General features: G+C 39.6%; 6 protein-coding genes and 2 long non-coding RNA genes across 18 annotated transcripts; 4 read left to right on the top strand and 4 right to left on the bottom strand.

Moving 5' to 3' along the window:
• Positions 1–1,965: 1,965 nt before the first annotated feature.
• On the bottom strand, positions 1,966–31,715 carry aff4 (AF4/FMR2 family, member 4). Of its 3 annotated transcripts, none has more exons than XM_005452570.4 (21): positions 31,365–31,715; positions 18,921–19,050; positions 15,112–15,897; positions 14,567–14,605; positions 14,328–14,414; positions 14,046–14,073; positions 13,883–13,946; positions 13,629–13,721; positions 12,884–13,028; positions 11,927–12,683; positions 11,661–11,812; positions 11,082–11,167; positions 10,503–10,737; positions 10,044–10,141; positions 9,563–9,626; positions 8,793–8,929; positions 8,337–8,408; positions 8,083–8,176; positions 7,893–7,936; positions 7,529–7,746; positions 1,966–5,716 (listed from the first exon to the last, which is right to left on the bottom strand). In XM_005452570.4, the coding sequence occupies exons 2-21, from the start codon at positions 19,044–19,046 to the stop codon at positions 5,589–5,591; spliced, it is 3,453 nt and encodes a 1,150-aa protein (XP_005452627.1). In that variant the 5' UTR covers positions 19,047–19,050; positions 31,365–31,715; the 3' UTR covers positions 1,966–5,588. The 3 variants fall into 3 exon arrangements, with proteins under 3 accessions (XP_005452627.1, XP_005452626.1, XP_025766491.1); XM_005452569.4 differs by lacking the exon at positions 31,365–31,715 and adding an exon at positions 24,002–24,270; XM_025910706.1 differs by lacking the exons at positions 18,921–19,050; positions 31,365–31,715 and adding an exon at positions 16,170–16,454.
• A 2,206-nt stretch (positions 31,716–33,921) lies between these two features.
• On the bottom strand, positions 33,922–43,168 carry zcchc10 (zinc finger, CCHC domain containing 10). 2 transcript variants are annotated; one of them, XM_025911102.1, is made up of 4 exons: positions 43,014–43,168; positions 37,372–37,533; positions 37,181–37,222; positions 33,922–34,794 (listed from the first exon to the last, which is right to left on the bottom strand). In XM_025911102.1, the coding sequence occupies exons 2-4, from the start codon at positions 37,488–37,490 to the stop codon at positions 34,545–34,547; spliced, it is 411 nt and encodes a 136-aa protein (XP_025766887.1). In that variant the 5' UTR covers positions 37,491–37,533; positions 43,014–43,168; the 3' UTR covers positions 33,922–34,544. The 2 variants fall into 2 exon arrangements, with proteins under 2 accessions (XP_025766887.1, XP_003446982.1); XM_003446934.5 differs by lacking the exon at positions 43,014–43,168 and adding an exon at positions 40,521–40,655.
• On the top strand, positions 42,531–55,469 carry hspa4a (heat shock protein 4a). 4 transcript variants are annotated; one of them, XM_005452571.4, is made up of 20 exons: positions 42,531–42,666; positions 42,777–42,932; positions 44,895–44,952; positions 45,069–45,209; positions 46,051–46,173; positions 47,435–47,534; positions 47,873–48,006; positions 48,301–48,545; positions 48,708–48,784; positions 49,025–49,176; positions 49,485–49,591; positions 50,171–50,304; positions 50,408–50,589; positions 51,034–51,117; positions 52,324–52,482; positions 52,962–53,087; positions 53,239–53,346; positions 53,469–53,588; positions 53,715–53,876; positions 54,394–55,469. In XM_005452571.4, the coding sequence occupies exons 2-20, from the start codon at positions 42,826–42,828 to the stop codon at positions 54,604–54,606; spliced, it is 2,532 nt and encodes an 843-aa protein (XP_005452628.1). In that variant the 5' UTR covers positions 42,531–42,666; positions 42,777–42,825; the 3' UTR covers positions 54,607–55,469. The 4 variants fall into 4 exon arrangements, with proteins under 4 accessions (XP_005452628.1, XP_025766883.1, XP_019219259.1 ...); XM_019363714.2 differs by lacking the exons at positions 42,531–42,666; positions 42,777–42,932 and adding an exon at positions 43,382–43,487; XM_025911099.1 differs by lacking the exons at positions 42,531–42,666; positions 42,777–42,932 and adding an exon at positions 43,582–43,709.
• On the bottom strand, positions 43,716–57,331 carry LOC109203868 (uncharacterized). Its single transcript, XR_002063530.2, has 3 exons — positions 56,633–57,331; positions 55,717–55,792; positions 43,716–44,616 (listed from the first exon to the last, which is right to left on the bottom strand). It is a non-coding gene; the product is annotated as an uncharacterized LOC109203868 (long non-coding RNA).
• On the top strand, positions 56,558–61,754 carry rnf14 (ring finger protein 14). 2 transcript variants are annotated; one of them, XM_005452574.4, is made up of 9 exons: positions 56,558–56,714; positions 57,339–57,497; positions 58,298–58,359; positions 58,487–58,640; positions 59,174–59,559; positions 59,645–59,873; positions 60,100–60,272; positions 60,823–60,953; positions 61,064–61,754. In XM_005452574.4, exons 2-9 carry the CDS (start codon positions 57,347–57,349, stop codon positions 61,125–61,127), a joined length of 1,350 nt encoding a protein of 449 aa, XP_005452631.1. In that variant the 5' UTR covers positions 56,558–56,714; positions 57,339–57,346; the 3' UTR covers positions 61,128–61,754. The 2 variants fall into 2 exon arrangements, with proteins under 2 accessions (XP_005452631.1, XP_005452630.1); XM_005452573.4 differs by having other exon boundaries at positions 58,229–58,359.
• A 905-nt stretch (positions 61,755–62,659) lies between these two features.
• endou2 (endonuclease, polyU-specific 2) lies at positions 62,660–70,158 on the top strand. 2 transcript variants are annotated; one of them, XM_025911100.1, is made up of 7 exons: positions 62,660–63,149; positions 66,886–67,041; positions 67,472–67,577; positions 68,225–68,346; positions 68,683–68,795; positions 69,399–69,552; positions 69,789–70,158. In XM_025911100.1, exons 2-7 carry the CDS (start codon positions 66,940–66,942, stop codon positions 70,041–70,043), a joined length of 852 nt encoding a protein of 283 aa, XP_025766885.1. In that variant the 5' UTR covers positions 62,660–63,149; positions 66,886–66,939; the 3' UTR covers positions 70,044–70,158. The 2 variants fall into 2 exon arrangements, with proteins under 2 accessions (XP_025766885.1, XP_003447040.1); XM_003446992.5 differs by lacking the exon at positions 62,660–63,149 and adding an exon at positions 65,531–66,134.
• A 1,526-nt stretch (positions 70,159–71,684) lies between these two features.
• Positions 71,685–80,284, top strand: ndfip1l (Nedd4 family interacting protein 1, like). Of its 3 annotated transcripts, none has more exons than XM_005452575.4 (8): positions 71,685–71,869; positions 73,776–73,863; positions 74,315–74,445; positions 76,347–76,406; positions 76,943–77,030; positions 77,149–77,273; positions 77,552–77,618; positions 79,134–80,284. In XM_005452575.4, exons 1-8 carry the CDS (start codon positions 71,840–71,842, stop codon positions 79,235–79,237), a joined length of 693 nt encoding a protein of 230 aa, XP_005452632.1. In that variant the 5' UTR covers positions 71,685–71,839; the 3' UTR covers positions 79,238–80,284. The 3 variants fall into 3 exon arrangements, with proteins under 3 accessions (XP_005452632.1, XP_025766886.1, XP_003446985.1); XM_025911101.1 differs by having other exon boundaries at positions 76,344–76,406; XM_003446937.5 differs by lacking the exon at positions 76,347–76,406 and having other exon boundaries at positions 71,686–71,869.
• Positions 80,285–85,465: 5,181 nt separating this feature from the next.
• LOC102079930 (uncharacterized) lies at positions 85,466–95,120 on the bottom strand. The gene is made up of 5 exons (XR_001224568.3): positions 95,040–95,120; positions 94,672–94,773; positions 90,064–90,291; positions 87,885–88,282; positions 85,466–87,744 (listed from the first exon to the last, which is right to left on the bottom strand). It is a non-coding gene; the product is annotated as an uncharacterized LOC102079930 (long non-coding RNA).
• Between the last annotated feature and the right edge of the window lie 23,901 nt (positions 95,121–119,021).

Below are 119,021 nucleotides of genomic sequence, written 5' to 3'. Positions count from 1 at the left end.
AGTCAATATTTCTTCCTTAAACTCTACTTTGTTCTGTCTGTACCTTTAAACTCTCTGATCCAAGATTAAATGAAGCACTTAGGGTGTCTCTTTTTAGTTATCCATCACCTCTGTGCATGTCACATGGTCTGACTAACAATCAACTGAAGTGGCAATCCACTGATAACATGGGGGGGAAAGGACAGGATAACAGCAATGACAATAGCAACTAATGGCCACTTGGTGGCAATTCATTCACTGTGGAATGAAGCCTAGGCTTTGTCCTGGGTCAGCAGCCATCTATGGTGTACACATCACTACATGGGGTTGATAAAATAATGTCACACTGTGCAAAAAGAGACTTGAGCTGGATAATTCAAATACAGCTTCATATGTGGTTCACCACACTCTGATTACACACCACGACGGTTCATTATCACTGCTTAATGCAAAGTATTTTCACTAGATGTGGGAGTCACCAGACACCCCACAAAATATGACCAGAATACTTCACTCACAATATGATATTACTGTGATTTTTTTACATTTTCCAATATGCTGAGTGTTGCAATAACATATACTGCTATTTATAACTTTTTTCAACTGCAAGTTATGTCCTCAAAGTTAAACTATATCCAATAAGCTCAAGTTATCTCACGTCGGGTATGTTTGTTTTCCGGCAGAGTGAGATTGTCAAGCATACCAGCACTGAGTCGAATCTCCTTGAGTTGTGCTAATTGACAAAGACTTATCCAGACTGATGGCAACATGTTGCCAATCTGCCTGCATTTGTAAATTACACAGGAGTTACTTCAAACTGCAAGTGTTTGCAGAAAGGTTTCCTCCTATCAAGAGAGATGAGTACTTTTACTTTTTAATGTATATTTTGACTCCAGGACCTAACTTGTGTATTTGTATTTATTTAGGGTGTTTTATCTTTTTCATTCTAGCAAAAGATTTGCCATTCTGACATTGAGTTTGGAAACAACAACAAACAATAATTGCAAGAGTTCATTATCCTTTATTACCACACACAAATTTTGTAGACTGTGTTTCTTGAGATTGCACGAGGAAGATTACTTCATTTCTAAATATGCAAAATGAAGTGTTTTAAGGGGGAAAATACTTCAGTCTAGATGGGTGTCAGTCCCATTTTAGTTTGAAGGGCCACATACAGTATCATTTGATCTCATGTAGCTCATGCCACTAAAAACCACTGCATAATTACGTTTCCAAAATGTTCCTTTCCTGTGTAAAGAAGCACACGGATATTCTAAAAACATTGCATTTAGTGAATCATCCAGACTTTTCACAAACAGACTGAGATGTCTGGAAAAAATAGAAGCAATTTCAACAATGGTCTCAGTTTTTCCACATTCAGTCAGCGTGTCATCACAGAGAAATGCGTCTGCAGGGCCCCTCGGCTTATAAATATTACTTCAGTGCGGGATAGCAAGGCCATGGGTATCATGGACATCAGCAAGAAGGCTGTTAAATTGACAGTAACTCAGACATTTGGCTTCGACTAAATTGACAGCTCTGATCACCACCTTTATGATGTGCTTGATTTTTTGCAACATGATGGGTTCCTGGTGAAAACGTCAAAAAGTCCACTAAAATAAGCCCTCATTCCCTGCAAAAATGGACCCTTTAGAGAAGGCAGTTCTGTTTTGTGACTGTTTTAACCGATATGCTCACTTCATTAAGTACACCTGTTCAACTGCTTGCTGACCTGGCAACAGCGTGTGGTCCAGGAGGACCTGCCAAGGTTCAAATGGAGCATCAGAAAAGGAAAGAAAGTTGATTTATTTTAGGGACTTTGAACAGAGCATGGTTGTTGATGCCAGATGAATTAAGAGTTCCGAAGGCAAAAATTAAAGAAGAATTTATAAATTGTTAAGACACAAAACACGTCAGTTGCTACAAACTACATCAAGTAGAAAATCTAAAGCTGATGGAAAAAGAAAGAAAAGAAACAGCACTCTATTAAACATATCCATATATATTTTATTCTCAATACGGCAAAATACAAAGAATATTCAGGACAGACTTTTATTAGTCACAATTAATACTCACTTCACAAGAATGCTTTTAAATTACATTACCTAAGTTTGAAGATCAAACTTCAATGAGTACCTTTAATCATATTGCATCCATCATATATAGTATCTCTATCATCAGTTCTCTTAAAACTAATCCAATTTAGATTATTGTACATAGTGTATGCTGCTGGTCTCGGCTCTGAGACAACTTCTAGAAAAAAAAAGGTGTTATACAACTTACTGTATAAACTGCTACAACTGGTTTTGATGTGTAGAGAAATACCTCTGTTTCAAAAGACATGTTGGACCAATTGTTCAAAAGGGACACATAGTAAATATACCTCTCTCTGAGGAAGAAACAGACATGGTTTTACAGAACAGACTGTACATGCCATTCATCCATCCCATGAGATCAACAATATACACTTCATGAAAAAGTACACAGCTCCATATCAAATACAGAGAAGACAAAATATTCGCACTTGGATCTAGAGACGTTAATGATTATGTGGCGACCGTGATACTGAGACAGTGAAGCAGAAGACAAAGAATACCAGCACAGTTAGAAAAAGGACTGAGAAAGCATTTGATATACAGAGTTATCAGACTAGGGTTGTAATCTGTAACCACTTGGAAGAAGGAAAAAAAAAAAAAAAATCCCAAAAGGGAAAAAAAAATGTGCATAAAGTATCTCACAAGTATATTTACAGCATTTTTAAATTTAATAAAAATGTCAACCTGTAGTAGAAATTCACCCTTAAAGAAATGTTATATTTACAATTTATACATTTGTATTTAAATAGAAACATGCAAGTGTTAACATTTTCCTACTGAATGCAAAAAACCAAAAAAAACCTCATCTTACCCTGGATTCTTTCAAGTTAGAATTAATATTAATTACTAATTACAATGAAATCTCATCATGAACAACCCCGTTACATTTACACCTTCCTATTTCATAAAACGGTGCTCATTAAAAAGGCAAAATAGGAAAGAAACATTAAGCAAAAGGGGCAGAAAAATAAATAAGTATGAGTAGCAAATCGTTAAAAATTTTCTCTAATGCTAAATTTTTTATTTTTTTTTCATTTTAGGATTTATTTATTTTTTAATTCATTTCTTTTTTACATTTGACTACAAGATAGTGTAGGGAACACAAGGCGCTGACCTCTACTTACAAAGTGTACCAGTGTATGAAGACATTGACTGGGCTGGCAAAACCCACAGAGGAATTCCTATGAGAAAAGTGGCCTCCAGCTTTAAGTAGAAAATGGCTAAAGCCATCTGTGTTTGGTTATAAAATCAGATCTATACACACATCCATACACACATCCGCACGCACACGCGCGCACACACACACACACACACACACGCACACAGCCAAGCTCGCATACTAAACCAGTACACAAAATTGCAATAGCTAAAGGCATTGGATTTGAGTTCAACAGGTTTCTCACTGAGGTGGGAAAAAGAAAGTGGGGGACAGAGGAATCCCAAACCTAAAAATATAATTATTTTTTTCCACAGAAACAGTTTTTTCTTTTTTTGTAAAAATCCTGCATAGATTAAAATAATACCTCCTATGACTTGCTTTTTTTTTTTTTTTCAAGTGTAAGAGAAAATAACAGTATCCCTTCCTACAATAAAGGCCAGGGAGCCAGTAAAAGAAAGAAAATGACAAGAAAAAAAAGAAAGGGTCAAACCTGGGCCAAACAGCATTTTGTTTAGTCTTGACATGCAGGGGGAAAAATAAATTAAACAAGGCATTATAGATCTTTCTGGCACATTCTTGTCCAGCCAAAACAAAACGAATGCCATCTGGTCCAGGCTTTAGTATTTCCAGCATATTTTGGTAGAAGGTGAGCTTGAAACAACCAAAATGGACAGTTCATGTAAGTGAATTACTGTAAAATCCAAATGCCAACTTAAAAATCAACGCAATGTTAACATACTGAGCCAGCTACTATCTTGTAATACAAGTGCGATTACAGTTTGACAACTTTAAATAGGAACATATACAAATACTTGTTCTTATAACCTCTGTTGTAACCCTGCTTTATGCGTCTGACATGTTATACTTTTGCTTGGCTAGAAGGAAGTAAAAGAAACTGGTTGGTATATAAATAAAATCTATATTGGTTGTTATACTTTTTCTTGAAATATATAATCATAGATTTAAAACTCTGCTGTATAAATACAACACTGATCATCTGCATCGCTAATGAGTTCCATTCCCCAGACGACATATTTCCCTTCAAATAAATTAGCTTCTGTTCAGCCAAATTAGCGGCAACTCAGGCCCAGTTTTTATAAAATGTACTGTGACTGCATTGGATGTGGACATGATCTTCAATACTCTAAACACTCCCTGCTGTTCCCTAGAAAAATACACTCAAACACGGGGAAGAAAAAAAGAATAACACTGATTGGAAACGGCTCTTCCTCTAGGAAATTTTTGAATGAACAATGCTGCTACGAGTGGGAAATTGTGAAGCTTCAAAGAGGCGGAAAATCTTAACGTTTGCCATCATCAATCTTGTTGAGGTCTCCCGCTAGCGACCCCTGGAGGCCATGTGAAGCATTTAATTTGTTAGAAAGGGCAATCACATTTCATGATTCTGAAAAATGAAATGGCACTTTTTTGAGCCAAGTACACCGATCAACAGATGTCCTAAGGGATCATTAATAAATATGTGTGTGCCCCATGAAATCTGCTGTGCACAGTAGCCCTTCCTTCAGTCCTTAAATCTTCAGTGGGATTCTTCAAGGTTTAATTTGTGGTGGCCAACACCATCTTTGCAAATATAAAAACAAACAAACCCAAAAGCAAAAACAGTAAATGCTGCAAGAATAACTGCTGAAACAACTGTTAAGTGTTAAAAAAAAAAAAAGAAGTAAAAACTGTGAAAAGAAAAGAAAAATAATTGAATCAGATATGACCGGTGACTATTTTCCTGTAGCTGACATACAAGGCACAGAAATGATAAAGAGAAACCTTCATTTTTAAAGCACCTTTGGTGTTCATGGGAGGTACTTTGGTGAAACAAAGACAAATAAAAAGTTCAAAGCCAAAGTAGCCTAAAAACCAAAGCAGAGTTTTAGTGTATTCATAATAAATAATTCACCCAGTGCTTCCATGCTGGAGAGATTAAAAACATGGCCTTCGAAGATTTCCTAAGAATGCCGATATATGTGTGAAGCCAGGCGATAAGCTCTTCTGACTCCTGCTGCAGTTTGGATGCTTCTCCCTGTGTGGTGCCGTCGAAGGTGAGAGATGCTCTAAATTGCTCAGTGTTGGTTTTTTGTCTTTTTTTTTTTTGTCTTTTTTTTTTGGCAAGCTGGTGTAGGAAATGGACACAGTGTTGGAGATATGTCTGAGAAGTTCATCACACGTGTGTAAATGGAGGACCAGAGGAGGGTTGTGTTTGTGTGTCTGTCTTCTTTGAGGGCATGCGTGCCTGCGTTTGTGTGTGTGTGTGTGTGTCTGTCTCTGAGCAGATGTTACTGAACACAAAAAGGCTGAGGTGTGGGTGTGTGGAAAAGCAGCTTGCAGGGAGTGAGTCCTCGCTAGGGACTAACTTTTGCGTCCAAGCGCAGCCAGTGGAGGCCCTGCCGAGTGTAACGCACCAGTTCTGTCATGCTGCTGGTGTTGAAAATCAGAGGTCCCATAACTTTGTCCAACTCTGTGAAGAAGTCTGGAAAAGAAGGAGAAAGAAAGCAAGTGAAAGACTGGTTAATAAAATGACAGAAGACGGTTAAATTAGGTCCTATTACCAACCAGCCCACACAGAGTTAAGTGCAGCATTCAAGGGTTTCAATGTACACTGGTTGTAGAGACAAAAAACATTTTCACAATTTGTCACATTTCTCAACATGTGTGACAGGAAAAACCAGCCAAAGGACACAGACAGAGTCCCAGCTGCACACAAAAACAGCCAAGCAATGAGGCAATGAGAACAGCCCGACGTTTCAATGTTTCCAGTGTTTGTTATCTTCACTCTCCGCAAATGTCTCAATGCTAAGTCCAAAAAAAAAAAAAGAAAAAAGAAAAAAAAAATCTCATTTATTGAAGATTTAATCTCAGGCATAAACTGCAAGAAAAAAGACAAAACACTATTTGACCTCAAATCCTCGTCCAGCAAACCTCTCAACTATGAGGGGAAAACCCCAAACTCAGCGCAAATACACAAAGACACACACATGCCTGGGGGTGAAAACTGGCCAGACAGCCAGGGAAAATTGTGCACTTTGTGATGCTGCTGACTTTTCCATCTTTAGATTGTGGCGATAATGCTGTGTGGGCTGCGGTCGATCGAGGGTTTCTTGTAAACGCAGTAGAGTTTTCAATCAGAAGTTCAGTCAATCACAAACATGCTTCGAGCTATGAAATTTGCATTATTACTAAATTGCAATGATTCAAATTCAAAAAACAGTTTGACATCTGTAAGTAAAAAAATGAAAATAACAGATTTTATTTATAGGTAGATAAATAAAATCCGTTTTTGCACATTAATCTAGAACACAGATGTTAGATTTGGGCCAGATACAGCCCACTTTGATCTTAAGTGGGTCAGAACAGGGAAACTCCCCTTTCCATCATTGTAAAGAACTTTAACTACACATTTACTCTGTTATCTTAATATTTAGTTCATTCATTTCTAAGTTGCTTAGATAGCACCAATTCACAACAATCACCCATATTATATTAAAATATGTACTATAAAGTAATATAAGAAAAAGAAGTGCAATCTGAAGAAATGTTGCTCTAGTAAATGACACATCTGTTGGCACAACATAAGAGTTCTGGTAGCTCGTTGCCCAGACTCCTGTACATTTATAAAATATATAAAAGCTCTAAAATAGAGATGAGAGGAAAGAAACGTTGAAAAAGAGGCATGCTAAGATCATCTGATAGCAAATTAGTCCTATTTGAAGCTGTTTTTAAACTTGGAAAGAGCCAAAAAAACAAAAACAAAAAACAAACTAACAGTACATTAACCATTTAAAAAACACAAAACTATCTGCTTTTTTACTTTAAATAAATAAATAACAGGAAAACAGACAGAACAAACTCATTGCCTTTATGGTAAACAGATCTCAAGGCCTACTCTGTGACGGGAAAAACATTTCATTACCAAAACATTTCTGCAACCAAGGCAAATAAAACCTTCAAATGAGTCATAAAATGCAGCTGGGGAAAAAAAAAAAGGTCAACAAAAAATGGTCTGCATACTCGATCAGCCAACCTGCTGCCGATTTGTAAAGATCCATACTCAAATCTCTTTACATAGTATGTTCAAATACTGCTGGCAAACATCTATGAAAAACCTTACGCTGCTGCTGAACTATTAAAGATGTAGAAAATAGCAGCTCAGGATATATAGCTCTAAATCCCATCTGTGTTTGCTTTTAAACATACATTTTCAATAACCAATGACAAGCAAGTCCACAACAAAGATCATATGTCTCTTCCTTTTAATTAATAAGTAAATCCTTGTGTCGTATACCTTTTTGCTCTTTAGATAGTTGCTCAGCCTGGTCCCAGACCTCGGTGGCGTACAGGAAGTTGGAGGTGACCTGGACATAACTGGCAGCCATCTGGTGGATCCGCTGAGGTATGGTCACAGACGAGCTAGTGCTGCTGGCACTGCTGACTGCTGAGTAGCCACCCGCTGTGCCCGGTGAAAGTTTGGGAGATACTGGAGAGGGCATACCTGCCGTCTTACTGCATCAGGAAACAGAAATAAGCAGATATGGCAATGAGTTTCCTGGCACTGTGAGGGAGAACCTGGGAGTCAGTTGACAGAACAGCAAACAAGAACCTCTCCTTTACTTTATGCATCAAAGGATGTAACCGAGGATGTGACTTACTTTCCCATTCCAGGAGAGGGAGCTTGGGTGTTGCTCAAAGAGTTCTGGCAAATGAAATAAGAAGAACATTATGTACACACAGAGAAAGCATGTTACATATTCACAGAGAAAAACTTCTTTCATGGAATTTTACTGCACGTCTTTGGTTTTGAAGGTCTGCCAAGGAAATAAAGTTAATAATAAAAAGTACCTTTAGGTGTTCGGTGAGTGTTTTAGAGTATTTTAGAGCGCTGTCTTTCCTCAACTTGAACAACCGCAGGTAGAGAAGAGACTGGCATCGCAGGCTGGAAGCAAAAAAAGGATAAATATTGATCTATACTAAAGAAAGAAGCAACAATCATTTGAAATTTGTGGAAAGTTTAAGTTACACGGCCAGGTAACGAGTACTTGGAGTTGACAGCTGAAGACAAGAGTCCACCACCTGATGTTGTTCAGTGTACTCACCACAGCACGGCTAGCCTCTTATCTGCTGGAGTAGCATCTGGGGCCATGTAGCTTTTTAACTTCATAGTGTATCTGGATGCAGAGATAATCAAGAGCTCAAGTTTTTAGGAGAAAAGGATTGAAGCAAATTAAGCACTTCCTTAAATATTGTACTTTTTAAAGGAGCACTCCATCCACAAGTATCAAAATCCACTTGTTTGTCAAAAGCCTGGTGCTCACATTACCCACAATGCAAATCAACCATTAGTGTGGTGTGTTATGCAACGTGTGCCTTCTGCAGCCCTGAGGTGCTTGGCCTTTGAAACAGAGCTACAGGTTTTTGCCACAACGAGTTGTTTTTTTTGTTTTGTTTTTTTAAACAACTACGTCCTCATATGTAGTGGTTCTCACCAGTGGAGGTCTCCTTTAAAGTGTAATTCTGCTGACAGTGATAAACACAGCTATGGCTGCCCTTACTTGATAAGCTCCACCGTTTCAGCATACATGGGGAAAGGAGACTTGGCCTCTTGAGCGCTCTTCTCCAGCGCGTTACCACATTCAATGAAAGACACCACGGCATCCAGATAGAAAACCGCCTTGTCAAAACGGTCAAACTGTAAAGGAAGTTAAATAAATAAATAAATAAATAAATAAAGAGGACACATAGTGATCAAATACTACACGCTCTTTTGAGACTGGGAGGACAAACTACATTCACATGATGATAATTTGACATGGTTTTAGCCAGTAACATTAGATAAGTGACACGGTTAGAATGTGACCTGGTTGGGATTGCACAAACTGATCATATCACTGAAGTAATATTATGCTGATGTAGCTTATGATCCTGATTTTGTGTTTAGAGAGAAAAGAAGAAAACAGCAACTAAATAATTAAATTTTGAGTAAGAATAAGATAATCCAACAGAGATGGCTATTTTATAACGCAAGTGTACATAACAGATACCAAACGTGAAGCTAAACAGATCCACCTGCTCATCTACAGTAACTGCGTAATAAAAGCATTTTTATTATTATTTTTAAGGAAATCACGCAGAGCTCAAACTAAAAGCAGCTTTGAAAACTGAGTAAAATTTCACAGTCACTGTGAAATCACTTTCAGCATAAAAGGAAACATCTTAAAAGTGTAAACTGTGTTATTATATGTAACATAAAGCTCCATAGAAAATGTCATTTGATGTTTCAAAGTCCTCTCAATTACACCAGTCATTGGGGTCTTGCTCTTACCAGGGCATCTGCATTGTGTTTAAGTTTCTTGGCCTCCTGTAAGTAGTGATCTGCTGAATGGACCCTGAAAAAGAATAATGAGCAGGTTTAGCAAATCTAATCATTTAAGTGTTCTTGACACTGTGGCGTGCTTTTTTATATCCACTAAACATAGAAACTTTGAAGGAATGTCATAAAAACATTCTCTTAACTCCTGAAACAGCTCTTATCTCATTAAATCAAAATGTGAAGTGAAAAGGTATGAAAATAAGAAGCAAGACTATGTTGTTGCGTTACCACGGCATTAAAAAGGCAGCGATTCCCAGCAGAGAGCCTTTTAAAATGGAAATTAACATAACTTTTCTGGCATGCAGGCACATCTATTCATGACCTCCCCAACCTCCTGCAGCTTTATGCATCAAAGGCAACTCTAGATCCCCACAGCAGTTCTTTCTCTGTGCCCCGCTGAGGGGTTATCCACAGTGGAAAGAGCTCCTCTTACCTGTCCTCAAACACCAGCTTGGATCTCTGAGACTTGGAGCCGTCTGTGGAGAGCGGGGGCACAGCCAGCTGGTTATCGCAACCCTTTGAGGATTTCTCCTGCAGAGAAGTATGGGGAAAATAACATTTTAGGGGAAAAGAAGCTGGTTTTTTTAAACAGACTTGCAGAACAGGAGAGACTCACAACAAGTTAGAGGTTGGTTTTATACAAATGTAAAACAATCCCACCAAAAATCTGTGATTATGTGATAGTTGTAGATACACACTACAAGCTATGACCTTGGCTACTCCCTTTCTACCCTCAACAACAACTTCCTCCCCACTCCATGCATGCTCTGGTATTTAAATTGCTCAGGGAAAAACACTGCACAACTGGCAAGATGAAAGTCTGCCCTGAAACTTTGCACTATCTGCAACATTTGATAGGTATCAGAGATAACAAAGGCTACTCATTTCCTACCTTGCCGTCACGTGTGCTGCGCCCTTTTTCCTCTCCTTTTCTATGTTTGGAGGTGGAGCTGCCCTTGGTGCTGTGACTCCCTTCTTTTCCACTTCCTGTCCCGCTGGACAATGACGTGGAGGACTGGCTGACCGTCCTCTTTCGACTGGGATGCTCTGCCTTAATTGTCCGCTGAAGACCGGACATGGAAGGAGAGGGGACTGGCTCCTCTTTCTTTTCCGAAGACCTTTTAGAACTAAGTGGGATTCAAATCAGTATTTCATTATGCACGCATGCTTGTATCAAATGAGGCTGTCTACTCAACATAAAACATTAACACTAAAAAGTTAAATATTAACACTTCATGTAATTATGAACAAAGAACAATACAGATATTGAGCATAATGGTTAACAGATACAGCTTGAAGGGACTCAGATGTAATTAAGCTTTTATGATGCTCATTAGAATTCACTGGGTTTATTTTGTTTTTTGTGTGATTATCAGAAAAGGCAAAATTAACTACTACTGTCACATTAGGCTCCTGGCTTACAGAGGGTTTACTGGTAATGCTATTCAGGACAAAAGCTAAGATTACTCACTCTTTACTGCTGCTTTTATGATGGGATGTAGATTTATCCTCTAGCTTGATCCGCTTGGTCTCTGGCTTTGTGCCTTCCTCATCATTCTAAAGAAAGATGAGAGAGAAAAATAAAAAGCAGGGTGCATTAAAGAAAAAGTCAGATTTAATAATCGGTTACACACCTCCAATTATTATCGGAAGACGCCAACTCATTGCAGGTATAGCTCAACTATGCCAGCTCACTGTTATCCTAAATGACTGTTACATCCCAAAATATCCAGTCGCACAGATTTTAATTCTCCATCTTTGGTAGTTTTGTGGCTATGATTAAAGTAAAATGCACAGTCATCTAACAGCGCTAAATCCAGGTCTGGATCTCAACCAGAATGTAGTCAATTGTTCTTTGGCTCAAATGCACTTTCTTGCTTTAATGGAAATCTGGCTGTGTGCTATTCCAAGAGATGCTATACTGGGGGGGGGGGGGGGGGGAGACCTTAATAAGTGAAAGGGATACTCAATAACAAGCTTTTCTATTTTACTCTGCTTTCAAGTAGAAATGGAATGTATTTCTTACAAAAAGCACTGAAATTTGCTCTACCTTGTGTTTCCTCTTGGCCTTGCTCGAGCTTTTCTCAGAGCTCTGTTTGCTGAAGTCTTTGCTGTCCCTGTCGAGAGAGTCTTCCCTCTCCACTTTTATCTCTGCAGGTTCCTTGTAGGGCCGCCCTGGGATTCTGGACAGCAAGCTGAGATCTATGGGAAACAGGAAGGAAAAGGGTAGGGTATGGCTTAATTTGGTTCAGTGCCCACTACACCTTGACATATTCTCTGGACTTTTTACAAGACTTGCAAGCAGTTTCGACTAACCTATCTTGACTAATAAAACTTGCTGCTGAGGCTGTCTCGCAGGGTAGCGGTCCTCGGGGTCACTGAGAGGAGACAACAGCCCCCTCTCTTCCCCAGGCGAAAAAACGCACACGGGTGTCCTGATACTCTCTGTGTACTTGGGTGTCTGGGATGAGGACGGGATGCTGTCGTTTCCTTCAGAGTCTGATGATGAAAAGTCTGTGTCAACAAATTCACGAGATTTCTGAGAAGTCTTGGTTGCTGCCTTGGGCTTGCGCTGGGCTGCAGTGCTGGAGGGAGTAGTTAGAGTGGGCCTCGGCGAGGATTTGGGTTCTTTTTTAATGCTTGGTTTGCGTGAACCCTTCGTAGCAGCTTTGGGCTGATGAGGAGGTATCTCTGGAGCCGGCTCACTCTCCACTCTCAGACCTCCCTTCGGTTCCTCTACCACAGGAGGCTTCTCTGATTTTTTAGGCTGCTTTTTACCCACTCGAATACGTGGATTTGTGCCACCCTCGCTCTGTGCGGGTGACTTTTGCCGGCCACGACCACCTTCTGCACCTTTCTGGGCTGCCCGCAGGTCCCTGCTTGGGGTGGGTGCTGCTGAATCTTTTGACCCCCCTCCTTGGCTACTATAGCTGCGCCCTGAGCTGTTATCTCGGCCATCTTTCTTGAATTTGGGTGGGACGCTATTGTTGTCCACTGGAGATGAGGGTGAGAACTGCTTGGCTTTCTTGAACCAGTTGTCCAACTGCCACTTGTTTGCCATGGGTTTTTCAGGCTGAAGGGGCACAGAGGGGAGCACAGAATTAGGAAACAGGCACATTGAATGAACTCCTAACAAAATCTAAGAGTCTAGAAGAAAGTACCATATAAATATTTAATCCAAAAATAGAAGTGGACAGTGTGAAAACTAGTTCAGACAATCTGCTCAACCAAGCGGTATTACAGCTCTGTATAAAGTTACTGAAAAATTATTACTTCAGGGGAGGCGGGCCGTGGTTGCTCGTTGGCTTCGCTGTCTGTCGTGCTGCTTTCGCTCTCGCTGTCAGAGCCCGAGCTGCTCTCTGAGCCGCTGTGGCTGCTGGAGTCGTCCCTTGATTGGTCAGCTGCTTCGCTGTTATTGCTGTTCAAGAGGAGAGCATTAAACATTGTCATTGTGGTATATGAGCAAACATCTAAACCTCCACATAAAGATTGTAAGTGATCAATAATGGTATTTTACGGTCGAGTCACTAAAAACCTGTGTATGTTGAGATTGTTCGTTACCGCAGCAAAAATCTGAATACTTATGTATGCATTTTTCAGGGTTTAGAAACAGTCAGCATAAGGAGATTAATGCAACCTGTGTAGTAGCTGCTCAAGAGTCCTTGGGTTGTTCATGGGTTTCAATGCTTTAACTGTCAAGCCACAAGGTGTGCATAAAAACCCCAAGATTTGCATTCTCTGTCTTTCCCCACACACTAAAGAAAGCAGCTTTGTTTTATATCCAGTTTTAAAAATGTATATATACTTTGCATCCAGCAGTACAGCAAAAATATGGTTTTAAATTTCAGGCATGAGTATGCCATCAAGGTGTAGTTAACACATAAAGACAAGACACAAAATGGCAGAAAAAGAAAGCTACTCGAGCTGTAAAGTTTCTCTTTCAAGATCGGGAAAAATTCAAGGTTAAAACAGTCTCAACATAGCACTCAGATTAAAAAATTTGTTTTCTACAGTTTACCTTGCTGATGTGTTCCTTGAGGCATTCTTGGCAGAGTCCTGTTCTCCATCACTGTCCTCACTGCTGCTTAGCCTTAGGTCTTCCTCCAACCTACTGAGATACGGGAATCATTTGTTATTCTTCATATGTCACCACAGTCATTTGGAGTTACTGTGATTACTTTTAGCTTCTTAACTCAAATATTTACTGTTCAACTATTCCACTCACTACTGACAAGAAAAGAGAAAAAGAAGGTTCAAAGATGAAGCACTTACGTGGGCTGGTCATCACAAGCTTTGGCTTGGTGGCTACTGGAGCTCTTTGATGAACTGCCTCGCTCTAAAGCACACACACAAAAAGATTTATATGTATTGACTCAAAGCCTAAAACATATGCATTTAACTTTACTTCATTATTTTATGTGTGTGTGATACTCACTGTGCCCACTTGGAAAAGGGTGAGTATCCTGAAATTAAAAAAAAAAATTAAAGGAGGTGTTAACTTATTTTCATGAATCTCTGTGTTATGATATGACTTTGCATTCATGAGAGAGATGCCATGATACATACAATGCAAGCAGTAAGTAATAAGTTGACTTATCACATTAAGTAACTTTCCAAAAAACCCTCCTTTGCATGTCTTATGCAAGGTTTGATTCATACAAATGGAAATAGTTCATCACAACGCAATCACATTAATCAAACAGTCACTGCTGCTGACCTTGGTGGGGAATGGAAACTTGGAGGGCTCTGTTTTACAGGGAGTGTGGATGGCTGTCAAAGGAGGGGGCCACGACTGAGTCATTTCCTGAATTTAAAAAAAGAGAGAGAGAAAAGAGAGAAAACACAGAAGAAGAAAAAAAACATTAAAATTAGCTTTAAGGTGTGAGTAATCTTGATGGTTCATTCAATTATTTAAAGCAGATGGCTTTTCTATGAAAATGAGAGTTGTGTCTGTACCTTAAGAATTTCGTCGACACAGTTGGCATCACCGGATCCCTAAAGACAGAAACAGCATGCTTATGAGACGTATAAACAACATGATCTCAGTACAGCATGTGTGAGGTGGCTTCCATTTTGAGCGCTATTAGTCATCCTATAGGCATTTTGTGAGAACTAGGAGTTCATTCAGACCATGTGTAACAAGCTGAGAGGTCATTTAATGTAATCATTACATCATTAAATCAAACACATGCCACTGCTCTGACATAGTAAGCTATAAATTCTACACAAGCCGTTGGTAGGTCGTTTCTAATGTCCAATCAGGGTTACGCCAGAGGGACACCTCTTGTTTTGAGTCAAGGCAGAAATATTCTTACAATGTATTTCTGTGGGTCTAAGAGAAAACGAAGGAGTGATTACAGCATGCAATGTTCAAAAAGGGATCTGCCTTAAGGGAGACTTCAAAAAGCTGCTCTTGAGGTGATATACAAACAAAGAGCGCATTCTTTGAATAGTCAACATACCAGGTTCAACACAGCATGAGATTGAGACTCGGGTCTTACCTCTACAGGTTGGGAAGGGATCTTAAGTTTGGTAAGTGAGGCTTTGCCGTTGGACTTCATCTCTCCCACGGTGCTGCTGTGCGACTGTCCAGTGTAGCTTTCCGCTTGCGAACTCTTAGGTTCTGCTGTTTCCTGGCCATCCATAGGCCGCACGTAGGCTGTTGGTTTTTGCAGCATTGTGCTGGGCTTGGACATGAGAGATGGGGGAAAGGCCTGACTTGAGTGCTGTCCACTGGGGAAGGACGTGTGAACCCGTGAAGGTGAGTCCCAGTTGGCCTCTCTGTCTCGCGGTGACTTTGAGCGGTAGCGGTCCTTGTTGTGATGCTGCTCGGCAGACAAAGAGCTCCGCGAGTGACTGCTGGAGGAACTTAGAGAGCCCTTTGCCGGACTTGACGTGTGTGACTTCGAGTGATCGGACCCTCCGCTGTGTTTACTTGACTTCTTTTCCCGCACCTCTCCTCTCTGGCTACTGTTGCTGCTGCCGCTACCGCCTCCGTTGCTCCTCTGGGTGCTGTGCCCGCCCTGGAGTCCTGAGCGTTTCTGAGACTGGGATGAAGATCCGCCCGCTGCGGGGCCAACAGGGGTCCACTTACTGCTCTGGCTGCTGCCGCCACACCGCTGGTCCCCACCAAACAAAGGTGGACCCGACTTCTCCTCAGAGGAAGACGAGCTGTTGGATGGTTTACTATTAAGTTTCGGAAGGGTGTCACCAATTGGCTCTTTCATTTCGTCGTAGTTGCCCAGCATGCTCTGAATACGGCTGGACAGTTTATCTTCCTTGCTCACCTGCAGAGTGAAGCAGAGAGACAAACAAACAAAAAAGAATAATTATTGTGGAGAACATGAGTGAAAAGAGGGAAAGCAGAGAAAAGAGAAGTTGTTCAACATTTGAGGTAAAGGCGCTCAACCAAAAAAAAGAGGCACAGTGAGAGGCGTAAACTCAAAGTTCAGACTGAGCCCAGATCAGTCCAAACCCATCTGCGAACACAGTTACGCTCTGCCCACACTCCCACCACAGAAGATAATCAATCACTCTGAGGCCACGAGTTCCAGCCGACCTGTTTGCAATCAGCCCGTGACAAAAGTCTGTGTAGAGTATCCAGTTTCACACGCAGCCTCACGCTTCAGTTTTGTTTGACAGATTCACACCGAGGGTGAAGAAATACTAGCCGTTATCTGCAGCAGGAAATGTAACTTAGCTTGGTCATAACGCACACTCCACTACCTCCTGTCTGTGCTGCCTGGCTCACATATGCGCAGCTAAGTATCACCTATTTTTCTTAATGGCTGTTGGTTTCAGTTTTGTTTTAGGCTGTTTTGTTTTGAGCAACTGCACTGTAGCTTTCACATAACACACTGTTGTTGCATTATGTTTTTCTTAGGAAACTTCTGTGAGGAAAACCTTCAGATTATAACTCTGTCAAAGCTTTTTTTCTTGATAAACAATGGTGTATAGAGGTTGTTCAACTGCTGAAACCTTCAGAGGAAACCTCCAAGATGACCACAGGAACACTTTTCACCTTTTGGTTCCTGTGTGACAAAAACGCTTAGTCCTGCAGCAGTACGGTCTTTAAAGCTGAAAAAAATAACTTCAATCATTCACACTTCAACAATAACAAGCTACAAAGAACAAGCCACTGATTGCCATCTCTTCAACATTTCTTCTGCCATTTTATGATATCCGATAATAACAGCCACAAGTTTGTTTTTTTAATCTGACACATTTAATTTGCCTATTTTTTGTGGTTCAATGCAAACATGAAAGTTCTTAATAGATTTTTAATTTGCGGAGTCACTTTGGCTTTTTTGGGTCTAGTCAGATCCTGGCACAGTTAGGCTGAAAGCACCTACCCCGTCATATAATTTGAGGGATCCCTGATTTTTTAAATTTTTTTTAAGGAACCCTTCTAAGTGAAAAGAAAATGAAAAACAATATGCGGCTTCATAGATAAGCTTTTATTCTGTGCCGCTGAGAGAGTGCGTGAACTCTACGCCATAAAAATGTTACTGCTGTGCTGGTCTACATCTGGGAGGGCACAGCTGCAGCTGCACGCACACATGGCCTTTAATACAGAACACTAAACTTCCACTTAGTGAAGCATGACAGAGGAGAGAAAAGTCAAACTAAAGCTTACATAAGACTCGCACAAGTAGAGAAAACTCTATTGGACAGACTTAAGCAGTTTGCCTGTTCCAAAATTCTGCTCCGATACTGCAAAGACTGAACACCATCTTGTTCTTAAACATAGTATCAAGTGTGTAAAAACAGCAGATCACAATGTGCACGGGTGAAAAGCTTCTTCCTTTGTAAAGGTCAAGGAGTTTTCCATCTTTAATGTCAGCTTTTATATCTTTGTTGTGGCCCAAAACACTCCTCACTTACCTCTGGTGGCTTTTCAATTCCCAACCTGTCAGGACACATTCCTCACTGCCTCTTTGATGGCCAGCTCGAGCTAAAGAGAGGAGCCACTTACATCTGCTCAAATCTGGTTAGTGGCAAAGATTAGACCAGTACAGAGAACTCAAATCCTCTTTACAATTATATTGGCCGGGCAGGAGCCTGGAGCTGGCTGGCCTACATCTATGTGTGTCTGCAAGCACAAGAGGAAGCGCTGCAAAGAGGAGGCATGTTTTCTGGTCTTTAGTTTGCTTTCAACAGCTGTAATGCGAAAAAGCTACCCAAGGCCAGGTGTTTTCAGGCTGTGCTGTATTTAGTGCAGAGTTGGTGAACTGCTCACAGCTATCTGACAAGTATGTAACTCATACCTCAAATCTTTGTAGAAACATTTGTGCTTTTAAGCCATAATTATGATTAGAACAAACACTGCACACAAAGCTACCAATTTCCTCTTGAAATCGATGTCGCTGGCATCTACTTTCAGTGAAGCTGGCTCTTTACTTTCTGAGTATATCTTGTTTTTTTTAATCACACGTGAAGTAAACAAAATTAATTATTATTATTATTATTGTTATTATTATTATTTTCTTCAGTATAAATACACTTGGCGGGAACTACCATAAGAAAGGAGCCTGAAGCTAAACACTCATCTCCACATAACCAAAGACACAGGTTTAAAAAAAAAGAAAGAAAAAAAGTCATGACTAATTTGCATTGCCACAAAAGCTTCTGATATTATGTTCTATTCTCACCACAAAGCTTGACATTCACATGTCAGAATTCATTCCCTTTAAATGCTTGCCACAGGGGGGATTTATACCGTTTTGGGGGGGGACAACAACACTTCTGAGAAAAACTATAGACTTCAGACCTCAATGTGTTTCTCCTCCAACTTGTAATTTCAGCTCAGTTTCACCGATACATACTGAGAAGAAGAGCCTTAAACTTGCTTTTGGGCTATAGTTCACCTTAGTAACAGTGTTACCTGCCTGACGATCCAGACGATTAACATTAATTAATTAACATTAATTGTTGACAGTCACTTTAAAAGGGAAAGCCATTTGCACTGGTGCTTTAATGGAATGGTTGTCTTTCTCTGAGTGGGTTTTTTTTCAGCTGATGTAAATCTACATTTTAAATAGCTTTTCATGTCAGAGCACCTTCAAGTTTAGCTCTTGGAACGTGCTTGTTTAAGCTAGCAAGACTTTCCGAAACAGCAGTGTTGTGCTGAATACTAGATTGCTGTAATTGTGTGCAGGAATTTCCCACATTGTAATTGCTAAATTTGCAGGAACTGATTATTATTATCCACAGTCTGACACCTTGCATTTCCAGTCACTGTTACAGACTCCCTTAATATTACTAACCACTTAGGTGCCAGGTAAAGTGAACGTGAGTTGAACGAACTTACCACTTTGTAGGGTTCGGGGAAGAGAGGGGAATTTGCTGGGAAGGCCTCTCCTCCTCCCTGTTGGATTTCTTGATTTCGCCTTTCTCGTTCTTTCATTCGGAGCACATTCCGGTCCTCACGGTTCATGTTGCTATCAACACAGAAGAATAACAAGGTAACATAATGAGAAGAAACAATAAACAAACAGCTTATGTCTTTGCTGAACACGGATGCCTGCAGGGGCAGTATATTATGAAAATGAGATCTCGGAGACAAGTGCGGAAGAATTAAGCAAACATATACTCTTGTTAAAAAGTCAGCTTGGAAAAATAGAAATGGTCAGTTTTCTTCCCTTCTGTTTTTACCCTTTACCTTTAAAAAAAAATAAAAATAAAGTCACAACAAGTATGGTGAAAGATCACACTACCGCTGTGCTCTGCTTTGACTCATTGTTAGCACAAACATAACTGTCATTAGTGAAATCCCACACGTATCATAAACAGGGGAAGTTGTAACCTGTGGAGAAAGTAGGTTCTAATAAGCTTAGCCTAGTCTAGACACTGTGCAGTACCCTACTTCATCTGCAAATAATCTCCTTGTACAGATGGTCAGCACAATTTGCCCCCAGCTGAAACTACCAATTCGATGTTTTCACACAGTGAGAAGTCTGCAGTTTACATACTTTTTATCTCAAAACATCAACAGTTGCAGGAAACGTTTGTGAGCACTTTGTTATTTATAATTGAGATCTGGGTAAATCCAAAGGTTACAAATCAATCTGACTGAACCACTAACATGTTTAAAAAAAACAAAACAAACACACACAAAAAAAACTTTGAGAAGGTTATCAAAAACAATTTAACTTATGTTCTAACAGCATCTCAAAAAGCAAATGTTGCACTGATGGATCTCAGGTGTCGAAGATGGTCAGCTTGATCACCAAGCATTTGACAATTACGTCAACGGTTTAGCTTATTTTCCCATTACTGTATTCAATAAAAATACTACCGGTATTACCTTCAAATTCAACTCAACCTGCCTCATTACTGTTTTAAGTACACATCCCTGTTAATTTAAAATAACCAACAACAAAAAAAACCACCCCAACATATACAAAACAAACACAAAAGGTTAGTGGTTCAGTGCCTACTTGCAGTCACTAATTACAATACGTTAAACCATTCATTGTTGTATGCGATCAAGGGTTTCAGTTAGCACTAGTTTGCTTTCTCTTCATGCTGGAAGCTGAAAATAAACTTGAAAGCATTTCTCTCTGAACGAAAGCTGCGTTTCTTTTGGTTGGGGTGCACAGTATAGTAGATCAAGTAGTACAGTTTAACCCCTTCCTCCACCTGCTATCGGTTCTTGCTAATCAAGGGGGAGGGAAATCACCCAAAACTAATTTGCAGGTTTCCCTCTTAAAAGACTTGGTGTTGTGAGCAATGCCTTGATGATAAATATATATTAAGATTAAAAAAGCACCACTGAATAAGAAAGGTATACCATTGATAAAAATAATCTCTTCAATAAAATAATCCTTATGGGATAATACACCCTGGTAAATGAGACAAAAATGTAATTTTCTGGGGAAAATGCACAACTACAGTGAGGCACGGTGGACAGAGCATCATGGTTTTGGCCGAGTTGCTACCTCAGAGCCTAGATGCTTTGCAACTGCTGATGGATGGTTTAGAAAGTACACTGTGTCCATGACCTAAAGCTTAGGAAAGGATAATGAATGCAAAAAGGCGACAACCCAAAAGCACAAGAAAACAAAGATGAACATGTTGTCCTGACCTTAACCCAAACGAGATGCCATCCCAAAATTATTATTCAACTAAAACAGCTTTGTTGGGAGGAGTGGTCCAATATTCTTCCTCATTGTTGTGTCTCATAACACCTATAACAGTCTCAGAACACTTTTTTCCAGCTACAAAATGAGTTTCTACTAATCTTACTAAACTTACCAAACTCAAAAGCTAACTTAATTTGAAAAAATAAAACAAACAAACAAAAAAAACTGTCAGGCTTTTCCAGTGTTATGACTAAATGTGCTAGATAAAGTCACGGAAAGTAAATGTGTTTATTGCAGACTGTGTGACTAAAATGAAAGATCGGGCCACATTTAAGAGCAATCAAATCACAAATTTTTTCTTATAACCTGCAATAACCTGATTGCTTTTAAAATATTGGTAATTTCGGGTGGACTGTGTGCTGGATGTTTGCTTGCAATGAATGACAAAGTTAAAATAGACTGTAATTATCTGCTATGAAATTAGCTGGAACTCACTGGGTCCCCTACAGATAAATAAACACACCCCGTAGTCTGTGTTTTCCTTCTGAACATAATGTGTGTTATTTAAACAGATGAGGAGAAAGTCATATAAGGGCAATACCCCTCTGATTGGATGTATGGATTCACACAAGTGAGACAAACATCATTGCGACATGTAATATATCCATGTACACATTATTACAATAACAACTCAGAGCCATTTGAAAACATTAACAAAAATGCTCTGGTAGAGGAGAAATCAGGCACCTCATAGGTGCAGCAAGCCAAAAAACCAAATGTGACTTCCCTCTCCTGTGCACTTTGTTTAACAGAAAGCAACTACAGAGGTTTGAAAATAGAAACAAGCACGCTGTCATCCAGGCGTGTCGCCTCCCGGTTTAAGTCGACAGCTTCAAGCTCTGCCAGTGACAACAATGATTGTAAGGCTGTTGACACAGTGCGATTATGCAGCAACCATCCGGCCTCCTTGTAGATTCTCAAAACTACACACAGGGTCTTTCTAATCTTTCCCAAGCATGACTAAAAAACATAAGTGGATGAGAAACTGACTCAACGATGAGGAAATTCTTTACACACAGGGAAGTCAAATGGCGAGAGAGTACAGTGGAACCTGACAGTTACGAGGAACTGATTAATCATAAAAAATAAATAGATAAATAAACTGTGTTACAGACTAAACCTTGTCACCATTTGCTGCCCAAACTTTGAATGAACTATTAGAAAAGCTCATCAGTTAGTCTAAACAGTAATTTCCCAACCAATCTTTTTTTTTTTCTTAACACAACCTTTAACCGTTTTATATCATCAACCCTGACATCTATGAGTAATGACAACTCTGACGCATTACTCATAGGAGGTATAGGGATTAACCCACTACGGCTAGGGTTCATTAAGCCACACTTGCAAAGAAGCGACTAAGTCCATCTTTATTTCATGAAACATACCATTAACATCATGATCACCTCTTGACTTAAAGCACAGCCAAGAACCAAGGCTGGAAGTACAAAACCCAAATCCTAACAACACACATTGCATAACAAACTTTCTAAAACTGAAGTAGCTATGATTATCATCTACAGATAACATGGCCTCCTGCTATAAATGCTGTCCATAACTTTATTTACACCCATGTACATTTGATTGCTTAGATAAAGGGTGATTTTAATCTGCTCCAGCAGTATTAGTGCTACACATATATATATGTAAATGAGTTTGTTGATGTAATGTGGGTGCGGGCCTGCATGTGTGATTAAGACACAGTGCTAAATGATCAAAGGCTCCAGGCAGGATCCTTTGTAAACACAGCTCATTTCCATTCTGCCAACTAACTTACCTGAGCTGTTAGTTGTTATTATTTGAAAAGGGTGTGACGCTTTAGTATTACTCGAGAGAAACTCAACAGCCAAGGAGGCTCAACTGTCTTGTTTGTGCCTCCTAGTTGATGATCTTCTAACATTTAAAATAATTGTTAGTAATAATTGCAGTCCGCTTTAATTTTAGACTCTTCCCCCCAAAAAAATCTCATTGACTTAAAAAAAAAAAAGACACTTTCAGAGAAATTACCATGGTCCTAATCACGAAAACTTTTAAGTTTGGCTTCAGAATAACTGAGAAAGTACTCACTGTACCCAAACAGAAAAAAAAAAGAATGAAAAACAAGTGTTGGTGACATGATATGACCATGTGGCACGTATGTGGTAAGCCTCTGCACTCAATCTGTTTATAGTTTAGTCTTAGACCTGCCTCTAAACGCAAACTAGGCCTCAGGGAGTACCAAACCAAGACCCTGATCCTTAATTAAGAAATATGATTAATAAAAAGTTCCAGCAAGACCGCATGCCTTTCTGTACACATCAAGATTTTTAATTGTGAATGAAGAGTAAATCCACAAAAATAAAGGCATGGATTTATTTCTGTAGAAGTTAAACTGTTACCGCACACACAGCTGGTTTTCCACAAACAGTTTTGTGTTCAACATGTCCAAGCAACTAAACCAACACTGTGGATGGTGTTAATCATAATTCCCCTAAATCAACCCATCCCTCACATCACAAAGGTATTGTTATTCACTTTCAAACTTAATGATTAATTTTATGACTTACAAAATAAAGGGTTTTCCTTTCCAATTTGACCTAGGCCAAAAAGAGCGTACTGTATATTCTTCTCAGATAACAGTAGCTGAAAGTGCAAGCTATACAAATAAAATGTGACTAATGGAGAATAAATTCAGCCACCATTTACTCGTGTTGTGCTCAAAACAAGCAAACCTTTCTTTAAAGTCAAGATGCACATATAGGTGAGCTTTGATTGGCATTTTCTGATCTACCAAGCCTAAATCCAAAGCTTGAGCCACTCCCCTCCCTATTCCAATAAAATAAGATGGATTAACAATAAGAAAAAGAAAAAGGTTTAAGTTTAAAGAACATTTATTAATATCAAGGTGTGATGGCCAGCTAGGTTTACTGTAGCCATTCAACACTGTGCCAAACTGAAAAGGTCAAAGTCTGAAGGCAGATCACTCTGTACCTAAATTAATCAGCTCGTATGTCTCTTTCTAACGTACCACATAACAGTCAGATCTCATCTTTAAAAACAAACAAAAAACAGGGGAAAAAACCCCCCATGGTTTTCTGATTATCACTGAGTACAAGATCTGGCTTCTGGGACACAGCCATTATGTAAGGCAAACCAAACATGTCTCATCTGTCATATACAAGTATTCACAATAGGATAAAGTTATGTGCTTTAGTCCTACCAGACACCAAGAGAAATGAGTGAAGCAGTCAAATAGCTCTGCATTTCTTACCCTGACTGAGAGGCCATGGCCCCAACCACTGAAACATTGGAAAAAGGAGGGGAGGAGGTTTCACAGGATCTCCCAGGAATTCAGAAGTATTCTCGTCATGACTTGTCAGCCTGAATTTCCACACAAACCTCCTCCAGTCAAGAAAACCTGACCCCTTTTTTTCAAATCTAGATATATCTGTGGGCGTCCAGCTGAAAGAATGTGACTAAAGTTTCTTTACTCGACTGGAAGGTACTGTGTATTTCCTTGGAGTGGAGACAATTCTGACTTAGGGAGGGGAGGCGACTGCTTGTTCTCGGGAAATACCATGTCGGCAAGCAGCGGGGGTTGGACACATGCGAGGTGAAGGCTACAGAAAGCAGCAGCAGCTTTTGTTTCTGTTTTCAAGATAAAGCATGCATGAAAAATGAGAAAAGTGAGGTGAAAGAAAGAGGTTAATATTGAAAAAATGTGAGAGTATATGTGCTATTTAAATGTTTGGTGTGAATGCAATAGATAAATTAGGGATAAGAGACCTAATTTCTCATGTCTATTTTTATAGAAGAGTGCCTGATGTTTGACTGAGAGCACTTTAGGCTGATTTTAATCGTTAAACCCCTCAGAAAGTAGCAGAGGAATAATTTAATCTGAGATAAAGCAAGGAGCACAATCCATGAATTTGAAAGCCTGCTGAAACACTGTAATAGAAATACAGTTTTGTTTGTTTTTTTTAAAACGGGGGTTGGGGTGGGGGGGGTGACTAATTAAACCTTAAAGGAATCTAAAAAGATCCCCTAGTCTTACTGAACCTTTTTACACCTTATTCTTACACACAAAATTAAGATGGAGTGAAAAAATAAAAAGGGGATTATTGCTAAGGAAATGAATGAGCTTGGCCTTAAGGAAATGATTTCCACAACCGCCATGCTGGCCAATTAGAGCATCTACAGGAAAACGGCACTGAAGAAACAGCGAGAAAGGGAATAAATCTCACCTCTCTCCGAGAATGGCACAGTCCACCGCCTCCCATAAAAGGAGATGTTATTTTACACCACAAAGCCTCTCCTCCAAGTGATGTCACGGCCCTCAGCACAACCCAGCCAATCAGAGCTGCTCTTTCCATCAACAACCTCCCCCCACCCCCCACTATGCCCTGGAGCACAGGGCAAAGCACCCATGCAGCCTGTTAAAGTCACAGCGCTCAGGCTTCCAGCATGCTGGGTGTAACAAACAGGCTTTTTCAAATGATGACGAAACATGCTGACAAGTGTGGCATCACCGCAAGCTGTGAGGATTTTTATCTGGTACACAAGCTGACAAAATGATGCCACTTCTGTTTTTGACTTTCAGCAGATGTTTATCATTAATCAAGAACATTAAAGGGCTGGCTTTTAGGTACAAGTGTTAAACATTCAAATTTATTGCTTTCAAGAAAAATATATCTGAATTTGACCACATCTTTACAAGGTTTTGCCCTCATTATCTGAGGGTGCTTTGATTTAATTGCAAAGAAGTTCAACTTCAATAATCTCATAAATTATGACAGTTTTACATGAATTCTATGCTGACTGTGCCAAATCTTCCCCATATACAATGTTGGCTGTGCTGTTTGCTTGTGGCGTTATTTAAAGTATTAAAACGAAGGCCGGCCTCCAAACTTTGGGAAACTCCATTTGATGGACTTTATAATAGACACAACTGATATAAATAGTCATCAATGGACACGAAGGCTGTACAGTACTGCCAACAGCTGCATGTCCGTATCATCAGGCTTACGTTCTTAGAAATACTTTACAACTGGAATTATTTCCCATTCATGCTGAATCTGAAAGCACAGTGTGTTAGTCTGTCATTTCTCAGCACTTCCGGCAATTACATATGCCCTCTACTTTTATAAATAGAAGCAAAGTACTACCCTGGGAGGATTTAATCAATGACCAGGCTCATGAAGTAGAAAATGTGCATCAACCTATGTGATAGGTTGGTGCACAGTTAACAAAAGGTTTACTATGCACATTACAAATGGCTCTAATTTTGTATTAAAAGCTATGAGCTGTGTGCACATCAATTCATTTTGGATATTAAAAAATAAATACTGCATGTTCAGTGAGTCATGGTTAAGTAAAACTACAAGTGTCATCGATCATAACTGGTTTCCAGGACTTAACAGCACCTTAGATTGCTCTACAGAAAGTATTCTGTAGCAGGTGCAGATGGACAGCCAGTGCCACCACCACTACCACCCCCAGTGCTTTTGAAGCAAACCTGCTGACTGCAGGAATTCCAGAGGGAGCGTCCATTCAAATGCAGCAAACCTGCCCTCTATACCAGCTGTTTGGTGAGGACTACAGGCAAAAATCACATGCAGCTGGGGCAAGAAGACTAAGAAGAACTGTTGGGAAAAACTGGAGTGACTTTCAATCACTAAAACATGCAGTACTTTTCATTAAGAAAACCCTGCAAGCCATATTTCTGTATCAGCATTTCAAGAGGAAAGAAACAGGCTTGATTTTCCTTGAGACTTTTATATCAAAGTGCAGATGAAGACTTTTTGAAGAGGGCAGTGTCTTAAATTCCCGCTTCAATTAAAAGAATTCAATATTTCTATGTGGCTGCACATTAGCTCCAATTAGCATATCAAAACAAGTCTCGGGTCTTGATTGGCATGTTCTCTAAACAACTGCTTATGTCCTTTCATTAAAGCAGGATTGAAGCATTTGAACTGACTCGCTGCCTGGAAAGCCTCCACTCAGCAGGCGTGCATTATCTGAATAAGAGGGAACTGGCAGCATTTACCAATCACAGGCTCAGTGCTGAGACTGTTGTGCATTTACACAGCTAATTAACTCATATTAATTTAGGAGCTTTTTATGTTTAACATTCAGTAAAGCTGTTTACCAAGAGCAAAACGGTAAATCAGTCTCTTCATAGCACTGTGAAACAGATAAAAACACTTAAAGTAGTCATTTTCTCAAGCTCTAGGGAACTTAGGTATCTAGTAGGCAAAGTAAAGTAGTGGGTAAAATATACACTCTAAAATCTAGAGTAACTCTTACAAACAGAGCTAAAAAGTACCAGGCTCGAAAGCTCATTTGGATTTTACCTAGGTAAACATTGTCACATAAACTCAGAAACAAAAGAAATGCTCTCACTTTCAGGTTTGACACAGATAACATAATGTTCAGTGTACTTTTTAGGCCACATTGTTAGTGGAACATGACACCCAAGCCTCAGTTATCTTGGCAACGTTTCCAAAGGATCTGCGTCATTCAAGCTCTTCAGAAGGCACAACAAGCCTGTCAAGAGGTTTTTCATTTTTAACCTGCTTCTGATCTATTGTATGATTTTTAACTCAGCAGACTGAGCAGCAGTATACGAATGATATTTAAGTAACATGGATTATACCGCAGAGAGAGAGAGAGAAAAAAAGAAGCCATTTCATAAATATGCATTTCATAAGCTTTTAGCTACTCATCTTGAGTCTATCAGTCCTTCCTTTAGTGTGATGAAACAATCTACTGAAGAATAAACCGTTCCTTAGTCAGTCATTTTTTTACCTTAAAGTACAATTATCAAGTCAAACTAAATCTTAACCTTCAAAACAGCAAGCACTTTGCAAACTAAAACCCTAACAACATGCAAAGGTTTCCTGAATTAATAAAAGGTCAAACAAGACTGAAACGCTGCAGTTTTCTCTACTGTGTAATAATTTCCCATCCATCAATCTCAGCTGTATTACTCAGAGAAAAGTCTGCACTACATCTAAAGCTGAAATGTCTGTCACTAACCTCCAAACATCCAAATAAACTCTCTGCTGTAGCTGGAATAAAGGTTCAGTTGTGGTTAAATGGAGGAATGAAAACCTGCAATGATAAGCCAATTAACTGAAGTGCTGTTGAAAAATGAATCAGCGAATATTCTGATAAGGGCACTGAGCGGAAATTTTCGTCATTTCTAATCAAAAACTTGCTGTTTTCAGCTTTTTTGGGTTTCACACTTGTTGATGTGAACATTTGAAGCATCACCAAGGAAATGGGTGTAAATATATACAAAGCACTTTTCAACATTTTATAAAAAAAAGAACATAAATCCATGAGATTAATCAATAATGAAAATAACTGGCAGCTGAGCCCTAAAATGTAGACAATTATTTATGCAAAATTCATGCATAACATGCTTAAGTTAACAATAAAAATCCACAAAATCCACATTTTATCTGCGTATTGCATAAATTCATTCCTCTGACTCTGGGATTTTTTTCCTGTTTACGTTCCTAATCCATTTGTTATTTCCTGCAAAGCACTTATCCTGCTTAAAACAAAACAAAACAAAACAAAACAAGAAGAAGAATTTCACTACTATTTGAGACATATTACTGCTGCCTCTGAAAAAGACTGAGGCTATTATCGTTCCACTTTAAAAATAGTATTATAAAGCAGTATCTCACAGCACCAATCTATGCCAGATCTGTGAAATGAAATGGCCTTAATGAGCTTCACCTTCACAGGACTGTAAAGCCACATGAGAGTTTAACTCGCATCGCTGAGAACAAAAGCTGAAGAACAGATGCATGAGGTCAGGACACAGTGAGCAGCATATTTCTCTGCTGCGTGAGCAACAGTACTGGGGGATAAAAAGAGAGCTGCTGATGTCTGATTAGATTCGGGCTAATTAAGCTGGCAGACTCAGAAAGAGCCTTCAAACAAGTTACTCTCAACAAGCTTCTCTTTGTACAGGAAATAAGATTTGATTATGAAACTTACAAACCTTAGCTGAACACACAATTAACTTGTACTTAGGGTCAGGTTAAAGAGGAAAAGGTAAATGCTAAAAAGCAGTAACATCTGCACAATGCATAAACCAGACAAATGCAACACCTTAAAACCATTTCTATCATCAACATAAGAATAGCTTTTGTCTTTAAAATTGTGGCTAAAGAGGCAATTTTGAGCTTTGGATTTATTGTCCCCAAATGTAGGTGCTCAGATTTGAAATTGTGTACAATGGGCTGCAGTTGAACAGTCTGAAACTAGACATTGCTCACTTCCCAAATATCCAGCCAGCAAAACAACAGTGGAGTACATCAGGAATGTACAATAGGTGTGCCAAAGCCAAAGAAAACATGCATGCACTGCTCTGTCTGGAACGGACAAACAAGTCACATAACATCTCGACTGAATGTGTGCCCTTCGCCTTGGCCACAGGGGAAACTGTTAAACTGAAGCCTCACAGCAAAACCCAAACAGGAAGTGAAGAGGATTTCACAGTAAGCCGCGTCACAGGTAGCACATTTACACATTACTGCAAACAAGGTGTTTACATCGCTGCTCCAGGAACCCTTTCCCCCCCCTTTTTAAAGATTCTTTTAAACTAACAAAGCTGGTATCTAGAAGTCATCTAGCCTCAGTTGAATGTCAAGTATGCTTAAGGTTTTCTTTGGTGCTTCAGTGTGTGGAAACCCAAAACAAAGACTATCACATACAGACATTGTACAGTCACATGCATCAACCTTATCTCTCTGCTCAACATTTTCATTTAAAAACAAAGGCATGACACATATATGAGCTATTTTTAACAGTTTAAAATAGCATGTTGTACCCGAATTAATTTTCCGTTTACAACCTTTGAAGTAGCTCCAACACTTCAGTTCAGCTTTCTAACTTACTGCCATCAACACAGCTCTTCAAGCAAGTATGGTGATGGCATTATGTTTCAAGCTGCTACTAAGAGTATTTCAATTGTATAGTCAAACAAGTGGGTGACCTTCTGTGCATTAAAATACAGTAAGAGCTCCAACCAAGGGCTACACTGTAGTTAAACTACTTTACAGCGCACACAAAAGAGGTTTTGGCCTTGTACCAGAGGACAATCACCACGCCAGTGAGACATGGGCTGTAATTTACTAATGCAATAAACTCATTATTTGTTAAAAGCTGTCTGTAATGTAGTCTAGTCATAGTGTATAATCACCTCTCAAAAAAAAAAAAAAATCCAAACTTCATTTACTATTTGTTTATCTTCTAGAGTGGAAGCTGGAGTTTCAGACAGCACTACTGCCTGGCATTTTCAGAAAATTATTTAATATAAAACAGCAGTTGTCTTAAACCAGCCAAGTACTGCAGCTCAGTCCACTGCATGATGAGGGAAGTTTTTTGTCTGACCTAATTGAATCCGATGGCAATATTAACACTCCTGTTACGTCTACATAACAACAAAACAACAACAACTGCAACCACAGTTCAAGTACAGCTTTTGCTCCATCCACCATCTGACTAAAGTTGCTTAGCCGGTTCACAGCTACCTGCCGTGAACGAGTTCATGACCTTAGGGCATGAACTCGTCCCCCCTCCCGACTAAGTGCAGCCAACCATAACAAGTCAGTTGGTTGCACTTTCCTTGTCTCCATGCGTCAAGTCTATCCCTCCACATGCGTGCATGAACTACCCGTGACAAGTGTTAAGAGGAACTCTGGACTTATCACGCATTTTCTGGCCCTTCCCCCCTAACTATGGCACGTAAAATGGCTTCCTAGAAAAGCACATCAGCTGATCCTTCGCTCAACCAAAGCATACATTCAGATTAACTGTGCTGCCCTTCTGCGCAGTGTTGATTTTCCATGCAAATAAAGACTGTGACTGGACACAGCAAGGAGTGGCACTAGGAGTTAGTAATACAATAAAGGAGGAGGATACGAACCAAAACTTTATGCTCGTCATTGTGCGAAAACTAACGAGTATCAAGGGCCAATGATTACCTAAAAAGACCACAAACTAGCACAGAAACTACAAACAAGTAGCACTTATCTCCCATTGTTTGATTCCCCAGATGCTTTTTTATGGAGAGCGAATAGTCTATTTCAAATGAAATGGAAACATAGTAGGTTTATCCTTTGCACGTGTAGTATCATATAGTTATGCCACCGTCTGTAAGAGCAGACTTAGGTGTACAAGTTATGTCAGCCACGGCTAAACACAAACATCAGTCGTCATGACCTGTTAGCTGCCATGACAGGAACAAAAACATTACTCCTATCACCGCGATATTTGCCCCTACTTCCTTGCATAGAAACGTAAGTAATATCTACCCTTCCCATCCATCGAAAAATTAAACTCTCATTCCACCAGAACTCCAAAGCAAGTACAATGTCTAATCAAATTATTAGCAACTGGCTAGCACGCTACCTACACGACTACCTGCATATTTGCTTTAGCATAACGTTAGCTAGCCGGACCCTGCTAGTAGCGTATTAAGGCTAGGCTAGCTAGCCCTGAAGCTACTGATTTTTTTTTGGCGAAATTCTAATTAGCGTTCACTTCAAATATCAGATACCCTCTACTGCAGTCAAACACCAATTAACGTCTTCCATCAAAGTTGGCATCCTTACCTCTTGTCTTCTTTTTAGGCCCAAACCATTCTAGCTATTGGAAAGCTCTTTTTCTCTTTGTCTTTTCCACTTCCAGTTACACGCAAAACGGATTCAGAAAAAAAAAATGCTCTAACGGCTAAAACACTAAAACCAAGTGGATGGTCTTCATCTTTTCCTTAAAACGCGACGATACATCGAGAGGGAAACAAAATAAAAATCATTTTCTCTCGCGTTCATTTTTTGTTACTCCTGAACTGATAGGTAAGACTGCTAGCTAAGTTAAGCAGCCAGCAGGTACCACCACAGACAGGACTGAATGCATGGATGGCAGCAAAGCGGTGGTGCATTCGCGCTATCGGAAATCTGTCAATCCCACAATCCGACACAGTAAACACTGTCATAAAGTAAATATTAATTAACACGTCAGCACCGCTGACGATGTGTTTGAAAACACCATTGAGCCTTCTTAGCAGTTGCGAGTTTAATTTTTTTTTTTTTTTTTTTTACCGTACGCCTCGGATAGCTATAAGTAATTCCCATTCGGGGTGAATGCAGCATTTCAGTGACGCGCAAGGTTGACCAGACTTTGACGTTTAGGAAATCACGTTTCATTGTTCCCTGATTGTACCATGGACAGCAGGTTATGACAAACCGTACCCAGCTTTTAATTCATAGCTCATCTAATCTTCAACACACACCCTAGTTATCTAGATTTAGCTACCCGCGTGTCTATGATTAATAAGTAAATACGTTTTAAATAATAATATGATTCATTTTTAATCTTTCAAACAATGACTTACTTTGTGATGGCTTACTTTGCCACCAACTTCACACCTTTAGTGGGTGTGCAATAACATGTCTGACTTTACACGTGCCTATACTCAGCAAAAACTGACAATACATTGGTTAAAAGGCTCAAACCAGCTTTTAAAAGTCCTGTAAGCTTATTGACCGTCTGTGTTGGATGCTAAACTACATGTTTATATTTTAATTACTACAGTTTTACAAGATTTTATATTATTTTTGAGGACAACAGCCTGATACTGCCTGAAACTGACATAGAATGAAAAGAAGTGGATCCGCTTTCAGTTCTAAGGTTTTAGGCATCAGGACATAATGTAAAACATCATCTGGTCCTTAGTAGGTCTTAAAATAAGGTAAATGCAACCTCAGTTAAACTTGAAAACATGACATATTACACTGTTATTATTTATTTATCAAAAATTGCGTCAAAAAACGAAAACGTGTGAGAAACTAAATACACCCTTCCTGCTTCATCTCAGACTCTAAAGGCCTCAGTTAGCATGTTAAATGTTAAAGCTCATGAGAGTACAGTTACAAAAAGATTGAACAAGTATGTCTTGTTTGGAAGGGTTGCCGGAGAAAGCTTCTTCTCTCTTACAAAGAACATGGCAGCACAGCTTAGGTTTGCAAAGTTGCATCTAAACAAACCACAAGACCAAACTCCTTTGGACATATCAGGTGAAGATGTTTGGCCATAACACGCACTGTAAACTTAGGTAAAAACTGAACCTAGCATATCAGCACAAACACCTCACACCAACTGTGAAGCACGGTGGTGGAGGTTTGATGATTTGAGGTATTTTTGCAACCAACAGACTTGGAAACTTTGCAGTCATTGAGTGAAAGGTGAAGCCATGTGACTGTCAGCTAAAGCTTGGCTGAAATGAGTTGTGCAAAAGGACATTGACAGCAAAGCATCAAATCTACAGTGACTGAAAAAAAAAAAAGAATCGAGGTGTTGCAATGGCCGAGTCGAAGTGCAGACCTCATCATGATGAAATGCTGTGGCGGGAGAGTTGAGCATAAATAAACCCAACGGCAAACCTCAATGAAATTAAACAACACTGTAAAAAAAAAAAAGAAAAAGAAAAGAAAAAGAGTGGGCCATAATTCCTCCACAACGTAAGCAACTGTCAGTCATACAGAAAATGATTACTTCAGCTTATTCCTGTTAAAGGTGGTTTTACAAGCTACTGAATCATGGGGTATACTTGGTTTTCCCACACACCGCTTCTGTAGTTTGCTAAGGTTGTGTTAAATATATAACGAAATGATTTAATATGTCATGTGTCGTTCATATGCGGTTGTGTTGAATAATTTTAAGACCTGCTGACACAAGATGTTTTTTTCTTTGTTGTCCTGATTAAGGTTATTATAGCTAACTAAAAATTAAAACTAAACACTTTTATTAAAAACTAAAATAAAACATATTTAGGAAATATCCTTAGTTTAAAAACAATTGTTACAACTTGCCTGATGAGGCATTATTGGATGTGTTTATTAAGACTGGATGTCGTCAAGACTGAGTCAGCTGCTTTGAAAAAGTTTTGTTTTTAATTGCAATACTTGGTTTTCCTAAATCTGACATATACCCTCCCTATATTGATAATAAAAAGACTAAAATGAACTCCGAAACTGATAAAAACTAAACTGAAGAAAGAAAATCCTCACTGGAAACTAACAGCAACTAAGCCGACTTAAAAACAAAGTGAAAATGAAATGAATTAGAAAATGCAAAACTACAAGAACGTGTATTTCACATGACTCTATGCTGGTTTTAAAAATATTTTATTTGTAAACTAATAAACAAAAAGACAGTTTATTTGACATTTTTTTCCTAAATCCATATATCTACAATCATATAATGCGTTCCCTTTTTTTAGCAAAATAAAACATTTTACAATAGCAAATTCAAAAAGGTTTAAAAAAAACAAGTTTTACAGTGAAACAAGCAAATCCAATTTCCGAGCAACAAGACTTTTTTTTGTGTGCGTAACTAATTTTATTCAGACTAAAACACAACTGTTATATAATCTTTTATACTGAGGTTGTATCATGTCTTTTCAGTTCTAGATATGCTGCTGTTTTATAAAGATTTTGAGCTGTACAGAGCTGTTTCACTAAAAATATACTAAAGTACAAAATCACAAGATTTCACATGATTAATCACATTCGTTGCTTTGGATATTTAAAGTTTGTATCCTTAGTAGAACTAAAAATTGAAGAAAATATCCCACTAGTAGAAGTAACACTGGAATTGCCTTATTTCTCTATTTCGTGTCTCCTCTCCTTAGTCCACATCCACTCAGTTTTTTTTTTTTTTTATAAGGAAAAAACCCAAACAATTCAGGAAAATAAAAATAACAACAAGAAATCCTGCTGATTCCACAATGTTTATTTCTTCTTTTTCTTCTTCTTAGGAGGTCCTTGATCCGAATCGCTGCTACTTCCTGAGTCTGAGCTGTCCGAGGACGAAGATGAGGAGGACGAAGAAGAGGATGAGGAGGAGGAAGAGCTGTCATCGTCGCTGTCACTGCTGCTGTCGCTGTCATCTGAGGAGGAGCTGGAGGAATCGCTGCTGTCTGACGATGAGTCACTGGAGGAGCCACCTGAGCCGCTGCTGCTGTCGCTCGAGTCTTTAGCCCTGAGAACAAGTGGAGGAAAATCTGAATATACAACGCTGAACACCAGAGGTTTGGTTATTAAAGTCTCAGGCTGTACCTGTTACAGTCCCTAAGGTGCATCTCACTTACTGTAATACTCTGTTTACAAACACTGGAACTCAGAGAACACAAGGTCAACTACAAGTGCTGATTTTGCATACCTGGAACATTACCTGCACACCAATTTGTTTTCTCACACGAATTCTAGGAAAATGTGGGTTGGGACATTATCCAGAGTTGCCCTTTCACACGTGTAGCACACGGCATGAGGTAATACGTGTTAGCTGCATTTTTTCACGATGAGGAAATAAAAATCCTGTTTTTGCAAATTGGTGCAGCTGGGTGTCACGCAGACTTCGTGGATGCACACGTGACAACGATTTTACGGTTTTCCTTTTGGATGCTGAACAGACCAGAACAGTCGCACCGCAGGGAAAGCTGCACGATGAGCTCTCTGATAATCAGGCCTTTATCTGCCTCTTTTACGAGCAGGGAGTGACAGTGTTATAATTCTCAAAAGCTACTTTCATATACCTCTGTTATGTCTGGTATCACCATTTGGGATCACTTAACCAATGGGATTTGATGGCATTCTCCCCCCCGACCCTCAAACAAACAAGCAAAACTAAGAAAGCCACAACGCTTGGAACAGCAGAACTTTGAGAGATTTTTCAAGTCGACTCTGGCTTAAAATGCATTCAAGTGACAGATTTTTTTCTAAACCACACACATTCTTATAATGCTTTTACACCCACTGAATAATTGCTGTGTCAGGCACTCGTTACCAGCAGGGGGCAAACTTCTGAGTCAATCTTCAGTTAAATAGACCCAAACGGGTGTTCTTCCTGCTTTCAAAAGACGAAGAAAGGTTAATTCATTTGGGAAAGATAAAGAGTGATCATCTGAAAGGAGTGCTGTGGCTGTTTTATGGCTGTCACTGTAAGAAAAGCAAAGGTGTCAAGGAGGAAAAGATAAAAACAAACAAAACCCCCCAAAAATAACAGGTTTGGTATAGCTGCTACAGTTTCACAGTCCTGTTTTTGCACATGCTGGAAGAACAAAACAGAGACATTGTGCCTTGTTATTAGTAACAACTGTGCTTTTGCTGTGATCACAAGACAGCTCGGACCGCAACAGTGGTGTTTCTAACACATCACTGTGATGCGACCAGAATCTACCCTTAAAAACATAAACAAAATAAAAGTGTTAATGCATTTTCAATGGATAATCAAAGTGTTTAAGATTACCACAGATGACATTTAGAACAGTCAGGTTGATGGATTAGACACTATGGCTATGAGACAATACACTGCAATCTTTAAGAGATTTGAAAAGGTTGCAAATATAGTGATGTGCAGTCATCAAGAGCTTCCACAAGAGGGAGCTGTTTAGGGACGTTTCACTCACTTAAGACAGACTGGTTTTAATTAAAGCTTCAAAACAGGGAAGCAGCTCCGACACAGATACTCAGGGTTGCCAGCACCTTCCTGGAGTCCCTCGCTGAGCAAATTTAACACCAAGTTACACAACTATGGCTCCCATGTGACCTCATCAACTCCCAGGGGACCAAGTGTGAGCACCGAAAACAAACTTAGTCGTATCGCTTGGTTTATAGGATTTTTTCCCCCAGAAATTAATCAATCTAAAAATTGTGGAATTGCAAAACAGTGATCTAACCATTCTTGTCTGCTGTAAATGTTACCCAGTATCATTTTGTATAATAAGTTAATTTTTTTAGGAATGTAATACATGAACTGTGTAACTCCACAGGCCAGTATTGGAAAGCAGGACTGATTCTTGTAACTTAAGTCCAACCTCAACTCCGATGTCCATGAATGAGAGCCTGCAAGGCCCATCGGCATATTCGTAAAGCTGGCAAAGACACACTGAAATCACCAACCAATTATGTTCCACTACTTTGCTACAAAATTTATTCACAGCCATCATGGAGGTACAAAAAACGGAGGGGAAAACTTCAAGTTTTCTTCTAAACGATGCACCTACGACAGATGAACAAACACTATTTCTCTGCTTATTAACCGGAATACTGCATAATGTAAAGGTGAAAGCAATGCCCTTCTTATTTTTTGTAATAAGTTTTGATGCTTATTTATCTTCTAAGAGATGCACTGATTTCCAAAGTTTGTGTATATTAGCAGGAGTCACAATACATGGATGTAAAAGCCAGTGGTCTGTCTATGTGAGAGTGCAATAAAAGCCAATTTCCTCATTAAAATAACAGTGTGATCAATTGTGATCTCAGTACTGATAACAAAATAAAAATAAACAAATAATAACTGTGCAACCCTACTTTATAGCAGGCCTGGTAACTACATCATATCAGCTGTGACAGTAGGTCCACCTTACTTCTTTTTCACTTTCTTCTCACTGGAGCCTTCTGTGCCTGGTCTGTAGAGACCAATATTTTAAGAAAAAAAAAAAAAAAAAAAAAAAAAAAAGATTTTTAGTGAAATTTGTGATTAAGAAAAAATAAATCTCATGCACAAATATCTTTATTGTTGTACATAAAATTGCTTAATCTGATCAAGATTCCTTACCCAGCTATGCTGAGGGGTTTGTTTTCATTTTCCTTGAGTTTCTTTTTCATCTCAGTCGTTCTTGATGGCCTGTGCACATATTTCCTCTTCCCGGTGCATTCGTAGGTCCAGTGTCCCATCTCCAAACACTTCTGGCAGCGCACATGTTGTTTGTTTGCTTCCCTGTAAGTAACAACAAAGGCTAATATGAATGTAAATAAACATGGCTGCAGGTTCATCTCGTTGCTGTCACATACAGTTGTGGTAAGAAGTTTACATCCACTCATCATGGGTGTTAATGTCATGGTAAGTTTGGACTTTTAATGACTTTCTTGGATTCCTTTTTTTTCTCCCCTCTATCCCCACAAAGTGTCAAATGTATGCATACATGCTTAAATAATATACATACACTCCCTTAAATATTTTAATAAGTGGCATTGAAGGTTTCACAATGTCTTTTAACATGAAAGGTCAAAGCCTATTAACTTATCATTAGTGATCATGACTGACTGCAAGTGGTAGTTTCTCTTTGCCAGCATAAAAAGGATTTGGCTTACAGCACTCACTGGATTGTAGGGCTGCACGATTAATCGTTAGAAAATCGCGATCTCGATTCATACTTATGTGCGATCTCATTTCCAAATGACAACGATTTAAAAAAAAAAAAAAAAAAAAAAAAAAAAAAAGGACGACGATTGTACCGCATTTTGATCCAGGACGTAATCTGCATGAAAACAAGCGCTCACCCTTCCTGCTCAACAAATGACATGGGCGGAGCCTTATACCACGTGATACAGAAGCTGTGCAGTGATGCTCAAATTGGCAGGGAAAAAACAACGGAGAACACGTCAGGGATGACGAGAAAGTAACAGGAGAAAATTTGTGCCGGTCAACCACCCAAACATCAATAACGGGAACCTTATACAGCGCTTCCCTATACACGTCGAACTCCCGCAGGCTCAAAGAAATTACGGAGGCTATTACTTATCACCTGACCAAAGATATATCAACACTGTGCAAAACGAGGGATTTAGGAAAATGATCAACACCCTAGACAAACGCTACACAGTGCCGTCCCACAACTATTTTTCTATTGTTGCACTACCTGCTCTATACACGCGGTGTCGAGCAACGGTGGAGACAGAATTTCAAGCAGTACAACATTTTGCGGCAACCACAAAATGTGAGGCATTTATTGTTTTTATTTTTATTTATTGTTTTTATGTTCAGTTTCAACTGTTACGAAGTTGATGTGCAGTTAATAAGTGCAATAAATATTTATATTGGAAAAGAAAATCGTGAGAGAATCGTGATCTCAATTCTAGGCAAAAAAAAAATCGTGATTCTCATTTTATGCAAAATCGTGCAGCCCTACTGGATTGAACTGGGAAAGCCCAAGGAACTTACTGAAGATCCACAGTAAGAAGGAGAATTCCAGTTTTACACAAACTGGGAAGTTGTATTGGAGAAATTTTATTCAAATGTGTCACCCAGGAACAACTGAGGAACCACCAACGCTCGATCCCGATGATGAACTGGAAACTGCTGGAACATCAGCATCACGGTCCACAGTGAAGCTAGTTTTACATTGCCATAGACTGAGAGGGTGCTGATCAAGCCTCTGCTCCAAAATCAACACTTTCAAGCTCAACTGAAATATGCTGCTTCCCACATGGACAAGTCAAATGGCTTCTGGAGAAAGGTTTTATGGTCTAACGAGACAAAAAATTGGTGCTATTTGGCCACAACCACAAGATGTATGTTTGGAGGAGTAAAGGTGAGGTTGTTAAACCTAAGAACAAGCATGGTGGTGGTAGCATCCTGCTCTCTGGCTGTTTTCGTGCAAGCGCTACCTGTACATTGCACAAAGTTGATGGAATAATGAAAGTGGAGGACTACTTCCAAATTCTTCAACTTCCCCTCAAATCAACAGCTAAACATTTGGAAGTTGGACACAATTAGATGTTCCAAATGGATAATGATCCTGAGCAAACATTAAAACTTTGTTTTTTTAAATGGGGGGGGGGGGGGGTCCAAGCTTCTGGAATGGCCTTCCCAAGGCCCTGACCACAACCCTATTGAAAATTAAAAACCAGGTCAGTGCTAGGAAACCAACCAATTTAAATATACTCTTACAATTCTGCAAAGTAGAGTCCTCAAATATCCAGCCAAAAATCTGACAGTAGCTTGTTGATGGCTACCAAATGAATCTGGTTGAGGTGCAACTTGCTAAAGAACATTTAACCAAATATTAGTGGAGGTGTATGCGATATTTAAGCCTGTATATATACACTTTTGATGCCATGTGGATTAGAGAAAATCCAAAATAAATTTAAACCTGTTCTTGCTTTCTTTTAACGTCATTAAAGATGTACGCTGTACAGTAATCCCACCCTAGAGAAAGAACAGATCAAAGAAATCATTAAAAGCCCCAAATTTCCATGACCACAACTGTAAATGTTCATGAACTTTACAAAAGTACAGCTTTGTAGTTGCTGAAGAAGTTGGAAGTTTTAACTTCAGCAGTGCTTTAAAGGTGCTTGTTCTACAGTGAGTAAATATGCAGAGTATATGAAGATGGGCTGACCTCCTATTCTTATGAATTTAAATGCTCATTAAAGAAAAACGGTAATGAAAAGAAGCACCACCCTGCAGTTCTACTTGCTCAAGAAGAGATGAAATCATTTTCACGTATCAGAATAAGTTCAGGTGCAAACTCGAGACCAGTGATAAATGGCTGGGAAAAGGAGAAAAAACGAGCATCAGCGGGAGATTCCTGTGTTGCAATTCAATGCAAAAATATTTTCAATATTTCCTCACAGACACTAAAATGCGGCAGACTCAAAAATCCGCCTGACTTTTATAAACAAGTGAGCGCAGAAACGTGACAGACACCCGACATTTCATTTGTCGTTCCTGAAACAGATAGTGTGACAACAGTGGCATTCACGGCCTCAACCAGCCTTGAACAGGCACCCTCTACAAGAATAAACAAGCTAATAATGATGTAGAGCACAGACTGGCGCACTGGAGCTGCGCTCACTGTTCACCGGCCCCTGAGTCTGACACAGAGCTCGAGCAGCTGAACCTCACTGCTGTTCAACAGCCTGTAGTACTCACGAATATACAAAACCCACAGCGATACAGTCGATTAATAGTATCATACTCACGCTTGCCTCCTGGCTATTAATCTATGCATGGGAGTCGCCATGTTGCAGGTTACTTTTTCTTCTTTGTTGGCGTTAAATCAGCGCGTATTTCCGGTCCAATCAACTCCGTTATCGCCTCCTATGGGTAAGGATGGTCTACTGCATGTATTTATAATCATTAAAATTTAATTAACAGCAGCCCTGACGTTTTGGCTAGTGGTTTTTTTTTTTTTTTTTTTTTTTTTTTTTTTTTTTTTTTTTTTTAATAATACTGTGCAAAACTCTTGAGCAACTCCTCATCATTCTTGATATTTTGCTTCTAAGAAACAGGACATTATTGTAAGTGGTCTTGAGCAATAGTTCTGCATGCTTCCTGAATTCTGTCAAAGTTTTCCTTTGGACATTCACTGTTATTTTCCCTGTTTCAGTCCAGTCTTTGTATGTAACCATTTCCTGAGGAATGTTTTGTTTTTGTTTAATACACTTAACTCTGACCTATTCAAGCATAAAAAAGCCATCTAAGGGATAAATGAGTATGGTGCCCACACAGATCAGACAATTAAACACACAATTTCAAATTGTATATTGTTAAATTGTAATCGACAATTACAAAAAAAGCTCTCTTCTGCAGATGAGAAGTATCTCAAAGTCATCCTTAAGAAACAGGACAAAATCCAGTAAAGACCTGACACTGGCCCTTCTCGTAATCCATCTACTGTTTGACGAAATGGTCTCAGTGAGTGTCAAGAAGCCATTCTTAAGAATGGGAAACAGCCTGAGGTATGCTAAATTAGAAAAAAAAAAGTGGTCTGAAAATCAGAGTAATTTGAAATTTATGAGTTGAATCGTCATCAGTTTGTGCAGAAGAGGTCAGGAGAGAGGTACAACTGTGAGTGTCTGCAGAATCTGTAAAACAAAACGCAGACATGAATCTCCACCATCATGTAAATCTCATGGTGTTGGAGATCTTGTTAAAACTGATAAATTATGACTGCAGAAAAGCACAGTCAGAGTTTGATCCTCCACGCAATATAGTCTGGAAAGCATGACAGTGATACCAAACGCACTGCCAATACAGCAAAAGCATTATCCAAATATGTGTACAAACTCACAAACTCAGTTTTTTCTTGTATTTTCATTTGGTTTGAACATCTTTCAATATCTTGGTGCATCGATTTCCTATGTTTCAAACAAAATATAAATAAATGAGACTTTAGTGCAGTACTGTGATACATGTGATTCATTTATACTACATTAAAGGAAAAAATGTGCCTCACATAATAATGTTACGTTTACAATCAGCATATAATGGGATATAAACATTCTGTTTATCATAGTTCTCCCCAGCTTCTTATTTCCACTTTCTGTGGAAACAGTTACTGAGGTTAAGCATTCAGTTATCTGTCACCAACACAGTGCACACTTTCAGCAGTCAAGTGTCATCACACCCACCCACATTTACGATTTGTCAGAGCTGCGTTTACATGTCATCAGCTCTCTTTTCTGTTTCATAGATTCTTAAATAAATGACATTTTGTTTTTGCAAACCAAACCAAAAAAAGTGTTATGTCAGCTACTATTTTATACTAATTATTTATAATGATTGGTAATTTTATATCATGAAATTTACTAAGTATTAAAGGAGAACGTATTTAAAAACGAATCTTTTTCAGTAACAACAACTTTTAAAATGGCTATGCTTTAGTTATTTATAATTAATTTGTTTAATGTTATTATATTTTCTTATTTTCCCGACGACTTCGTTCTGAGCTGGGCCATTTACATTTTTTATTTCTAATGAAATAAAAACAAAAAAACAAAAGGGGACAAAAAATGACTTCATCACTTTTTGCATCACAGTCTATTTTTGTTTCCCCACCCTGATTCGATCCCAGAAATCATCAAGCTAGTCATTTGTTGATTTCAGTTACTGTCACGGTAAACCTTAAACTTAGAGGTTATTTTTTTTATTAAATAAGAAGAAATTTATGGAGTTTTCTCCCTACACCTCGACTGTTGGAGAACAGTCTTTCACGTGGATATGGAAAAGTCCAGAGAGCTCTAGAACCATGTAAATCTCGCGATGTCTGCGGGCGAGACGTTAGTAAAGCAGACCTTGCCGCTGCAGCCTGCCAGCACACATCAGAGACACCGGCAACAATCAGCGGTGTGGATTATGAGTAGAAGTATTTAAGACAGAGCAGCTTAACAACTTCACTTGACTGGAGCATCTTTTTTATGTTTTAAAATCTAGTTACAGGTTTATTTTCTTTACAGAAATCATACTGTATACAAAGCTAAACCTAGGAGACACATATCGCTGAAGATGTCAGTGGTGGGATTTGACTTGGGCTTCCAAAGCTGCTATGTAGCTGTAGCCCGAGCTGGAGGAATCGAGACAATCGCCAATGAGTACAGCGACAGATGTACACCGTAAGTACCAAGTAAAATCTTATTATAGTTTGTGAAGGATAGCTACAGAGGACAGGTTTTCATTTATAAGTGTTGTCTCACCGGCATCGCTGTAATACACGTGAACGCAGCTTCTCTGCTTTCAGCGATCATTTGTGCTCATTGCTGGGAAATTGAACTGCTTTTCCGTGTAAGTTAGTGACACATTTCTCAGCCTGTCTATGGTGAACATGGAACCATCTAGAAATTAACTCATAAGGCGCACACCACCTTCAAAGACCGATTATGAAGCTCCGGCGAGCTAAGCAAGTTAGCTGAGCTCATAGTTTTATTAACGGTAATGACAGTCTCGAGAATTGGTGTGGCTTCGCCGGTTAAAACACGACCGGGCGGTGTTTGCCACCTGTCGTTTTTAAGTAGTGGTACTTGTCTTCAAGGCGTAAGCTCCGACCAACCGGTGTGCCCCGTGTGGCAAATTGTACGCCTTGCGTTATGCTCTGTACGATGACGACAGCGGCCAATCTCTTGTTGGAATATTCTAGCAAATTTTTATGTCTTTTTGCCTTTTTAAACGGTGTAAGGTTATATACTACTTATTATATGAAAAACATATTGTTATCAGAGAGGTTGTTTAATATTGTTTGAGTTCTGCTTATTTGGGTTCATGGCGCATTTTGTAATTCCATCAGTTAGATTTCAGTCATCCTGACTGATTTTTAGTCTTTACAGTATTTCCTCTTTTGTAAGAGTTTAACGTTAATATAAAGCAGACAACAGTTACTGAATGTTATACACTGCATAAGTACAGTCACTGGTTTTGAATGATTAACTGGTATATTTATAGATGTATCATTAAAATTTAGAATTTCCTCCCAAAGAGTAATAATCAAATGAAATAAGACCAGTTATTATATTGTAATTTATTTATAACGTTTGTATTAAACAGGGAAAGAAAAAGATAACATTAATGCCCAGTTTATGCTTAGTTGTGCACCTACTACTAAGTCAGAAAAATTTCATATATATAAAATGGGTTTTACGTCATGGTTATATGAAATATGTATACATCATTAAGTTGCTGTCTTTATTGTGAATCAACCTGGACTTTTTAAAAATTATTTAGTTTTATTCAATTTTACAAGGCAAACGTGTGTCAGAGAAGTAGATCATGTATAAGATAATTTGGTGAATAGAAAGATTATACATCAGTTTCTTGGTGTGTGTTTATATATTACACGACAAATTCACATTCAGAATTTAAACACAGAATCTCATGTTGAATATTCGTAACACACTTGGTCTGTAAAGGCTTATACTTACTGAGTAAAAAGAAAACAAATACTTTCCTGGTAACTTGCACAATGTTTTGTCTGTTGCCCACATAAATATGTTGCATTAAATTTTGAAAAATTATGAATATTGGACATTTTTTGACAAATATTGAACTGTTTTTGTGAACTTGCTCTCTACTACATCATAAACATCACAAGCATCACTGTATAAAGTCCTTTGAGTGCTCAAATAGAATAGAAAAGCACTTTATAACAACCAGTCCATTTACCATACAACTTCCTGTCCTGCTCTTGATTGAAGATCAGCATCCGCTGAGTGACTCTCCTCAGAGACGTGTATTGTTGACAAATCTTAGACATCACCACACTCCACTTGTGTGTTCATAGCAACGCTTGCTGTGTGTCATCAGCATCTGTGTTTGATAGAGATGGTGATGAGAGGCAAGCCCTGTGTGATTTAAGTGGACTTACCACACCACTTCAGCCTGTGTTTACATAGTACAGACAACGCAAAACTTAAACAAGCCAGTCTGGAGCCTCAGTCCAGGTTTCAACAAGGATTATTTAGAAAAGTGCTGAGATCAACTAGTTAAAAATTGTGACCAGTGTAGATTGGCCACTGAACTATCATGTGAAGCTCTGCTAGTTGTGTCATTAATGTAGCTTAACATTTTGACTTGTGTGTGTCCAGGTCTTTTGTATCGTTTGGACCCCGAAATCGTTCGATAGGAGCTGCTGCAAAGAGCCAGGTAAAAATTTAGTCACCAATACTGTCATATTTGGGAAAATTATTGACAATTAAATGTAAAAAGTGGTTAATACTTGGCTTTGATTCCTCCCGTTTTGTCTCTCATTTTTTATGCAGGTGGTGACCAACTATAAGAACACAGTGCAGAGCTTCAAGCGATTACATGGCAGAGCGTTCACAGATCCCTACATCCAGTCGGCCAATTCTAACTTGGTGTACGAGCTGGCCCCGATGCCCTCTGGGGCCACCGGTATAAAAGTAAGACTGTATTTTCTAACCAGGTTTCTGCCCTCAGCTTAGCTGATGGGAAATAATTAATCAAAAGAAAAAAAGACCATTAAAAGACAATTAACTGAGAGACAGCACAGAAGATACAACAGCTTATTTCTGACTATGTTGCATCCTCCACTCACTACATGCTGTGCTCTAAGAAGTGCGTCATGTAATACTTTTTGCTCTGATTCATAGCGTTCCTACTTCATCTTCCCATTTAATCCTAAAAACAGTCCACTTCACTTTCAGTATGTTGTATTTATTTCTGCAGGGATTTTGTCTCTTGGAATATTATCCTATGGGCAAAATGATAATTGTGTTGGTGATATGAACTGTACGCTTTGCTGACTGCCTAAATGTGAAAAACGTACACATTTCTGGCACTAACAGATGATGACTGTGAGACTCCAGAAATAACCAAAGTTATTGCAAGTGCATAAATGACAATGCCTCGCTTGGCACACTGCAAAGGCACAGAGCGGCATGTTGTAGAGTCCCCGTGGAGATGATTAATGTCAGTCCTCAGGATAAATAAGAGCAGAAGAAATATCAAATCAAATCAAAATACATAAACCTGGTTTTGCCTGTTAAACCACAAGGCTTTGCAATCTGCATCTTTTCCATATTTTATCACATATGCATATTTTTCTCAGCTTAAAAACCCTAAATGAAACTGAGATAGCCATTTAAATAATTAATGAGCTTTCTTATTAATGGAAATATTAACATAAAATGTCTTGTGTACACTGCAGCAAACATCTCACTCTACTGGATAGCTGTATGATTTGTCCTGACAGTAATCTTTTACCTCATTACCAATTTCTAGGTGCTGTACATGGAAGAAGAGAGGATATTCAGCACTGAGCAAGTAACTGGCATGCTGCTGACCAAACTGAAGGAGACTGCTGAAAGTGCACTCAAGAAACCAGTTGTAGATTGTGTCATCTCGGTAAGCATTAGTTGCATCCTGGCTCAGGGTTTTTAACCAGCTGCTTATAGCCCTCCTTTTCCATCATGTAAACTGTATTCACTGATTGCTCGTCCTGTCACACTGAGTGCAGCCAGCGCGCCTGGTTGATTCACGTGTTTACATTTGGGTCGCACATTACCAGCTCCTTCGTAGCTTTGGTGATGATGATGATTTCTCCCTCAAGTACCTTTTGCAGGAGCAGTTTCTTGCATATTTTGCAAAGTATTGTGGTGTGTCAGAGGATGTTGAAGTCGCCTCCTTTTTAGGTACTAAATCATCATTAGAGGCTGACACAGGGCTTTTACTGTCAGACTTTCCTGGGCTTGTCTCATTGTTGTCTGCACTAGAGGACCTAAACACATGGCGTTGCTAAAGCAATGATTTCCCATATAATAGTTTTGTATCATGTTAAAACTTCCAGACTTCGGATGATATAATGTGGCACAGCCCTACTTAAGCTCTATGAGACGTGTTAAATAGGTTTGGATAGGTCTTTTATTAATCCACCTGGTTATCCTGGTCTCAATAGATGGTTTTTCAAGTTTAAGTTTGTAACAACAGATCTTATGGAGGTAGCTTTAAATGTCTTAGGAGTTGTTTGTTTATTTGGTGAAAGTGACGTTGCATGATGAAGCTTTAAGTTACCATAAAGTGACTTTGTGTACTGTACCTCAATAGAACACTGCATTAGATTTACATCCTGTCATTTGACAGCCAGCGATTAATGTCATCCTGTTGAATTTTCTACCAGTTCAGGTAAAAATATGCAGGCTGACAGCTGCCTGCAAGGTGTAGAAATGCTTTGCCACCTGTTCTTGTCACATTTTGAGCCCTGAGCACTTCAGCACATGTCTTGTCTGAAAGCTTTATTTCGTCTCTTGTACCTCGAAGCTGAAGAGTGGGAAGCGTGTGTTTCTTTAGCACAGAATAAGGATCTGTTACGTAATGTTACAGAGCTCACACTTCGAGGCCCTTACTTTGACTGGGCCTAAACTTAAGGTTTACATCAGCTCTGGAGATGGATGACATGTTATTAGTACTGTTGCCAATAGCTAAATTTAGCCTGTGATCTTTTCCACAAGGAGCTGTTTTGTTTTGGCACCCTGAGTAACTAACTTGGTAATTTTATCCAGGGAGGTTATGAATCTTGTGAGATAGGTGATTTATTCCTTTGAGGGGCCCAGATTGATCCTAAACATGGAATAGTGTAATGTAATGTTTTGTTTTGTTTTCCTCTTAGGTACCAAGCTATTTTACTGATGCAGAGAGACGGTCAGTCATGGACGCAGCTCAGATCGCTGGCCTCAACTGTTTACGACTGATGAATGAGACTACTGCAGGTACATGGAAACACAGTAAATTGTTGTAAAGTAACATCTAGATAATCATTAAGTCTGCTGTGTTGTTGTTGAGCCTGTAATCTCATACTACTCAGAAACATGTTGAAAATGGTTATTGCATTAGTTTATAACTTAATCATGAGATACAGTGAAATAGATGCACAGCATTAAGCCTGCCCTACATTTTATTTATATACATTTGCAGCATTGCAGTAACAATTTTATTAGTTCGAGCAGATTTGGTTTAGCTTAGTGCAGCTGGAATTTGGAGTACTAATTAGTTCCTGGATGCAGCGGTGAGCAGAAAATAACCTGAAGCTTCTCTCTGATTGCTGCAGTGACTCTGGCATATGGAATCTACAAGCAAGACCTGCCAGCTCCAGAAGAGAAGCCCAGAATAGTGGTGTTTGTGGACCTGGGCCACTCTGGTTACCAGGTGTCAGTTTGTGCCTTCAATAAGGGAAAGCTCAAGGTGAGTGATGGATAAATACTGAAAGTGCTCATGTGGGTTAGCAAGTTTACTAAAGTGGATTCTGTTTAAATCTTATATTTATGATATTCTGATGTCAATAAACAGGCCTGACTATTAAATAAATGTAAAAAAAAAATACAGCATTTATGGTCAGTGGTGAACACTGCTGACTATCAGTGATGTTGGTGTTCTGGGTTATGCTGTTGAGAAATAAGGAGGGATCTAAAATCGTCAGAGGGAAAACCTAAACTTGCTTCTACCTACTACTAATATATTTACCTTCTCTACTGTTAGATCCTGGCCACTGCGTTTGACTCAGACCTTGGTGGCAAGGACTTTGACGATATCCTTGTCAACCACTTCTGCGAGGAGTTTGGAACAAAGTACAAGCTAGATGTGAGGTCCAAGCCCCGTGCACTTGTGCGGCTGTACCAGGAGTGTGAAAAGCTCAAGAAGTTGATGAGTGCCAACTCCTCTGACCTCCCTCTCAACATTGAGTGCTTCATGAATGATATTGATGTTTCCAGTAAACTAAACAGGTAAGAAGTAAAGTTAAATTAAATAAGAGAATAAGATCAGCATGTAGCGTGTAACCACAAGTATTTTAAAAAGGGAATAGTGTTGTTTTTTAAATTAATGGAGTTTTACATAGTGTACATGTTGGCTGCACCTATTAATAATTTATGATCATGTGTCCCCAGAGGCCAGTTTGAGGAGATGTGTTCGGGGCTGCTGGCCAAAGTCGAGGGTCCCCTGCGCAGCGTCATGGAACAAGCCAGTGAGTACATGAGACTGTAATAGCAGCTGGACTATCCCTGTAGGCACGTGCACGCTCACACATTCAGTCATGTGCTTTGCTGTGGTAGCCCTTCCACCTGGACAATAGCAGCATGTCAGCCTTCCTTTAATCATTACTTTTCAACTTTAAAAATAAAATGAAACAAATATGAAACTTATTACTTTGTAAACCTAAATAACCTGCTTTGTTTCGCGCTTGTCTCTTGTTTTTTGTATCCAGAGCTGAAAAAGGAGGATATATATGCAGTCGAGATTGTGGGTGGCGCCACCAGAATCCCTGCCATCAAAGAGCGGATCAGCAAATTCTTCGGCAAAGAGCTGAGCACCACCCTAAATGCAGACGAGGCCGTGGCCAGGGGCTGTGCTCTGCAGGTACAGCTTGCCTGTCACATGACAAACACTTTGATCCCCACAGTGACTCAGGCAGCAGACTCATACAGTGACAGCTGTGTTATACCAGGAGGGAGACGTATGAGAGGATCGCTGAAGGCTGTGATCTGCGAAACATTTGGTGACAGTTTAAAACAAAACAAACAAAAAAAACAGTTTCACAAATACAAATGAAATGTGTGGAATTCTGGGTGGAAACAGTTTTATTTTGGGCCTGAAAATGAAGAACACAAAAGTTTAACCTTAAAATTCTGTTTGTTTTTTTTTGTTGTTGTTTTTTTTCCCCTCAGTGTGCCATCTTGTCACCAGCTTTCAAAGTGAGAGAGTTCTCAATTACAGATGTTGTCCCTTACTCTATCTCCCTAAAGTGGAATTCAGCTGCAGAGGAAGGACTCAGGTACTCTTTACGCTTGAATCTAACAGAAAGTAGCACAAAGATCCCTTTAATGCAGCTGGTTTAATACTTGAATGTATAGTCCTCCTGTTTACATTGCTCTTATTATTTTGAAGTGTGAAGCTTAGCCACAACTCGTACTGTTGACTCCCTTCACGATTTTCTGCCACACCTTGCCCACACCCATGTACCACGCAGATCCAGTATCAAAAATCTTTTCTGGATTCATTCATGTTTTGCTAAATAACATCCAAATCCTGTTTCAAGCCCTAAAACCCTCTCATAAATGATCTTTGAGTTTGATAAAGACTTCAGATGTGTTTTATAAACTGTTGCCAAATAACAGATTGGTGCGTGCTGGTGGGTAGGTGGGTGGGTGGTTGAGTAGGTGGAAACCTTCAGAGGACAAATGGTAGGCTTCGTGTCAGTTCTCTCACCACTTGCGTTGTTGGAATAAAAACTGTAAGCTAGAACAGCTTGTTTCAAACCATCGATTATATGAACAGAAAACTGAGTTTACATTCTGAAGTCCTGTCCCTGTATATTTGTCTCAATCACCTGCTCTTTCTGTGTTTTTTGCAGTGATTGTGAGGTTTTCCCAAAGAACCACGCAGCTCCTTTCTCTAAAGTACTGACCTTCTATCGGAAAGAGCCATTCAGCCTTGAAGCCTACTACAACAATCCCAAGGAGCTGCCTTACCCTAAAGCCACTATAGGTACAGCAACTTCATTCAGATTTAGATGCAGTTCTGTGAGTTTCTATTTATTCGTTCATATATGCGCAGGTATTCTCATCAGTGCTAACTTCTAACTCTGCAGGCCAGTTTCTGATCCAGAATGTGGTTCCTCAGGCATCAGGGGAGAGCGCAAAGGTCAAGGTAAAAGTTCGGGTGAACGTTCACGGTGTGTTCAGTGTATCAAGCGCCTCGTTGGTTGAAGTCGTAAAAACAGCTGAAGGAGAGGAGCCAATGGAGACAGACCAGATCGTGAAGGAAGAGGAGGTGTGTATTATGTGCTTTTGCACTGATTGTTAGACACTAATGACATAGAGAGGGTATGTGTATATGAGTAAGGAAGAGACGGGAGAAATGTTTGCTTTGTGTTGTGCCTGAGAAAGCCTTTCAATCAGTAATCCAGTTCCAGCCCCACCCAATTACTGTATTATTTAGGCATCTTGTCTTGACAAGCTTTAGATGGCTTTAAGAGCTTTAGCAATGAAGGTTTCTGACTACACTATTGCATACAGACTGATTGCAACTCTTGAACAGGAGTGCACATGACACAAACATTTCCAAAACCTTGACGTGAACATCTGAACAATTGCTGGGGACTGCCATTTTAAAATGGCCTGAACCCAGATTTAATAGATGACACCAGCAACAGAGCAGCACATATTGTTTTAATTTAATTGTATGTATATTCCTTCTTTCGTTGCCGTGTGTCAGAACAAAATGCAAGTGGACCAGGAGGATCAGAAACTCCAGGCTGGAGACAACGGAGACAAGAAAACAGAGGCTGAAGAAATGGAGGTAACCTTGTGCTGGGCGATAAGGCAACCCTAATGCCTATACATGCATATATACATACATGTGTACATACATGGGTACATGCGTTCATATAGAACAAAATTAAATTGCTCTGTATAAGTACAACGCATACAGCAACCCGAAGACTTGAAAATGTAAAAGAAGTTCACTTTCTTCAACAAACCTTGTTCTCCTAAAGACACAATTTACAGTGTTTAACACAAAAATAACACAAAATAAACTGACACATATGTACATGCAAACTTATGGAAGCTTATTTCTGCCACTGGGGAAAAAAGTATTTGGCAGAGCTAATGTAAAATTTGATGTGTATTACTCCAGCAATGTCTATTGTGAAATATATGTCTGGCAAGATCTAACCGTGTGTAGCAAGTGAAAATAAAATAAAATAAACAATAAAAGCAAAGGTGAATCAAATAGACCAATACGGCAAGGCCGGGATGGTCCATTTGGTAAAGTAAATCCGTTGGCCATCTTTCTTTGCCTTTAGACAATAATTCTGATGGCAAAAGAACCAAACGGGACAGGCGGAAAAAGAAGAAAAAAAAAAAGATATGGCCATTATTGTAATTTTTAACCATATCGCCCAGCACCAGGTAACCAATACATCCAATACATTTTATTTTCTTTAGTATTTTAAGAAACATGATTTGCCCCTGACCTTTTTTTTTTAATTTAAAACATTCGTTTATTTTTTATTTTTTTTAAGCATGCTGTTTAACATAAAAACACACATAAATTTCTCTATTTGTAAAGACTAACTCCTAAAACCATGTCTTAAGCAAACCTCAAATGGCCCTCTGAAGGTCTGAGAAGGTGTCATCACTTTCCAAAAGTGTCGTCATTCCCAGAGCCTAAAACTATAATTGTTCCTCTCAAGAATACACATACAAGAGAAATACACCCATACTTTATCATGTGGAATTAAGCTTTTGACATAACAAATAAAAGCCACAGGCTCATGAAGAAATTATAAACTAACAATATAGAAACTTTCAGTCAATTCAGGGCAGAATTTACCTATCAAAAAAAGCACAATAAAATTATACAGATGGTAAAATTGTGAAACTGGGGAAATACAAAAGCACATTTGAAGGAGGAGCTGTTCAAGTACTCAAAAAGGCTGAAGTCAAATACTGCTGCTTTTGTCTGGTGGGGGAAAAACGTGTTTCATCTCTGCTATTACAGACAACGACAGAGGATGCCAAGCAGCAGGAGAAGAAGAACGACCAGCCTCCTCAGGCCAAGAAGCCCAAAGTAAAAACAAAGACACTGGAGCTGCCCATAGAGAGCAGCTTGGACTGGCAGCTTTCCAGAGAAGAACTAAATTTATTTGTGGAAAATGAGGTAATGCTGTAAAAAACACAGGGAATGTGTGGTGTGCATGCACAGTGTTGTTTCAAGCAGTAATGCCTAGTGATGCCCACTGGCCCTGGGTTAAGCTGTCCTTGTTATCATTAACATTTAAAGAAGTGGCTCCATAGTGTAGCTGTTTACATGTATTTGTCTAAGCAGCAAAAGATAGAAGCGGACATATTAAGCAGCCAACAGTGGAGACCCCTTGTGAAAAAGGGAGGAGCTGATTTAGCTTTTATATTAACAGCCCCTAAAAATTGACAACTCTTGATCATTTGATAATTAATCAAACCATAGTATCACCTTTTTTTCTTTTTCTTTTGACATGTGTAACATCAGGAATATACCTGAAATTGTAAATTTTGTCTTGCTTCATCCTCAGGTGTTTGTTTGTTTGTTTGTTTGTTTGTTTTTTGTGCACACTTAACTAAGTAGTTAAACTAATGTAGACTTTACTGTGACTCCTCCAGGGTAAGATGATCATGCAGGATAAGCTGGAGAAGGAGAGGAATGATGCAAAGAACAACGTGGAGGAGTACGTGTACGACATGAGGGACAAACTCCACGGCATCCTGGAGAAGTTTGTGAATGAAGCAGTGAGTACACACCGGACACGTCATCATACACTGATCGTCTCTGTAACATTTGGATTCTGTTCAATTTAAATTAAGTGTAAACCTTCAGTTCAGATGTAATGCATGCGTTTAATGTTTAAAACATGAATCTTCCTCACTGCTTCACATGCAGGATCGCGATTTGTTCTCATTAAAACTGGAGGACACAGAGAACTGGCTGTATGAAGATGGAGAAGACCAACAGAAGCAAGTTTATATCGACAAACTGGCTGAACTGAAGGTAACCACGCACTCATTGTATGATTGGACAGTTTTATCGGAGGAAAAAAAAGACATTAAATGGTTCACTATACAGATATTTGGAATAACTTTGCGGCTTTACTGACGATGTTGCTTTAACAGAAAATTGGCCAGCCTATCCACGAGAGATACGTGGAAGCTGAGGAGAGGCCGAAAGCGTTTGAGGAGCTTGGGAGACAAATCCAGATGTACATGAAGATAATTGAAGCTTACAAGGCAAAGGTAACCAGGGTTTGTTGTTGAACTCTTTATACAAAGTTTTAAGAACAGCTGTAGTTCAGACGTATCACAGACTAAGCTGAAGAATCCCCAGACGGTTGTCAAATTTACTTTTGTGTGCCCCAACAGGATGAGCTCTATGATCATCTGGATGAGCTGGAGGTGACCAGGGTGGACAAGCAGGTAAATGATGCCATGGTCTGGATGAACAGCAAGATGAACCAGCAGAACAATCAGGACCTCACCATGGACCCAGTGGTCAAAGTTACAGAAATCAAGGCCAAGACTAAGGTAGACATTAAAAGCACACACACACCACTTGCATGCTCTTTAAGAGAGCTTCATTATGGGCTTCCTTAAGGTTTTAAGGGCTCATTGTCTACAATTAGTAGACAGTAATATAAATATGAACATATTAGCAAAGATTATCCAGTATGCTTCTGCAAATCACAACCTCTTTATTTGGAAAGGAAAGTAACATCAACTTAAAAAAATCTTAACAGAATAAACATGAATCATAATTATTATTATTATTATTATTATTATTGTTATTGTTATTATTATTATTATTGTTATTATTTTTACCTTAATAGTCATTAAGATCATTATTCATCATCTTTTGTTTTCCTTATACTGACGGCCTAAGAGCATCTGAAGATTTTACAAAAACCCAACGCCAAGAACAACACTCAACAGTCTTGTAGTAGCTGCCAAGCAGTTTGAAGTAATTTGTCATCATGAGCTGAAGTAATTCAGTTTAAAAACTGTGATGTCATGTTCTAAGCATGTGTCTCTTTCTACTCTTCAGGAGCTTTATGCATCCTGCAACCCAGTGTTGTCTAAACCCAAGCCCAAACCCAAGGTGGAGCCTCCTAATGAGGAGAAGACGGAGAATGGGCCGGTTAACGGACAGGAGGGAACAGAGAGCCAACCGTGCAACCCGGACAAAACGACGCCCGTGGGCACGGAACAGCAGACAAAAACACCAGAGAAAAATCTCCCTGAAATGGACATTGACTAACTGTTTTCACTGCAGCCCCTGAGTTTTACCTTCCTCCTGAAACCGAGTTCTGTCCTTCCTCTGAGATTGTTCTTAATGACCGAGTAGCCTCTCTCCAAGACACAGACGGCAGCATCTCTAATCAACACTACGCATCAACCAGCCTCCTCGGCATACCATTTCTCATTTTGTTTGAATACAAAAAATATTGCATAATAGTAATACTGAACAGACTACTTAATGACATAAAGGTTGTGAGTGTAGGATGGAAACTGCTTTCTCTCTGTGCTGCTTTGGTGGGCTGTATTGTTAAAGACGACTTAATTCAGCATTTCCAGAGCAAATGTAAACTATGAATGTCAGATATGAAAAATTTGTAAGCAAAATAGCTGTTCAGGAGAAAACTAATTATACATACAAGATTATTGAAAATGTAAACTATTGCAGTATGTCTGAGTGGAAGTATACATACGGAGGCACTGGTAGTTAACACGGATTGTTCAGAGTTGTACATGAAAAAATAGTGCTTTTTTTTTCCCCCCACCACAAACAATTGTAACTTTGGATTATAACGTTATTTCGTTTAAGAGGAAGCACGGAGTTTCTGTTGAGTTTACTTGTACTGTATGTTTGAACTATATACAAGTTACTGTCATGCAGTATTTCTTTGTTGAGCTTTTCTCATTCAAAAGCACTGGTATGTTTATTGTTCTCTGGTAGCCTTGAATTTTTTGTTTTGGGAGGGGTTTTGTTGTTTTGTTTTTTTGTACTTAAAAGTGTGAATGCTGGTGCAACAAATCACCTTTTTGGGTGCTGCTGTTGTTGCCACGTCACCAAAAAGAAGCAAAAATTTAAAGAAATAAAATGACTTATAGCTGACTAAAGTGATTTTTTTTTTTCTTGAACACAGTAGTTATTGCATATCCTACATCCAGTTTTCAGAAAGAAAATAAGGCTTATTTTAATGTGGTTTGCAAACACTCTACAAACATCCTGCAACCTTGCACAATACACTGCTCCAAAAAATTAAACACTTTTTAAGCAGAATATAACCTCAAGCCATTTAAACTTCTTGAATATTGATGTGGTCAGTTAAGTAGGACAGGGCTGCTAGTTTTACATTTGACCTACCCTGTAGAAGTGGCGGAAGTAGTCCAACTCCACCAGGATGGCACATCAGTTGTCACTGCCAGGTCTGCTGTATATCCTAGAACAGAAGGCCATTCTTAACCCATCAATAGGACCGGTATCCGCTCCGTTGAGCAAGGAAGAACAGGATGAGCACTGCCAGAGCCCTACAAAGTGACCTCCAGCAGGCCACTGATATGAATATGTGACCAAACAATCAAAAACATGCTTTGTGAGGAGGGCCTGGCGTCCTCTAGTGGGCCATGCGCTTACTACACCATTACACCACCAGCAGCCTAAAACATTAATACGAGGCAGGATGGATCCATGCTTTCATATTTTTTTACACCAAATTTGGATGCTGCCATGCACAGCAAAAATTGAAATGTGACTCAGAAATGGAGTGGCACCTGGTGTGGTCTCCTGCTGCTGTAGTGCATCTACTTCAAGATTCAATGCATTGTGCTTTCTGACATGCTCTTCTGCATTTCTTTGTTGTAAAGCCTTTTTTTTTTAAAGGCATTTTTAACAAGGCATTTTCTTACAGAGAACTGCTGTTCATAGGATATTTTTTATTTGTTCAGACCTTTCTCTGTAAACCCAAGACATGACTTTGTAGGAAAATCCCAGCAGATCAACAGTTTCTGAAATACTCGCACTCGGAATATTTTAAATCACCTGTCTTCCCCATTTTGATGCCCAGTTTGAATTTCAGCAGGTCACTAAAAGCACTGCATTTCCATGTGATTGGTTGATTAGATATTAGTATACGCAAGTAAATGAACAGGTGTACCTAATGAAGTGGTGTATGTTTACTAAGATTTGTACAGTCTTACAGAAGTGCAATATTTATTTAAATACCATGAGGTCGCTGCTTGTTAGCATAACAAAATTGCAAGTAAAGATGTCATACACTCACAAGCCTGGAGGTGACGCGCCTTCACCGTAGCCATGACAGAAAGAAGTCAGGGCAGGAGTCATTAGTGCTTTGGCCGCATAAGGTAAGAAACATTGCCTTTTCCATAGTTAATTAGTACTTAGAGGCTTAGGGATCTTATGCAGGGATTCTTAGTTGCGTAGACGAGCTAAAGCGCTGTGTTGCTGCTACAGAAGAAAAGTTAGAGGACGGCCGAGATCCCCAAGAAACCACCGTTTGAGCTAGCACAGCAAGCTAGCCTGGATGGGTTTCCCCTAGTTACTTTGATAGTTACGGAGCTGTCTTCTGCTTTGAAGCTGACTCACGGTTCAGATTTAGCTGCTGTTAAATTAGAATGGAGTTAGGAATACGTCTGACATAGATAAGTAAACTTTTTCTAGCTAGCTTGCTAACTTTTGGGCCACATTGTAGCATGACGTTAGCTACGGTAAGCTGACGTTATGTCACAGGAAACTGTGTACTTTGCTCTCAGGTGATTAGTCATTGTTATATAAAAAGAGTCCCGGGAAAACCACGGTTAACCAAGCTGCAAACTGTGAATGCAGGAAAACGTCATGTTTCTAAGGACAAAATGCAAGTTGCTACTTTCGTTTTTAGCTTTCTGTCAGTATGAACGTGGGCTAGCGGTTTGTTAGGCTTTGTCATGATATTTCTAATAATAAATGTTTGTCACACACTGTTAATGCAGGAATGTAAATGTCTGAGGACAAGGAAGCCCAGGAGGATGAGCTGCTTGCTTTAGCAAGTATCTACGATGAAGAGGAGTTTCACCGGGCAGAGTCTGCACAGGGGGGAGAGATCCAGCTCTGTCTGGAGCTCCCACCAGATTTCAAAGTGGTAGTCAAAGGTACAGCTGTCCGGTAGGCTTTGCACAGAAAGAAAAGTAAGCTGTGGGGGGAAAAAATCTGACAGGTTTCATAATAATAAAGCACTTTTCAGGATGCGTTGGTGGAGATGGGCTAACCCTAACCCTCTGTACCTTAATATAATTTTATTAAGATGGTCCAGATTCCTGAAAGAAATGGCAATGGTGATAAACATGATGAAAGCTTAAGTTAGGTTTAAAAAAGTTACTTAAAAGTTTAAATTATTAGTTTGTTTTATTCAAAGATGAGAGATGGCTTTTTCAAACTGCATGTGGCCATTTAAGATTTCTACATTGATATTTTCATCTTTTCATTTGCGTCCCACAGCATTACTCTCTCCTCCCTCCATCCATCTCATCCCCCCCTCCTCACCTCAAGCCTCATCTGTACTGAAGTCTGGACTTTAACATAAGAAAACTTGCATAAACATACTTATTTATTACTGATATTATCACAGTTAGCGTCAGCAAGTTAGACATGCAATCCTCCCCGGTCTCCATGCAGCTGACAACAAGCTCGCTAAACAACAACATGTTGGACTCAAGTGTCCTAAAAATCCAATTTTCCCTATATAAATATTTGATAACCTTTTCATATCGTATGCGAGTTTGGCCATCCACAGCTAATATGGGGTGCAGAGGGTTAATTCAGTTATTCTCTCCTAATCATGCAGTAATAAAAAATGTAATGAAGTCTCTTCTGTCTATCACAGGAGAGAATAAAACTGAATATAATGTCTCCTTCCTACCTCCTTTGGTGGTCAACTTTGAGATTCCTGCAGACTATCCCTCTACATCCCCACCACTCTTCACTCTCAGCTGTAAATGGATGACCAGAGCACAGGTACGGACTCATAACAACTCAGATAATCCTTTATTATGCCACAAGAAATACTGGACATGTTGGGATATTCATGTTGTGAGTCAACAGTACATCGTAAATATCAAAACCTTTCTCAATGTCACCTCAGATGAGCTCTCTATGCCGACGACTGGATGAGCTGTGGGAGGAGAATCAGGGCTGTGTGATTCTTTTCACATGGATCCAGTTCCTCAAAGAAGAGGCTCTGGGCTTTCTGGGTATCCAGTCGCCTCTTGAAATCATAAGGGGAGGAAGTAAAGCAGGTAATGAGTGAAGAAAACCCGACCGTGCAGTGAAAGTTAGAGCATAGATACCGCACACCACACACTATGCACATTGGGAAAAACTGACTCAAAACATTAGATTTGTTAATGTTATTTAACCTCGCCATGTCTTCTTAGTCGTTAGCTGAAATGATCCACATTCCACTATAGCATAACATGCACACTGTCAGTGCTTTAGCTGCACTAAGCCTAAAATGAACATTTTGGGTGCTTCTCAGTAGCAGAATACTTGGTGCACACATAGTCATCCTGGGTGTGAGGATCTCAGTTTTCTCGTTGTTTTGCTGATGGCTCCCTAACATCTGATTGGTGGTATCCACTTTTTTCCCCTGAAAGTTGAACTGGAAAGATGGAAGGTTGAAAGCTATTAATTGTTTCCCTGTCATGTGCATTGGTACACACACTTGTACACATTGTTCACATCTCAGGCATTTTTTTTGTGTGTGTAAATTCATATATACAGATTGCATTTTATGTTTATAAATGGTGTAAATTTTGCTTTTTTGTCTTAGCTATGGTGCAGTTTGGGGGCCATCCTGAAAAAGCAGAAGAAAAGAAAAAAGAATTGATGAATTCCAAGTCTGAACAGAAGTTTTCATCGTCTTCTCAGCTGGACCCGAGGACTGTCCTTTTGATGGACCCGCGTGCCGACCTTCTACCTCAGCTCCTAGACTTTGACGAGGCGCAGCGGCAGAGGGTGTTCGACAGCAGAGTGTTCTGCTGTGGAATCTGCTTTGTAGAGAAGCTGGGCTCAAACTGTCTCTGCTTTAAGGAGTGCCAACATGTATACTGCAAGGCCTGCATGACTGAATACTTCCAGATCCAAATACGGGATGGCAATGTTCAGTGCCTTAACTGCCCGGAGCCCAAATGTACCTCTTTAGCCACACCGTCACAGGTATGAGTCAGTTCAATTAAAGTCCAACTTATCCTACCGTTAGCACCTACCCTGCTTTCCTTTCCTGTCTGCCTTTATGTTTCAGGTGAAACAGCTCGTGGATGCGGAGCTGTTTGCCAGATATGACCGTTTGCTCCTTCAGTCCAGTTTGGACCTTATGGCTGATGTGGTTTACTGTCCCCGTCAGTCCTGTGGCACCGCTGTAATGATGGAGCCAGACACAACCATGGGCATTTGCTCAGCATGCCAGTATGCTTTTTGCACACTGTGCAAGCTCGGGTATCACGGTGTCTCCCACTGTAAAATTCGTGCAGGTAATGCCACTGAAACTTTAAGTTTTCTTTAGAAGCAAATCTGGTCAGTTAACTCGGCCTACAAATTTTGTAGTAGAAACTAGAAAGTCTCCTATATCAAAATGTTGTCCTTGTCCATTCTGTACATTGGTGTGAAGATTTATTTAAAGACATGCCATCAACACATCTTCATGTTCAAACCAGTGTTTTTGTTTTTGTTTTTTTGTTTTTTTTTTTTTTCCTACAGAGGAACTGCGTAACCTGAGAGACGAGTACCTGTCGGCTACTGCTTCGGGGCAAAAGTTCATGGAGCAACGCTATGGGAAAAGGGTGATCCAGAAAGCAGTTGAGGAGTCCTTTAGCAGAGACTGGCTCAGTGAGAACTGCAAATGCTGCCCGCGCTGTGGAACCAATATACAGGTTGGGCTTTCCCTGTTGTTAACAGTGAAGTAGAACTGGCTTTGACTTGAGCATCGTGGTTCAGATTTTTGTAAAATTGAATGTTTATTGTCATCAGATGGTCTCCAAAATGAACTGCAGCCACCAGTCAAAAATTGCTCCTTAAAACGTACTTTCCTAATCCTCGCTCACACTGGCCCAGAGATATCCTAGCAACTCATGTTTCCTAGGGGGAAATGTTTACTCCTGGAATCATTGTCTGCGTTTGTGTCACGTGTTTATTTATGTTAATGCTCGGTGAGTAGTTGTTAAGAGCTTTCATCGAAGTCTTCTATGAAATCCTTGATGAGAGACTGGCAATCTTGGCAGCCAAGGCAATCGCAGAGCAACTTTTTTTATTACCTGGAAACCACTGTCTAACCAGGTTGCCAAGGGGTTGCCTAGTGATCTTTAGGCCAGTGACTGAGACGTCATATGTCATTATTTTTTTCTGTTCTGTCTGTGAAAAATCTTTCGTTTGGTTCCAGATTATCCCAGTTGTAGCTAATGTATCGTTTCTGTGCCTCTTTAGAAAGTTGATGGCTGTAACAAGATGACCTGCACCTCTTGTAAGCAGTACTTCTGTTGGCTATGCCTGGGCGTCCTCAGCAAAGTCAACCCATACAGTCACTTTAACAACCCACATTCACCTTGTTACAACCAGTAAGAGATTGTTTTTCTTCTTTTTTTAACCCCTCCCCCACGTTAGACTCATTGATATTATATTTACATTACGTATTGTTTGTGAATGCATCTTTTCTTTCTTGTTGCAGGCTTTTTCTCGGTGTGGATCCTGATGAAGATGATGATGCCTTCTGGAGTGATGAGGAGGACTGACACTGTGCAGTGCTTCACTGCTGTATGCTCAATTTGAACGCACTTTATCTCTCACCTAGCCATCACTTCATCTGTGACTCTCACTATGCCTGCATTGGCCAAACAGTGCAACTACAGCCACCATAACCCTACCATGTCACTATTATGTCTGTTTTTTGGTTTTGTTTTTCCAAGCGGGTCAGGGATCTTGGATGACAACATTTTTTCAGTAAACCTGACATGTCATGTATTGCGATATAAAGAATTAGGGAAAGAAACAGCTGTCATAACTTTGGCTAATGGTAACATTAAAATTGCTGTTTTGGTTTGTACATCAATGATGGGTACTTAGATTGGCAGCACAGTTTTCTGCACATGACTGGGTCACTGGGCTAAATCATTGGAAATGCTGGTTGAATTTCAGATTTATACAGGTCAACATTATATTGGTTGTACATGTCTAGATTGTCTCTTTTCAAGTAGACATGCACCTCCTGTCCTGCAGGTTTTTACAGGTTAGGAATTGATCATGGAACCACTAGTTAAGCTCAGTTTGCTAAATTTCAGGTGCTTTTTCTGCCTTTCCAGTGTTAAGAGGAAAACTGGGACCGTCTTTGTCCCACTTTGTCATTATTCACGTCATATTAACGATCTAATCTGATTTTTCATTTATCAAAGGTATGGCATGAAAACCTTTTTTCGAATTTCGTGAGATAACAAATACAATAAAGATCAAGCTTTAAAGAAATGGCGACAAACCCAGAGATGTGTTACTCACACATAATTTCAAAACTGGAAGTTGTGCTTTGTTTTAGTTCTAGTTCTAGTTCTAGGCATTATGGGGAAACCCCCTTGCCTCCCAAAGATGCAGGGTGCTATTTACAGAGCCTTCTCCGTAGTCTTTCATAAACACAAGTTTAGCTGAGTCATTGCATAAAGTCAAAGCAGGTTAAAATTTATTTCACTGGATTGGTTGGTATTGGTTTTATTATATTTCTGTACAGAACTAAATAATGGAAGAAAGTGGCTTAGATGCTTTTGAGAATCAATGGTTTAATGATTGCTCATTAGGGTATGTGTTGCTTTAATTTCATTCAGGGATTATGGTGTGAGAATATAATATAATCGAATAGATCTACTCCTTAATGTTGCCACTAATTAGTGTCAAAGTGAGGCCAAATAGTTTAATTATATCCACAGATACAAACTAAATTTTGTATTGTATTACTTCATTTACATTAGAGTGAAAGGGCAAATTTCTAATGCAAGCAGTTCTGTTCTGAATTGAACCCTGCAGCAAATCTGTTCCTTTTCAGCACTGAATGATTTGGTCTGTCCTGCAAAGCATGTGTCCTACCTGCAAAAGCATGTGGATTTGCATTGCAATTAACTGTTCCTCAAAGTAAAAATTCTTATTTAACATTTTGTCTGTTTCATTTCATGTCTTGGTGCCAGCATAATTCTTGCCTCACTGCACATGAATAGACACAACTGTAGGTTGAGGTCTGAACGCTGACCTTACGAGTAATACTGAAAACAGCACAGTGTAAACAGTTTAACGGGTTATTAATATTTGAAATGCTTGCCTCTGTTGTCAGTAATTTAGTGAAAACTTCCCGATGCACTAAACATTCATAATGCAAATGTCATGACTGTCTTGCGGCGTATCACTTTGCCCACATGTTATGAGCCATCATTATTGTGGGCAAAGTGCATATACAGTATAACAGATGGACGAAAGTACTGTGACATTACTCAGGTTTGTGAGGTCCTATACTGAAGCCTCAGGATAAGTGTTTGACACGGTCTCTGTCTTTTGAAACCTGATGTAACCATGAAACTGCATGTTTGTTGGCTAATGACTTAGTCCTCCTTTCTGACAGCCTTGTGCTTGAAAGCCACTGGACTTTTGTAGGTTCCTGAACACAATTTACAAAATGAACTTGATGTTTTATTCAGTATGACCTGAAATAAGATACTGAGCGCACAAGCTCATCCGTCCACTGCTTACTGAGGTCAGGGCTGAGGGTTGTTTCCACAGTGGTAAGTTTTATCGAAAGTCTTGGTGTGACCCCTCTTGTGACTGCGTTGGCTTCAGTTTTTTTTTTTAATTATTTCAACTGAATCTTTTTCTCTTACAGTGTTAGAACAAAATGATTGTGAGATTTCACATGAACAGCAGTGTCATATTTAAATGTGGGGTATATATTTTTCTTGTTTCTGCAGAGAGGTCCGAAAAAACTTTTTTTGCACGTGCATTACACAATTCAGGTTTCTGGTACAGATGAGTGATGACAGTCTACACTCTTACCATAAAGTGGTTAGGTTAAAGCAGCTCTTTGGAAAGAAAATATTGCCCACACTTGCTCTAGACTGACTTAGGTCACGTAGGCAAAGGCCCACAGATTGAACACCTGAATGGAAACATGTCACACTGGTACTGAACTGTGTTAAAAAAAAAAAAAAGTGAAGAACTGATTAAGTAACTTTCCTTGAAAGAAAAAAAGTTTACTTTCTTACACTTGTGTCAAGGCTCCAAAGAAACTAACAATAAATAATCATTTTATATAGGTGTTTTAAAATGATCAGATGATGTCATGTTTAATGTCAGAGGACATAAAATGTTACAGTATAAATATTCACTGATAGTAGTTAATAAATTGTCATATTCATGGATATGAATGAAATTAATAAAAATCTCGCTACTAATGTTACATAAGCAATTTAAACATAAGCTTTGGTTGGTTGCTAGGCTTGTAAAAGGGTTAAGCTAGCTTGGTTAGGAGATGATTAGCAAAGTGAAATCAAATTTGGCTAAACTAAATCTTCTATTTGTAGTTTCTACAAAACAGATGCTATGAAAACACATCTATGCTCTTATCATATAAAAGACACCTAAAAATGGGAGACACAAAATAATGTTGGTTATGCTGCTAATAATGCTCAGTAATGGTTAAAACTAAACTTTCAATTCAATTTTATTTATACAGCGCCAAATCACAACAAACAGTCCCCTCAAGGCGCTTTAAATTGTAAGGTAGACCTGTATGTACAGAGAAAAACCCAACAATCATATGACCCCCTATGAGCAAGCACTTTGGCAACAGTGGGAAGGAAAAACTCCCTTTTAACAGGAAGAAACCTCTGGCAGAACCAGGCTCAGGGAGGGGCGGCCATCTGCTGTGACCGGTTGGGGTGAGAGAAGGAAGACAGGATAAAAGACATGCTGTGGAAGAAAGCCAGAGATTAATAACAAGTATAATTCAATGTAGAGAGGTGTACTAACACATAGTGAGTGAGAAAGGTGACTGAAGAAGAAATACTCTTACAGCTTACACCTATTGCAGTGTAACTAAGGGAGGATTCAGGGTCACCTGATCCAGCCCTAACTATATGCTTTAGCAAAAAAGAAAGTTTTAAGCTTAATCTTAAAAGTAGAGATAGTGTCTGTCTCCTGAATCCAAACTGGAAGCTGGTTCCATAGAAGAGGAGCCTGAAAACTGAAGGCTCTGCCTCCCATTCTACTGTTAAATACTCTGGGAACAACAAGTAAGCCTGCATTGTGAGAGTGAAGTGCACTAATGGGGTGATATGGTACTATAAGATCATTAAGATAAGATGGAGACTGATTGTTTAAGACCTTCTATGTGAGGAGCAGGATTTTGAATTCAATTCTGGATTTAACAGGAAGCCAATGAAGGGAAGCCAAAACAGGAGAAATATGCTCTCTCTTTCTAGTCCCTGTCAGTACTCTTGCTGCAGCATTTTGGATTAACTGAAGGATTTTCAGGGAGTTTTTAGGACATCATGATAATAATGAACTACAATAGTCCAGCCTAGAAGTAATAAATGCATGAACCAGTTTTTCAGTGTCACTCTGACACTCTTTATTTATCCTCAAGGGGCAATTAAGATAGATGATACCTATATATGTGCATTGAAGGAAATATCCTGGTCAAAAATCACTCCGAGGTTCCTCACAGTGTTACTGGGGGCCAAGGTAATGCCATCCAGAGTAAGAATCTGGTTAGATAGTTTAAACTTAATGACTTAAAAATTTGAATTAGGGATCTTAAAATTTTAGCTTCTTTAGAAGCAACTTAAAATTTCAAAATGGCAATTTTGAAATTTAGACATAAGCTAATTTTGCTCATCTCTCAGACTTAATTCTGCCAGACATTTTTTCAGTAGTAAAAATAAGGTTAAAAAAAACGAAAGAAGCCTGGGATTGTTTTTTTCTGAAAATTAAAACACTCGGACAGCTACAAGAAATTGTATATTACAAAAAGATAACACAAAATAAAACTCTTCTATTCTAATTCCATGAAGGCCACATTATATGCTTATATATAAATATTTTCAGGATTTGTTTTCAGTAAATAAAATTATTATAAATGTAAAAAGTTGTATTAAATCCTCCTTAAATTTAATTTGTTCAAGACTTTAAAATCTTGTTTTAAAATGCTTTAATCAAGCTTTTAATCTGAAATGGTGAGGTCACTGACTTGTAAAAAAACCCAACAAATAAACCTCAATCGTGTTTCGTACAAGATCTTGGTTCTATGTAGATGTTTAAGTGAACTTTAACCATTAACAAAATCTTATTACCTGAAATATGACCCATATTTACCCTGTAATTCAGAGGTTATGCTGTGACAGACAGAGAAACAATGAAATTCTAAAGAAACAAAGACCCCACGTTTTAGTGTGAGATTGAAAAGAGACGACAACATAGTGTGATCCCTTTGGTCAGAGTTGCTGACAGGGGATAACCCTTTAAAATGGCCCCTCTCTCCTGTCCTGTCCCATCCCCTGCCTCGTGGTCTCTGTTCGCTCCCCCAGCCCATGCCTGCCTTTCTCCATACACACTGATTGACTACATGGCTGGACTATTACTATGCCTCTAAACACACCTGCATTTAACACAGGAAACCAGCACGAGCAGCACCTGACCAGCACTGAGATACTTCACTAACCCTCAAATCATTGATTTGATTTATTAAAGCAGGAGGACAGACAGAGGAGAAGGTCAGTGGATTTTGATGTGGTGGCTGATGGGATACAATGCGTTAATCTATGTCAGCCACGTTTGTTGAATGCAGTAGTGTTTAAGCTAGATTAAGCAGTTGAAGCTATTATGTTTTTACAGTGCTGACTCACTTAGGACAGCCTTGTGAATCGCTTTCATGTATCTAACTAAAATGTTGAAATATACAAATAAATAAAATAAAATACTAAAGTTAAGAACGTCATATCAGTTACAAAAGATGACAAACCACTTACCAAAAAAAGGACCTTATAGTGACACAGAAATGATTAACAATGCTTATTTAAGTAGCTTGAAATATCCAGTTATTTATGATGAAACCGAAATTTTCCTCAGTGGGAAATGGGTATTTATTATATCTAATTATTTATATAATAAATACATTCTTTATTTTAAAAAAAAAAACATGTAAATGGTTGGGCTAAAATGCTGTACTCAAATAGCCAAAACCATTTGCATAAACTGACTTATAACCTCTGTTTGCACACAGATCACCTCAAAGTTAAATATTTCTGAAAAGCTTTTTACACATAAGTGAGTATTATATTTAATCTCATGCTTCACCTAAACAAATTCAAAAAGAGCAGAAATACATTATTGTATGTCTACATGCATTAGTGTACCTGTGCTTTACATTTTTATATGTGAACAATAGTTTTATGGTGTTGTCCACCTCTGAAGCTTAAATCTTGAGTTAAGCAGAGGCTTCAGTAACCTTTCCTCTCCTGTCAGAAGCACATACTGCAAAGAGACAGCATCCACAGCACATCTGCAAGCGGTCATATCATGATTGAGAGTGATAGAGAGCTGTCAGCCATGGTGCAGGAGCTATGGGACAATGATATCAACAGACTTAAGCCTGGAAAAGACTACAGGATCTCCCTTCAGGTGCATCACGCACTCAGACACACACAGACACCTGTTGTAGATAATAGTATATATTGCAAACTTATGACGATATCTGACAGTCTGCATTACACCTCAAAACAGGCAGTGTTCTTCTCCTGCAAATAGAGCTTAAGTTTTTAGCTCTGAATGAGCTTTACTCAGTAAAAAAGTCAAAACCCGGAAACTTAGAGACCTACAGTAAAGATAAAGGTTAGATCTTTGTGATAGAAACCATTGATATTTATGGAAAAGGGATTTTATTGTAGACTATCTTCCTAATTTGGACAAAATATTTTCTACTTGTTTGTATTTTTTACCAAGTAGTAGTAATACATACATTTTGCAGGCATAAGTAAGAGTAAAGGAAAAGATATCACTGGAAGCATACATGAGGGGCATTGTATGAAAAGCACTGTTCTTCCTGTTTCAGGGAAAAGCTGGAGACAGCATGAACATCAATGACAACAATGACGGGGCGGGATATCCACTGTTTACCTTTGTCGATGAGAACATTTTCAAAAAGGAGACTTTTTTAGGTAAGTGCACCAGGCGAGGGGTAGAGTTTTAAAGTCACTTAACTTCACCTTTAAAGCCAATTTACTGACTGCATGTTGCACTAGTCTGTATAGCTGCATCGTAAATAATGTATGAAATGCTGTGATTGCCATGCTCCACGGCAGTTTGCCAGTTTTATATCACCTTTCTTGTCTCAGTCCTTTAAAGTAAAGCTTTTCCATCGACTCATAATCTCCTTATGACGAACAGTGGCATGTTGCATAATCTCAGAGCATGCTGAAGTCTGTGTACTGGATGTGCCAGCCGCTTGCTTCTTCTTCAGTTCAACTTCGATTCTCTGCATGATAACTCTGAAAGCACGCTTCCCCCCCCCCCCCCCCCCCCCCAGATTTATGTTCTGTCGCACATAAGAGAGCAGTGCCCTCGCACTATTTACCTTTAGAGGGAACTGAGTTATGTAACAGATGGTATCCACTCAGAGTTCACTCTCAGGCTGCGTTCCCATTAAAAAAAAAAAGAGTCATGATCCTTTCTATGTAGGAGCTATAAATAGCATACCACTGTTTTCACTGTATTGTTATCATCCATGTTTATGGGACTGAGCAGCCCTAAACATTGTTTAATAATGTAATGTGCCACTGAAATGTGCCTCTGTTGATCTTTGCAGCCTTTATCTCCCTGCTGGACAACTATGAGAGTGACACCGGTGAGCCAGAAATTGTAACTCCTGAGGAAGTGGCAGAGAACCACAAGTTCCTGGACTCCATCGTTCAGACTCCCACCATGAAGGTACCTATGAGGGGCATTTGACTATGTTCGCCGTCGTAGGTTAGTGTCATTATTAAATACAGAGGATGAAGAAATATTATCAATGGCTTTCTATGACAGGAACAAAAAAAAGGATGTTAGTAGCTCTTATTTGTCTGTGGAGGTTTGTTCCAGTTTCACCTACTAATGGTGGAAGAGATAAACTCATGGGATCACTAAATAATTAGGATTTATCCTCTGTGGGTTAAAGGTATTTGAGATATTTAAGTCCTGATCGGACCAACTAGCGCTTTCATGTTGAGCCACCCTGGTAGCTGAGCTATAAGCATTTTGTAATAAGTTCTTCTATTTTTTTAGATAGCCCATAAATACCTGGTCAAGAAGCACCTTTCGCCTGAGGATGAGACAGAATTCAAGAAGCAGCTGTACAGGATCTGGTTTGAACTTTATGCGAGGAGAGGATCCAGCAGGTGGGTGGAATCTGCGTCAGTGGAATTCAGCACTGCGATGGTAAATACAGGCTGACAAACTGGCTCTGTGTGGCAGATACATTCAGCGTCACAGCTGTCAAATGGAAAAAAAAACGGTGTGCAAATGTTCAGGATTAAAACAGAAACTAAATTGGATAAGCTGAGCAAAATGGATGACTGGAATAAAACTTATCTCTAGGAGGCATTTGGCTTGTCCATGTGGGCAGCTGCAAATTTAAGGCATCGATTTTGGAGCAACTTCTTTTTTGGTCGGTACCCTCTCAGTCCATGTTGATGTAAAACTGGCTTCACTGTGGACAGTGACACTGCTGGTCCAGCAGTTTCCAGTTCATGGCAGTCTGGAGCCTTGGTGGTTCCTGGGTTGTTCCTGAACATTATAACCAATTTCATCTCATCTGAATGGGTCTTCTTCCAGATCCTGGCAAAGCAAAGCAAAGACACATCCAAGTAACTTGTACATACGTATGATCGTTTAAACTCGCAATCTTGGAATCTGCAGTTGTCAAGGAAAACTACTGTGGCATTCATGCCCATGATGAGTGGGTGTAAACTTCTGACGTTGCCCTTTTTGTCTCTCTTCAGGCCAGACTCTTCGGGCTTTGAACACGTGTTTGTTGGAGAGACGAGAGGGGGGAGGACTGTTATTGGTTTTCACAACTGGATCCAGCTATACTTACAAGAGAAGCTGGGCCATATTGATTACAAAGGCTACAGTGTCAATGCAAATTCACCCCAGGTGTACTATTCTTAAGACTTTCTTTAATTAAAACTCAGGCAAAGAAGTTATTTTCTCTGGTACTTTACTTTTAACTATTTAGATAGATATTCAAAAATGTATTCAGGTTACTTTTTCCCCATATATTTATCAGTAGTTTCTTTCCTGCCTTTTCTCCACTGTCAGCAAATATCTGTCAAACAATCTGACTCATTTCTCCCTGCCTAACCAGCTTTTTCATTTTGCCCCTATCGCAGCCTGATGAGAACAAACACATCCTGGCGCTACAGTTTAGCTGGAAGAATGGTATAAAGCCCAAGGGCAGCATCTTCATCGGAGTCAGTCCCGAGTTCGAGTTCGCCCTCTACACTCTCTGTTTCCTCACCTCGCCTAATGAACGCGTCAAAGTCCAGTTCAGTTTCTACGACGTGGAGATTGTTTGCCACCACTACAACCAGAAGCATATAGGTACCACCTATCCTGTGCTCCTCAGGTACCTGAACCCTCGGTAACTTGACTAGAGAATACATTTGACATACAACTTCCCCATCACTTAAGCTTGGGTACAAAGTGTCATAGGTAATGTTGTTGTCTTTTTATTTTACATAAAGATACAATAAAACCTTCCAAAAGCTAACTGCATTGCCTTTGTTTCTGTTTTGAGAGTGTGTTGCGGATTACGTGATGGGAAATAACTGATGAGTCTCTGAAGTCTGAAGCTGATACTGATCTATCTCTATTTTACATTTTTTCTTAATCTTTCTTAACGTTTTAGGTCATTAAATAAATTTTAATACAAGACAAAGATAACCAGAGTAAATAAAGACATGTAATTTTTAAGTGATGATTTAATTTATTAAGTGAAAAAAACATAAACATACTTGACCCTATGTAAAAACTGAATTGCTCCCTAGACCTAATAACTGGTGGTGCCACCTCAAACAGGCCGTTTTTCAGCACGAACGGCCTGTTTGAGGTCATGCCAAAGCATCTCAGTCTGATTTAAGGCTGGACTTTGAGTAGGACTCTGCAAAATGTTCTTTTGTTTTTTCTTTTATTGATTTTTATGTGTGTGGGGGATTATTTTGAGTCATTCAGAGGTGGACTGGCTGATGTGTTTCAGATCACATCAGTCATAAGTCTTGAAGATCGTCATTTTTTTTTTTTTTTTTTTTTTTTTGCAAAAGGGAGATAAGACTTTTTGTTCTTTGTGGTCACAAGTTTGTTTCTTGGAACTCTCCCATGGAGGCCATTTTTGTCCAGTTCTTATTGTTGAATTATGAACTCTGACCTTAAATGAGGAAAGTGAGGTCTGCAGTTCTTTAGATGTTGTTCTGAGTCCTTTCCAGACTGATAGATATCAGTGACTTTGTTTCTCATCTGTTCTTGAGTTTATTTTGATGGTGGCATGATGTTTGCTTTTAGAGATCTTTTAGACTTTACTTTGTCAAACAGGTTCAAATGAAGTGTTTTCTTGATTCAACAGGTCTGGCAGTAATCAGGCCTGGGTGTGGCTAGTGAAATTGATCTCAACTTTCCAGAAAATATGGTTAATCACTGCTAAATCATGATTTCATAAATTAAATCATCTTTTAAAAAATGCATTTTTATTTAATTGTGTTATCTTTGCCTAATATTAAAATTTGTTTGGTGATCTGAAACATGTAAGTGTGACATACTATAGAAATATGTAGTTTATGAGACATAATCGTGGGATTTTTCTGCTTTAAAAAATGGTTAGGTTATTTGACTTGAAGAACAGAACTAGTCCCAGGACACGTCAGTACACCTTGACAGAGGACTTTATACTTTAAATGATCTTAAATGATCTTGTTTCACTTTCACTACCGAAAGGTGGCAGTACAGGGTTTGTTGTGGCCAATGACGTCAATCAGTTGACGTACAAGAACTTCGTCAAGTAAGCGAGAACGTAGCGGAAACTGATTAATTACATAATAAAATAATTGCAATCTAGCATTAAAATGGAGCATGTTTCTTAATTGGAAATACGCGAACAAATACAAAATTGTAAAACTGCAGTGACAACATATTTTTAATTACCATGAAAAATCCAAAGTATTGTGAATTAGGCGTCACAATGGATTTTATTTTGAAATACTAACAGAAAGCTCTTTGTATTTTGTCGGTCGCTAGTGTAACTTGACAGCATACAGGCACAGCCGAACGAGGAGTCTTTCCATTGTGGCGAGGAGAGAGTTTACCGTTTGTACTGTTATATAATTTCTTACTCGTTGGGTGTCTTGCTGGCATACCTTTCTGTCGTTGATTGATAGCCGTTCAAGCGGGAATGGCCGAATCGAGCCCCAGATATCAGCAGGTAAGAGAAGGCATAAAGTCAAGCTAAAAGACGTTAAAGCTTCAGTCGTAGGTACCGTCGTCTAAATGCTATTAGCATCGAACTGTTAACTTCGAAGATAAAGTCGCCCAGGCGTGTCGCTTCGTGTTTGAAAAAAAGACGACAATTCCCTGTCGAATAAAGATGGATGTCGTCGATGGATTTAAGCCGATTAAATTGTGGGGGTTCTTATTTTAATCGTTTGAAGGGTTAGGTGTGTTAACGGGAAGCTAGCGCGCTAACGAGACGCTAAGGGTTTTAATTACGCGTTACGTGAATTTTGAACCGGGTTTTTCTTTTGGTCTGTGATAATATGTGGGCGTCTTTTTCATATTGAATTACAGTCTACCGCGAAAGCTTGCCAGGTACTGAGTATTGTTAGGTAAATAAATAATAAAAGGTTGAGCAATATCTCGATCACCTTTTGAAAAACGTCAGAGCATTTAAACCGTGGCTATCACCTGAGCTGCACCAATGGGTGTGTTTACTGTTGTTATTAGAGCACACAGGCCATATTAGATGTATGTTCATGTTAGTGTTTGATATAATAACTAATGATCAGGTGCATAGAGGCTAATTTGAGTCTATGAATTTCTCACTATGTGGGAAAAAATACTCAAGATCTATTGACAGTGAAGGGAACTATATTTATAGTAATATTCATATTTATATAGATAGATACTTTAAGCATCTCAAAAAAGGAAATTACTGCGTTACAGCAGCCAGTGTAAAGAATAAAAATATAAATATTGTAATCTACAGTAAAAATAAAACTGTTAAAAGTACCACAGGCCTGTAGTGAAGTTAAAGAAAACAAAAATAAGACTGGGATTGTGCCAAAGAGAATTTTAGCAAATGTACACATGACATTAATAAATTAACAGGTACACTTTAATGTCTAAGCTACATAATGTATGATTAATACTCCTGCAGTCCTAGTGTTCCCTGGAAACTGAGTTATGACAATTGAACAATCAATCTTAGTTTTAAACTCTTATTTTGGGGAAGTAGGAGCAAATAAAGTCTCACTGTTTCTAAGTCATAACTGTGTTGGCCTGGTTTCACAGACTTACCTGCTAACAGTTTCCTTGCTAATAACAAAAAAGGAGAAATAAGAAACACATCACTGAACATCTTTTTTTCTTTCTTTTTCCCAGTTCTGTTTTTTCTGATGATTACATCAATGCTGAGTTTTAAGTTCCTTTTAAGTAGATCAGGATGTCCAGTGTTGCGCCACAACTTTCAAACATGCAGGCTTCTTCCCTGGCTCAGAATAGGCCATTGGGGAATGCCTGTGCACTTGATTGGTCTTCAATTTTATATCCAAACATCTGTGTTATGGGACTTAACAGAAATCTGTCTTTTCTTGTAACTTTGACAAATATGGAAGTTAAAAAAAAAAATCTGTATTTTCAGAGCGTTTAAAAGTTAATTTGGGCTGAATTTCTCAATAATATCAAAAGTCTGCTTAATAATTGATATTGTAAAATCCTAACCAACGAAGAAGTGACATCTGTATAGTTTCTTATGACATGTTTAGATTTTATTTAATTTAGTTGACTAGTTGTGGGATTTTTTTTTAATATGCAATATTTAATCTGCTGTTAAAAAGCTATTTGACTTGAAGAGCAGAACTGATCAGTCTGTCTGTGCATTCTGTGCAGCTTGACAGCAGACTTCACACCTTTAGTTGTCTTAAACTGTCTTGTTTCACTTCTTTAGAAAGGTTTCAACATTAAAACAAGCAGGCTTTTTCCTGGCTCATAATCTGCCTTTGGTGAGCGTGGAGTTATTTTTGGCCACTTGATAGGGAAATATGCATATGGAGGGATTACGCATATATGCCTCACAGCTTTAACTGTGAACTTTCTTTATCTCCCTCTCACAGCTGTCCAATGAGGAGGACTCAGAAGAGAGTCCACAGGTAGCGGCTGATGCTCCTCCACCGTACAGCAGCGTCACAGCCGACAATTCTGGTAAAAATGATGTTTCCTTGGAGCTGAGATCGTCTGTAGTGGTGACATGTTAGGGAATCACATTCATTTTGGTCCGCACAGAAGTGTCTGAGTAAAAGTCATGTATTAATAACTGCAGTGTACATTTTGTTGGAAAAGTAGTGAGGTAAATGCAAAATGTAGCTGAGAAAGAATTGATGTGTTATTGGGCAAACTGTGGATATATTAGAATCCTCCAGAAGACACATGGGAGAAAATACAGGAAATTTTCTCTTTCACTGTTTCCATTTAGTCACCACTTGCAGACTGACCCCCTTAAAGGTTTATGTGAATGTTTGAGAACACGTGTTCAGTGTTAGCTTTAGTTTTGTCTTTGTCAACAAAAGGATTGGACCTGTTTAGAATTAAACAATACATTTTTTTCAGTTCTGTGTGTGCGTGTGTTTGAAACTGTGCTTTATTTCTTTGCTAGCGTTCTTTGACTACAAGGAAGATGGGGTTTTCCCCAAGCCTCCATCATACAATGTAGCGACTACGCTGCCTTCCTATGATGAAGCAGAAAGAACCAAGGCAGAGACTAATGTTCCCCTGGTACCTGGAAGAGTGAGTGTCTCACTTTTTTTTTTCTGCCTGCGGTCACATTCACTACATACACCCTCTCGCACACATACACTTGTACACCGATGCTTGTGCTCGAACACTTCCTGTGTCGTCTGCAAGGCACGAAGTCTTATCGCTCTGCTGTGGAATTTTAAAAAAAATCTTCTTCATATATGCGACTGTATCTTTTCTGCTCGTCTTTGTTACCGGCTTGAACAAATGAAGATTCAAAAATGAAGAAAAACATTTCTTATTGTTCATATCAAGGGACATTTGCTGATATTTTTGCACTCAGTGCCCACAGCTAGCCGCAGTGTAGTGCTCACAGCCTTTTCTGATCTACTCTTTGTGCACTTGGTGGCTTGGATTGTTTACTCAAAATCAGAGTAAATATAGGTGCAGCCTTTCTACTGTGTGACAAGCTTAGGACAGTCTGTAATGATGCAAAGTTTGGATTATATTTTCGGAGCAGTAACTAACATGTGACATAGCTAAAGCTAGCCACATAAATCGATGTTTCTGGTTTGTGTTTGTACTGCTGTTATATCAGTCCCAGTGCCTTACATCACTTTTTACTTAGTGATGGAGATGTGTATTAGCAGTGTAAACTTTAAAAATGATAGGAAGACAGACTAAAAGATGTGATAATATACTCACTGGCCACTTTATTAGGTGCACTTTTTTTACTACTGGCTTGGGCCCCCGCTGGCCTCCAGAACTGTCTTAGTAATTCGTGTCATAGATTTAACAAGCTCATGGAATCATTCATCAGAGTCTTCGGTCCTTATTTAGTCCATATAGATTTGTCAGCTCTACATCCACAAGACGAATCTCTTGCTTGTTTCACCACATTCAAAAGGTTCTCTATTGGATTGTGATCTGGTGACTGTGGATGTCCTTTGAGTACAGTGAACTCATCATGATGTTCAATAAACTTGCTTAAGATGATTTGGGGTTTATGACACAGCACATTCTTCAGCTAGAAGCAGCTGTCAGGTTTTAAAGGGATGGAAATGCAGTATATACAGGGATTGAAACGGTCAGCAACAGTACTTTGTGGCATTTAAACAAAATGTTGATACAAGGCAGGATGGATTAGTGCTTTCATGCCTTTTACACCAAATTCTGACCCTACCATCTGAATACTGCAGCAGAGATCAAGACTCATCAGACCAGGCAAGCAGTCTTCTGTTGTGTAATTTTGGTGAGCCTGTGTTAACTCTAGCCTTGGTTTCCTGTTCTTATCTGACAGCAGTGACACACTATGTGACAGTAACAGTGGAGTCACTCTTGCCTTACTATGAACTCGAAGCAGTCTGGTCATTCTCAGATTAGCATTTTCTGAAGTACTTAAATTAGCCCTGACACCAACAGTCATGCAGAGTCACTTAAATCACCTTTCTTTATCATTCTGGTGCTGATGTTTGCACGGCAGCAGGTCGTGACCATGTCTACATGCCTCAGTGCATAAAGTTGATGTTATCGGCTAATATTTAAATGAATAAGGAGTTGAACAGATGCACCTAATAAAGTGGCCAGAGAATGAATGTTAGTGTAATTGCAACAGGTTGCTCAGAGGATTTTATCGTTAACATTATTTATGGGATGTCTTATATAGTTTTAAAAAAGGGGAGATCACTCATCATCCTCCACAGTTTTAAAAAGATTCAGTAGTTTAAACAGTCAGGTGCTGGTTTATTACAAGGAATTCATATCACACCTCTCTGTGTCACACACGCACACAGACATGTGGAAACTAAGAGCATGTTTTTAACTGTGAAATGGTGGCTCATGTATGACCTCTAGTGGTCACCGTGATGCATTGCATCTTACTGCATGTGGGGCTGCCCTGTTTGATTGCTGCTGTTGTGTTTCTCTGCCACACATTGCCTTGCGCTCAGCAGCAGCCTCAGCACAGGGACCGCCTGGAGACTTTTGACGATGTAATTCGCAGTTCACTGGAGGTAACTCGAAGAAGAGTGTACGATGAGGAGTGCGTTTGGTCCTGGTTGTGTAGTTAGTGTGTTTGTATTCAGACCCCAAACCCCAGACCTTCCTGTGTGTTTGTGTATGTAGACTGTAGAGTGTTAGCTGAAAGTTATGCAAGACCTAGTTCTGCTGGTGGCCTGCATTGAATCGGACACATGCCAGACTTTTAGGTAAAGTCACGCTGATAGTAATTAAGTCGGCTTGCTGTCTTGTGAAAGTTTCCATTTGTGTGTTGGTTGTTCATGTTTTGTTCATTCTGTTTGTTAGGACGACTTGGTTTCTACCAAGAGATGCTCACCCAGGCTCAATCACAATTGGCTTTGTCTACATTCTAACTGTAGAAATTAAAACATAGCAGTGTGATGTGTTTGAATTTAAATTGTCAAAATTTGAAATGATTAAATGAAAGCCTGGGAAGCTCTGCTACTGTCGTGTGTTGCTGTGATGAAATTTTCTCGCTGATTAAACGCCTCACTGTTTTTGTGCTCCTCTGTTACTCACTCCATCACAGGATGAAGACTTTGTTACCAGAGATGACTTTGAAGATGCGGATCAGCTGAGAATAGGAAACGACGGCATCTTCATGCTCACTTTTTTCAGTTAGTTTCCCAATCTTACATTTGTTCTGTGTTCATCAGCTCCTCTCTTCCTTGGATTTGTGCAGAGATGACATGCGCCCTGACTTTCTCCACCTTCTCTCTCGCCCTTTCTTTTCAGTGGCATTCCTGTTCAACTGGATTGGGTTCTTCTTGTCTTTCTGTCTGACCACCTCTGCTGCCGGACGCTACGGGGCCATCTCAGGCTTTGGCCTGTCCCTCGTCAAATGGATCCTCATAGTCAGAGTACGAGACGCAGACATTACGCAGCACACATACAAACACATAAACTGCGGTTTGATTTACGCACAAGCGAATCAAAAGCCCCAAACACCACTGTGGTATTTTAATGCCGTCTCTGTAGTGGCTGGCTTGTTGGCACCAAACTGTTTCCTCAAAGATCCGTTTGAGAACTGTACTGCTTCATTAATTTGCTTTTAAAATGAAGGACTCATTTGAGTGAAAGCAGTGCCGGGCCAAATTTATTCTAACCCGTCATTTGTGTTGTTTCATTGGGTTTTTAGTTCTCCGCATACTTCTCAAATTATTTCGATGGACAGTACTGGCTGTGGTGGGTGTTCCTGGTGTTGGGTAAGTAGTGAACCTCTGAATTTAAATGAATTACACGCTGTCTTCAACAGGATAGCTACCATTAACTATAAATGGTAGAAATTTAGATATCAAATTAAAAAAATAATACTTTATCTATCTTTATCAGCTTATATTTAGTTAGGAAATAGTTCAATTTTATTAACATGTTAGAGTCAAACAATTTACATTTAAAAGTCTCTTTCACTTCACAAGTTGTTCACAAGATGAGAGAGAGGGAAACTATGAATATGAATGATGTGATATCTTTCATGTGTAAAGCAAATATAGAAGCAGGTTGGCACAAAAGTTTAAAAGTGTTTTATTTTTCCTTAATTTTTATTATTCTGTTTTATTTATTACTCTGATATCTATACATCACTTTCCCCCAAAAAGTTGGGATTCTGAACATAGAATTTAAATAAGTGGGCCATTTAAAAAAAATAAATAAATAAATAAATGGAAATTTTGAATTTGATGGCAGCTGGATCATCTTTGTCCTCTTTAGTCCAGAAGACATTTCCTAAAGGAATTTCAAATTTCATTTCCTCTGACCGCAGAGCAGTTTTCCACTTTTCCTCAGTCCATTATAAATGAGCTTTGGCTCGATGAAGATGTTTGTGGATCACATTCACATGTGGTTCCTTCTTTGCATGATAGATCCTTATCCTGCATTTATGGACGGCTCTGTGAACTGTTTTCACAGACGGCGATTTCTCGGTGATTGTTTATGAGTACATGTAGTGATTTCCGTCATTCCTGTTTTTAATGCAGAGCAGAATGATCTCATACATCCAGTAGTGATTTTCAACCTCATCCCTTACACACACAGATTTCTCTGCAAGTCGTTTGATGATATTATGTACTGTTCTGCCCATCTTCACATGTGAGGAACTCTGCCTCGCTCAAATGCTCTTTAAATATGCAATCATTTTTAATTAATTAATTTTTTTTTTTATAAAAGGCTGATGGTATATTGTTTGTCAATGTGAAAAGTTGAGAATAAGGCGATCTAGGATTTTGAAATTGATACCATAGGGGGGGTGTGTGTGTGTGTGTGTGCATGCGCTAGGAGGCTGAGGGGTGTCAATGGCGGTTGCCAGTATTTTACTGATCTGTCAACAGCCAACCTAATTAGCTGTAAAATCTTCCACCTGTTGTTTCTTTTTTTGTACCACTTACTTTTCCAGCCTTTTGTTGTGTTTGATAAGTTTTCTTTATTCTCTTGGGAATAAAATGTAGGTTTGTGAGATTTGCAAATCATCACCAGCTTCATTGGAATTGGTTTGCTATCACTTTACTTCAATTCGCTTTTATTTATATAGCGCCAAACCACAACAACAGTCACTAAAGGCGCTTTATGTTGTAAGATAAAGATCCTACAGTAATACAAAGAAAACCCCTTTGTCTTTGTTTTGCCTGTAAGAGCAGCTGCACCTAGGGGCAGTGAAAGTCGTCACATGGAGATGTAGCATTGTTTATTGGACTAGTCTCATGCCTCTTTCTTCCCCTCTTCAGGCCTCTTGCTCTTTCTCCGAGGATTCATCAACTATGCCAGAATCCGCAAGATGGCGGACACTTTCGCCACCCTGCCCCGCACCCGGGTCCTCTTCATCTACTAAACCCCTTCATTCTTTTTTTTCTTGTTTCTACAGTGAGACACACTGTTTCGCGTTATTCAATCAGATAGGGAGAAAATATATATGTTTTTCCTCCCTCGGCCTGACATGATTTGGACAATACCACGTCTGTTGTTCCCTCTTGGTGTAAATCTTTGACTGCTGAGAAATCTGTAAAACCCTTCAGCTGTTAGTGGTGAACTGTCAAGTGCTATTTTACAAATATAAGGTGTGTAGTAAATGTATAAATGATGCCTTATTTACAATTTTACCATCTATTGGTATCAGCGGCATGCATGGGTCCCTCTTTAACCACCAGGGGGCAGTCTTGTTTTTTTTCTTCTCTTTTTGGTGGGGGAGTGGGGCACAATTGACTTCTAATGAAGTCATTTGTATAGATAAAGGTGTTTCTTATCCCAGGGGTCAGTGGATAATTCTGGGGTTATGGGTTGATTTGTGTAATGTAAAATAATATATTTCAAGTACCAATTTAATGCTTTTAACCTTTTTGACCAATGTGTTTTGCTCTTTGTCAAATGGTACAGAGTTCAGGTAATATAGGGCTGTAAAGGGACAATTATTAGCTTTCTGTGGGTTCGAGGCTGAAAATATGGAAGAACATTTGTGTATATCCATAGAAGATCAGGTGCCAGGTTTACTCCAGAGCATTTTTCCTCATGTATTTATAAACACTCCATGTCCTCACTGTAATTAGGAATGTTGTTTCCCCATTTGCTTTATATGTATATCGGCCCGATCACCCCTATGTGCAGGGATGACCAAGCTTGAGGGATCACTGCCTCGCTTAAGGACATGTTGCTAGTCTGTCACTGGATTTAGATGTGCAATTGGACACTTCGGTTCAAATAAATGACGCCAACGCCCTGTCTTAGTCACTGGCACCCAGTTGGTGTCCAGTAAGAGAGAGAGAGAGAGAAAATGTATTGCCAGATGTGATTTTCAAATTCTACTCTTAGGAATGAGAAATATATTCATTAAAAAGAGTTTTTCTTTGATGTAACAATGAAATAAATTTTTTTTTTCATTAATGTGGAAGTGATTTTTTTTTTGGTTCACTGCTGCACTTTGTTTTCACTGTATTGAGACAGCTACTTAAAAATTTTAGGACATAATTTTGTGTTTTCAGTGTGGAATTAGATACATTTTTTACAAGACAGTACAGTTCTGTGAAAAACCTCACTCACACTTAAAGCTTCTGTAGGAATTAAGAGGGAAAGTAGCAGCCAGGTGTTGGTAATAAAATGCACTTGATTACGTGATCATCAGCAAGTCTGAGCACCAATGTAGAAAGCAGAAGTTTGAACTGTTTGCTTGTCTGGTGCATTTAGTGTGCACATCCAGCAAATGCACATTAGGGTCAAACTATGCAATGCTTATATAATTAATTTTTTTTTTATATAAAAACAAATCACAACAACAGTCACTTCAAGGTGCTTTATACTGTAAGTTAAAGTCCCTACAGTAATACAGAGAGGGCTTGATCAAACAACCCCCTTTAAGCAAGCACTTGGCGACAGTGGGAAGGAAAAACTCCAGTTAATCCATTTAGAAAGCTCTGCACACCTGAATCAATGACATGTGGCTAGGAGGAAAGAAATATTACAAAAAAAAATGTACATGTATATAGATTATGACCTCACACTCTCGCCATTATTTTTAATGAAATATGTTTCAGTCCAAGCTACCTTTGTTAGGTACAGTAAAACACAATCACACAGCAATATATATTACCATTCACCAAGGCAGAATGCAATCCACCACTTAGGAAATACTGACTATCAGACACAAACTGGACTCAAAAACAACAGTAGTTTTTGTGATTGATTCTCTAAAAGCCAAAAGGAAAGAAAAGCAAACACCTATTTGTAACATTTATCAGTAACATCCAGATCCATTAAACATTCTAAAACATCATTTAAAAATTAGTTATTTCTATTGCGAAATGCTTTCTTTCTTCCAGTCAATGATGTGCAATACTATGAGAATGCAAACGACATCAAAATCTATTAGTCTAGTACAATAATCCCTACAAAATAGGATCATATGAGAAACTGCAACAAACTAAGCAGAAGTTCATCGTTTGATCCTGTGGGTGACAAAGTCTGCAAAGTAAACATCTAGAAAGCCTCTCTTCTCTTCAATAATAAATCATGGTCTCCTCTAGGTGGTGCTGAAACGTCTTTAATACCACAAAGTCATAAAGATGCTATATCATATTTCATATAATTAAAGTGGGCTGCTACTGGATAGTCGCTATCAAGCTGGCGAATCGCACTTTTATGTTCAATTTTCTAATAGTTTTACCTATATGTGCTGCACATGTGATCACACTCCTTATTGGAAACTTTACCTGTGTGTGGATGACAGAAATACATTGTTTTACTAGTGCTGTGACACTGGGTGCACACTGGTAATTTAGTTAGAGATGAAAAAGTTCATTACAGTACAATTAAAAAACATCCGAACAAGCATGGTCTGTTTGGAACGGCTGGCAATGAAAACCTCTTCTCTCAAAAAATAACATGGCAGCACAGCTTAGGTGCAAAGTTGTATCCGAGTGAACCACAAAACCTCTGGAACAATGTGCTTTGGACTGATAAGACCAACGTGTGGACGTTTGGTCATGAGTGCCGCATTTTGTGAAAGCCAAACACAGCATGTCAGCACGGTGGAGGAGCGGTGATGATTTTGGCTTGTTTTGGAGCTACATGGCCTGGTCATCTTGCAGTCACAGAGTCCACCATGAGCTCCTTTGTATACCAAAGTATTCTAGTCAAATGTGAGGCCATCCGTCTGTCAGCTAAACTGGATCATGCAACAGGACAAATGTCCCAAGCACAGTAGCAAATCTACAACAGAAGGACTGAAAAAGAAAAAAAATCAAGGCATTGCAATAGCCCAGTCAAAGTCCAGACCTTAACCTTAAGAGAGAACCTCAATGAACTGAACCAACACTGCTAATAACACTGACAGACAATGTGAGAAACTGATAAAGTCAGACAGAACAGTTATTTCAAGTTGTTGCTGCTAAAAGTGTTTCTACAAGTTGCTGAGTCATGGGTGGAATTAGTTTTCACAGGACTGTACAGAGTCTTTTTTACAGTCGATGCGCTGTTAGTGGATACAAATATTGAAACTAAATTACATTGGATCCTTTTTTTTTATCCAGTCATTATTGTGGAGTTCACACCTTTTTATCCAGCCACATAGAGAGGAAACCGTGCTTGCCACAAAGTTTAGTTACTGACACGAGGTGTACATTTAGCTGTGCTAAATTTAGCATACGAGACATGTGTGCACAAGAAACAAGATGATTTACTGGCGGTGGCTAATTATACATGTCAGCAGTGTTTTCCCTTGCAGCTGAACAGGAAGTGAAGGTCACCCCACCTGGAAGACATGTCACATCAACTGAAACAGACGTTGGCTTTTACTGGAAACCGTAAATGTCGCACAGTGTCACATTATCTCTCAGGCCGCCCCCCAACCCGACCCCACCCAACGGCTGGATATTGACTGGCCTCCAGTGGGTCTCAGCTGACTCGACACTGGCTCCATTCAGATCCTTTTCACAGCTCTCAAAAGGAAAATATCACTTAATCTTTTATTATTATTTTTTTTACAGCATGCAAATAATCTATGCCACCAGGAGTAGAACACGGAAGTTTAGTTAACAGCCTTCGGGGTGTGCTTTGCCTCATGGCAGGTAGCCCATGCCATTTTTGAGGAGTAATTGTTAAACAATTTCAGATTTAATGATACCAAGTTTTGAATTTGACACAAGTGTACCACCTACTGCTAAATGTTGTCGACATTTTTCAGCAAAAGTTTATCTTCCCTCTGAAAACTGATTTACCCTGCTGTTTACCTCTGTCTTGACGCACCACTGGTTCTTTTTGGAAATCTTATTTCCTGAAGTAATTTTTTTTTCTTTTGCAGTGTACACATTGTTAAATAAAAACAGCTGGCACTCCGAAAATACAGACGTTCTGTGGCTCTGTGCTGAAAATGAGGACTTTAAACTGTATCAGCTTTACAAAACATAGTACTTAAGTAATTCAAGATATTGTGTTTCTTTCTAAGAAGGAGGAAAAAAGGAAGGGAGGGGGGGTGGACAAAAGGGCAAAGGTCATAAACCAGACCTTCAGCACTGGTCCGCTGAATCCCCACGTCACCAAATGACCTTGGATAAACAAACTTCCCTTTGCCAGGTGCAGATAGTTTAACTGTTGACAGTGTTTTAGCTGCAAATCCCCACAAAGCACACAAACAGCAAAACTTCCCTGTCGTCCACTTTGTGCCTCAGTCCACTCGAAACACCCTGTAATGTCATTCTTCCTGTGCTCCAGCAGGGTCACCCAGTGCAGGTGTTCTTGTTATCCAGATGTCATTCATAAAATAACTCTATTGTGCCAAGACCTGTCCGTGTCTTGTCAGCTGCCGTCGATTTACAGAGACGGAAGTATTTCTTGGAGTAATGGATGGGAATTATGTGTGCTAGCCAAGCGGCTGTGCAGCTTGCATGTTTTAGCTATCAAAAGATAAGAGGAGTCTTTATGATTTACAGAGAGTGTGTGGGAGTGAGCCATCTTTCCAAAAGGACATGCTTTACTTTTCTGGTTTCTGTAAGGTTGATTTTTTTTTCTTCTTTTTTAAAAAAAGTTTTCATTTACATGATGAGGAGCCTGAAACAGGGAGTTTTCAGAAGCTTTGTCTACCAGCTGAATTTTGATTACCTCTACACAGCTGTTTCGATGATCTCAGCAAGACTAGAAACAGTGAACCAAGTACTTCAGCAGAAACAGATCAATTTACACTAACTGGACACTTTACTAATAGTAGGTAGAACCGTGTTTTTCTTTCTAAATGGCCTTAATTCTTCGTCCTATAGATTCAACAAAGTGCCGGAAGCATTCCTCAGAGATTTTGGTCCACACTGGTTGCAAAGATTGGTCATTTTACCCTAACCTGTGGCATCAACAAGCCATTTTTATTTATGGACCTGGTGCTCACTGGATACTTTCTCTTTTTTTTGGACCATTCTCTGTGAAGCCTTCAGTTGTCTTGACCAGGTCGACATGATCTACAAATGCACTGAGTTCTAGTCATGTGATTGGCCGATTAGGCATTTGCATTAAAAAAGAAGTTGAACAGGCGTACTTAAAAAAGTGGCTAGTGAGTGTATAGCACCTTGTAAAATGGCGATATGTTGACATTTGTGTGGTTTAAGCAAAAAAAGAGAAAAGAGGCTTTTTAAAATTTTTGGACAAAGCCAGCCCAATGTTTCCTACAGTTTTCCTTCCTTATACAAAAGTAAAGTTACAGACATTAAAGTTTTAGGCTTTTTCTGTACTCTCATCCTACCTTTGGGCCCTAGAGCAGGGCACTTTCAACCACTCTACTAAAACTGCAATAGCTGTTGCCAAAGTGCGAATCTATTACTACCACATAAAGATAAAATAATAAATTCCCCCACTAAAATCGGAAGCACTAGTTTAAATGATAAAATCAATGAATAATGAGAACATTTGTGTTACTGTCAAAAACATGGGAGGAAATTGTACCCCTGGGTCATATGGAATTGCTTTTCCACACAAATTGGATAAATTAATTAACCGACTGATTCATTTCATTGTCGCAAATGCTAATTCATTTGCAGTGTGGGCACAGAATGAAAAAAAAAAAAAACTGCAAACAAATAAAACCAAAACCAATAAATCACACAAACAGTCCACAGCAAAACGGCATGATATAATGCAGGTAAACAGTAGGCAGATTTAACTTAGTGCAGACAAAAATACAAACACTGATGTGCACTTACAGGTTGGAAGCCCAACGAAAAGCTCACTTAGAGGCCCAACAGCTTTACACTACCTGGACAAATATGCTCTCCTCTGTTAACTGGAACGGGTAAATTTGATATGTTATCTTTAGCAGACGAGACACCAGGAGAAAACATGATTAAGATAAGTTGTTGGCTCTTGCATTGATTTGATCACAACAAACTGACACGCTGCTACAAACTTTTAACATCTTCATTTATTTAAAGCCACAATATCCTGCCAGAGATTCCCCATCACCTTAGACAAACTGCAGTCAGCCGGAGCCTCCTGCTGTCAGTCTGAGTTTCAGATGGGAGGTTCCCAGGATGTGGGGAGGATGTGGGTTGCATCCAAATGATATGTCCTTCTTCTTCCTCTTCCTCGTGTGTGTGTGTGTGTGTGTGTGTGAGAGAGAGAGAGCGACTAGGCCATGGGGGGAGGAGTGTTATCATTGAAGTGTGAGTCATCCTGACCCTCCCCTCCTCTCCCTGCACATTATGTAGCGTGTGTGTGTGTGAGGGAGGGAGGTGCATTTATGTTAAACGGGGATGCTTTGAATGCATCAAAGGAGGCTATGAGAGTGTGTATGATGTATTATTCCGTCCATGTGTATCATGGCGGATGGCGTGAGCATCCCCGCGTGATGTGAGCGTGCAAGGTTGATAAAGCTGAGGTGAGTCATCCACAGGCCAGCATCGCTTGTTACCATGGGTCATGCACAGCAGGTACCCCACCTCTCCATGTGCTTTTTTTTTTTTACTCACCTCTCTTCCTTATCCTCTTCCTCCTCCATCTCCTCCTCTTCTTTTTCCTCTCTGACTCACAGATGACTCCCCACCACCGCCACCGATGACATCATCACCCCCTCCCAAACACTTTGTTGTGGTGAATCATACTGTACGTTGAGATTTTCTCCGCTCGGCTCCTCAGCCAGCCAGCAGGATAGACCCAAATGTTACCCGTTCATTCATGAAATCCTCCTAAAGTCGCTGAAGCGCTCGTCTTTTGATGGCTTCTTCTCATGTTTGTTGCTTGAGTGACATCATCCATTTTAACATTTATACTGTAATGGAATAAAATGACCCTCTGATTATGTTCGGGGAAATATGCTCTGCTTCGGACGCCCATGCGAATGTGCTCGAAATGCCACTTTTTTTTCCCCCTCAAATAATCATCGGCTTGTTTGAAAGCTTGTTCAGTTTTGGAGAAATGTCTCTCTGGGTTAAAAGTACACATTAAGATTAAGAGTAGTCTCTTAACTGAGAATTCTATATCATTTAAGGTATCTTAGGTGGGAGCCAGAATATGTTGCCTCTTTTCCATGTTGATATGAGTGCAGTGGTAAAATGAAGTTCATGTTTCAACACTACCTAGGCATTTTTCATGGCTGCTGTGACTGTGACTCTTATATATTGATTGGTTATACGTTTTACAGGAAATGCACCATTGTTCTTCTGTCACTCAATCAATAATGAATACAATGTGCTGTATATAAAAAAGGCCAGTACACTAAAAAAGTGCTGTCTATGTGTCTAGCCCACCCGATCTCAGCCATTTACCATAAAAATATCATATTCAGATTTCTTTCAGTCGTTAACAGTAATGTATTGTCATCACATCTCCTCCTCTGGTGGAATAACCGACCCTGGTTTCTTCCACAGACTGCTGACAGCTTACGTTCTCCAGATGTTTCTGAATTTTCCGTCACAAAGGGCGAACTCGCCGTGTTGTCTGCGTTGTGTCGTGCCTGTGAATGCCGTGGGTTAATAACACGCGGCCAAATCAGACCCGCAGAGACGAAGCGATTCAGTGACGTCAGGGACGAGAGCGTGAAGTCACCTGACTTCTTTGTCTTCAAACTACTGTATGTATCTGCTCCGCCTGTCGTCTCAAACTACATATGGATGCTCGACAAGGCGGTAGATTACTACATCTATCCTTAAGATGTGAGGTGCCATATAGTTTCTGTTATATTTTATTCCCATTTTTTAAAATTGTAGTTGCTGAACTGGAGAATGTGCTTAACACTGCATCTAATTTCTCTCCTCAGCCACAGTTTTACGCTGCAAGTCAATTTTTTTCCTTCACAATGGGACACCTCTAACACACTTTCTGACAACAGCCTAATTGCTGTAACAAATCACTGCTCTTGGCAGTCTCACTCATATTTGACAGCACATGCTGTAACCATGGCAACAGTAAATCTTCCACAACATGCACTAAAAAGTAATTGTGAAACGAGCTCACATCTGAGGTAAAAACAGTCATTACATCTGGCAAGACTTTTTTTTTTCTCGCCTGCTCTTTGTGGCGATGAATTTCAAACAGATGCCCTGAATCACGTGATATGAATCTATACTATTCAACAAATCTTTTTTAATCTGTTACTGTTACAGTGTTTTAATGAAATGTATGTCATCGTACTGCGTGACGGTTTGTGTGTCCTGGCGTCGTAAGTCCACCTGCCGTCTCTTCCTCGGCTTGCAGGGCTTTTTGTGAATGGAGGCTTGCTGTGCTCAGACAGTAGGATGGATGAATGGGAGGGAGCGGCGGACGAATGAATGAGAGCGATGGAGGGATGTGTGTGGCGAGATAGGGAGAGGTGGAGGCTACGTCACATTACGTTTCCGCAGTGCATCAAGGGAACTAGTCTGTCTGTGACTCATACTGTCAGGATGGGGGGGGAAGGGGGTTGGGGATGGCGAGGGAGAGAGAGAGAGAGAAGGGCAGAGGGAGGAGGAGACAGAGATGAAGAGGATGAGGAAAAGAGAGCGGGAAAGGAGGGGTCTGGTCTTTTTTTGTCCTACCTTTAGCTTTTTTCTTTTCCACTGCTCCATCCCCCATCAGTGATGTAATACAGGTGACCTATTCATCGCAGGGAGGAAGCCTTCCTCGCCTCTCCTCCTCTATCCCGCTCTCATTTTCTCTCTCTCTCTTCCTCTCCTCCCTCACTCTTTGCTCAGCTGACTGACTGAATGCATGAATGAACAGGTCTCTCTCTCTCTCGCTCTCCTTTTAACGAGGTGGGGGAGGGTGACACAGGAAGCTGTGAGGCAGACCAGAGCAGGAGAAGAGGAAAGAAAGAGTGATAAGGAAGAGAGGGAGGAGAGAGAGTTCCCATGGCATCTGAATGGATACATATCGACTGCTGATCTCATCCTTTACGTGTGAAGCCGTCACTATTGTCTGTCTGTCTAGCCGTACCCTATGTGCGTAAGACACAAATGGATGCAGCTCAATTCACTGAGAAATACATGTATATTTTCTGTAACTCTGTCTGACTTGAAAACTTCTTATATCTGCCGGCTTTTATAGAAACTATCACAATTTGTACACACAGCAATGCATCACACAATTTAAAGTGTATGTAGCAGTTCTAGATAAAGATTAAAAACACTGCTACCCCTGTAAATGTGAAACTCTTAGGTGACTTCCTTCTTGAGTTATCGCATTCATAAGATTTTCAGAAAGCTTGACCTATAACCTTGACCTTTGAGGTCGCTGGAATTAGAGCTTGTCCAAGATTTTAAGTAGATGCACCTATGGTATCAGTTTCAAAATCCTATGTCACCTCATTCTTGAGTTATGCATTCACAAGATTATCGAAAACTTGACCTCTGACCTTGACCTTGAGGCCGAGGCCACTGAGATCGTCGTCCAAGGTTTTTTGTACATGCGCATAGGGTATTATTTTGAAAATCCTACAATGCCTCATTCTCGAGTTATCGTATTCACAAACTTGGGTGTCCACAGTACCCCATCACCCTTTCACAGCTGAAGGCTAAAAACCTGTATTTGTTATCAAACTTTACACTGTGACAACTTCCACATGTCACCTAGCCCTATCGAGAGGAAAAGGTTAAAAAAAAAAAAAAAGTGACTTACTACATGGTTATCTGCTGACAGCTCAGAGGTGAGGAACACAGTGAGCTAAATCACCAGAATCAGATTACTTCAATAATCCCAGAGGAAATTATGTAGTCACAGTTGCTCCAAGACATAAAGGACAGTAGTGAACAAGTACTAACAGTATTAAATAATACAATATCTTACAAATAGCTCTAACAGGTAAAGCAGGTTTTTCTCTTACTGGGAATTTAAGCTTCAGTGGGAAATCTTTGCAGTAGATATATAATAATCGCCAAATCTTTACAGTGCCTACAATGTAACGTAGACCAGCGGTCCCCAACCCCCGGGCCTCGGACCGGTACCGGTCCGTGAGTCGTTTGGTACCGGGCCGCGAGAGTTGAGGCTCATGTGTGAAATGTATGGTTTTCAGGGTTTTTATCGGTTTTCAGCGTTATTTTGTTATCGTTTTTATCGTTAACTCGGTTTTCCGGGGTCTTTTCACGTGTGCTATGAATAAATCTTCTTTTTTTAGGAACCGGCACTAGTTTTATTTTGTTGTATTTATCCGCGACACCTTATTGCCGGTCCGTGAAAATATTGTCGGGCATAAACCGGTCCGTGGCGCAAAAAAGGTTGGGGACCGCTGACGTAGACGGTATTTATGCTGGTGCATCACAAGTTAATTACCGAGTTGCTGTGTCCCGGGGTTTTACAGACAGTGCCAGGCGACAGAAAAAAAAATGCTGGGACTTTTTCCGCTCCTGGGTCCTCAACTCTTTGTCGTGGTCAGATTTTTTTCAGGTGCAAATATATTTGTCCCATATTTGTGGCGGGTATAGAAAACCTGCCACTGAAATGTTATTTATGTGTGTCTAATTTTTTTTATTTTTTTTTTTTTTTACAAATTTTCAGTTGAAATTTTGTGTCTCGGAATTTCAGTTTTCTAACTCAACATGCTCAAAACATGAAAAATAGTACAAAAAGGCTAATGTTGCTTACTGTCTTCAGCATTACCCTTCTTTTGAAATCCACTTACACTGCTACCATAAACAGATCCCAAAAAATCAGTTTAATGTTGGATAAAAGTAGCTGCACCAATTTTCCCAGATGAAACAGTTTATCTGAAAAAATACTTACTTTTAATGGACTTGAAGCTCAAACTGGGCTGCACCTTATTGTATCTCAGCAAAACTCAGCAGCTAGGTCTGCTCACTTAAATTTGGATTACTTGGTTGCAGACAGCTGGAGACCCGACTGCCCGGGTCCATGCATGTTTGTCGTGGACGTGTACGTGTAAAGTGTAAAACCAGCTGTAGCCTCTGGGGGCAACATCGTAAACAGCAGGTCTTTGTCTTCTCTCATTTCCTACAAATGCAGACAAACAGAAAAATCTTTTAATAAGGTAAATCAGCTACACACGAATGCTAAAAATTTTGAGACTACATTTCAGTAAAGGACAGACTGTTCCCCTGCACATGACCAAAGCCTTACCCCAAAAGTAGGGATTCTAAGTCCATACCTGCTTACTCTGCCATATAGGCTACATATGTAGGGGTTTGTACGCATGTATGTGTGCCTGTGTGTGTGCACATGCTCATTGCCAGCCATCAGACCCTGGCTGTCTCAGCCTCCACCTTGTATGAGTCAGAGCTGCAGTACAGTGTGGGAGAGGCGGGGATTGGATATCCTGCTGGTGGCTCGTCCACACACTTGCACACACACAGACACACACTTTTGTATTATTATTCATGTGAGTACCGCCAACAATACATTCCCAAACCTTCAGAAGTGAGGACCAGCAAAATATCCACTTTGAGTGTCAAAAACGCCAGCAGTTCCTCATAAAGACAGACGTTCAAGAACAACACAACACATGAAAAACTTCCACACGTATGCAGAAAGACATACAGAGAGCAGCAGCGACATATATGTCTGCATTTAACACAGATAAGGAGACATACAGTGCGCACACATATAGACACATACACAGCATGCTGTCACATCCGGCCCTGCGCTCCACAGTGTGGCCTATAATTAGCTGCCTGCAACGCTGACTGCCTAGAGATGAGATGAGCTAACCAGAGAGAGAAGGAGAGGAAGAAAAGGAGATGAGCTAACCACATGTAGGTAGATGCTGTTTCACTGAGTGAGGAGGAAGAGGATAGACAAAAAATAAAAAATAAAAAAGGGAATGTAACCAGTCAGAGGTGAAACTTCATAAAGTGAGAGCCACCTATGATAGCAGATAGATGGAGCACCCTCAAAGGACATCATCCCAAATCTGTTACAGAACTATGGCTGCACACTCTGAGTGTGGGTGGCCCCAGCAGGGATTAAACGCCAAACCCTAACAATCATTCTCAACTCATTCAGATGTACAAGGCATCCAAATGTGGGATTGAAGATGTGTGCATGGGCGCGCGCATGTGTGTGCATGAGTCTTCCTCGGCACATACTCAGACTGGAGCATTTTTATGAATGGGGCTCCAGCAGCCAGTGCGATAAAGTATGTCACAGCACTATAATGAGAGCTGGGATGGTCTCTTAAGTAGCACAATTTCATCTGTATAACAAAGGCAGGCTTGAGACTCGGCTGTGAATGAATGAGTCAGGATCGACGTAACCCGGCTACATGGGCAGGGGTGGGGGTAGGATGGGCCGGGAGGGGGGGTGAAGGAGAGAGGGAGGGGTTTGTGTATGACTCATACTCTCACTTTTCTCATTGTCACTCCGCTGCAGTAGGATTGGAGAACTTCTGGCCTGCTGTGGGCTCTCCCTCTGCCTCTCAGCTGGATCCACAGCTTCTTCACTACTGCATTTTCACTTTTGTCAATTTCCACATTTTTATAAGAACTGCACATCTCTTCCTGCTTTGACGCAGGTAACGAAGGCGATCCGTACCTCACAAATGCATTGGCTCTGATGGTGGGTCAGTGTTTCACAATTGCATACTGTGCAGCCAAAACTTGTCACAACCCACTGAACTTTTTCCAGTCAGGAAACTAAACATTAATTTTGTATTAATTCATGCTTAAATACATTTGTGGTGCATAAGGCTTCTAGAATGAATACATTTGCTCACCTGTGCAAACATAAAACCACGTCTGCAGTGATATATAAATATTTTTCTCAGTGTGAACCACATTCAGCTTTAATAAAGAATGGGAATGAGCTGATGTGGAAAACACAGCATGCTCAAACTGTGTTAATCACATAAGTTTCCCATACCTGAAAATGTCGCTGCAGCAGCAAACTGTCCAGGAGATGCTGCAGTTTTTTTGTTCAGGTGGTAGGCGTGGTTAGTTTTCAGCCACCGTTTTACCACCAGCAGTTAGTTTCAGTTCAATGATTTGTTGCTAGTAGCAACCACTGCTGGCGCAGTTTGCTGTTTAACTGGCTTTGGCTGTGCCCCAAATCCCCCCCTTGTTTACTCACTACATAAAATATACACAAGACTTTACAGAATACCACATACTTTCCAGCAATCTCTGCAGTTTGATGTGGTACGGCTGTTAAAGATAATCTGCCATCTGATGAATGTCCTTCACGAAAACTCACCTTATTCTTTTTAACCCTACGTCTTATCCTATGAATCTAACAGATAACCTTGATTTTTATATCTAAAAAAACATCATCGCCACCACCACCACCACAAAAACACACGTATCCGATAATTCTATAGATGTTGTATGCCTCTCGTCCAATAACATCCAGCTTGAAAGAAAGAGTTTCCCTGGACTGCTGTTGGGGTGGAAAAAGTCATCCACCTCTTAATCGTGAAATGGTTTTTGCTGTCAGAACAGGGACACAACATCGCCTTCATAATGACGTTTGGTGGGTTACTCATTGTCATTTTGTGCCATCAAGCTCAGCTATTGAGCTGTGCAGTGGTCTCGGTTTAACCAGATTGGTCAAAACCGACATGCTCATGAGTGTGCAGCTGACAAATCTGCAAGAACTGCATGACGCTATTGTGTCAATATGGACCAAAATCTCTGAGAAATGCGGATCTCATTAGTTTGTTTGCAAGACATTAACAGCATGTAGTGTAGCCATTCAGTCATAGAGTAATGGAATAAAATAGAAAAGTGAAAAATTTAAACCTTCTTCCTTAAAATCAGCAGAACACAAAGAGATGAGAAACCCAAATGCTGGACTACAGTGAGAAACAGTGACATGACCTCATAATGATAAGTATGGATAAAGAAGCAGACAGATAAAAGTCAAATAACCCCTTTGAGATGATTTTGCAGCCGAAAGCTTAATTTACTGTCAGAGGAAGAGCTCCGTGAAAAAGAACAGGACATACATTTTTCAAAATAAAACACCTGGAAAGTGGTTTAAATTATGAAAGGTTCCTCAAAAGTGATCATATTGCCTGCACAATACTGGGTAACAACAACATGCAGCCCCAGTTTGATTTAACTCTTTTTAAGACACCTGTTAGGAACAGCTCAGACCTGTATTTATTTCAAGTGTGCTCATGGCAAAGATGACGCAAACTACGTAAATCTGATCAGTGAACACACATACATACACACGTTTTGCTAACCTGATATTTTAGTCAGCTGCTAAAGTACACAAATCCAGGAAGCAAACCTCAACACAGCGATTTACCAATACGTTTGCTGTCATTTTAAAAATCCCCCAGCTATGCAGAAAATTACATCACACCGGGTCTGTCTTCATAACTTGTGCAACGATTTAGAAACTCATTTGAAATGCAACATCTAAATAAAAAACACACGTCTCAGGATGATCTCGTGTGATAAATCACGAGGAAGTAATTCATTCATGATTAGTGCTCCACTTTATAGTTCCCTTGAGCAGCTTTCTATCACTGTTTTTATTATTTTACCTCCCGAGAAGTTTTGACAAATTCACTTTCCAGTCCAAGAGACACAACGTGTGAAGATCTTGCTGGGAATGGAGCTGGTGTGACTAAGAGTGAACCAAAACAAAGCACTTAAAGATAATCTTTGTTTTTTATGAGCTCATCTCTGTATTTGTAGACTGTTGTTGAAATAGTCACCAAACCTGACTTATTAACGACTGTGATTTATTACTTAAAACTTCTGTAAGAATACTCAGCAGAATTAGCTTTCTTCCCATCAGGCCAAAACCTGAGTGTGGTATTTATTACTGACTAAAAAACAAAACTAAATAAGTTTCAACATGAAAGCAATTTCAGCTTTAATCCTTTGTATTAGATGGATGGAAAGATTATTCCGCTTTCATTAAATGTTTTGCATTTAATGATTAAAAGGAAACTACATCAAAGATGGTCCAAAAAATTGAATTGCACGTGTCTGATATGGTTTTAAAGATGCATTTCTGTTTTTAATAACCTAAACTGCCGAGATCTCATTGTGACTGACCCCAAGCAGCAACTTATGCTGGTGGTATTACAGCTTTGCACCTGTGTACGTAATTGTACCACAATTTAGCTACTAAAACCAAAAAAATATGTTGTCCCGTGGGGAAAAAAGGTGTACTCCATTGACATTTTGTAGTAATAACAGTAGAGAAGAGCATGCTTCACCTACCTCTCATTTTGCTTTAGTTTATATGAAAAATAGTAACGTTTATTTTCTTACTTTTCCTAAGTAGGTGCTACTTTTATGAGCTGACAGGTCAGCTGCTGACAGATGTGAGGGGTCACAGGAACAGCAAGTCATTGTGAAGCAATGACCAGAGGAAGCGAGGAAGAGGAGAATAGAGGTAATGAAGGTGTAATTTGCTAACCATCTGTGAGGTGCCTGGTTGCCCTGGGGGTTTCCTCTTCTCCGGAACTTCCCCTCCGCAGGGGTACAGGTGCTGGAGAGAAGAGGAGGTGGTGAGAGGCGGCTGGTAAAGTGGAAAGGAAGGGGTGATGCAGGAAACGTAAGGGGGAGAAGGGAGGAGGGTGAGAAGGACAGATGGATTAATCAGACAAGCAACAAAACAAAGACAGAGGAAATAGATTCTTATTAGATTATTTGGAAGGAAAAAAAGACAACAGGAAAGTTAAGGGCACTTAAGAGGTTTAATGTAAGCCTCTCTTTCATTTCTTTAAAAAAAATACCCAAAGGTATTTTGAAATTTTCATATATTTTATAACACGACTGAAGTACCTTTCAAATCTTGTAGAAGGTATTGTGGTGAAGACAGAAAACAATTACTAAGTTTCTCCATCTGTAACTGCCAACTTTCTAAAATTCTAACTCATCCCCCTCACATCTTCTCCTTCTGCTTATCCCACAACATCAACCCTTTTTATTTAATAGAGATGATGCATTTTAACATAGTTCCCGTGCAGAGCAGGAAACTGATGTGCTGTTAGTATCAGCTTTTGCTAATTTAGCGATTAGCTATTTAATTAGCTATGGCTTGCCCCTAGTTGAGCTTTTACTTCTACAGTGCACAGATAAGGGTTTACAGGATCCCATTACCAAACAAACGAACAAACAAAAAAGCAATAGGCCAGAGAAAAACGAGTGGATGGAATGTTATGAGTGGCTACTGGCAGTGGCTGTGAAGTCAACTGGCTAGAGAGCAAGGCTAGAGACAAAGTCAGCAAGCCCCTGGTAACCACCAGTCACTAGGGAAAAATAGGTATTCTACAACCAGTTGGCAAGTACTCATGGGAAGCTGCTTGCTGTTGCTGGTTGAAATGGTTGCAGAGTAGTATGTGGTGGTGCACTGGAAAAACTCCTTGCTATTGCTGTAGTTGCCTGTAGTTTGTATGGATAACACTGAATCCTCTGCACACTCGCTAAGTATTTGTTAAGCGTTAGAGAAACTGTGAAGAGCGCAGTGGAAACCAGAAACGGAGATCACGTGCTTTCAAATTAAAAGTTGCATTTTTTAAATCAGTTGGTGTCAGCGGTAAGGTACAGCTTTGGAGGCAGAAGGTCTCCATTTCCAGTATGTATTTTTTTCAAGTTTGACTATTTCTTGTTGGTAGTTAGCGTGTTTTCAGAAAAGCTTGGCATCTTTTATACAAACTATGGGTGATCACAAGGAGGTTTTTGATTCAGAACTGTATGTGCGACTGATTTCAACCAGCAACAGGCAGCAACCTTTCACCAGCTGGTTGGAGAACACGCATTTTCCCCTTGCGAGTGGCAGTTGCCAATGGGTTGCCAACTGGTTTCTAGGCTTGTGTGCCTGAGGGCTTAGCTGTACATATATGAGTGCATAAAGCTGGTAGCTATCCTCTGGGTATAAACTGATTAAAAAATAGAGGGATAAGAACTGATTCTTCAGGAATTAAATGTTTTTAAGTGGAGAGTACTTTTAGATTATTTAGGTATAAGTATGTCATGGCTGACAGTGTCTGTTTCCGATCAAAGAACACTGTTTCCACAAAGCAAACAAACAACACAGTTTCTGTAGAATAATTTGGTCTGAAACCACTTTGTTACAATCATCGGTGTAAACCTGACCCCAATATTTTACTTGCTGTTCGAAATGCTAAGTGTTTCTCAGGGGGACTCACTGCAGCAAAAGCAACAGCAGCTAAGCATGCACAAACCAAAACCACTGAAACTTAACTAACATGAACAAAATTAAAAGGAAGCAATCTGTTGAGACTGAAAATTGAACCTCACCTCATTTTATATCCGCCTGAGTTCTTGTTTTGCAGTTTTCCTTTTCCTTTACCACACCATTGAATGTTTAACTCAGTTCACACCACCTGCACATCTGAAATGCTTATTCCCAAAACTCTGTTTTTAAGCAGATTTAGTTGCTACTAAGTATTTTGTATCTTTTGTCATCCTCCCTGCCCTATAACCCCATCTCACCCTATAAATTCCTCATTTCCCATTGAACATGCAGGCAGCTGGAGGTGGTGGTAGTGATGGTGGCTGGGCTCCTTCCTGCTTTGAAGCACTCCAGTCAGCCGTGTTGCCTCTGACTGGCTCTCTCTGAGGGGCATATAATGGCTTTAAGACGCCCTAGCTTCCTCGATAATGACTGCTTCCTCTGCTCTTGGCCTGGCAGGCTGGCTCGCTGGCTGACTTGCTGGATGTGTGGGTGGCTGGCTGGCCACCTGACAAACTGACCAATGCTCAGTTCACATCTGCAGTATTATAACTTAACTACACTAACCGAACAGAGGGAGGGTCTGATCAAACCTAATGAAGTTCTGTGTATCCTGTATATCAATGTGTATAAATCAGTTTGTTAAAAAATCAGCCTCTATTAATATTACAAAACAATCAGGCAGCAACCAAGTTGTTTGTGTTGCTCTGTAGTTGTTTGCAGATTATTAAATGAGTAAATATCAGCTGTTGTCTTGCTGGTTAACTGAGGGAATGGATAGTTGGTTTAATGCCTGGCTCTTTGACTGACTGGGATGGTTATAAGCTGGCTCCTTAAGTAGCTGACTTATTGGCTCAGGAATGCAGCAGGTGGCTCAAAATCTGAATGGGTTTTGCGGTTATGTGTGTGTGTGTGCGTGTGCACATGTGTGAGTTTTGTGTGTATGGGTTTGTGCCTGAGTGCGTGTTTTTTTCCCATGGTTGAAACCATTGAGCTTGTCTGCAGGCCCTCAGATTTCTTCTCTAATCTGGCATGTTTCACATTCCCAATTTCCTCTGCTGATGCATGCCTCCTCTGCTGTTTGTTCAATGGGAGACTGTAAAGGGGAAGGAATGACAACTGCCTGTCTTTCCAACTCTCGGTCTCTCTCTGCTGAAGCTGTTCCTGTTTTCACACAGTCAGATTAGGTGAGGCATGAGCTCCTGCTCGTCCACCACGTCCGTAACACTAACATGCAATGGAAAACTTTGCTGCACTTCTTACTGCTGCTTAATAGTCAGCTAAGATATTAATCTCAGAATGCATTTGGCAAAATAAATCAGTCATATGTTAATGTAATTTACAAAAGAGAGTGTTTTCTCCTATAGTATATTAATGGAAAAACATTAACTTAAAAAAAATATGGTCTGTTTGTGGTACAATGAAAGCTGGAATCCACCCACATAACAAGTATTCATGCAGACACGCACACACACACACACACACACACACACACACACACACACACATATAGAGCCACTTGATCATTAGGTAAACAAAGGGCAGCGGAAGCTAGGGAACACTCTATCAGCAGGTTATCTACAGTACTGTTGACTCTACTATCCCTTATCTATTACATGAACTCTATACTTTCACATAAGCATGCTCCAGGTATGTGTGCGTTCCACATTTGGATAAACACTCACATGCTATAAGAGTGTATATATGTTACCCCGTGTGTTTCCATCTGGTTTAACAGTTGAATATGTGCGCGACAGTATGTATTTGTATGTGTATGGTTTTCAGAGTGGGAGGGTTTGTGAGCGTGTGTGTTTTGCTGAGGTCGAGAGGAAACAGCAGGACAAGTGAATGTGACACCAGCATTTTCTGATGCAACACCATGGCTGGATTCGCTGTGTTTGTGTAACACATTTTCATATCTATTACTTTGCCTATGAAGCTGAATTGCACTTATATGGTTAAGCACTAGATATATTTAAAGTATTTTCTTGATTAATGTTGATATGCTCTGGAGTGATACAGAACCTTTCACTCTCTCTCAGTCCTGTTCAGACAGGATTAGTGTTTGCACAGACAGCTATTCTTTCCCATAAAGACAAGCAACCCATCCTAGTTGGATCATATAAAAGCTGGATATAACTAGTGAGTTTAAAAAGAAAGCACTACCCGAAACTTGCGTTATTTTTAATGACCTGCGGGGGGCGACTCCTCTGGTTGCAAAAAGAAGTCCAACTAAGATTGCACTGAGATTATGCAGACAAGTGGTTACTAACCACATGAGCTTACCCTATCTGTTTGGATGTGTGACAATCGTGGTGACAATGTATCAAATGAGTCGCCCCTACCAGTCACGGTCTATTAACCACTGGTGAGTATTATTATAATGAGTATTATCCAACTGGTTGCAAGGGGTTGCTGGAGGTTGATGGCAGATTTAGGGAAAATGATTGCTGAAGTCATTACCACAGATGCTAGTATCACTTCCAATATAGCGGACAACTCTTGACCGATGTGCGCATAACGTCATGAGAAACCTCATGTGATGTGTATGAGAAAATTACTTCTCACTTAATTTATTACCTCAGTAAATACTTTCTTACATGCAGTGTTGGGAAGGTTACTTTTAAAATGTATTCCACTACAGATTACAGAATACATGCCCCAAAATGTATTTTGTAACGTATTCCATTACGTTACTCAATGAGAGTAACGTATTCTGAATACTTTGGATTACTTAATATATTATCATGCTTTTTACAACTACATGAATGTGCTATTGCTGTGTCATTTATTACTATTACTGAAGGCTACTCGCCATACCAATACCGACTAGATTTTTAAATCTTAATGTAAAATGAGTAACAGTAGGGTGGTAAGGCGGCACTTTTTGCAGCGATCTCATATAGAAAACTATTCCGCGTGTATATAAAACAGGTCCACGGCTCCGAACCGTAAAGGGACCTCTGGCTAATACGTCGGGCTCCGTGTCGGGCTGGTAGCTGAAAACTAGCTTGAAAGGCTGCTTCAACAGAACTTATTGTTTGGGAGGAAAACATGAACACAGTGTACAGCCGAGTGCCTCGTCAGGCGCTCTTTTTGGCTGCAGTGGTTATTATTATATTTACATGCTTCATAAATGCTATGCCTGTAACACTCTGCCTATTGCCTTCATATTAAATCATTTTTTGAATAATACTTTTAAAAAATATTTCTTCACGTCATTATGCAGCGCAAGTAGGGGTGACATTGGCCGCAAGATTAGGACACAGGCATTAGAGTCTCTTAATGCGTGTTTTGTTTGGGTTTCCACTAGCGTGGAATTACCAAAAATAGAGAGGGGACAGCCTAACATGTGAAACAGGAAAAGACCGCCGCGTGATCCCTTTATTTCAACACAGTAACTGTATTCTGAATACCACCTTTTTAAACGGTAACTGTATACAGTTACTCATATTTTGTATTTTAAATACGTAACGCCGGTACATGTATTCCGTTACTCCCCAACACTGCTTACATGTCTATGGTTTATGCGGTACAAATGTTGGTTTCTAGTCCTTCTAATAAAAAATTTTTGGGGGTGATTTATGGTCACACTTCGGCTACAAACCTGGGTATTCTTGAGTCAACAGGTACCTTAGGATTCACAGACATGTTGCATGCAATGTTCTTAGCTTCTCACCCAGAGCAAACCTGCCCTTGTTTAATAATACTAGGATGGCGATATACGCCAAATACCTCCTGAATGTGAAATTGAGATGCAAACCAGAAACAAAGAATGCCTACTTTTAAAGTAAAAGTTAGGCCTTACCACTGCAAATAATAGATTTTAATTTGAAGATGAATAGTATCCTTTTCTGTTTTGCTTTGCACTTTTTACAGTTTCACTACTGCTTGGTGAGTAGTTGGCAAGTGTTTGCAGACAATTCTGTCCTCACCGCAAAACCACAGACAATCTGCTAGTGGCTAAAGCTAGCACATCTTTGCAACCAATTTCAGCTAACAACGTCAGGAACCACATACCAACCAGTCAGAGATTACACTTTTTTAGCTAGCGACCTGGGGTTATCAGGACGTAGATGCTAACTAGGGGTAGTACAATAACAGATCCTGTATAAAACAGTAATTTGTTCATTTGTTTACCCATCTACCTGTATGATTTAGTTTTTGCTAACAAAAATTTTGCTCTTCCTTTATTTTATAAATTTAGTTTCAGTCATAATTTCACCTTTAAAAATAGCGCATTCCCTTTTTTGTTATAGTGGCTGACAAAATGAAAAATATTGTGAACTGAAAGAAAATTAACTCTCAACATCAGCGACATCACATTTCACATTTAAATATGAAGAAAAAACAGTAATGTAATGCTGTTGTAATGCTGAGGTAAGTCGTGTCTTGGCTGTAGTGTCGAATTTACTAGACACGTGTTGTGATAAAATCATGAAACAAGCTTTAAATTTCCTTTAAAACTACCTGACAGATTTCAGTGTAGGTGAAGTATACTTCCTGTTATTTTCCAAAAAATCACACCCTGGTATCCTGCAAAATAACCGTAAGTCTAATATCTGATACGTAGCCATGTACTGTGCACTAGCTGCGCAGTTTGCTTAGTGATATACCAGGAAGTGATGACATGCAGGTCTTTCAAGGATATCCCAAAGTGAACCCAAATACACCAGAATTTATCAGATGTTTGCTGAAAGTACTGTGTCAACCTTTCCTAGGACAGATTATCAGCAAGGGTTTGCTAGATTATAGGATAACAAACTGGGTCAGGCTTCGTTTTTTTGTAATCTAATAAATGCAATCGATAGCCTACATATTCTGTACCGTATCTCCCAGACTCACCAGTAATTTGGAAGACAAGAATTCACTGTGTATTTCTGGCCACATGTCAGTTGCATAAAATCAAGCTTAAATCAAACTTTAACAATCTTAACACAAGACAGTCTCCTTTCTGTTTGTTAAACCAGACAGTGCCCTCTCCTTTTTTATTCACCTCACTTTGTGTGTCCTCTCGCTCGCTAACCCTCCTTCTCTTTCTCCGTCCCATCCTCCATGCTAAATGAGAACCAGACGTTCAGCAGACCTAATCAAGATGTCCTCAGCTGAATGAGCCTTATTATGGGATGGGTAAACAGAGAGATCCGATGCTGCTGGGGGATAAAGTCCCCGGATAAACCAGAGTTGATTGAGAGCAATGATACTGACAACGCACAGTGAACACTTGTCAGTTGCAACTAACGTCTGTTGATGTTTAAGGAGGAGAAGAAGACCTTTTCAGGACTTCAGAAGCATCAATGTATTCATGTGATAATAAGTGGTTTTGATGGTTTCATCTTCAGCTGGATGTGGTCAAATCATTGCATTATATGGCTTCAAACACAGCTCTGGGAGTGTGTTGTTATTCTCTTGAATTATCCTTGGGATTTCTAGAGCAGTTTGTGGAGGGCTACAGCTTCCTGTTGATTGCTGATTTGAGTGGCCCTGCTATAAACTCTAGACTGTGCTTGTTTTGTCTTTAATGACGGGAGGCCATTCAGACTAACCTGTACATAAAGGTTGGCAGTAAAAAGCTGCCTGTCGACCCTGCTGAGTGTGAACCGCGGACTGGATTCCTGGTTGCATATGTCAAATTCTCAGCATCTACAGGAGTCGATTTCCAAAATGTCTTCTGCAGACAAAATGGCCTATGTCAGAAAACAAGTAAAGGTTCAGGCTGTGAGTCAGGCTGTTGTCAGCAAAGCAGTTTTCCCCAACGGTAACATGACATGACCTCATATAGTGTCTGCTGTGTTGTAATTACTGCTTCAGATACTAGTAATAGAACTTTTCCAAGAGTTTTACCTGTTAACTAAAATGGAAAACAGATTGTGTCAATACTAAAGTACGGTGGCCCTGAGAGGTCAAATGCACTGCAACTTAAGAAAACACCAGCAAGTAGAAAAAAGCACATAAAACCCAATGGAAGTGGTTTACGGTAGACAGAAACACGACAGAACAGCTGCGGTAAACTAATACGAAACAATACCAAAGTCTGAGTGCAGTCGTCGTGTTTTAGTTTCTGTCACTTCTGCAGCTGTGCTGTCACATTATCGTCTCCCCAAAATCACTTCCGTTGTGTTTTGTAAGCTTTGTTTGTCTGTTTGTCAGCTTCATTCAATTTCCGTTGGGTTTCATGTATTTTTGCTGCGTTTTCCTACGTTGTCTTAAATGTTCTTAAGTGTGTTTGACCTTTTCAGTGAGTATTTCATTAAAGGGTATTAGTGAGACAGTCAAAACAATTTATCTATACATTCTTGTTCATGGACACAAATTAAAGGATAAGATTTTCAGGATAAGAAAACCCTCAAAATGATTTCTTTGCAGCCTGTTTCAAATTTTTTGATTGATCCAATTTCTACACTAGCGCTGATGCAGAGGTTTTTCCCTAGTGGCGACACCTATCTTTTAGGAGAAGACTGCACGCCCTCAAGCACCACTATCAACAGTGATGTGGCTGTGGTGATGTCACAGAGGCCATGTGATACAATATGGTGACCATAAACCATGATTGTATGGCTAACCAAACAGTAAAGACAATTCAATTTTCTTTTTTTTTTTTTACATTTTCTGCTTGTTCACTGCAAATTTCGGTATTTCGGTAAAGCAAACTACAGCAACAGTAGTGCCAATATCAATACCAGAACTTATGAAAGCAGCTTCTGCAGTGGAGAGCAGTGTGACATGATTTGTGAGATAAATCGTTATCAATTTGCTATTTCTGAACACATTTTAATGACCAACAAGTCATTGCGATTTTTACTTTCCACAATAATTAGCTAACGCAACAAAACACACCTTTTAGCCTTTCATTTATTTTGGTAAATCTCTAAAGCTTTTTGGGTAAACTTCTGTTGTATAAATGTACTTTAGAACAGGGGTCCCCAACCTCTGGGCCATGGACCGGTACCGGTCGGTAAGTCGTTTGGTGCCGGGCCGCGAAAGTTGAGGCTCGAGTCTGAAATTTATGGTTTTCAGGGTTTTTTAATCGTAAACTGGGTTTCCCTGGGTCTTTTCCCGTGTTGTAGTTGTGTGTCTTATTTTGAAAGAAATATTTATGCGTTACCATAGCAACCAGAGAGCATTAAGAGGCAGAGAGGAGGACGTTACTCTCAATGTTGTTGGCGTATTTCAGGAAGACGCTGCTAATAAAGTTACACAATTACAGAGTGAATTCACTTTTATTATTATATTTACAAAATAACACAGTTTTTGTCTTGGTTGTATGATTTTATTTTGTTGTATTTATCCGCGACACCTTAATGGCCGGTTCGTGAAAATATTGTCTGACATTAAACCGGTCCATGTCGTAAAAAAGGTTGGGATATATAAAAATATAGAATATATTAAAAAAAAATAGACCCAAAAAACTTCAGACTTTTTCAAAGTGCATGTTTGAAGCATATTTTCTCATTTCCAAAAAAAACACAGTTCAGTGGGTAAAATACTGAAAATAGAGGATTAAAACAAAGTATTCTGTATGCTAGTATCGATCTGATACCAATACCAATTTTGATATCAATAGTATCGACGGTTGAATCGAGCCCACCTCTAGCGTTCACTCATAAATAGGACGGGGCATTTGACTGTCATTCTACTCATCCATCCATTTTTTCCCAATTATTCGAATCAGGTTTAAAGGAGAAGGTGAAGACTGGAGTCTTTCCTAGTTAGGTATAGCAGCCCAACACAGCTCACTAACAATTAGGTTGTTCTAGAAACTATGTTACCCATTGTGGCCCCCTTGTTGACTACAGCTTAACTGGTAGTCAAACAGAGAAGCCTTATCATAGGTAAACACTAAGCGGCCACTCAGCCGTCCAGCTACGGAGATAGGCACAGAGAGATAAACATCTCTGCATCGCCATGCAGAGCTGCGTTCAAATTGAATTTCCGCTCCACGGTTTGGACTCTTGTTTATGTCCAAAAGCATCTGGAATATTAACATGACCTTGAAGGAATTTCCTGACACGCTTCATGCAGTGACCACATGCACATTTTAGTGCCATGTCAATGCGAGTATGTATACTTGATTACTACCTATTTAAATTTGTATTTTTGCCACTACTTGTTCTTTTGAGTTGTACATTTGTTTCAAGTTTTCCCTTCAAGGACAAAGTTAACATCTTTCTTTTTGTCAGAACTGACTAAAACCAGCCAACGTTGCACTGTTCTGTCCTTCATTTCTCTGCCATGTCTATGACCTGAAGGGCATTTCTACTACATCTCTACTATAGCAACAAACAAAATCTCAAAAAAGAGGAAAAAAGAGGAGGAAAGGTAACACATACACAATTCTGATTTAAAAAAAATGTTTAGCAAACAGCTCCGCACACTAGATTGCTATAAACGTCACATCATTTGTGGGGAACTATTTATAGGTGCTGATCAATAAACATTTTCTGCACTCGTGAGCATTTACGCCACCAAAATGATGCATGTGGGTTTGAGTCACAACAATTTACAGTGCTCACAATGAATAAAACCAAAGACCTGGTGCAACTGTGTGGCTCATTGATGTGTTTTTTTTATAGTTTTCTGGACAACAATGGAGGTCTGGGGCATACAGGGAAAAGCTGGCTTTTGGCTGATAAAAACTCAAGAGGATCAATTAATTGCAGGTATTGATATTTTCTTGGGTTTGTTGAGAATAAGACAAAAATAAAGCCTTGTCCTTAATGTAAAACCTTTTTGATTTAATGTAATTATTTTCCCCAGAAGCTGTGCTTGTGTGCATTATTAGTACTATGTCTTAAACTCAAAATTTAAAGGCAAATTTCGCATCACTCAGCTTATCCCAGCTAATATAGGTTTACATTTTACATCAAAGCAGGACTTCTTTAGGGCATGCTTGTTGCCACACAAAGCCTTCTCCTTACAATGAACCTAACATCAGAACAGACTGGAAGGAGAGATGCTGTAAAAGATCTAAAAACAAACTCCCTGCATGCTTATTTTGCTCTTGTTTTCCTGCAGCACACCAGTTTTTCATTTTGGGAAGTGATGGAGAGATGGAGCGAGGAGAGGAAGGCAGGATAGAGTGCGTAGCGCTGACAGTATTTATAGCCCAGTGTTCTGACCAAAATTATCAGTGTACCACAAAATAACTTCCTCTGGCCTCACCGCTAAATAACAGGAAGCCTTCAATTGTGTGTATTTATTAATTTTAAAGCACGCACTGACATAGACACACACACACACACATGCAGAGTTGCTGAAAAGTACTTAAATTAAAACACAGAGTATGCACACATATGTAAGTGGGGATTTGCCGCCTTTATAAATAGAGCGGCTCCTGGAGCTCTGCGGAGTCGGCTGTGTAAACTTCCTCCACTTTCTGCACTCGCTTTTTCTTTGTGCTCACAAACTCACTCCGTCACTCTGCCCTTCACCATCTCATGCAGAAGGACGCAACTGATTGTGACCACATGAAAATGCACACAAACATGGACACACTCCCAAAAGTCTGGCTTCCATTTGTGAGCCATTCAGTGGAGTTTGGGGTCAAAGGCGAGAATGTGTTAATGGGTGACATGGGGGGTCTTTTCTGCTTGAATGACCATCACTACCACACACACACACACACAGGCACACACACAGAGAAAAAAAAACAAAAATCAACCATCTATGTTTATTAAAAAATGACTTCGTCTGTCTTTCCTTTCCACTGTCACCTCTGTCTTTTCCCTGTCCCTTCTCTGTGTTGCGCCTTGGGCTCTGTAAATCACAGGTTGGATGTTTCAGCACAGCACAGAATACAATTGCAGACGCTGCACCTGGTAGACGTGTTACCGAGCTTGTGCACGTGTGCAATGCTGCGAGCGTACATGTGAGAATGTATGACTGAGCTCCCAGCAGGAGCCGATGCTGCATTTGTGCTACGTCAGCAATACTTGGACTCAGGTCCCATAAAGCACGATCAAAAGAATCTGAAAAAATTTACATTTCTGTTTCAAGCGATGTATTCGGAAGGGTCTGGTTTCAGCTGTCTGGTGGTCATACACTTCAAGACTGCTGGAAGTTATGTATTTATAAATTGTTTCTTGGAGTCCAGGCCTCATGGGACTCACAGGGTGCTGGATCAGGAGGAATTGGATCCCAACTGCTATAGGTTGAGAGGCGAGGAACACCCGTTTGTCTGCAGCCCACCTGCAGTGGCCTTTAAACCCCAACATTGGGATCTACCGTACAGTCTAAGAAACACAGGATTAGCTCCATGTCGAGCTTTTGTTTGTGTGTGGATACAGCTCGTTTTGTTGTTGTCTGTGTTCTGTTTGCAAAAGTTATCCCATCATTTGATATCGCATAGAAATATTGATGCGCATTGCATCAGCTGAAACTTCTCAGATATACTATCTGGAAGGAACAAATATAGCCACATCTGGTGTTAAAAAATCTAGATGGTTTTGGCCACAATGCTTTAACCGGGAGTCTTTTACACGCATCATACAACTATATTTAGTTGTATGATGGGTCATAGGATGGGCACACTTTAGTGCTCTTTGTGCACCATAGTTGTCTCCGTTTGCAGTTAATGTGTCCTGGTTGCAGACAACAAGAGAAATACACACCAAATGAACCATCACCTATTCTGCTTTGTTATGCAAGTATTGTGCAAAGACCAAATCCCAGTGAGCTAGTGTAAGAGCCATTGAATGTGCCTGCATACTTGTAAGTGCATCTGTTTCCTCACCCAGGTGAGCCCATTATCTGCGTGTTTAAGTGTGTATTTATGTGTATATGTGTTTGTGTGTGTGTGTGTTTGTGAAAGAGGAGTTGACTGAGGTTGCGTAATCACCATGTGCCTGGGTGCCTGGAGCCGGCAGCTCGTTAACCTGCCTTCCTTCCTGCTGTCACCTCAAACTAAATAAACAGAGGCTATCTGCTGTGCATGCACACACACACATGCACAGACACACACACACACACACACACAAACACAGACATAAATATCCATGCTCACACTTGCATTTGTGCATATGGTCTTTCTTTCTTATGAGCACATAATCTACGCATGTACATCACTGGAGGCTCTTGTCTTTGAGGATGGCAGATCATATTTCTCTTACTGATCACAGACACACGGACACACACACACGGACTAACTTTGAGCTTTTATTTACCCTGTGGGGAGGATGTTACTGTTAGGATGGGATACAACATGTCATTGAGGAATCCTGCCTCCCTGACAGTTGAAAACAAGCTGCTGGGTCTTTTCAGACTTTAACCTCTGCTTGGTGTTTTTCAGCAGGGGCTTTATTGGCACCCAACAGAGGTTTGCGGATGTTGTGACAAGGCAACCAATATGTTACCAAAAAAAAAAAAAAAAAGACATGAAGAACTTCCCCAGGTCAAAAATGTGACAGCCATGTAGACTTGTTCTAGTCATAATTCTTGTTTATTGATCTGATTTTGCTGAAATAAAAATAACTCTTTAATGAAGAGTTTTAATATTTTGTTATATCCCCGAGTAAACATGGCTATAACTGGTTAATAAGGAAAAGACAAAAAAAAGGTCTAAGTTATTGTGTTTTCAAGCTATGCAAGATTTTTTTCTGATTCACCAAACGCCGTTCCGAAGCATGGAAAATGCATTAAATAAAACATGCATCCACAGCAATTGGGTTAACATTAATAAACATCTTATTGCTCTTTTTTTCTCTCCCCACTTTTTCATATAAAAATTCTTGGACATCCTCACTGATTACAAAATGTTCGTCGGCTGAGGATGACCTCATCCGAGCTTAACTTTTCACTTTCTTTGTCCCGAGGCCTTTAAATCCATTAAAAGACTAAGACTGAAACTACAGCCTTTCATTTCACAAACTATCTCGAACCACATGTGACGCAGCCACATCAATGGCTCATGTTTGTTCCATAAAAAATAATTACATTAACATAGCCCCTTTCTCTCTCTCTCGCTCTCTCTCTCTTTTTTTTTTTTGCTTTTAAGCTTGAACCCAGTATTTCAACATTAAACTCAAGTCCTCGTCAGTGGGTTTTGTTTTTTTTCCTCTATATTGTACCTTCTTTCTTTTAAAAGCATAACATAAGAATGTGGGGGAGGACCAGCAGTGCGAGCATTAATAAACAAAGAAATAAATAATGTTTATTGCGAGCCAGACATCACAGTGGGTTTATGGCTGGACTGTAAACTAGAAGGCCCCGGCTCAAAATTTACATAATTACTTCCTGGTGCAAATTGCGTACCCGCTTCCTCTCTCGCTTTGCCTCTGTTCTTCTCCCGAGCCCCATTCACACAGCCTATTCAAGGTTCAGGTTTTAAACGAGTAAGTAAGGGCATCATAAAGACGAGTCGTCCTGGGCTGCCTTGTGAAAATGGCTTCTCGCTCCCTGGGTTATGGCTAATTGTAACAGTGGATTAGCAACAGGAAAGAAACCTTTCACAACTGATTTAAAGTAACTTGACGTTGTTACGATAACAGAGGGCGCAACACCCCCAAAGAGGAAGGGCTACACTAAAACTTGTGTTTTATGATGTTTTTATTACAATATGATGATGTCAGCCTGTTATGGCGTCATTGTGATGTCGTGGGGCTTGGTATTAAAAAAATAAAAGGTGTGTTGTGCAGCTCTCTCCATCCCCTTTTTTCTCTCAGGATCAACTAAGACGAATGATGAAGGTCAAGGTGAAACGCTTAGCCATCCTCCGTGTTTTTGTCTCCCAAGGCCTCGTAGATCGTTGTGAAGTTTGAAGATGAGCCTTAAAAATGTGGGGGTAATATGACGATTTTCACCAAAATATGTCAGATTAAGTTGTTAATGGTATCTGCCGTTACACCAAATTTAAAAATGATGTATTGAAAACTGAAAAAGTTACTGCTAATAAACAGACAGACAAACAAACAACCGATTATAAGAGAAAAATAGACTTTCTATAACTTCATACCATCATTATTAGTCCAGTAAAATTCTTAACTGTCCACATCAGTCTGATAGAGATCAAGTTGTTGACATCATTGTATTATACACTAGCCAATGACTTCATTAGGTGAACCTTACTAGTACAGGATTGGGCTTCTTTTGGCTTCAGAACTGAAGTTCCACCACACCACCAGTCTCAAGTGATTTAAGCTTTGGTTAGCAAAAATACAGGCAGGTTGGGGCATTTAAATGATGCTCAGGTGCTATTAAGGGGCTCAAAGCGTGGCAAGAAAATACCTTTTCACATCCTTACACACCACCAGCAGCCGTTTGATAGAAGGGAGGATAGATTCAGGCTTTTGTGTTGTTTATACCAAATTCTGATGGTACTATATGAATATCAAAGTAGAAACTGAGACCCAATCAGACCAGGCAAAAGATGCCCACCCTCACTCGGGTGGTCCAGAACTGAGGATCTGTACCAAGGCCCATTAAATAAGGGTGATTTTAAATGTTAAATCCTGGAAAGCTTCTGCAGTAGGTCCTCTATAAGTGCAGGAAAACACTGTGGTCTATGTTAAGTTATCAAATAGTTCACAGTGTCTTGAAGCGTAGTAATTGAAGTGGTTACTTTATTAACATTTGACCCAGCTAAAAGTTCTTAATTTAGTTAAAGAGCCACAATGATGTAATTAATATTTACGTAAATAAATACAGTGTATCTGCAGCAACGGTGGACTTTTCCCTTATTAAACCAGAGCACATGCTGTGAGTGTCTGAACACAAACCCCTCAAAAAGTTGCGGTTATACTGCTGTAACTAAAGATGCTGCAACACGAGACGTTTTAAAGGAAAAAATATGCACTCGGTAAACAGATTACTAATTCAGTAGTAGTTGATACAGTTGTATTTTTCTTGTTTGACAGCAGATAAATATAGGAATGATTGTAGTTAGTAAGATACAACAAAGTTTATTTTGTGTAATGCAACTTACAGCGTTAATCCTTCAATAATAAATCCTCATGAATATGAGATTTATTGAGAGACACAACTTTGAACCAGGAAAAACTGAAGACTTAAAGTATTTCTTTAAGTGTTTTTTGATTCTTAAACCTTTTTTTTTTTACAAGGACATTGCATTTTATCCAATGTTTCTGCGAATGTGCCCATATTAGCCAGCTGGCCTTTTGCTTTCAGACCAGTTGGGTTTACAAAACCATATCAAGACCAAGTCGCAGTCATCAGAAGCCTGTTTTGTTTTTGCCTTTAAACAATGAAACAGCACACTTCACAGCGAAACCCTCCATTTGGGAGCTGCAGGGAGTTTTTTTCTGTCTCTGTTCCAGCCGTGAATTGTAAAGCACAGGGTTAGGTTAGGTTAGCGGAGGTCAGGGAACACAAGGACAAATTGCTAAATGAAATGTTTCTTCGTCTTTAGGTCTGACTCTTTGCCTGTCTGATGTTTATGTCCTGGGCTTAAGAAAAGACAGTTAAAGGGTGACAGCCTTTTCTTTCTCCAGCGTGTCTGCTTGGAGAAACTAATGTTCTGTGTCAATGTGGTCATTTTACGTTTTCAGTATTCTCCTTTAGTCCCTTTCTTTATCCTTGTACTTTTGTTTTACTTTCTTTTTACCCCCAGCCCTTCACCCCTTCACCCCTCGCTCTCTTGTTCCTTCTTTCCCACTGGGATGACAGCCATGTGCTTTGGAGGCCCTCACGGACGAAACCACACAGTGAAGCTGTAGCAGGGGGTAGAAAAAGAAGAAGAAGGCGGCTCCAGAAAAAGCTATGCCAGTGCTCCTGGCCAAGACACCGGCCAGAAACCAAACTGGATGTGGTGAAACTGTCAAATTACTTAAGGAAACTGCAGCAAAACCTCAAGAGGCAAAAAACAGAGAGGGAGAGGAGTTCTTCAGTGTGTTGTGAAACAAGCAAAGCAAATTTTATTTCGAAAATAATTTTAAGTTATTAGTTAAAAGCTGTCAAAGAGGATACCTGGTTGTTGCACAGCTGCTTTTCAAGCGCCCTGCCACTGGTTGGTCTGACAGCAGAGATGCAGGTAGGGTTTGCATTGTTTTCCAGTATCTTGCAGAGTTCTGTTACATGATTTAGTTTTTAAGTCTTTTTAATGAGTGCGAACTGATCCAAAAAATAATTATCTTCTTCACGATACTGCTACTCGATAGTTACATGTAATTTTTTTTTGCCTACAGGCCTTTGCTGATGACCATGAACCACAACGTTTAAGTCAAAGCCAGCAGGGGTTCTTTGTTGGATGCATTCCTTATATCTCTGTTGCCTCATTTCCTGTAAGCTCCTAAATACAATTCCCCAAAATACTTTAAAAATAATTGACCACAGCATTTTTGACCACAGAAAACAAAACAAAGCAAAAAAGATGCTTCCTGAAGATGAGAGATTTGAATCGAAGGGGCTTTCTGTGCATTTTCCTTGAATTCTATTCTAAGATCCAAATCCAGCCACCGTGAGCTCTTAAGTAATGTAAAAACGGAATACGTGACTTCTACAACCATTCGTCCACATTAGTGGGACGAAAACAATAAAGTTGTCTAGATTTTACTGTGAAACCGATGAAAACTGTCTTATTGAAAGAGTAAACCTTGTAAATCTTTTGAGGAGGAAACACAAGACCACATCCATTTGCAGTCCCGGTTTTCAGATTATAATTATATAATGCAGATTTGATTTTGAAAGAAACATAATTAATGAGTCTGTTTATTGGCAGCATTTCTCTGAATGCACTCTAATGCTATGTTTTTACACCGCATAGTAGTCGCAGGGAGTTGCCTAGCCTAGATGGAGAGCGTACAAAGACCTTTCAGATGTACTTTGGTTAAAGTTAGCGACGATGAGGGTTTCCACTACTCATTAAAAATAACTTTTATGCCATGTGCTCTAGACTTCTTAGTGTTTATCCAGGTCAGTGTTTACCTAAACCTCGGTTCCTATGAAATCATCCTAAAACATTTCATTTAAAAAACAGGGTTGTGAAACTGTGGATTCTTAATAATTTCACAATACCGATCACTGATCATTTGTTCACAGGCTCACAAAAATCAATTCCCCTTACTGCTCCACACTGCAGTACAACATCTCCTAATGTTAGGTAAAATGTGAAGTGGTGTTTCTTTCACTTACAGCTGTCAGTGGCATCATCTTCCTCTGGCTTCCTGCTGCTTGTTAGGTCCCTTCACAACATACTCTTCTTACTCTCATAGTGCTGCAGCTTGTTTGTTTTTAATGTTCACTTCTGGAAACTGTACTAAAAAAATAGAAAAAAAAAAAAGGTCTTAAGATCTCATTTGTATAACCTGAGGTGGAGCACTCGGCATATTTACCTTTTTACACAGTTGCTGACAAAAAGAAGGCTTTTATTTTGACATTACTGCCTGTTAAACTGATGCAGGATTCCACTTTCATGTCATTTATGAGGAAGATGCAACATGAAAACGCTGCAAGAGTTGACATAAGGGATGAATCAGCTCAAGGCCTGAGTGGATCATTAGGCTGCTATAAATCACTGGTATATGTTTCAAATAAAGTGTTACCATTTGTGACTGTGCGAGTCTGTGTGTGTGTGCACTTGCACCGTGCTCTGGCTCCACTGAGACTCCGTGCCCAGCAGTTACAGACAGCAGAGACGGCTATAACTTCCACTGCGTCTCTCTCTCTTTTTCTCCCTGTCACACGTACACACTCTCTACCTCCTCCTCGCTCCATAACAAACAGCAAGAGCCTGGGCCCCCAAGGCTTCCTGTATCCTACACGCAGCCAGCAAGTAAACACAATCACATTCATTTACCCCTATACACAAACACGCACACACACACAACCACACAAAGGCATTCATTCGTGCACAACCGTGCTGCAAAAATACCCGAGGACCCACATAAGCATTCAGGCATGTGCAGACACACAAACCGAAAGCCCGAAAGAGGACTTAGACCGAATGGGTAACCACTGCTATTTCTTCCCTCATTAAGCAGCAATATTACGAGCTGACACTCTGAGAGGCCTGTGGGCTTGGACTCAGTGTCCCGAGGTTTCCACTGTTGAGGGGTGAACGTCTCCTTCCGTTACAGGATGAGGGAAGAGAGGAATCGGAGGCGATAACCAGCAATTCCACAAAGATTTAATGCCCATATTTTAGAGGTTAAGTCAAGGAAATTGTCCACTCAACAATTAGGGTCTCGGAGAAGTCGACGACTTCCTCTTTGGACAAAGTTTCCATCCTCTGCAAGTTTTCCTGTGTTTCGGTTAAAAGTAGAAACATTTTCTATCATAATGAACTTACCAAGACAGCATTTCTCATTTAAATAAGCTGACGTTTATTTATAAGTTTGTATTTCTCTCCCCGTCCACCTATATGGACATTACAAGAGTCATAGACTCGTAGCTGGACATTTAATTACAGTTCATATTATTTATTGTTTAGTGACATAAAAGCAGCTGGAATATTCAAGCTTGGGTGAGTCAGTAGTGGCAGTGAAGCTAAAAATTTCAGTGAGCTGCAGTAAGGTGGGAAAGACCAGCAAAAAACCCCGAACGAAAACATCACAATTTTAAGACAGTGATTGCAAACTGTAATTTTAAGGAGGATTAATTAATTAAACTAGATATTTTGGTAAATTAATACACTTTTTCACCTCATTAAACACCTGAAATAAAACCTATTAAATATGCACTTATTTTATTTTATTTTTGTTTAAAACCCATCTTTTCTCTTTTTTCATTATCTTTATGCTAAGCTAAGCTAGTTGTTTTTCACCAGCTCCGGCAGCGGCACCACTTGGATCTTACAAAAGTGAATTTACAGTTATTCCAAACAACTTTTTTAACTTGTAAAATTCTTCTGTTTTGCTGCAATAAAATGAAACATTATTTTAAAAATAATCAAAATTACTGTGCAGTTCTTTTTGCATGAATAAAAAAAATCATCACTGCTGTAGTTTAATACAATTCATGCATAGAAGCCCAGGGTAAAACAAAATACATGTCACTGTCTAACTACTTATTGGTTGGGCTGTATCTATTAAGGGCTTAAAAGCAATTCTGCCTAATTCACCACCATACTAAGGCTAAGATTTAATGGGTCTGTGTTGGCTTTAAAGTGAAATTGCACAGATAGATGCGATTATTTCAGAGTTTAGATAGTCAGAAGTGGTTTTCGGGCTAACCATCACGCGTGCAGGCCCCTGACCGACCCAGCCTGCAAGCTGAGAAAATGTCAACTATTCGTTGTGCAAATGTGAGGTTTTTTAATGTCAACCAAATCAGGATTTGTCAAGGATGGAAAAAGACTTTGTATGACTGATAACGTCCCAACACTAAACAAAGAAAAACAACAACAAAATAATACAATCTGTGTGTGTATGCGTGTGCCCGTGTGTTTATTTTAATGTCATTTGTGCACATTTAACTTGATAAAATTAAAAAATCCTAATTTAATGACAGCATTTATAATCTTTATTAAATAGAGTGAATACTTTTTCCACCTGGGAACCAACAAAAGTTTTTCTTGGCTTTTAAACTGATCTACAAAACATAAACAAATTTATTAAATATTAACCCAACTAAGAACTATCATATTTTATATGTTCTGTTAGCTCTTTCTTAATGCTTTATTTTTCTATTACCTTTCTCTCAGCTGTGATCAAATAACAAATCTTCATACTTCCTTCATAATTCCACGAAACAAAATATTTCCTCCTGCTTTGCAAACTCATAAAGGACGACTAATTTTTAGTCCCGTCACACATGTATTTTTGACTCGATGTGCACGTATGACACGTGTTTCATGATATCCTCGTTCTTCTCCTCTTGAGCGTGTGAAAGGAAGATACCAGGGTAGCAACAGAGGAAACATAGCAACCACATAATTGTTGGCCAGTATCAAACTTCAATCACAATGTCCCATCGGTGAGGTTTTGTACCCTGTTCTTTTCCCATATATCTTGAGCCATAATGACAGTGACACAGCTCTGCTACTACAGGGTTTGGTTTGGTTGGAATGTATGTAATCGGTTTACAACAACTGCATTAAAAACATCTGCAGGGTAGTAAATGGAATTGCACACATGCTTTGAAAAATGTTTTTTACCTGCCATTTAAGGTGGCATATTTGTTTTGGCATCATTTGCATTCACTGTTCACTAAATCACACACACTCCACTGATCTGGCAACATCTGAAGAGTTGGCTGAATGAATGCCATTGTCACTTTTATGGAAAAATCGTGATGCAATCTTACTTTTAATAGTTTAAAACTTCAAAATATATTCAAATGCATCAAGGGATAGAACAGGATGGGGTAAAGACACAAAATTATGAAGCCACTTAAAACTTGTCTGTATGACATGATGCTCTCACTTTAAGGGGCTGATGGAGCACGTAATGCCAAGCCTGAAATGAGCTTAGTTGTAGTTACAGCATACAGAAGGATTTTAAGTTTAGAGAAATTGTCTTGCTTTCTGCAAAATATTTGATGCACCTATTCTACTGTATCTTTCTTTTGCTTACAAAAGTTTTACTATTTATCTTGTAACGAGGGGTGAGGGTTGGATTAGGGTTGATATGAAGAGCACAAATAAACTGGGGCATCATTTGTGCATGGCAACTACATTACCCTTGACAAAAGTATTTGCTCGTCTGCTTTGACATGCATATGATCATCCCATGAGTGACATCCCATTCTTAATCCATAGATTCATATGATGTGGGCCCATCCTTTCGAAGACTTTCCACAATGTTTAAGAGAGTTTATGGGAATTTTTGACCGTTGTTCCAGAAGTGCGTTTGTGAGGTCAGACACTCATGTTGGATGAGAAGGCCTGGCTCACAGTCTCCGCTGTAATTCATCCCAAAAGTGTTGTGTTGGGTTGAGGTCAGGACTCTGCGCAGGCCAGTCGAGTTTTTCCATACCAAACTCGCTCATCAATGTCTTTATGGACCTTGCTTAGTGCACTGGTGTACAGTCATGTTGGAGTAAGAAGGGGCCATCCCCAAGCTGTTCCCACAAAGTTGGGAACAGTTTGGGGATGAAGCATTAACCACCAAAATTTACACTTGGCACAGTGCAGTCAGACAAGTGCTGTTCTCCTGGCAACCGCCAAACTTAGACTTGTCTCCAGGCCTTGAGGGCCGGTGTCCTGCAGGTTTTAGATATCACCCTGGGTCAGCACATCTAAATCAAATGATTAGTTCCTTACCAGGCCTCTGGAAAACTTCAAGGCATGTTGAGGAGGTTTAGCTATTTTAAATCATCTGCGTTGGATCAAGGACACATCTGAAACCTGCAGGACACCGGCCCTCTAGGCCTGGAGTTCCCCCATCCCTTGTCTAGATGTTTGTGCCCATGGAAGTGATTAGAGCACCTGAATTTAATGATTTGGATGGGTGACTGAACACTTTTCACAGTATAGTGTATCAGTTACATGTATTTAAACAAAGATTACTGTCTGTAGGAATAAACCCACTAGTTTACTCACAGAAAACTGAGTGAATCTAAATCTGAAGGTGTTACAAAGACTGTTATATTTATATTTTAGTGTCTAAAGAACAGGTTTATGGCTTGATTTCCTTGAACTGTGCAACAATTCAGGAATGTGAGTCGTCTTCTTTTTAAAAAAAATCAGAATTGCTACTGGCTTTGTGATAAATGGAGGTAGAGGACAATTATGTAACACTGCATATCATGGACCTGTTGCTGAGCTGAAATCTGTGGCCAAAAAAAAAGAATGAAATGAAAGGAAAATAAATCCAGCGATCTAAACTCTAATGCAATGCCCCAATTTTGCAGCTTTTCCTTCTCTCTTGTTTTGACCTCCTACTGGTGACGAGCTGAATTTCAGATATACTACTTAGATTTTTTCACTGACTGTTGAGCTGTTTCCATGGGGATGGCAGTTTCAAGTTTAGCATCCAAAGTTCAGCCCACCCTGAAACAGGGGGGAGGACAGGGCAGCTTTTCTGGCACATAATATATCTAATGTGTTTCATTTTTTTGCAGTGACCCCCTCCCTCCCCCCCCCAAAAAAATCTTTTATAAGTTCAGTCTACTAGAAATGAAAACAGAACCAGTAAACTAATCACCTTTTTCATCGCTATCAGCCAGGAAACACTGTTTCTTTTGCAAGCAGATGCCAGTGATTTTTCTGTATTAAGCCTTTTTCCTTGCTCTGACATTACTTAGATGAAGTTGGACTGACATTATCATTTAATCTAAGTTCCTGTTTAAATTCACTACAGAGTAAAATCTGTGGAGAACCATTTTTTTCCACTGAATATAACTTTTGTGTGTGATTACTGCCTACAAGTGTTTGTGTGTGTGTGTGTGCATGTGTGAATAGACTCACTCTGTACTAACAGCTATCTTGCTGTGCTGTTTGGTCGTCCCACCAGACACAGGAAGTTGCAGTGTCCTGGACGTCATTGTATTGTGGGACAGAGGTGTCTTTGTCTGGGCCGAGGTCGCAGAGCAGGTGCTCCCTCTCTGTTCCCTCAGTGTCTCTCGGTCACTCTGTCTGTTCTTTGTTTTTGTATCTGGCTTCCTCTCACTTTCCAAAAATCTCTAGCTGTATCCCCTTTGGAGGTTATGCACATATGAAGATCATAAAGTGCAAATTTAAGTTGTTGTAAAGAACTTAAATTGAAGTATTTGCTTTAATGTCATGTTAGGTTCAATCTTTGGATTAGATATGTAATAAAAATATATTTAAAGTGGACCTGTTATGCTTTGAGTTTGTTTCATCTTGCACTCGTGAATGATAGGTAAAGACCCGATCAGATGACCCCCTACGGGCAAGCACTTGGTGACAGTGGGATGAAAAAAAACACCGTTTTAACAGGAAGAAACCTTCAGCACAATCAGGTTCAGGGAGGGGCAGCAATCTGCCGCGACCGGTTGGGGGTGATGAGAGGGAGACAGGACAAAAGACACACTGTGGTAGAGAGCCAGAACTAATGATTAAATGCAAAGTGAGTGAAAAAGGTGAGTGAAGAAGCCTATTATGGCACAACTAAGGGAGAATTCAGAGTCAACTGATCCAGGCCTAACTAAACGGACAAGTTTTTACATTTTTCGGACAACTGACATCCATACAACATTCCTACTTCTGAGAGTACTCCTTCGTCAAAAGAGCCCAGTATAAAGGGAGAATAATACTAACAGATTGGACTGTTCCATCCATGCAGGCCAATGTTGATAATTCAGATGCATAATGTGCAAATAACATTATAACATTAGAAGTTTTTTCTTGTGTGAATATTTGGACTGATTGGCTTCTGGTTACAGTTTTAGTGATGTTATTATTAATATATTATTTTACACCCCAGAGCCAAAGCTAAAAGTTCCAGTTTACCCACAGTTTTTATACAAGGTATTTTATCAAGTTATTATAAACTTAAACTGAAGAAAATCTGAATGCCTAATTCTGGCTTTTACCCCATATACCAGTTCTGATAATCTAGTGACATTTTTAATCTATAAATTAAAACATATTTTAATAAAGGATTTTTGTATTGGATGTTAAATATCGCTATTTTTTATACACTGTCCAATTTAGGATGTCCTGAATTGTAGGCCGGAGCCTATTAAAACTTTTAATGGAGTGAGAGGCAAGGTAG

Source organism: Oreochromis niloticus, linkage group LG10 (assembly GCF_001858045.2).
Source record: "Oreochromis niloticus isolate F11D_XX linkage group LG10, O_niloticus_UMD_NMBU, whole genome shotgun sequence".
NCBI classification, from domain to species: Eukaryota; Metazoa; Chordata; class Actinopteri; order Cichliformes; family Cichlidae; genus Oreochromis; species Oreochromis niloticus.
The sequence above is the reverse complement of the archived record's forward strand: the minus strand, read 5'-3'. Positions and strand labels throughout refer to the sequence as shown.

Coding starts and splice junctions, on each gene's coding strand:
- aff4 (XM_005452569.4), bottom strand. Junction 15,898..18,920: donor TCCCCGAACCCTACAAAGTG/GTAAGTTCGTTC, acceptor TTCACTCTGCAG/GTGAGCAAGGAAGATAAACT. Junction 11,168..11,660: donor AGGCCAAGAGGAAACACAAG/GTAGAGCAAATT, acceptor ATCTTTCTTTAG/AATGATGAGGAAGGCACAAA.
- zcchc10 (XM_003446934.5), bottom strand. CDS start 40,561: ATGGCGACTCCCATGCATAGATTAATAGCCAGGAGGCAAGC. Junction 37,223..37,371: donor AAACCCCTCAGCATAGCTGG/GTAAGGAATCTT, acceptor TGGTCTCTACAG/ACCAGGCACAGAAGGCTCCA. Junction 34,795..37,180: donor GAGAAGAAAGTGAAAAAGAA/GTAAGGTGGACC, acceptor ACTTGTTCTCAG/GGCTAAAGACTCGAGCGACA.
- hspa4a (XM_005452571.4), top strand. CDS start 42,826: ATGTCAGTGGTGGGATTTGACTTGGGCTTCCAAAGCTGCTATGTAGCT. Junction 53,088..53,238: donor AGAAGTTTGTGAATGAAGCA/GTGAGTACACAC, acceptor CTTCACATGCAG/GATCGCGATTTGTTCTCATT. Junction 53,589..53,714: donor TTGAAGCTTACAAGGCAAAG/GTAACCAGGGTT, acceptor GTGCCCCAACAG/GATGAGCTCTATGATCATCT.
- rnf14 (XM_005452573.4), top strand. CDS start 57,347: ATGTCTGAGGACAAGGAAGCCCAGGAGGATGAGCTGCTTGCTTTAGCA. Junction 58,360..58,486: donor AATGGATGACCAGAGCACAG/GTACGGACTCAT, acceptor ATGTCACCTCAG/ATGAGCTCTCTATGCCGACG. Junction 58,641..59,173: donor AAGGGGAGGAAGTAAAGCAG/GTAATGAGTGAA, acceptor TTTTTGTCTTAG/CTATGGTGCAGTTTGGGGGC.
- endou2 (XM_025911100.1), top strand. CDS start 66,940: ATGATTGAGAGTGATAGAGAGCTGTCAGCCATGGTGCAGGAGCTATGG. Junction 68,796..69,398: donor GCGAGGAGAGGATCCAGCAG/GTGGGTGGAATC, acceptor GTCTCTCTTCAG/GCCAGACTCTTCGGGCTTTG. Junction 69,553..69,788: donor TCAATGCAAATTCACCCCAG/GTGTACTATTCT, acceptor CCCCTATCGCAG/CCTGATGAGAACAAACACAT.
- ndfip1l (XM_025911101.1), top strand. CDS start 71,840: ATGGCCGAATCGAGCCCCAGATATCAGCAG. Junction 71,870..73,775: donor CGAGCCCCAGATATCAGCAG/GTAAGAGAAGGC, acceptor TCCCTCTCACAG/CTGTCCAATGAGGAGGACTC. Junction 74,446..76,343: donor TTCCCCTGGTACCTGGAAGA/GTGAGTGTCTCA, acceptor CCTTGCGCTCAG/CAGCAGCCTCAGCACAGGGA.